Genomic DNA, 136,901 nt, shown 5'->3' on the forward strand with positions numbered 1-136,901 from the left:
TGGCCATGTCACATGGAGAGAGAAGGAATTGTTTCCATGCATGCCACTCCAGTCTTCTCTTCCAGGACCAACAACTCAAACTCTTACTTGCAGATCCCATTCAAAAATTCCAAAGTCACTAAGAAACAACCTCAGTCAATATTATTGTTCAGTTGCTAAGTTCTGTCTGGCTCTTCATGACACCATGGACCACAGCACCCATCCCTGTCCTCCATTGTCTCTAGAAGTTTGCCCAAATTCACGTTCATTGCGTCAATGGCACTATCTAACCCTCTCATGCTTTGTCGTCCCCTTCTCCTTTTGCCTTCCATCTTTCCCAACATCAGAGTCTTTTCCAAGGAGTCTTCTCTTCTCATTAGGTGGCCAAAATATTTGAGCGTCATCTTCAGTACGTGTCCTTCCAAAGGACAGTCAGGGTTGACTTCTTTTAAGATTGACTGTTTTGACCTCCTTGCAGTACAAGGGACTCTCAAGCGTCTTCTCCAACACCACAATTTGAAAACGACCTCAGCCAACAGGATTGCTGATTTATAATGACAGAAGTAGTCATTGAACGGCAGTTAGAAATCTTCACTGTTGGGATGAAGCTGCCCTTGATCAAAATAGAAAGTCCTTTGTAAAGTGAGTCTCTAGAATATGTTGTGCTATCACTCCCATCATCCTGACATCTGCATGATCAGCTTTTTGAGGATATGAGTAAGGTAGTCCAATTCACATGGATGGTGTCAGATTTGGAAGAGCAATGAATGTCTAAAAGTGTGGCATTTAGTTATTACAAAAGTTTTTTCAAAGACAACCTCCAGAGTACACAATATGGGGATACTAATGAGCTGTGAGACATCTTCCTTTGTGCTTCTAAATTCCTTGTTCCATCTGACTTTGAAGAATCCAGAAGGCAGAAAAAATATGCTTCTTACAAATACTTTCCCCCCAGTGGTGGCTCAATCATGACTGAGTCAACTATATGACATTTTTACACTAGCGAAACAGATCATTCACTCCAGAATCCTCCAATTATCATGAGAAGGATGAGACCGAAGCTAGTTTGATATATATTTGAATAAGAGAATTGGGAAAGAGTTTGCTTCAAAATGCATACGCATCTCCGTTCTGCTGAATTTAGCACAGCTCTCACTGTGTCCCACTGTCAAGATTTAAAGATGGCTTTATCTAGGCTGTGCATAATTAGAAAGATCTGATAAACATTCTTGAAGAGTGTCATTGTAATGAATAAAGGCTTTCAATGAATGTCTTCTCACAAATGGGCAGTATAAGCTCATTTATTATTATTATTATTATTAATTATTATTATTATTAATTGGAAGGGACCTTGAAGGTCCAACCCCCTGCTCAGGCAGGAAACCCTACACCATTTCAGACAAATGGCTGTCCAGTCTCTTCTTAAATACTTTCAGTGTCGGAGCATCCACCGCTTCTGAAGGCAGGTTGTCACACTGGTTAATTGTTCTAACTGCCAGGAAGTTTCTCCTTAGTTCTAGGTTGCTTCTCTCCTTGATTAGTTGCTTCTTGCCCTGCCTTCAGGCGCTTTGGAGAATAGCTTGACTCCCTCTTCTTTGTGGTAGCCCCTGAGATACTGGAACACTGCTATCATGTCCTCCCTCGTCCTTCTCTTCATTAAACTAGACATACCCAATTCCAGCAGCCTTTCCTTATATGTTTTCATTGGATATGGTTGAGCATCTTTCTCTAGAGTTTAATTTGGCTACCTGAATTCAGCTTAGGATGGAACCCCAATCTCTCTAAATCAGGACTCTCCAAACTTGGCAATTTTAAGACGTGTGGACTTCAACTGAGGAATTCTGGGAGTTGAAGTCCACACGGTCTTAAAGTTGCCTGGTTTGGAGAGCCTTGCTCTAAATCATTCTCAGAATCTCAAATGTTGACTTTGCAGTTCTCTCCAGTGAGTGGAAAAGAGGGGGAGAAGGAAGCCATCAGATTAACTTTCATTCATATTTTCCACTGTCTCTCCATCTTAGAGAGACTAAGTTTCTCACCCCTTTAAACTTCTGAATGAATGCCATTGTTCTCTGCAGTCTGTCCTGTTGGTATCTCATTATGGGCAGAGGAGATCATGTTTTCTCCTGGGAAAACTTGGTTCTTTTCGAATTTATTCCCCCTCCTGCCAACAGACACTTTTAAAAATCTTCCAGCCATTTCCAAAGGACGGTTGGTCATTGTCCCCCTAACAAGCTGAATTATTAAAGCTTCTGCTTGTCTCTGCTGAATGAATCAGCCAGACAGGCTGGACAGGAGAGATAATACAACAAAAAGCTAATGACAGCTGAGCAATGCCTTGAAAGGCAAAAGAAAGAATGAGATGGAAGGAGGGAGGGAGGGAAGGAAGGAAGGAGGGAGGGAGAGAAGGAGGAAGAAGCTGGCTTTTCATGAACTACAGTATGGAGTTACTTAAATCAGATTTGAAATACATGGAAGTTTTCAAAATAAAAATTAGTTACAGATAGTCCTTGATCTACAGCCATTCAGAGGGACTGTTCAAAGATACACTGGCACTAAAAAAAGTTGCTTACAATAGGTTCTCGTGCTTACGGCCATCATGGCATCCCTGCAGCCATATAATCAAAATTCAGGTGCTTAACCTCTGGCCTGTATTTACAACGATTGCAACATCATGAGATGCCCACTGGCAACCTTCCCAGTTGGTTTCTGACAAGCAGAGTCATTGGGGGAAGCTGGATTTGCTGAAGAACTGCAGTGATTCACTTAAGCAAAAAAAAAAGAAAAAAAAGGTCATAAAATCAGGCAAGACTCATTTATCCATCACCTTGCTTGGCAATGAAAATTCTGGTCCTAATGGTGGATGTAATTTGAGAACTATCTTTATTGGGAATCTTGTAGCTTGGAAATTCAGATAGATAGGTAGATGAGTGATAGATGAGAAAGAGAGAAATAAATAATAGATAGATGATAGATAGATAGATAGATAGATAGATAGATAGATAGATAGATAGATAGATAGATGATTGAGAAAGATGTAGAGATAGATGTGGAGACAGAATTAGAGATAAAGGTGGAGATAATGATAGATAGGTAGATTGAGAGAAAGATGTAGAGATAGATGTGGAGACAGAATTAAAGGTGGAGATAATGATAGATAGGTAGATTGAGAGAAAGATGTAGAGATAGATGTGGAGACAGAATTAGAGATAAACATGGAGATGATAGATAGATAGATAGATAGATAGATAGATAGATAGATAGATAGATAGAAGATTGAGAGAGAGATGTGGAGACAGAATTAGAGATAAAGATGGAGATGATAGATAGATAGATAGATAGATAGATAGATAGATAGATAGATAGATGATAGATAGATAGATAGATAGATAGATAGATAGATAGATAGATAGATAGATGCCTTTTAACCTGAGTACCAAAATCAGTTAAGGATGCTCTTTCTGTGGTCTTACCCCTTGATATGGCTCACAGTTCGGTGGTAAGAACTGAGCCTTCTCAATGAAAACTTGCCAAGTAAGGAACTTCAGAGGGGAAGAACAGAAGAAATGCAGCAGTCTCCTCTTAGATAAGAAATTCAGGAAATGCTTAGCATACATCTGTGGGATGCCTGAAGAGTCGAAATAAAAATTAGGCATAAACAGACATGTGTCGTTCCATAATTCAGCATTGTTCATGCAAGAGTTTGGCCTCCAGACCAGGATTTTTTAAACTATTTGACCCAATGAACTCTTTTTCCAGTCGTGAATAATATCTTTAAAAATTTGTTTTACATAAGCTTACAACAACTTTTGTTTTACACAAGCTTCGCACGGGCAGTCCCAAATTAAAATCTAGACACAGAGTCAATCAGTTACCATTTTTTTTCCTTTATCCACAATAGACTGCCACCTTAGGAACCCCAGTTCTAAGCCAAAATAGTTCATCTCCTCTATTTGCTTTTCAAAAAAAAACCACATCATTAAAAAAAAGAGCAAACAATGGGAAAGATTTACTTTCTGCAAGATGGCCAAGGAGCTGTGATAACACACACTCTTTCACTTTTGCATAACCCTTGACATTCTTAATTTATCCCCCATATTATGCCAACTGTGAGAGATAACACGGTTGTAAATTATTTGGGTGAAATGTAAGCAAGACCTAAAATCCCTGCATTACAACATCCAGGAACTAAAATCAGCAAACTCATTCATTAGTTGTGTACAATATGACACAGTGATCTCATTTTCCAACAAGGAAAAAAAAAACGAGTTTCTTCTTCGCATGAGTATAGCTTAAATTAACGGGAGATAAACTGCAAGAATATTAGAAGACATTTTAGGCACAAAAACAGTACAGTGGGGTGGGGGGTGGGAGAGAGAAACAGGAAGAAAAGGGGATCCTGGATTGGAAATATATTATTTTACTTTAATATTTTTTTTACAAACACATGTGTACGTGTGTTAATCCTCAGCATTTCAGGGAAGTCAGAAATCAGCACAGTGTTGACACAGAACCTGTTTCGCAGCTCAAGGTATTTTCTTACTTCGAGGGTGTCCTTTGTCATCTGCTTAAAACCAGCACTTGTAAAATTTTGCTGTAGCATTTAGACGCCATGCAATACACTTTGTCTGAATGACAGCCTTGAAGCAGCTTTCTTGAATTCTTGGCCTGTTCTGGAAAACAAGGTCTTATTTTGGGAACACACAAAAGCATCCAAGATCGGAGAGTGCATCTGAGCTTGTGCAGAGGAACTTTTCTTTCACGTATCCAGCACTGTCAAAGGTTCTTCATTATAAATTTGGGCTTCTCACCTGCAGCCCAAGTGAACCTTCCAGGAACTGATGAGACGACAGCTTTGTCGTTGCCCTGATGATTTAGTGATGAACCTCAGTCCTAAAACAGAAAACAAGAACAGATCTGTTCATTGCAGTTCACCAGATGAAAAGAGAATCTCTTGGCGTAGAAGGCAGTTGAATCCTAGTTGTTAAAAGCTACAACTGGGGCATGGGATCATGACAGCCTGCATTCCAGCAATCCAGTAGCAGAGTCAAATGCTGCTAGAAGCAAAAATGAAGCTGAGCTCTGCTGAACTTATGGTCCTATTTCAATAAGTTTTTTGTTCTGCTTTGCACACACAAAAAAGCAAAATATTCCACTCAACTCAAGCCAAAAACTGCCTTTTTGGAAGCACCCATCAGCCCCCTTTATCCAGACTGACTTCTTCTCAGATGTACATCCAATGCTCCGTGATGTTCTTGGCCGTCAAGGGTTTCTCTTTCTCCTTGAAAAAAACAGTTTCTCTCTCGCTTTTTTTGTTCAGCGCAACACACTTGGAGTTGCCATGCACGACAGGCATGTACAACAGGCACAAAGGCCTAGGAGTGCCGACAAGATGGCGGACAACCGGGAATGGCGCTCATATTTGATGGCTTTCTTGACTTCCTCATTGGACTGGGAAATATAATCAATGGTGTGCAGGATGTTGTACTCAATACTGTCGAGGACCTCCTGTTGTTCCAGAACCAGGATCTCCAAGTGCAAGAAGAGGGAGTGGAGCTCACTGATCTGGGTCTCCAAGTCAAGCAGCTGCTGGTGGCGCACCTGGGCCATGGCGAGGTGCTGCTTGGCTTTGAGCACTTCCAGGTCTCGGCCAACAATGCGTGGCATTGTCTGGCTCTCCACCAGTTGCTTGATGTCCTCCTCTTGGAGATGCAAGCCGGCCAATTCCGTCTGTCTCTGGATCTGCTCCTTCAGCTTCTCCACATAGTGGATTTCCTTGGTGTAATGGCGGGTGATGCTCTCACGGTAGCGGTTGACCAACACCGAGAACTGGCTATAGCGAATGCGGCTGATGGCCAGACTCTTAGTGCTGTCCTTGGCCAGGCTCTCCTGGAGGCTATTAAGCCTTGGCTGGAGAGCCTTAGCTTCCTTGGTGAAAATGTCCTTCATGGTGCTAAGCTGTTTTTTCTCCTCACTAATGCTTTCTTCCGTGGTGCAGCAAAGCACCTGTTGTTGCTTCTTATCGATGTTCTCAGAACATTGCTCCAGGTTATTCAGAGCCAAAGAGAGGCTGCTTATTTCTTGGAGAACCTTACTCATCGGACTGCTCTCGTCTTCTTGAAAAGCAGGGTTGTCAAAGGAGAAGGTCTCCTCCAGGTCCAGAGAGTCCCCATTCTCATACGTGCGTCTCCTCAGTTCCTCCAGCCTGTCCTTCATCTTCGGCTCTCTTTGATACTTGAAACATTTGCAGGAAAGGAGCTGAGCAAGACCCACCCATTGACTTTGAGAAACATTTTAAGCAACTCCAGAAACTTTTGCGTCAATCTGAGCTGCTGGGGCTGGGAAGCCGGGAGAAAAAGAAAATAGAATTTAAAAAAAAAAAGCTCTTCCCTCCCTCCAGCTACTGCAAATATTGACCGTGGCAATCCGCTTCTAAGCCAGCATTTACCCGGGATCACATGGCCAACTCCAACCGGCTGGACCACATTCCATGCCAAGGGTGGGTGGCACAAAGCCCAGCGGTATAATAGAAGCTGCCAAAATGAATCTTCAGAGAACAGTTGGGAGAAATGGCAACCAAAAGGAGATGTTTTGAAGCCGGTGACCAGAGGTGACCCTATTAACTCCCCTTGTCCACAGCAGATTTGGACCCTCCAGCTTGACTGGCATATGCAGTGCATGCAACCGATTGTGCCGAAGGGTGTTTCTTTTGGTTGAATATATCAGGTGTTTAAAACTGAATAGGCTTTGCTTGCTTTAAACCAAAGCCTCAAAATCAAAATAAAGCAAAAATCCAACCCCAAACAAGTGGTTAGCTCCTAAGACCCTTTGGGAGGAAGAAACTAGATACAGGGGGGACATGATAGCAGTCTTCCAGTATTTGAAGGGCTGCCACCAAGAAGAGGGGGGTCACGTTATTCTCCAAAGCACCCGAGGGCAGGACAAGAAACAATGGATGGAAACTGATCAAGGAGAGAAGCAACCTGGAATTAAGGAGAAACTTCCTAACAGTGAGGACAATCAACCAGTGGAACAGAAGTTACCTCCAGAAATCGTGGGCGCTCCATCACTGGAGATTTTTAAGAAGAGACTAGACAGTCACTTGTCTGAAATGGTATAAGTTCTCCTGCTTGAGCAGGGGGCTGGACTAGAAGACCTCCAAGGTCCCTTCCAGCTCTATTCTATTCTTTGCCCATGTCTAAAATTTGTGCATCCTGCCCTCTCCCAATCAACTGGCAAATAGCTGGGCCTCATTCAACCAAGGGGTACTTCCTGACAGTTAGAACAATTAGCCAGTGGAACAACCTGCCTCCAGAAGCGGTGAATGCTCCAACACTGGAGATTTTTAAGAAGAGACTGGACAGCCATTTGTCTGAAATGGTATAGGGTTTCCTGCCTGAGCAGGGGGTTGGACTAGATGACCTCCAAGGTCCCTTCCATCATCATCATCATCATCATCATCATTATATTATTATTATTAAGATACAGATACAAATGTACTAGTGGTCCTTGGCTTACAACCACAACTGAGCCCAAAATTTCAACTGCTAAGCAAGACCGTCATTAAGTGAGTTTTGCCCCATTTTACGGCCTTTCTTGCCACAGTTGTTAAGTGAATCACTGCAGTTGTTAATTTAGTCAAACGATGGCTAACTGAAGCCGGCTTCCCCCACGGACTTTGCTCGACTGAAGGTTGCAAAAGGTGATCACGTGACCCCCGGGGGGGGGGAACACTGCGACCCTCATAAATGTGAGCCGGTTGCCAAATGCTGATCTTGATTTTTGACGTTTGGATGTTTGGATTTTGAATGAAGCAAAAAGTTCTAACGATAAAGTTAGAGCTAGTTATTGCTGGTTGGGCTTTTAATGGGGACTCCTCGCCAGACCGACACATCAGCCTGCGCCGTGAACTATTGCAGCCTGACCAGCTGTTTAGAAATCAGAGATGTTTCCAGAAGGCCTTCTTTTGAGTCCAAAGGGAAGGGAGAATGGGGATGTCTGCTTCATTCCGTCAAGGAAAACCTTCCCCGTTCTGTTTTCCAACGCTAAGAAACATGGATTAGATTCCAAAAGGCCAGGTGTGAAAACCAGGCAGCCATCCAGATGGGATACGGTGGCAACTCAGGCAGGGCTCACCTCCAGCTGCGTTGGCTGGAGTGGCTGGATCCGTGGCTCCTCCCTGATTTGAACCTCGAAGGAATATAAACAACCGGTCACCACCAAGCAAACAGGTTGCCTTTCCCACCTGACGTCAGATCGCCTGAGAGGGGCCAGCTTCCTCTTCAGAATTGGTTTCCTTTGCTTATCTACAACGTGCGTAATGGCCACGAGGAACAATGTGCAGCCATTCATTTCCAAAGTGCCACTAAAATCCCGGAACAAAATGTTGGCAGATTTCCAGCTGTTCAAACTCTCTAAATCCCAAACTGTGATTTCCTTTACGGCAGAGAGGATTTTCTCCGTGTTAATGATGCAAATTTAGAGCACCATAGGATTGCGCTCTCTCTCTCTCTCTCTTCTCTCCCTCCTTCTCAAAATAAAATAAGAGTGGTACAGGTACTCCTCAAGACCACAACTGAGCCCAAAAGATAAGCGAGAAATGTGTTAAGGGAGTTTTGCCCCATTTTATGACTTTTCTTCCCACGTTTGTTAAGTGAATCACGGCAGCTGTTAAATTGGTCGTGCGGTTGTTAAGTGAAGCGGGTTCCCCCCTTGGCTTGGCTTGTCAGAAGGGGGCAAAAGGGAATCACGTGACCTTGGGACACTGCAACTGTCATAAGTGTGAGTCAGTTGTCAAGCATCCGAATGGAAATCATGTGATCATGGGGATGCCGCAACGGTCATAAGCGTGAAAATGGTCGTAAGTCACTTTTTTTCCAGTGCTGGCGTAACTTTGAGAGGTCACTAAGCAAACAGTTGTAAGTCAAGGACTACCCACACTGTCAAACTCGCGCTGATAGTTTATTGCTCTCTTTATTGCTTTCAATGCCTCTCATGCAATTATGTCATATTCATAACCCAAGCGTGGGTCCCTTTCAGGGTGGCGTTTATGCAGAGTGTTATCTAACACTCTGGAGCAGAATATGAGCTGACGGTTAGTCAATAAGCCCAATCATTTCTCCTTGAATAAATGTCAAGTTGAAAGAAATATATAATCATACGCATCCTTTCTCTTTGGTCAGATGGCTGAGGAGGAATGTCTTTCAATAGAGGGGAATATAGAGGTACCTCAGCACTCGTCATTCCTTCGCTAGTCGTTGCCGACAGTAGGGGGCGCTGCTCATCTCCATTTTAGGGCCAACTGAGCCAGACATTTCTGCGGGTCACGTGGCCAGCATGACATCATGGAGAGCTGTTACCCTCCCACCAAAGTGGTACCTATCAATCTACTTGCATTTGCATGCTTTCGAACTGCTAGGTGGGCAGGAGCTGGGGCAAGGAACGGGAGCTCACCCCATCATGCAGTGCTTGGGTCTCAAACCTGGGCTGCTGGCTTTCCAGCCGACAAGCCCAGCATCTTAACCGCTCGGCCACGACGCTGCCCCCCAATAGCTACGGCCTGCTTAAAATGCTCTTGTGATAAAACAGTCACAGCAAACTAAATCAGCCCTGAGTGTATTTAGGGCCAGTAAATTTTCTTTCTGATTTTTCCTTCGCCATTTTCCTAAACATGGACACCTCTTTCAAACTCGGTAAAGTTTCTCTTTTCATTCCCCCTGTTGATTTCAACAATCAGCGCTACAGCCCGTTTTCCTGTTTTGGAATGTGTAACTAATTCAAAGGGGGGAAAAAAATCCCAAAGCACTTGTCGTTTAATTAGGTCACCTGCTCTGGAAAAAAAGTGCAGGTAAATCATTGACAGAAACTCAGAATCACGCTCTGACATCACTCGGAACAAGTGGGCAAGTGGAGAACTTACTGATCCAGAACACAAAGCATTTTGTCCGTCAGGTCTGGAATACATAAAAGGAACAAGAATACTGAAACATTTGTTGATTAGCAAATCTTTAACGAGATGAAACATTGACATTTCTTCATGGTTGTATGCACTGTGCCTTCCACTGGTTTTTTTTTTTCCCCAAGGGGAAAAATAGCTTTTAGTTCTGCTGACAGTGGTCCAGTCTGGCTACTTTAGATTTCACTGCTGATTCTACATGGTGACCAGTCCTTCTTGTATCCCTAAAAATTTCTTATAGAAGAAAGAAGGAGAGAGAGAGAGAGAGGGAAGAAAGAAAGAAAGAAAGAAAGAAAGAAAGAAAGAAAGAAAGAAAGAAAGAAAGAAAGAAGAAAGAGAATGGGAAGGAAGGAAGGAAGGAAGGAAGGAAGGAAGGAAGGAAGGAAGGAAGGAAGGAAGGAAGGAAGGAAGGAAGGAAAGCTCACACGCCTCATAATGAAGCTGAGTGCAATGTTTCAGAATAAACATTCGGTACAGAAGTACATAAGTGAAAGATTGGAAGAACCGGATGCCATCAAAAGAATAACGGTGTCACGAATTGCATCTGAATTTGCCCACTGAGCCTATGGAAGGGCTGAGAGCAGAAAACATGCTTAGGGGACAGGAGGGCTCACAGTTCAGCTCTGAGCGAACCAGAGGTTGGAAAGACCAGCCTTAAATATGATTCTGTCTTTGTTAGAAAGCAATTAGGTGGAGTGTTTATGGAAACTAGCTTTTCAAGTCAAGGCCAGACGGAAGAGACAGGATGTCAGAGGTCCAGGAAATCAGCCCTGGTTTCTGCCTTGAGGCTGCAGGTCCTGCCTTGGGGCTTCATGGCAATGCAGCTATCTGCAGAATGAATCATATTCAATAACACGCAGCCTGGGAAAGCTGATACAAGCAAAGGGTTTAGGCAGGCTGCAGAGGAAGTAGGAAACCCCCGAGGGTAGCATGTGAAGGAGAGACTCAAACCAGCAATCTTCTCCGTTTAATCTCCAGGGCCTGTTGGGCAACTGAATCGTCTCTCTATGGTCCTCGGAAAAATGTGCCCTTCTGGCCTCTTCCTCTTTTTTCCCTTCTGTTTTTTCATTCCACTTGACGAAAGGCAATTTGCTTTTGAAAATGTCCTTTTGGAAGGAAATCCCAGTGAAATTCCTGTGGCCAGAGTTGCTTTGCATGTGTTGGGATACAAATGGAATAAATAAATAGGAAGAGAACTGCCTTCTGTTTGGCTTGACCATTTGGGGATCCAGCCTAGTCCTGCTGATTTGATGAAACTGTGGCTTGTCATCCAATAAACCAGTGTTTCTCAACCTTGACAATTTTAAGGTATGTGGACTTCAACTCCCACAATGCTGGCTGTGGAATTCTGGGAGTTGAAGTCCACATGCCTTAAAATTGTCAAGGTTGAGAAACACTGCAATAAACGATTATGATTGTTAAGCCCTCGGAGTTATCTTGGTGGTAAGCTACGGGATGGCCAATAAATTTTATAGAAAGGTAGATAGAGATTGCGACTGACAGACAGACAAAACAAACCACAAGTGGGTAGATTTGCACAACTTGCAACGTACGAGGGAATCCTAGTTGGGCTTCTGTGAAATCTACTCACTGGGGAGGACTCCAGGATTTCCACTGGAGATCTCAGCTATCCTGAAGATTCACATTGTTCAGGATACCTCCTCTCAACAAAGGAAATATTCCAATGGGCGTCCCTGCCATGTTTGTATAAGCTGGTCAGACATCCAGATGGCCTTTCTGACACACTCAAACACAAATGCTAAGAACTGCAGGGTGGAAAAAAACCGATTCCGATCGGTGCCAACCTTGTTCTTGGTTATTTTGGGATTTCTACTGCCTTGAAATCCAATTTATTTATTTTTTTTAAAAAGTAAGGTTATCAATAATCATCCCTCTCCCAGATTCTCAAGCAAAATGGGAAGCCCTTGAGCAAATATAAGCATTACACGGTGAGCCGGAAAACTCACTTAAGACAAGGACACCGAGCAAGGAGTACTCAATGGGAAGAGGGAAGGATAGAAGGGCTGTGATGCTTCACAACATTTTTTTGGGGGTGTGTGTGTTAAGTTCTTTGGATGTCTGTGGAGATTCTCAGTCATTCCAGCCATGGTTGTCTCAAAGGCGCTTTCTTTCAAAAGGCAACTGGATTTTCTTGTTTTGCTGGAAGATGTTTCGCTTCTCATACAAGAAGCTTCTTCGGTTCCGACTGAATGGTGGAGGATGGAAGGATTTATATTCCTTGCAGTCATCTGATCGTTAGCGCTCTTTTTGAGAGTCATCGAGGCTTCGTTCTTTCGATGTCACGCAAAAGCAGCACTTCCCTGCCATTCAGCTAGCTTCATTTTTGTGTCTACTTTCGACCTGAAGCAGACCTGAATCAACCGCCTCTAATAGCACTGAGACTTATATATCGCTTCATAGTGCTTCCCAGCCCTCTAAGCGGTTTACAGAGTCAGCCTCTTGCCCCCAACAATCTGGGTCCTCATTTTACTGACTTCGGAAGGATGGAAGGCTGAGTCAACCTTGATCCTGTCAGGATTGAACTGCTGGCAGTCAGCAGAATTAGCCTGCAATGCTCCATTCTAAACACTGTGCGGAAGGAAGGAAGGAAGGAAGGAAGGAAGGAAGGAAGGAAGGAAGGAAAGAAGGAAAGAAAGAAAGAAAGAAAGAAAGAAAGAAAGAAAGAAAGAAAGAAAGAAAGAAAGAAAGAAAGAAAAAGAAAGAGCAATAGCACTTAGACTTTGTGGTCCTCTCCAAGTGGTTTACAGAATCAGCCTCTTGCCCCCAACAATCTGGTTCCTCATTTTACCAACCTCGGAAGGATGGAAGGCGGAGTCAACCTTGATCCCGTCAGGATCGAACTGCTGGCAGTCGGCAGAATTAGCCTGCGGTAGTGGATTGTAACCACTGCACCTCTAATGGGTCTCCTCAGCTGATACGACAGCAGAGTTGCCAACAGGACGGCCACCTCTGGGAGCACCGTTTTAATCTCACACAATCCCCTTAGTTTAACAGCATTTTAGAGAAAGATGAGGAAATCAAGGAATCAACTGGGAATCATCTGCTCGAGGTCGATTGGAAGACCAGTTTAAGCCTTTTCTTTTTAAACTGAGCCCAGTGCAGGTTCTGAGATTTCAGGATGTATGACGGACACCAGCTCTGTCTTTGAGATCTGCAACTGCCTGGGAAGAAGAAAAAGACCCTTAGGTTGTGTGCATATGTGTGTGTGTTTTCCCCCAGAGGGTGTAGCCATCATCCTGATCTCAAGTGTGCCTGTGCGCAAAGGTAGCCCGGTTCTATTTTTAATCTTGAGTCTTGAGGTGTTGCTGATTTTATTCATTAGAAATTTTCCTGCCCGTTCGTCGCCTGTTGCGTGTCACTATGTCATCAACAGGAATATAAATGGCTCTGTCCTAATCTCCTTGGATGCAGCCTGCGCAAGGGGTGGATTAGGCTGGAGGAAGCTCATTGTGTACCTAAAGAGCAAGAAGAAAAACTTGCTGTTCCCCTCCGGCCTCACCCTCTTCCCCATTAAGCCTTCAGAGAATCGGTAACGGGTGTCAAGTTAACTGCGCTTCCGAAGTACATTTGCCATGGGAGTTACGTCCTTTTAGTTTGGATACAGGTGTTTGGTTGACTCTTTAAATGACCTTTCTCTGCTTCTCTTCTCTTGAGGTGGAGAAATATAGTCTCGCTCGATGTACCTACCAGGATGGCTAGGGAAGAGGTAGGCAACCTTGGCTCTTTTATGACTCGTGGACTTCAACTCCCAGAATTCCTGAGCCAGCCATGCTGAGGGGAAAGGGAGAGGTTTCCAAGCTGAGCCATGCTGGCTCAGGAATTCTGGGAGTTGAAGTCCACGAGTCATAAAAGAGCCAAGGTTGCCTACCCCTGGTCTAGGAGGCTCACCGTTTAGAACAGGAGGACTTAGGACAGGGGTAGGCAACCTTGGCTCTTTTATGACTCGTGGACTTCAACTCCCAGAATTCCTGAGCCAGCCATGCTGAGGGGAAAGGGAGAGGTTTCCAAGCTGAGCCTTGCTGGCTCAGGAATTCTGGGAGTTGAAGTTCACGAGTCATAAAGAGCCAAGGTTGCCTACCCCTGTCCTAAGTCCTCCTGTTCTAAGCAGTGAGCCTCCTAGACCAGGGTAGGCAACCTTGGCTCTTTTATGACTCATGGACTTCAACTTTGAGAATTCCTGAGCCAGCCATGCTGAGGGGAAAGGGAGAGGTTTCCAAGCTGAGCCATGCTGGCTCAGGAATTCTGGGAGTTGAAGTCCACAAGTCATAAAAGAGCCAAGGTTGCCTACCCCTGCCGCTATGGAAATAGGGAGCTCATTTTTACAATGTGCTCGAGTGCTCAAATGCTAGACGTGCTTCACCAGCGAAAGTCAGTGTAAAATAAGAGTGCAGGCAGTCCTCGACTTACAACAGTACAATAGTGGCAACTATCTGTAGCTCAGGTGTAGGATGAGGGTGAAGGTTCGTTCTCCGAGCTTGTGGGTTGGTTTCTGAATGTTTTGTTACCAGGCTAGGAAACATCTTCAGCAGAGTTTAGGGGAATTTCCAAACTGGAAATTGGAAGCAACTCTGTCTTAGAAGAAAGGTCCAGGTCCATGGCTCGGAATGTAGAAATGAAGATGGCGAAGCAGAAGCCAAAGAGAACAATTAAACTTGTAGCAAAATTAATGGCCAATAACAGATTTGCATACCCTGTGAATATCCCTTGAACAGCTCAGGTCTCTCTTAGGGACTAGCCTCTTTGCCAACTCTAGCAACTGCAAGTCAAATAGGTTGCTTGGTTGATGGCAAATCTTCAGGAGCTTGAATTGTCAAAGCTGAGTTCTCTTGAACTTTCAAACGGAAGGAAATTGAGTCAATTCTGCATGGCCTGTTAGTAGAGGAAAAGGAATTCAACAAAAAGCTGAGTGGCCATGTTGGGAACAGCCATGAGCACCTCCTGAAAGTCTTCAGATTTTTTTTTTTTTTAGGTAGGCACACATCACAGCTATGATCCAGCCACTCCTATGTGCAAAGACTGTCTTTGAAAAAAAACAGCTCTCTCAGCCTCAGATCCGACCACAAAGGAAACAGGTGCCCTGGGGTCATAATGGAGAGCTTGTGTAAAGTGACAGCTCAGGGGTGGGGTGCCCCAAAGGTGCTTTTTCAAGAGGCAAATGGACTTCCTTGTTTTTTTTCTTGGAAAACCTTTCGCTCCTCATCCAAGAATTATTTGGGACAACCTTGCCCTGGATGACTTGAGAATCTCCACAGACAATAAATGGGGTGGGAAGCGTAGAAACAAAGCTGAAACAATACAGCCGTCACCCCAAAACATTGCTTGTTTTGACATCCGAAAGACACGTCCAAATGGACCTCCGAATCTCAAATGGCAAGCATAAAAAGCAAGCAGATAGGAAGGAGGGAATTCTGCAATAACGAAATCAGTAAAACAACAGGAAGAAAGCAGCACAGCATGGACCCAAGCAGGTAAAAGCAGCAGTAGCAGAAACGGCAGCTTTGATAATAGCAGCATCAGTTTTACCGCAGATCTGTGAATCATGTGTACCCACTGAGGTTAACAGACTCAACTCTACTTACTGAGCCTCATCTTAAGAACAGATCATACGAATAGGTAAACGCTGGAGAGACTGAACTAAGAGGAACAATTTCCACATCGTAGCTGGCATATGCCAGTGTTTTAACTATTAGATTGTTAACAATTGAAATAATTGGTTCAGGTCCGTTGTAGAGTTGAATCTGGTAGTTGAGACCCAGCTTCAAATCCCTGACATCCATGACGTCTCCATGATAGCCACTTCTCCCACCAGGGAATTGGACTAAGGGACCCCCAAGGTCCCTTCCAACTCTTGTTATTCTGTAGACTTTCCTAACCCTAAGGTTAAGCAGAATCTGCCGCTCGCCTGATATCACGGAAGCAAAATCTTCAGTATGTCTTATCCTGCCTGTGCAACCAGTTGCAATTTAGCAGCCTCCTGATATTACGAAGCTCACCCTACCCTGACAGGATAACAGGTGCGTGATTTCTTGAGCATCTTGAAGAATGGGTGGGACAAAGGTGTCTTCAGAATGGATGAAGAGAGTCTACCTCTTGTGGAAGTCAAGACAGTTGAGGTAGTGCTTGATTGTTATGGCCCATCAAGTCAGCCCTGACTGCTAGTGAGACAGGACCAAGTTCCTACAGTTGTTCAGAAGCAGTTTATTCTTTGTTGTTGTTGTTAGTTGCGAAGTCATGTATGACCCATCGTGACCCCATGGACGTTCTTCCAGGCCTTCCTGTCCTCTACCATCTTCTGGAGTCCATTTAAGTTCACGCGTACTGCTTCAGTGACTCCATCCAGTCACCTCATTCTCTGTCGTCCCCTTCTTCTCTTGCCCTCAATCTTTCCCAGCATTAGGCTCTTCTCCAGTGAGTCCTTCCTTCTCATTAGGTGGCCAAAGTACTTGAGTTTCAATTTCAGGATCTGGCCTTCTAAAGAGCAGTCTGGGTTGATCTCCTCTAGGACTGACCGGTTTGATCGCCTTGCAGTCCAGGGGACTCGCAGGAGTCTTCTCCAGCACCATAGTTCGAAGTCCTCCATTCTTTGGCGCTCAGCCTTTCTTATGGTCCAACTTTCACAGCCATACATTGCAACTGCAGGTTTATTCTAACCTTCTTCTTTTTAGGGACAAAGAGAATGACTGCCCAATAATCCAGCTGGCTTGCTCCTTAAGGCAAGACTGGGTCTCCCAGTTTCTGTCCTGGTGCCTTAACCATTGCGCCAAACTACCCTGAAAAGAAACACATCTTTGAGTCAGTCTTAATTCTAGCAATTACGGCCGTTTTGTAAAGCAAGGTTTTTCGAAGTGGTTTGCCCTTGCCTCCTTCTTGCTAGAGGCTGAGAGGGGGAGAATGGTTTCTTGTCTAAGGCAGGATTAGAATTCATAAACTCTTGGTTTATAATCTTGGACTTTCAACCAGTACAAACCAGCCATCTGATGCAGTATTGGACTTTAGCTATCAGGAGATGACTCAGAATGAATCAGGAAGGGCATTCACAAAAACAAAAAACAAAACACCAAGCTAGTACATTGAGGAGAATGCCAGATTACAATGATTTCTTCTTTATATAATAAAAAAAACATGTAGAACACTTACCTGTTTTGTTGGAGAAACTGGAAATATTGTGTCTTATGATTTTTTCTGCAAGTACTTGATTCACTCAGTATGTAAACAGAAATGTAACAGTAAGAAAACAACATACAGAAGAGACAGAAACCTACATTAAAAACCAGAACAACAATCATAAAGTCTTAAGAAATCCAAAATGATCCCATTAAAAGGTGTCTGTCCATCCATCCATCATTTATTTTAACTTCTTTAACTACCCTTCTCCCTCAGAGTTCTTTGCTTCAAATATCCCCTTGCGTTTCCCATAAGAGCTCAAAACTCATTTTCTTTTGGAGAGAAAGTAGAATATTCAAGGGGATGCAATTTTAGCTAAGACCCCTGGCTCACTTTAGCCCTTATTTCTAGTGAAATCTGCTCTTGCAAATCATTTGTCTTAAATCAAAGAGTCTGCAGCCCTTTCTGTGGGTCAAAGGACACATTTGATGCTACAGAGATCATTCTTGCACTCCCAGCTTTTACACAAGCTTCCTGAATCACAAGCTGCTAAATCTAATTTCCTCTATTGTGCAGATTAATTAGAATATTGATTCCCCCCCCTAATTGAATAATTGTCTTCAGTAAGAGTAAGGATTTTTGGTGGTTTCCTTTACTTTTTGGCAAAGTGTTCCAAAGAACACCTGAGGATTAGAGCAATGTATAGGGTAGAAGTTCCAATCTCAACTGAGGTTATAAATTGAGGACTTTGTTTCTGTGTCTCCCAAAAACAGTTCCCAAACTTTTGGGCTTTTTTGTGAGATTCTCCCATACCCTGAACTGACCACAAATAAACATTTCCAGGAGTGGCATGCTTAATGTAAATTTTCATCATTACCTTTCTTTTGTATTCTAGCGCAACAAAATACAAGAAAGCAAAATCCAAAGAATGAGATGATTTTTTTTATTAAGATAATCCCAGAGCTGGAAAATGGAAACATCCTAAATTACATTGTGACATTCCTCGCCCGCCCAATTCATTCCCACCCCATCTTTTGCCCACCCCTAGGGAAAAAAAAAACCTCTAGGAAAAAAAAAATCTTTACAAATTTACATTTTTTTACAATACAAAAAAAAACACTAATAGTTCATTGCATATAAATATTACATTTGGTCTGCCATTCTCAAGTGGCATTAAAAATCCCTGAAGCGTTTATAATTTTAAAGGGACCTGAGATAGTGGATGTAAAGGTATGAACTTTTAGGAACCAACCCCTGAAATCAAGACGAAAAAAAAGCAAAATAGAATCAGTTTAAATCATGTGCACCTTCTATTTTTTTTTTTTAGGGGGATCGGCAAAAATATTCCACAAAGCCAAGAACACAATATCTACACAGGAGATCCGTCAGACGGCACTATTTTCCATACAACTCAAAAGTCAACTGCAGAAACTCGGCATTTTTAAACAAAGTTTCTGTGATGCTTTAATTACAAAATTAAAAAAAAAATGGGGAGGGCGATCGGCATGAAATTAAAACAAAATAGACCGAAGGATGGAAATAAGCTTAATACCACTTCATTAAAATTCACGTCTCAATACTGCCAACCATCATTGGAAAGCACCCCAAGCAGGGTCCATGACAACAGGACAGGAGTTACACTAATATCAAAAAAATGGTGGAAGAGAATCATTAAAGCAATGTTTCTCAACCTTGACAATTTTAAGGCATGTGGACTTCAACTCCCAGAATTCCATAGCCAGCATGGCTGGCTGTGGAATTCTGGGAGTTGCAGTCCACATGCCTTAAAATTGTCAAGGTTGAGAAACACTGCATTAAAGGATGCCAAAGGAGGGACAAAACGAAATGTCGAATGGCAAAAATTGTTCAATTGTCTCGCAGTGAGTTGTCCTTGGTAAGTTGTCCCATTCCATTCCAAGTGCTCTAATCCTACTCTGACATACAGGTAACTTCCTTCATAACTAGGGAGGGAAAAATCAAGATAGCAGGAGCCATGATTTCAACCAAGGTTTGAGATCTGCTAGCTATGCTATACTATTCGAGTTGGAATACTTGAATCATAGAAATGTTTCTTTTTTTAATCGACTTAGAGGCGATGTGCAGGATTATTAGAGTTTCCAGTTTGTTTTAAATTCTTGGCTCGAGTAACAAAGGACACACACATATTTTGCGCATACGCATATTTTTTTTTAAAGCACCATATTCTACACTGTGAAGAAGTTAAGGCGGATTTAGCAGTTCTACTGAAAAACGAAGCGGAGGAAGTCGGCCACTTGGGCATATTCAAGATCAAGAGAGTGAGTGCTTTTGGTTCATCTTAAGAAGGGCAGGCGAGGGAACTGACCAATATAATTTCTGACCAATAATATTTCTTGGCGATCCATACTACATGGATGACATTGCTGCTGGCCGACATTCAGAATTCAAAGCTATCTATCTATCTATCTATCTATCTATCTATCTATCTATCTATCTATCTATCTATCTATCTATCTATCTATCTATCTATCTATCTATGTCTCTGTGTTTGTTTGTTCTTTGCGTTTCAATGTTCTCAAGAAATATAATTGCCAAAAAAAAATCTGGATTGATATATTACAACTTTTAAAAAAATAATATAACATCTGATCTAGCCAGAGTTGGGAAAAAAATGATCTCTTGTAAATGCACAGTCATTTATAATACATATTTTAAAAATAACATAATGAGTCCTCTTTAGGAGTCTTCAACTATTTGATCACCTTTGGGTGTCAAACGGAGCCTTTTATCTATAAATATTAACACTATTTTTTTTAATTGAAAGAAAACATTCTCATGACATTTTATAGCATAACTTATGAAGCCAACACACAAATCTTTAAAAAGCATTTAGCATTATAATATACACTTAAGCAAAAGCAGTCCTCTATAAATTGCTGATGCACTTAACCTAAACTAATTTATTCTTTAATTCATTATTTTGTTCCAATGTTATCAGCTGCGCTAAGATAAATTATTCAAGTTAAGCTCTATTTTTCTGAATTCCCCACTGCCCTGTCCCCAAAAGGAACCAAAACATAGACATAAAAATTAAATCCCCATTAGTTTTGCATGATTTGGATTATTAAGAAATGTCTTGGAACTAGTTTCTAAGAACAGAGGCAGGATTTTATAGGCGATCATATTCCACCCTATATAAAATTATTAGAGCACATGAGTTGGCTGCTATTTACGGATTTAGGACTATACCATTTTATTCTGCTTGGGCAAAAAGGCTCAACTAGCATGTAAAAATTAATAACCACTTCAAAAGATTACATCTCCACCCTTAACTCTTAGGGTCTGCTTGCTAAACATTCATTTATATTTCTATAGGGATTCTGGCTTTTGTGAAGAAGATAATGCTTAGTTAGATGGTGGGGCTCGTGAATTTGTGATGTGGCCCACCCTTCTAGTTAATTAGCACACAAACACACACACACACACAACCCGCAAGCCCTTTGTTTCCTGACAAAAAAGAACTAGAGAGAAGAAACTAGTTAAAACCTTAATAGATTTGACCACCCATTTCTAAGATGCCAACTTCACAAGTTCAAGGAAGCATTATGCACATCAGAAGCATCTGTTATTGCTCTTGAGAGTAGCACAAGATTTCATGTCATCACGGAAAGCATGTATATAAAAAGTCAAAAGTATTCTTGTCTTAAAGCACGTAGGCAGTAATCAAATCTCTTTAATTATGGGATATATATATATATATATTCATGCTGGAGTTTTGTTTTTTTTTTGCTCAAGACACTAATCACCGTTCTCCCTAACGAAGATAATTTCTAAAATGTACATGCCAAGTTGCAGTTTAGGGTCTGAAAACACTGGAAAATGACCATGCATCAAGTAAAATACTCTTTCTATGACAGGCCAACCATATAAAAAAAATGGAATTATGATTCCCTTGTAATAAGTAGATGGAAGCCCCCAGTCTCCACTGACAGAACCGCTTAAATCTACTTTGCCCAAATATTTAACACAATCAGGCACAATTCCCAAAGCAAGCTTTCACTTTAGATCAGGGCAACTTTTAAGATTTGTGGACTTCAATTCACAGAATTGGCTGGAGAATTCTGGACATTGAAGTTCATGAGTCTTAAAAGATGCCAAGGTTGCATACCCCAGATTTAGATTGCTGTCGTTGAACGTAACATGGTATCACTGTTACTAAATTATTAGTACCTAATGGGCCTATTGGAGTCGCTGGGAGTATCACTTATTAATTCAAAGAGCAAGGATATATGGTTGGAGGAGAGGTCAAAAGACAGCAGAGAATGGAACAAAGCTAGAATGATCTCTTAGAGAATAATAAAAATTTGAGGAATATCAATTAAAGCTTACAAAACTGAAATTACCAGATCATCAAAAATCTTAGAAGACTTCAACAGAGATGAAATTGAGAGGTAAAATCCAAGCAAGAGCTATAGTTGCCAACTAATAGTTGTTTGGAATGCCTTGTTTGATCCAACTTTTCTGACTTTGAATCTCCCCTGAGCAACCAGAAGAAATAGCAAGAGAAAGAACTTGCTGAAAATTCCCTGTTCAAATAGTTACTACTATCCTTCTTCCCGACAGGGTTACGTGCAGACATGGAGTAAATTAAAATAATCTTCTTTACCAATTCCAGCTAGAATCCATCCAGTGGCCATATTGGACTAGTCAGAACTTGGCCAAATACAACATGCTATATTGTCCATTTACTTCTCCATCCCATTCCTATACCTCCAACAGAACCTCAGGTTTCTATTTGAAGAACAGAACTTTCTCCAGATGCACCTTCTTCTGCCCAAGAGCCTATAAATAGGATTATTCTTTCCTCACGTTTCATGCCAAACCCTTTCTCAGTCATGGATGCTCCACCTGGGCAATTCTCTGGATTCAATTCCAAAAAGAGAACAATAAATCTGTCAACAACTCTTTTAGAGCAGGAATGTCTGGATCGAGGGTAGCTGCAGAAGAGGTTCGTATCATTTCAAGAAAAAGATGTGGCTGCTTTAAAGAGTTGTCAACAAGTGTTATGTTCGTGTTTTGGGTTGCTTCAAAGTAGCCTTTCCAAATTATTTCCAGAGGACTGCATTGTCCTAATTAACACAGATCCAATTAATACTTCTCAATAAAGTATTCCTTTTTACTGCCAACTACATCTTTCAAGGAGCTACATCTAAACAAAGAGGCTGATTTGCCTAAACCCCGAATGCTCTTTAGAAGGCCAGATCCTGAAGTTGAAACTCAAATACTTTGGCCACCTAATGAGAAGGAAGGACTCACTGGAGAAGAGCCTGATGCTGGGAAAGATGGAGGGCAATAGAAGAAGGGGATGACAGAGAATGAGATGGCTGGATGGAGTCACTGAAGCAGTAGGTGTGAACTTAAATGGACTCCAGAAGATGGTAGAGGACAGGAAGACTTGGAGGAACGTTGTCCATGGGGTCGCGATGGGTCGGACATGACTTCGCAATTAACTACAACAACAACAACAAATTATCTATGTTTTAGAGAGGAATTAAACCAGTTTCTCGTATCACAGAAAAATTCTGCCTACTCAATATAGCTACGATTCAGTAAGAATTTGAACAATGAAAATGAAACAGCTACTGTTAGACACAACTTTAGTTATTTGAAATAACTTTTATTGTCCTGGGGTAATTGTAAGACTAGGATATTATATCAAGCAGACATAATATCCTAAATAAAAAAATTAGAGATTTCTTTGAAGCACACCTGCCAGCTATGTAAGAAACACATCCTGAGTTATTCCTCATGTAGAAGTATGTCCTTGGGATGAGGAACATTCCTCAATTTGAATAAACGGAGCAGATCCACATTAGCAGAAGATCAAATACTTCCAAACACCTACTGATGGAACTGCAGCAGTTGTTCAATTAAAATTGGCCCTAAGACGGTTCTCTACGCTTTATTCTTCACCTGTCACCTTTTACAAATTTTAACACACCACAACAATTTGGTTAAGTGCCTTCCCTCTTGTCTAAAATACGGCATGGATTTGGGTACGTGTGAGGCCTGTCCGTGCTTCGGTGTGATTTTAAATAAATGCTTCAGCCCTTGCATCTACTAATACCTAAAGCAGCCACGGGCATTTGTGAAGCTTCCAAGGTGCTTTAAGGAGTCAATTCATTAAAGCAGCTCTAAAAAGCCAAGCCTCTGTCTTCAGGGTCATTTAAGGAAGAGTAAGGGGTGCTACATTCACATGAGTTCCAAAGCATTTTCTCCAAATCAATTTTGAATTACCCAAACCCCCAAGTATTGAAGTATATATTGTGTTACGAAAGATCTAGGCTGCATCTGTGTGCAGACTTTTTATTACATTATTGTAGATCCTACTCTTATTTAGTGAAGATCAATCAATCACTGATGGGTGCCAGGCCAGGCCCTCCTGCCAAGAAAGCACAAAACTAGAAGAAGAAAAAAATAACTCTTCCTCCTCCTATAGAATGATTGCTACTGGGAATTCTATATATGCCCCTTGTCCATCTCAGAAAAGACAAATATATCTTAGGAACATTTAACATGCTACAGCTATTAAGGGAAATGAAACTTGTCTCTGACTGGGTGACATATATTGAATATACTTTTAAATGCAAACACAACAGCCCCCTGCAAAACTTTTTTCCCCCAGAATTAAGTAATACGTGATTATTTTCGCTCCAAAAATCCCCACCGGGCCAAAATTCATATTAGACCAGTGGTTCTCAACCTGTGGGTCGGGACCCATTTGGGGTTGAACGACCATTTCACGGGGGTCGCCAAACAACGCAGTCCGCCATTTCCCCCCCCCCTTTTCCTTAGCTGTGCTACTCCCTTTTATTCTATTGGCTTTTGAAAGCCAATAGAATAGATTCTCTTTAATAGAGTCTAATTCTATTGGCTTTCAAAAGCCAATAGGAATGGTCCAGGCTGTCTCTGCCCTGCTGAGCCCGCCAAAAGTCCCATTCTGCAAACGGTGCTGCACCAGTTGAGTAGTCCTCGACTTACGACCGGTTGAGTAGTCCTCGACTTACAACCGGTTGGGGGTCGCGGCATTAAAAAGGTTGAGAACCACTGTATTAGACGTTACATTATTTGTGAACTTCCCTCTGTATGTCAACGGGAGAAAAAAAATATACAGCATGCAGAACGGAAGGAAGAGCGATTCTGTCAGCTCCTTCATTGAAACAAATAGAGGAACGAGAGTAAGCTTCTATCTTATATATCTCTGTGTGAGGAGGCCTAAATTTTTTTCTGGAAGCATCATGGGTGACTTAAAACATTAAAGAAAAAACAAAAAAAAAGATACAACAGTTATGTACATATGAAGTGAGCCAGCAAGGATACCTCAATATCTGCAAATGGAGGTGTTAATGTTTTTTAAGAATCAAATAAAAATATTGTAATAATGCTATGGCTGCATCAGGGAAATGCACACACAGGGCGGTGAGAAGCATCTGATGACTTGATTGTCAGACTGGAGACCAATGACATTATTCTGTAGTTTATCAAGTGATTTTGCTCCTGCCACATCTGAGCTATGCTGGCTCAGGAATTCTGGGAGTTGAAGTCCACGAGTCATAAAAGAGCCAAGGTTGCCTACCCCTGCTCTATTACAATGTCATTATTCAAGAAGGAAACAGACTAAACTCAGAAGTCTGGAAGTAGCTAAAGCTACTGAAGAAGACATCTGGATGAGGAAACCATTCCATATTGATGCGAACATCTCAAGACCATCTCAGATGTTATCATCTTGAGAGCGTCTCAATGGATGTTATATAAAAATAAAAGGGCAGCAGGAAAAGAAAAAACACAGATGCAAGGGTATTATTTGCGTTTGGCACCCGGTGTATCTTAGATAATCCTAGTTCTCAAGTACGTTGTTCATAATAACATTAATGTAGGTGTTAAAGAGATTTCACATCTTTGATTTGCTACATTATTTACAAGGCACCAACCCACCCATCCTCTCCCTTTTAAAATATAAATTAAACAATAAAAACCAATGGGGGGGGGAAGGGAACAAAGCATATCAGGACATTCTTATGGGGGCATATTTCAGTGTCTATCACAAATTTGTGAACATTTGGCCTGGAAAGGGGGGGGGAGAGATCAAAAGTAATCTGGATCCTGCGCACAAGAGAGAAACTGTAAACATTTTATAGCTGCCTTTTAGGATCTGTGTATTGTGCAAAAGTTATTATGATAGGTAAGGAAGTTCATGGCAGACAATGTTTTAAAAATCTTGCTTAAGAAGGTGCTGCTTCTATAATGCACACACACAAAAACAGGAAAAAAGAAAAAAAAAGAGAGAGAGAAAGCAACAAGGAGAGACTTCGTAAGCACAAATCTAACTGCCACAAGTCCTGTGTGACCAATTCAAGGTTTAGTGTGATAAAAAGCATTTCTGCAGGTAATAGGATGTGCAAAGAAGACTTTGGTAGCCCGCATCGGCCAGCAAGCAGAAGCCTTCAAACACATGAAAACCTTATGAAAAAGCACCGTGGGGAGGTGAGGGGGCAGGAATCAGCAGATTCCCTCCCCCAGAATTTGCTTAGCAGATTTTCGGGCGTGAAATTCCCTGCAGTAAAAAAAAAAAAGCCTTGGAAATCCTAACGTCACTGTCCAGGTCTCTCCTCCCCTGCCCACGTCACCATCGCCCCGTGTCGGTTTAATAATTCCATCCCATCAGATGGCTAACCCTGGCCTTCTCGGTCATTTTCCGTACCCTGCCCGACCTGGAAGTACCAAGGTTCAGGGGATCCTCGGTGTGCACAAAAGTGTCGTTGTCCGAATCGTCGTTGTATAAAACAGTCCGCCGGCCTTCGTTCCTGGTCTTAATCCGAGGGGGGCGGCTGAAGCGCCCGCCAAAGGCGTTCTCGTTGAAGCGGCCGCCGAAAAGGTTCTCGAACTCGTCCTCGGCCATGCGGGGGCGCTTGGCCCGCGAGGCTCCTCTCCCGCGGCCTCTTCTTCCTCCGCGGCCTCCTCTTCGCCCCTGGCTGCATCCTCTTCCTCCCCGGCTGCCTCGGCCCCCTCGGCTCCACCTCCCCCACCGGCCCCAGCGCCCTCGCCTTCCGGTCCCCCGGCCCTGCCAATTCCTCCGCCCTCTGGGGAGGCTCCTCTGAAGCTTTCTTCTCGGCTTCACTTGCACGGATTTGCTGTAGTCGTGGTCTCCATCGATGTAGTCTTGATCTGTCCTCGAGCCGGATTCTGAATCTGAATCAGAGCCAGCTCTGCTTTCGGAACTGGAGCCCGAGCGCGAATCTCCGCTGTCGGAGGACAAGCCGGGTTTTCCTTTCGCTTCTCTCTGCTCTTGACTCCCCTCCTCCTCCTCCTCCTCCTCCTCTTCGGAGGCGCTGGAAATCTTCCTCTTGACCCCCGTCCGAGATTCTTTCCCGTCCCCGTTCGTCAGAGGCTTTTCGGAAGGCTGATCTAGAGAGAGATCCAAATCGACGCGCATATGAATACTGAGTTATCCTTAGTAGCCCAGTGGTGAGAAGACCCCCAAACTAGAGGAGCCATTCTAAGGAGTAACTTTGCTAACCAGGAAGTTCGTGTTGTCTGAATGGATCACCCCCCCCCACACACAATGTATAATGGGGAAGAGAAACACGAACTGATAATATCTCTGGAATGCTGCTTTTTTTCCACCATTGCAAACCATCTCAAGATGCTCAGCATCACTGTATGGAGAAGATTTATTTATTTATTTATGAGACTTATATACCGCTTTAAGTGCAAGCACTCTCTAAGCGGTGTACACCAGTAAGCAATGTATATATATATTTACATTGCCCCCAACAATCTGGGTCCTCATTTGACCTACCCCGGAAGGATGGAAGGCTGAGTCAACCTTGAGCCGGTGAGATTTGAACCGCTGACCTGCTGAATACAATCAGCTAAAGTGGCCTGCAGTACTGCACTCTAGCTGCTGCGCCACCTCAGCTCATTAGATGGATAGATGGATAGATTATATTCAGACAAAGTATGGGACTGTAAAGTTTCATCTACTTTATGAGTAAATTTTATAGCAACTGTTGTAGAGATTTGTTTATATGACTTAATTTAAGGGGAGTTAAAGGTTAAGTATGATGTGTTTTTTTTTCCTTTCCTTTTCTTTTTTCTTTTCCCTTTTTTTTCATTATTGTTAACTTTCTTATTAATAACCCTGTACTCTGCTCTGGGAAGTGAGGGGGGGAGGGTTGAGGGTGGGTGGGTGGGTAATGGTAATATAGTTATGGTAGTTTATAGAGAGGTGCCGCTTGGGCGTTTCCCCTATGCTGCCTTCATGTGTTTGAGAGGGATGAGAGGGGAGGAAGGTGTAAAGAGGAAGTAGGATGGTAAGAGGAGAAGGGGAGGGGAGAGTAGGAGAGAAAGAGGAGGGAAGTAGGGAAGGTATTAGAGAGGGTGGAAGCGGCCTGGGGGGATTGAGCAGGCGGTACCAATGGTTAGGAATTTATTTTATTTTCTGAATTGAATTGTATTTTGTATGAATAAATGGAAAATTAAAAAAAAATTTTTTTTAAAAAAAAGATGCTCAGCATCGATGTAGGATGCCATTTCTAGATCCGCCTTCTTGGAACTGCTTCGGTGCTGATCGAAGGGGGGGAAAAAGTCCCTGCTAATTTTGCTCTTCTTCACTCCCAGAGAGAACCGGGTCTCCCTCCTCTGCCCCCCAATAGGCTACCCCAGGGGCAGGCAACCTCGGCTCTTTTATGACTCATGGACTTCAACTCCCAGAATTCCTGAGCCAGCAGGGCTCAGCTTAGAAACCTCTCCCTTTCCCCTCAGCATGGCTGGCTCAGGAATTCTGGGAGTTGAAGTCCACGAGTCATAAAAGAGCCGAGGTTGCCTACCCCTGGGCTACCCCTTTATTAAAGCAGAAAGAAACAAAGGAGAGAGAAATGATTCACTTCTAATTTAGGGCAGTGTTCCTCAGCCTTAACTTACAAGATGTGTGAACTTCCAATTCCCCCGAACTCCCCAGCCAGCGGGACACAGAACTTAAAAAGCAGGTTGCCTGGGGTATTCTGTGAGTTATAAAGTCCACACATCTTAAAAGTGGCCAAACACTGATTCGTAAGAGTTTACGTGGCGCAGGATAATCAAGAAAAGGGAAATCTGTTGAAATGAGGGGGGGGGGAAGGAGAAGGAAGGGACAAGTTTTGATGTCTGCAGTTTCCTACCTTGTTTCACCGGTGTGGATTTATTTCTCACCGGCTTGTTTTTCCCTGCTTCCACGTCGTTTCCACTACGATCCTGGCTGCTGTTGGAGCCAGAGGAGGAGTGTCTTTCCATCTCTTCGGCAGTAGCTGAACCAGGGGCTTCCTCTGTATCTGAAACTTAAGCAGATGCTCGGCAATGGGGGAAAAGATCAAATAAAGAGGAAACCTCAGCCTAAAGCAGTGGTCCTCAACCTTTTTAATGCCGCAACCCCCAACCGGTCGTAAGTCGAGGACTACTCAACCGGTCGTAAGTCGAGGACTACTCAACCGGTCGTAAGTCAAGGACTACTCAACTGGTCGTAAGTCGAGGACTACTCAACCGGTCGTAAGTCAAGGACTACTCAACTGGTCGTAAGTCGAGGACTACTCAACTGGTGCAGCACCGTTTGCAGAATGGGACTTTTGGCGGGCTCAGCAGGGCAGAGACAGCCTGGACAATTCCTATTGGCTTTTGAAAGCCAATAGAATTAGACTCTATTCAAGAGAGTCTATTCTATTGGCTTTCAAAAGCCAATAGAATAAAAGGGAGTAGCACAGCTAAGGAAAAGGGGGAAAAAATGGCGGACTGCGTTGTTTGGCGACCCCCGTGAAATGGTCGTTCGACCCCAAATGGGGTCCCGAGCCACAGGTTGAGAACCACTGGCCTAAATCCTAGAGATAGAAGGGTTTTTTTTTCCCCCAAGCAAAAGCCATTTGCAGGAGCCACTCTCTGATACTTAAGAGCAGTCTACACCAGATTATTGATTTGCTAACTTTCTTCTAATTACAGGTAGTCCTTGCTTAATGAAGAGTTGATTTACAGCCGCTCCTTCTTAACAATGGCCACAGAAGGACAGTTTTAAGGCTGTAAATGCGTTGTTTCCCTTCAGTCATGTGACTACATGCCGGGTGGATCAATTTTATGACCTTTCAAGAGATTTCATGGTCACCATGATTCATGCTTTGTGCTGAGTTTTGTCCCCCCCCCCACAAAAAAAGCCTACTTAAAGGAATGGCCCCTAGGGGAGGGTATTATATGGCCTCCCTGAAGCCTATTAACCCCAAATACCCCTCCAATATCAGTTCTAGGGTAACGCAGAACATTCTTGAAAATGACATGATATCTACTGACCTGAACTGAATCCAGCTTGCTGGAGCAAACGCTTATGGCACAGCCACTTGAAACGTGTTTTTAAATTATTAAGGGGGGGTTGCCCTCCAGAGCCCCCTGGCCAAGATGGGAGGCTGTACAAATTGATTGACTGACTGAATGAATATATGAACCAACTAATCCTACTTACCATGAGATGAAACTGAAGAATTAGTCCTAGTTAAAGGCAGTGAGGTATTCAAGTTTGTTTTAGGCTGCATCTTCAGTTGTTTCTGTTTTCCTTTTGGGCTGAAGGCATGGAAGAAGAAAAACAAATAATGATGATGACGATGATAATAATAATAATAATAATAATAAAAAGTTGGGAGGGACCTTGGAGATCATCTAGTCCAAATTGAACAAGAGATTTTTTTTTAACCTGGTTAATCATAGGAAGCTTGTTGCGGTTCCCCCCCCCCCAGTTAGACACTGTTCTGGCCCTTCCTTTCTTTTTTCCACTTTACAATGTCTGGCCTAAATCTGCTCTGCAGATCTTATTCTCTGCTCTATCTTTCATTGTACCATGCATTGCAGGGTCTTTAAAAACTGCTTTCGCCTTCCCTTCTAAAAATCTTCCCATTGATTTTCTTGTGGGTGGGTGCAAAGGGTTGCAGAATGAGCAGTACAATGGATTGATGGCCACAGTTAAAAAAGGAGGACACCTAACATGGAATAGGATAGAATAGGATAGGATAGGATAGGATAAAATAAGAGAGAGAATAGAACAGAATAGAATAGAACAGAACAGAATAGAATCTTTATATAGAATAGAATGTAGAATAGAATGTAGAATAGAATAGAATCTTTACATAGAACAGAATAAAATGTAGAATAGAATAGAATCATTATATAGAATAGAATAGAATGTAGAATAGAATAGAATCTTTATATAGAATAGAATAGAATGTAGAATAGAATAGAATCTTTATATAGAATAGAATAGAATGTAGAATAGAATCGAATAGAATCGAATAGAAAGGATAGAACAGAGAAAATGAATCAAATAGAATAGAATACAGAAAATTAATAGAACAGAATAGAATGTAGAATAGAATAAAATCTTTATATAGAATAGAATAGAATGTAGAATAGAACAGAATCTTTACATAGAATAGAATAGAATAGAATCTTTATATAGAATAGAATAGAATAGAATAGAATAGAATAGAATAGAATAGAATAGAATACGGGTGTCAAACTCGCTGCATCACATGACATGTTGCAACGTATTGCGATTTTTTTTGCCTTGCCAGAGCTGGGATGGGCTCAGCCTCTGTATGATGCAACCAGCCCATGGGCCGGCAGTTTGACACCCATGGAATAGAATAATAGAACAGAACAGAACAGAACAGAATAAGTAGAATGGAATGGAATGGAGTGAAGTGGAACAAGAATAATAGAACAGAACAGAACAGAATAGAATACTTTATTGGCCAAGTGTAAATAGACACACAAGAAATTTGTCTTTGGTGCAGAAGCTCTCGGTATAAATGCCAAACAACAGAGTAATAACAGTCATAATGATGATACCGATAACAGGTTATGGTAGAGAGATGAGAAGGATAGTAATAATAGAAGCACCATTTCACAGGCAACTAGTCCATTTTGCTACTACCTTGGCTCTCTGCTGCTAGAGGAAGAACCGCTGCTACTGCTTCGGAGCCTCTTTCGGTACCGCAGCCGCGGCCTTCGCCTCTTCTGACACTGAACACTTGACTTGTACTCGGAAATGATGGTTTTGATGTGGTTTTCAAATAAGGCAGAGAGTCGGAGTGTCATGCTATAGATCTATGGAAGGAAGGAAGAAATATCTGCATTCAAGAGTGATGTGGACCAGAAACGTTGCCAACCTTACATTGGTTTGCTTGTTACCCATGTTCCAGCAGTCTATCCAAAGTGTTTCATAGATTCAGCCAAAAAACTAGCTGCACGGAGGTGTTTTAAGTGGGGAAAAAAAAAAAAAAGCTTTAAAACAGTGGTTCTCAACCTTTTTAATGCCGTGACCCCCAACAGGTCGTAAGTCGAGGACTACTCAACCGGTCATAAGTCGAGGACTACTCAACTGGTGCAGCACCGTTTGCAGACTGGGACTTTTGGTGGGCTCAGCAGGGCAGAGACAGCCTGGACAATTCCTATTGGCTTTTGAAAGCCAATAGAATTAGACTCTATTCAAGAGAGTCTATTCTATTGGCTTTCAAAAGCCAATAGAATAAAAGGGAGTAGCACAGCTAAGGAAAAGGGGAAAAAAATGGCAGACTGTGCTGTTTGGCGACCCCCGTGAAATGGTCGTTCGACCCCAAATGGGGTCCCGACCCACAGGTTGAGAACCACTGCTTTAAAATGTTCAACCAAACAAGAAAGGAGTCCTTTAGCTAGAACACCTGATATTAGCAATGCAGTTTTTCAGACTTATTACAGGCAATCCTCAACTTGCAACCACAATTAGGACCAAAATTTCTGTCATAAAGCAAGTCATCACATGTCTGGGCCAGAATTGATGACCATTTTTACTATGGTTGTTAAGCTTCCCCCCACTGATTGTTTTGTCAGAATCTGGCTGGGTTAAGTTGCAAATCACAATCACATGACTGCAGGCCACTGTAACAGGTGCATCAGTGCAAGATGGTTGACAAGCACTTGAATTGTGAACGCATGACAATGGGGGGGGGGCAGTGCGACAGTTGCAAATGCAAATGGTGGTTGTAAGTCATTTTTTCTGAAACCATCGTAACTTTGATCGGTCATTTAATGAACAGTTGTGTAAGTTGAGCATCTGTGTAATGGTTTATTGGCAAACATGTCTTTGCCAACAGGGCATCTCTATCGGAAGCTAAGGTGCTGATGTAAAGAAGAGAATTAAGAGGAGTGGTTAAAAACCACTCTGACTGGAATGAGAGAAAAACAGCAGCTATTTTCAGTTAATTTCTTAATTTTAAAACATGACACCATTTAAAAGCTGCAGGGGGGAACAGGCATCTTAGGCAGGAGATATATAGCAGTGGTGGCGAACCTATGGCACGCGTGCCAGAGGCGGCACGCGGAGCCCTCTCTGTGGGCATACACCATCACCCCAGCACAGTGGTCTCTTTAAAGTTTGCCATCACTGGCCTAAGGCCAGCCAGCCTGGAGCCGCCATTGGGGAGCCCACCGTCCCACCCGCCAGAGACCCCCCCTGGATCTCCCCCAACCCTGCCCAGCTCCCACAGGTGTCCCTCCCCATAAGCAACATCAAGGTGGCCACGCCCACTCCGGCCACGCCCACCCAATCTGCCATGACTACTGCAGCCCCACCCATTCAGTGGCCACGCCCACCCAGTCTGCCAAGCCCACTGTAGCTGCACCCGAGTGGGCCACACCCACCCGGCACCCGGCGATACGTGGGTTGCAGTTTGGGCACTCGGTCTCCAAAAGGCTTGCCACCACTGATGTATAGAACAGCTACTGATTCCACGTTCATATCTTACCCTTGATTTTTTATTGGGAGTGTACGCTTTGGAGTTGTAGAATATCAAGCGGATGTCTTTGTAGAATTCGAGAGGATTCATATAATTCCCCGCCTCCAAAGTTTCTTTCACAGTGCTGAAGTCCATGGGAGTGTCCACAATATCTCGATAATCCTGAGAAGAATATTTTTGCACCCATGAACACTGCAAAAATCTAACAAAAGCGGTTTGAAGGACAGGTTTATTAACCCAGTATCAATGTATTAACCCGGTCAGACTGAGGAGAATTAGAGTGCCCCCAATTCTTCCATCCCGGATGTTAAAGGAAGGATATTAAAACTTCCTTTCCCTAAATCTCATGGAATGTTCTTGACTGCAAAAGGTACTTCAAGCCCAAGAATCAAGTGGATGCTTTTTCCACCCTGTGCTAGTGGCTGGAAAAGGTAATAGTAATAGTAATAGTAGTAAAGTTGAAAGGGACCTTGGAGGTCATCTAGTCCAACCCCCTGCTCAGGCAGGAAACCCTACACCATTTCGGACAAATGGCTGTCCAGTCTCTTCTTTAAAAACCTCCGGTGTTGGAGCATTTACTGCTTCTGGAGGCAGGCTGTTCCACTGATTAATTGTTCTCTGTGGAACAGCCTGCCTCCAGAAGCAGTAAATGCTTCTGGAGGCAGGCTGCAGAGCTGTTCATGTGAAGACCCTTAGAGCAGTGGTTCTCAACCTTTTTAATGCCGCGACCCCCAACCGGTTGTAAGTCGAGGACTACTCAACCGGTCATAAGTCGAGGACTATTCAACTGGTGCAGCACCATTTGCAGACTGGGACTTTTGGCGGGCTCAGCAGGGTAGAGACAGCCTGGACAATTCCTATTGGCTTTTGAAAGCCAATAGAATTAGACTCTATTCAAGAGAGTCTAATTCTGTTGGCTTTCAAAAGCCAATAGAATAAAAGGGAGTAGCACAGCTAAGGAAAAGGGGGAAAAAAATGGCGGACTGCGTTGTTTGGCGACCCCCGTGAAATGGTCGTTTGACCCCAAATGGGGTCCCGACCCAAGGTTGAGAACCACTGCCTTAGAGACAAGACTGCATCTTCTCAGGCAAATGTTTTTCCTGTCCTCCCAAACTCAGGAAAAAAAAAAGCAAGCGAAACTCACAGGGTAAGAAAAGAGATCAACAGGTTGACGAAATGGCTCCGAGTCTTCACGCTCATAAATCAGGCTTAATAATTGCTTGCACTGGTCTTTCCAGGCATCCACATGTCCTTTAGAAGGTTGCCTTTTCATTGGCCGTTTGACCTGGGGATTTTTTTTTTTAAACAGAACATATAAGCTGAATAATCGTTTTAACACAGGTATCCAGAATCACAGTAGTACAAATGAGTTCTTTTTTTAAAAAAAAAAACAAGACCGGGTCTTATATCAATTTTTGTTTCAAAAGGTGCATTAGGGCTTATTTTCGAACGATTATATTCGGGAAAATACGGTACTAAATGCATCCCTCTGGCTGGCGATCTTAACTGGGGCTTATTTTGGGGGAAACACATTTATGTCCATAAAATAGCTAACTTTTAATGGAGTTTTTTTACAGGGAAAAAAAAAAAACCCTCTTGTTAGGACATCTCAAGTTGATTTCTATTGCTCATTAAGTTACCTGAACGCAATTCTATGTATGTTAGTCGAAATCACGAAACTTTTATTATGGCCAAAGATCGGGGTTTAACAATACAAAATGAGAGGATAGAGAAAGGTATAAAACTATAACATAAAATGCAAAGAGGGTACAGAAGTATAAAACTATAATATAAAATATGGGTATCACGGGCACACAAGACCCATCATAGGGAATCCATTTCTAAGTAAGAATAAGATTAAAATAGGGTTAAAATGTATATTTTACAAATACATTCATATACATGTATACATATAAATAAATACCCACCCACAAACACACACACACGCACAAACATGAACATTAACACAAGTAGGTCTTGTTTAGTGACTGCTCTGAGTTATGACTATGATGAAAAAGTAACTTTATAACCAGTCCTCTCATTTATGACCGCCACAGGTCTATAAAAGAAAAGAAAGATTAGAACAGTCACAGTTTCATGTAAGGACCACTTTGTGTAACAGTTGAGCTGCTGGTCCCAACTGTGGTTGCTAAACGAGGACTAAAGGTATAGAAAGCAAGTAAAGATAATTATTAGTCAAACATCCCTCACTGTGCTCAGGATGAGGTGTGTTGCATCCATAGGATTTAAGGCTCTTCAATCAACATCTGTTCACAAATTTAGCACACTGTCTCAAGCAAGCAGAGTTGTGACACTCATGCACAAAGCTCCCTCTTCTACATCCAATAATCCTAACCCAGTCCAAGATGCCCTTTGTTGCAGTATTGACAAGCAATAAAACTGATGTTCCAATCAATTAAATACTGGCTGGCAAGCCGTGTTCTGATCTTAATAGTATCCATGAGGAGAAGAAGGACAGGGAGATTTATTTTAGACAGGAAACAGGAGCATTATTATTATTATTATTTAGCCTGGCTTCTGCCTCCACCTTTTTTGACACTTAATTCTGAATGCTGCTTCTACTTCTATCAATATTTGGGAGAAATCCTGCAATGGCAGGGGGAACGGGAATGCCTTTGTTCATGAGAACCTGTGACTTTTTTTTTTTTTTTTAAAGGAAAAGAACGTAGCTTGGTTTTCTAACTGAAGAAGCATGATGTCATAAAGATAAATCAAGGGGCACCACGTGGCCACACAACAATCCAAGTATTTCTGGAGTAAATAGGCTTGAAAGAGAACTTACCTGACTTACCATTAGTTTTCTGGAGGAAGTTCCTGGACCCTCTGAATCAGGGGATGCTTCTGCCACCTACAGCAAAATGTGATTACTACATGCTAGAGAACAGCTAAAATAAATTAATTCAAAATACACACGCACACTGCGCAGAATTAGATAGGTTAACTAAGAGACTCAAAAATCAGGATGAAACGGATTTTTACCAAATTTGGGATAAATTTTATAGATGGTGGGGGAAAAAAATATGGTAGTCATTGTAATGAGATAAGTTAAGATTGAGATTAGAGTGAGATGTTATTGTAAAGCGTTTTTTTTTCTTATATTAGTAGTTAATTGTGAATATGAACTGTGATGTAGGTCAAATCTGATTTGCCATGTTCAATGTTTTTAATTTTTGTTATTCAATAAAAAATATTTAAAAAACAAAAACAAAATACATGCACACCTGTACGCACACTCCTGAAAATTATGGCCTTGGGCAACATCTTAATATTTGGTGAGATGACTCAATCAACCATGGGTTTTTTGAGGGGTAACAGAAAAGCTAGTTCTGCAATTGTGATGGCCAGGTTTTTCAGAAGTGGTTTGACACTGCCTCCTTCCTAGAACCCTAACTTTTGGGTTCCCCCCCCCACAAATTCCCTTCCGCTCCAAACCAATTCGCCAAAGAACCTTTCCTTTTTACCTGTTCTTCTTCATCTGTGCTACTCAAGTCTTCTGCTTTCACTTTGTTGTAGATCTCCAGAATATCTGTACAACTCTGATCCCTAAAGAGTAGTGAGAGGATCGGCATTAGGGCGAAACAAGAGATTTTAAAACAAAATAAAAACCCCTGCCCAAAAGACAGTATGGGGACTGATTCCTAGAGCAAAGATTCCATTAAAGGTTCATGGATCGCACAGCAGAATTTCTTAGGTGGGAGGAAATTTTCCGCCTGCCTTTTAAAAAATTTGATCCAACAGACATGCACACAGAAGGAGACAGAGGAGGAGAACATCTGATCCAGGCAAGCGTTCAGAAGAGCATTTCCTTCAACCACAGGGAAACTGACTGCTTACCCAATGTAGTGCAGTAAAACATCGGTGACGATTTTGGCTGCTTTGACAATAGGGCTTTCGGGCTCATTAAAAGTCCTTGCATTATGTTCAATGTATCGTACCTCCCACATTAATGCTGATATTCGCCTGAAAAAGGAAAGAAGACAAGACACTTTTTCTCATTATCTAGTCCAGGGGTCCCCAACCACTCTGCCCATGGACCGGTACCGGGCTGCGGCATGCCAGCAACCGGGCCACACAAATAAGCGAAGCCCCATCTGCGGGATGCAGGCAGCACACAAACACACACACCCTTCGGTCCACGGGAAAACCTCTCTCCATGTAACCAGTCCCTGGTGCCCCAAAGGTTGGGGACCTCTGATCTAGGCAACTGAAAAGGGTTTGGACAAGACACACTCTACATGGGCTCTGCGTAAGGTGTTTTAAGAGCAATTACATTTTTTTGAAAGTTAATAAGAAAAACGAGGTGTTACGGAGATAAGAAAGCATTCTGGTCCAAAACGCCGTCACACGGAGCCCTGGACACCATTCCTTTACAGAAAGCCCTGGACTTCAGAATGACATGCAAAAGTTTGACTGTTAACCATTTACTGAAGACACTCACTGTTGTGAGTTAATTAAAATAGTTTTGTTTTAAATCAACTCTGGTGGACTGCAAAACCTATTTATAAATACAGAAGATACCTAGCTTCTCAAGATCACACATCCCAAGTCCAGACTTGAAAAATAAAAAATAAAAAAGACCTTTGCATTTGCTAGCAAATTAGTTGGTCCAATCAGAAGAACTTACAGTTCTCTTAATTAAGAAGTTGCAACAGATTTAATTTAGCATAAAGTTGAACAATGGTAAGAAACTCTTTTATACATTACTGAGAGCAAGCATTAATCCAACCTGTAAAATCTGTTTTCAAGTCTTCTCCTTATTGTGGTGAGGTCAGTTGGATAAGCAACAACAGTGCAATACAGAGGATAGGCACTAAGGTCAACTGGAACTGCAAAGGGATTAGAAATCTCTGCAGAAACACAAAATACAGCAAAGGTGAACTAAATAAAACCTTTAAGAAAGATAGTAGAAACATTACGTGTTTTTAGGGGGGGGGAACTTCTCTGAAAATGAATGTGAAGTTTGACTTTATATAAATATTACTCTAAGTCCTAATACCAGGTGATGCTCCCAAGATATTCTCCTAATTCAAATTCTGACAAGAAACAATTAGATTTCTTCTGCTCATGTTATGAAAAGTTCATCATTTAGATTATTTAGATCAGTGTTTCTCAACCTGGCTGTGGAATTCTGGGAGTTGAAGTCCACATGCCTTAAAATTGTCAAGGTTGAGAAACACTGATTTAGATAGATTATTACAAGGAATTACAAACAAGGAAAACAGATGCCTCTTTAACGTATTGCAATTGATAGTCATTTTCTTTATCTTCCTTCCTTTCTTTTTTCTTTCTTTCTCTCCTTCCTTCCTTCTCTCCTTCCTCTTTTTCTTTCTTTCTTCCTTCCTTTCTTTCTTTTTCTTTCTTTGTCTCTTTCCTACCTCCCTCTTTCTTTCCTTCTCTGCTTCCTTCCTTCCTTTCTTTTTCTCTCCTTTCTTTCTCTCCTCTTTCTTTCTTTCTTTCTTTCTTTCTTTCTTTCTTTCTTTCTTTCTTTCTTTCTTTCTTTCTTTCTCTCTCTCTCTCTCTCTCTCTCTCTCTCTCTCTCTCTCTCTCTCTCTCTTTTCTTTTCTTTTCTCTTTCTCCCAGCAACTTTGGGTAGCTGAACCATTAAGAATTAACAATTCTGCTGATTCTACCCCAACAGGGGCAACAGGAGAAATCCAGACCTTATGGATGAATGTTGCTGTACCTAGGGAAAGAAGCTGATCAATGCCTCGGAGAACCCGCACGCATTCTTCATCTCGGGAATGGGAGCCCCATTCTCCTTCCTGGGGCTTGTATAGCAGAGATGCCAGCTCCTCCGTAGTGACGGGGACTCCAGCCCCCACCTCATCTGGATAAGCTGCTGCGGGGGGGGGGGTGAGGGAGGGGAAAGAGTGAGCTGCTTGGATGCATCAGGTTGCTGCATTACAGTAATGATATAATAATAATAATAATAATAATAATAATAATAATAATAATAATAATAATAATAATAATAATGTTGAAAGGGACCTTGGAGGTCATCTAATCCAACCCCCTGCTCAGGCAGGAAACCCTATACCCGTGGTGGCGAACCTATGGCACGGGTGCCAGAGGTGGCACTCAGAGCCCTCTCTGTGGGCACGCACGCCGTTGCCCCAGTCCTAGGCCTTCAGCTGAGTTTTATAAAACCTCTTCGCTTTAGGCCTCCGCCGCCATGTGCAAAAAAAAAAAAAGAATCAATCAATTTCAACTTCTTGCGGGAAAAAAAAGATCTCGCAAAGGTTGGAACTGATTGAACTTTTTAGTCCCACCCAGTTTGCCGTTACCACCGCAGCCACACTCACCCAATGGGCCACGCCCACCCAATGGGCCACACCCACCCATTTGGCCACGGCCACCCAGCACCCGACAATACATAAGTGGGTTTTGAGTTGCAGTTTGGGCACTTGGTCTCTAAAAGGTTTGCCCTCACTGCCCTATACCATTTCGGACAAATGGCTGTCCAGTCTCTTCTTAAAAACTTCCACTGTTTTCTCTCCCTCTTCCTTTCCCCAAAGGAAAATACCCCATTATTTCTGTATAAGGAAACCCTCTGTTATGCAATTAAAAAGTTGATCCTTTGACTTTCTCCTGTATTCTTCAAATATATCCTGTAGAGCAGCGGTTCCCAACCTTTTCTATACCCTGCACCCCTAGAACGCTTGATATATTCTCGCACCCCTTACAAAAGTTCGAAATAACGGCAACAAATTATGCATATACACAATAATTTTGAAAACCCAAGTTTTGCCCCCCCCTAGAATATCATCGTACAGCCCCCCCCAGGGGGTGTGAGTACCCCTGGTTGGGCACCCCTGCTGCAGAGTAATTGTTCAGGCATGTCTGAAAGGGCTTTCATTTTAATTTTACCATGCTGCTTTAAAAACAGTGTGTAAACTGAAAGTAGCCCATGAGGTCAAATTAAATATTATTGTTATTTTAATTTGTATCCTATTTCTGTATTACTTTAGATTACTTAAAACTAGTCACTGAATGAAAAAAGAATAGAATTCTTTCTTATGTAAAGGCTTGGCAAAACTGAATCTAATTTGATCTGTAATGCTGCTGTAATATTTTGCCGTTATAAAAAAAATGTAATCTCTATGAAAATGAAGGCGGTAGAAAACAAGCATTATTTACTTCCTTCTGGAATTGGTTCCATGTCCCAGGGGCTCATATTTTCTCTTTCATTGTTGTCCCAGCTATAAAATAATAACAATACAACAACAATAAAACATCTCAGAAATAGCTTAATCAAGTTAAGAAATGCATAGAAAAATTTTCTTGCAATTCTTCGGCAAGATCTGGTCCATTTTTCAACACAATCTTTTTTTGTTTTTTATCAGTTTGTCCTCCCTGCCCCCCACCCCACCAAATTTGTTCCCATTTTGTCTATTCTGCCAATAAAATCCAAACCCAATGTACGTAATTTATTTCCGGCATTCCACTGGGTGGCAGAAATTAAAACGAAACATAAAAATCAAGTTTTCATGGCAATTAACGGAAATCTTGTATTCTCAGGAACTGGATGTCAACGCTGTGACAAGGGAGGCTCCCGCTCTGACAACTGAGGGAAATTGCAGCCATTTTTACTTTGCTTTCTACGTGCTTTCTCTGCTACTTGGGAATCAAATGTAGAAGGGGGGATGGGGTGAATGCTTGAGCTGAGTGAGCCATAATAATAATGCCGCTCCTTGAGAACTCAAGGACACAAGCCGAGGGAGCGCTTCAGGTTAATTGGAGAATGTGATTTATGACTGCTTCACAGGGGTGGGAATTGCAACTTGTTACTTTGTATCTGGGGGATGGAATTTAGTTTTGGGTTCAACGAAGTGGTGCCGATATTGTGTATCCTAATAAAATGTTCTTTGAGGAAAAATTCTTGCCTTGAAGTTCTTTTGATGGGTTCATTTATCGGAACCGTGACATTAGATACAAATATTTCAAAACCAGTGGATTATCAATATTTAAATTTATGTTTTTCTGGGAACTTGATGGGCTTTTTTACACTAAAATTCCAACACTTAGATTCATCCTTACTGAACACTGTAGCACTGGAAGGAACTGTCTGGATATTCCGTTTGGAATGGCTGTTGACTCTCTACGGTTCCAAACCACCAGGCATCATCAATTATGCTACGAAATCTATCCCCTGCAATAAGAAAGTCAGAGAAAACAAAGTAATATCTGCAGAGGCTTGTAAAATAACAGAATACCAAAGATGAAAGGCACCTAAAGATCTTTTAGTCCAGTGGTTCTCAACCTTTTTAATGCCGCGACCCCCAACCGGTCGTAAATCAAGGACTACTCAACCGGTCGTTAAGTAGAGGACTACTCAACTGGTGCAGCACCATTTGCAGAATGGGACTTTTGGCGGGCTCAGCAGGGCAGAGACAGCCTGGACAATTCCTATTGGCTTTTGAAAGCCAATAGAATTAGACTCTATTCAAGAGAGTCTATTCTATTGGCTTTCAAAAGCCAATAGAATAAAAGGGAGGAGCACAGCTAAGGAAAAGGGGGGGAAAATGGCGGACTGTGTTGTTTAGCGACCCCCGTGAAATGGTCGTTCGACCCCAAATGGGGTCCCGACCCACAGTTGAGAACCACTGTTATAGTCCAACCCCTCGTTTAAGCCTTCCATGTCCTCTATCATTCTGGACAAATGGCTGTCCAGTCTCTTCTTAAAAGGCTCCAATGATGGAGCACCCACAACGTCTGAAGGCAAACTCTATATCAGGATCCATGTTTTTGGAATGGCAGCAGAGATTTTAGAATGATTGGATCTGAAACCGTTGTTCTGCTTACCCACGTGAATGCAGAATACACATCATGCTGCAGAATAAATATTAAACCAAGCAATTCTTTTACAGACCAGGAAAAGCTCGACGGCTCCATAGCAAACAAATAAACATACCGATCTGCCAGTTTCTTTCTTTGGCTTCATTGTAAAATTGATGCAACACAAGGAAGTCAATAACATCAGGCATGTCATGATACCTGTGAGACAAAAGTGAAATGACTCAGCCAAGAAGACGGAGAGGGTGGTGATAATAATAATAGAGCCAATTGGGTGGAATGGTTAAGATAGGGGTCTTCAAACTTGGCCCTTTTATGACTTGTGGACTTCAACTCCCAGAATTCCTCAGCCAGGCAGTGCCTGGCTGAGGAATTCTGGGAGCTGAAGTCCACAAGTCATAAAAGGGCCAAGTTTGAAGACTCCTGGGTTAAGACATCAGGCGAGAAACTTACATATGGTCTAAGGTTGCTATGTATGGTTGGTGAGCAGTAAAAAAAAAGAGAGAGAGAGAGAGAAAGTTCTCCATCACACATTTTTGGGAAGAATGAAAGGCACATGTAGCATCTCCCCAAATGCATAATTTAATTAAAATACTGTGGCTGAGACAGCCAGTTTGGTGTGGTGGTTCAGACCCCAGGCGAAAAACTGGGAAATCTAGTCTTGCCACAGGTACAAAACCAGTTGGGCGACATTTGGCCAGAATGGAAGAAAACCACAGGGACTAGTCCAGGCAATTGCAGGAGCCAAAAACTGATGTGAAGGCACCGTCATAAAAAGAATAACAAAAGCAGCCGTCACTTCAGGACTGTCTCATTCAGCAACCATTCACAGTTACAATGGTGGTAAAAAAGTAACTTGGACTAATCCTCACAATTATGACCTTCACAGGAAGCCAAGGAAGTAAGAGCAAGGAAGTAAGCGCTTATGGAGAAAGATCACTTAGCAACTGCGTTGCTTGGGGACTTAGTTGCCAGTCCCAATTGTGGTTGTTAAATGATAAAAAAAAAAAAATGAAATATGTGTGGTGCCCAATGACTCTGGGTGGTTCATAACAATCCGGACACATTACAACAGAATTGATAAAAGATGGCAAGTGCAATGAACTGAGGGGATCTCACCGTCTCATCCCAAAATCCTGGGTGGAGAGCCAGGTCTTTGTAGCCTTTCTAAACATAACAATTTTGAATTTATTTAAGGATCACTTAGGCCTTCAATTATTGTTCCATATGTGGAACAGGAATAACATTTGCATACTGCAGGAAAAAAATTAAGCTATAAAGAAATTTTAGAGGTGGGAGAGAATTGTGCATGGATGTCAACTGGCAACTTTTTGCCAGGAATCCCTGGCAAAAAAAAAAAAAATATGACTGGAAAAAGAATGGGACAGGAGGAAAGTCAACAGCTCAAAAGGATCACCAGTAAAAGGAGGGATGAGAGAAATTAAGAACTAGAATATATACCTGAATTGATAACTTGTTGAGTTAAAGTGAAATTTGATTTTGGTAATTGTAAACTGATAAAGTTTTAAAACAGGTTTAGTAGTAATAGAAATTTAATTTAGAAATGGAATATTTTAAACGTATTATGTTATTTGAGGGAAATAGAGAGGAGACAGTGAATGTATTGAGTTGAGTTGTTTATTTATGTTTTTACTTTGGATTGTCTGATTACCCAAACACCACAGTGTGTCCTGAGTTTCTTAAAAATTAAAAAACCAATAAAATATTTTCCCAAAAAATAAAAAAAAGGATCACCAGGAAGATTAACCACACCTTTAGTGAGCTACTCACTTTATGGAAAACGATTCCCCCGTCATTTTGCCCGAGACGGGATCAAGAAAGGCAAGCTTCAAGCAGCACAGCGTGGGTGGCCCAACTTCATACTTAATTCCTACAATCTTCACAAATTCTTGTTCCTGTTTGTCAAAGAGAAGAGTTCAACACCTAAGGGTTGTTTCCTGTTTTGAATTTCAAAGCACACCTACGCAAAGGGCATTTAAAGGGACCGCACCTTTGAATGTCTTCTTACTTCAATTCTAGCAATAACGAGAATAAAACATGGATGCCATCAGTGCATTCTTAAAATCAGAGTCAAATCAGGATACAGTTATATAGAGCCACTGTACTATTACTTTACTGGTGGTTTAATGAACAAGGGACACACACCACCACCCCCAACCCCAGTCACAGCTTACTGTTATAAGCTGAGTTCTTTATTGTTTCACACCTATAGACAGAATCTTCCCAGTTCTTCATTGTGTGAAATAATAAAGAACTCAGCTTGGAAGAATTGCCATATGTCATTCTTGGGTTTTGGACAGTGGGCTATTTTTCTTATGGCATGATATACATACTTGGCTTAAATTTATGTATGTTATATTTTATATTCATCCATCCATTCATTCATTGGCTCAGAAGCCAATCAGGCAGAAATGTTCATATCCTATCAAACTCCTCCATCAAAGACAGGGCTGTTTTCGAGAGCTCTTTGTGCCAGATTCAAATCATGGCATCTGCAGACAGGACTGGGGAAAACCTTTACCTGGAAACTATTATCTAAAAGCTACTTCTGAATAGAACACAGCTGGGTGGGGAATTCTGGGAACTGAAATCCACCCACCTTAAAGTTTCTCAATGCTGGGCTAAACTAATGGTTGGACATGCATTCTGGCCACAATCAATAACCCACCCAAAAAATTATGCTGCTTACCCTGAGTTCCATTTTATTCCATGGCTGCTTTTGCAAGTTAACGCTGTAAATTTTTGCTTTCCGAACTGCACGCACGTAAGCTTCGTGCCCTTGCCTGAAATAGATTATCTGGAAGAAAGGAAGGTGGGAAAACAGGGCTGTTTATACATGGGCTTCAGAAAGCAACTTCCATTCAAATGTTTCAAATACGGCATCCTAAAAATTGTTGTTGTTGTTAATTGCGAAGTCGTGTCCGACCCATCGCGACCCCATGAACAATGTTCCTCCAGGTCTTCCTGTCCTCTACCATCTTCTGGAGTCCATTTAAGCTCACGCCTCCTGCTTCAGAGACTCCATCCAGCCATCTCATTCTCTGTCGTCCCCTTCTTCTATTGCCCTCAATCTTTCCCAGCATTAGGCCCTTCTCCAGGGAGTCCTTCCTTCTCATTAGGTGGCCAAAGTATTTGAGTTTCAACTTCAATCCTAAAAATAAACCCTATTTATTTGTTAATTACTGCTCATCTTTGGAATTCCGGAAAGTGTATCAATTGCATATTACAAGAAAGAAGGGTTCCCGGACTATATCTGCTAATGAAATCGTAACTTAGCATGTTTCAGAGTCCATTTTCTTGTTTCATCAAATCATAGGAAAAAGAAGAAAGAAAGAAATGGTTTTTTCACGGTGTCCAAACCTAGAGACATAGTCTGTTGCATAAATTAGATGATAAGTCGTCTTTTGATCAAAAGAACCGACAGCTGCCTGAGCAGATGGGCTGCTTGTGTATCCTGAACATGTAAAGGGGCACTGGACTGAGACAGCAGCATAACTGACACTGAACTCCAGTCCTTGGGGACAATTATGGTTCCACTTGAGACAACCTCTGCAAATGTGTTTGTAAGCCAAATCAGAATATCAACACGCCTGAAGTGTTTTCCAGTTTTACTTGCAATTCATAACAAGGACAACAAACTCAAAAGGTCGATGTGGTAGAGAATAGAATAGAATAGAATAGAATAGAATAGAATAGAATAGAATAGAATAGAATAGAATAGAACAGAACAGAACTAGAATAGAATAGAATAGAACAGAACTAGAATAGAATAGAGCAGAACAGAACTAGAATAGAATAGAACAGAACAGAATTAGAATACTTCTACTTCTTCTTTTCTTTAGACTAGCCAAACCCAAATTTTAGCAAATTCGTAATACCAAACGCTATAAATTTATTAAACAAATTTATATAGCCGCCCAACTCACACACAGGTGACTCTGAGCAGCTTACAAAATGTAAAAAAAAAAAAAATCAAAAGCTCAGCATATAAATAAATAACTTCTTCAAAGTTCCACCCTTGCAGTAAACTCCCACACCCCCCAACAGTACTTAAATACCTTTAGTATAAATACTTTATTCCAAATAGCATAATTCTTAAGATACTTCGAATCTATTGTAGTCATTCCCCAAGGTAAATTCTGACATGAACTGGGATTGTGTCGGCATGTCTGAAAAAAGTTTATCCCTCCAGTTTTATTAGGTGTGGCTAAAATTATTTGTGCAAATTTCATTGGGGTCTAATCAATCAATCCATCCATCCATTTTTATTACGGTTTCAGACCAGCACTAGACGTAAAAGCATTGAAAACAACAACAACAACAACAACAACAATAATAAGACAAAATAATATATTACGATTAGTGGTGGATTATCAGTGGGCAGTTAGAGTCTGCCTAATTTTCCTCATAGTATAATGAAATTTGGCCACATTCAAAGAAACTACTTCGTGCTGATCTGATAAAAGAAACTGTGCATAAAAGAGATCAGGTTATTTTATTAGGTGAGATATTAGGGAATGAGTCAGTAAGCCCTCACAGAAGATGCGGTGTAGTCATTGGAAATTAAGCTGAGCCAAACACTGTAATCTGCAAGTACCTCATCTCCCATCTGAGGGACAAAAGGAGAACGCCGCGGGATGGTGTCTAAGATCCAGTGGGGAGCAAACCATTCTTCTGTAGGTTCAGCATCCGTTGACAGCAATCCACTGGGTTTCTTAAAAGAACAGAAACGTTTCTAAGTTCAAAGACAAGCCGAAGGACCAAATAACTGAGGCACAGATCTTAAGGCGATGGGCGATGACCTTGCCTTAATCCAGTGATGGCGAACCTTTGAGACCGAGTGCCCAAAAACTGGCCCCGCCCCCGCTCCAACACCCTGCCCTGTCCCCACCCCGCCTGCCCACAGGGCCACTCACCGCCTCCAGGGCCCGCTGGAGATCACCCAGCAGCGCCATGGCAGCCACGCCCTCTGCCCACGCCCCGCAGCATCAACTGTGCACGATGGGGCGTGAGGGCAGAGTCTTGTCTACTCTGTCTGGCTGCCATGTCCTTGACTGCACTGCTCTGCGTGGGCCACACTTGGGGGCGACTCTCCTCCAGAGGGGCTGCTGGTGAGGGGGTCACGGGGGAGGCGAGGCTGGGGCAACGGCACGTGCGCCCACAGAGAGGGCTCCGAGTGCCGCCTCTGGCACCCGTGCCATAGGTTCGCCACCACTGCCTTAATCAAAAGCTTTTGTTTTGTCTGTGGGGTTTTTTGTTTGTTTGTTTGTTTGTTTTGGAGACCCGCTTACCTTTTTCCGAGGCTGCTTGGGTTTCTTACGCTTCTCCTCCTGCCCTTTTGACTCTTTGACGTGCTCATCCTCGGAGCTGCTGCAGATCTGGCGAGCCGCTTGTCTCGTCTGTCTTTTCGGGGGCTGGAGGTTGATCCCAGCATCGGCGGTCCAGTCGGAATACTCGCTGGACGAATCGCTGGAATGGTCGCGTTAGGAAAGAATGAGACACAAATGAATGGGATGAAATGCAACTGGAAGGGCTTCAAAGGGAAGTTAGGGCTTGCCGCCCATCGAAAAGAAGTCACAGAAAGGGAATTGTTAACCTTCTCAAGTTTATTCCTTTCTAGTTTAATGCTAGTTAATGTTTTCTAGTTTAATTCTAGTTAAATTTTCATTGGCTGCCAAATCCTATTTTTCTCTCTCTCTCTCTTTCCATTCAACCCTGCCAATTCTCAGAGACTGCCTGGATGAGACCCTGCAATTTTCTTGGCAAGGTTTTTCAAACGTGGTTTGTCATTATTTGATCCCTAGGTCTGAGAGTAAGTGGCTGGCCCAAGGACATCAAGGTGCGTTTGGCCCAAGGACACCTGGCTGCCTTTTCACTCAAGGCAGGATTAGTCTCCTGATGTCTAGCCTGGTGCCTTAACCACTACATCAGTGGTTCTCAACCTTTTTAATGCCACGACCCCAACCGGTCGTAAGTCGAGGACTACTCAACCGGTCGTAAGTCGAGGACTACTCAACTGGTGCAGCACCGTTTGCAGAATGGGACTTTTGGCGGGCTCAGCAGGGCAGAGACAGCCTGGACAATTCCTATTGGCTTTTGAAAGCCAATAGAATTAGACTCTATTCAAGAGAGTCTATTCTATTGGCTTTCAAAAGCCAATAGAATAAAAGGGAGTAGCACAGCTAAGGAAAAGGGGGAAAAAATGGCGGACTGCGTTGTTTGACGACCCCCGTGAAATGGTCGTTCGACCCCAAATGGGGTCCTGACCCACAGGTTGAGAACCACTGCACTACATTAAATTGTCTAAATTCTAATAATCCTTCTACAAAATATTCTTGATGCAATTTTTTTCTTTCTTTCTTTCTTTCATTCATTCATTCATTCATTCATTCATTCATTCATTCATTCATTCATTCCAGGGCCTCAGAATAGTTATCGAGAAGCAGTGCGCTTTCTGTATAATTAAAATATTCTCTTTTTTTGTGAAGGGCAATCAAAACACCTGGAGCTGCTTTCACTCTGCCACGCAGCTACGTTGTCCTCTCCAGAGCCGTCACTGGTGCCCACGGAATCATCGTCCTGAATTGGAGACAAAAACACAAACGTCCTTCATTCCTTTTTCTTTTGGGTGAGGTCTTCCTACGTTAAGCTTAGCAATGGAAATCCTGGTTCCCAACTGTGGTCGTTTTAAGTCAAGGACTCCCTGTATAATTTTTTTTTTTATTTTTATTTTTAAGCAAAAGGGAAACAGCAAGACAAAAAGGCAATCACACACTAAAACAAACCTGCCTCCAGAAGCGGTGAATGCTCCAACACTGGAAGTTTTTAAGAAGCGACTGGACAGACCTTTGTCCGAAATGGTCTAGGGTTTCCTGCCTGAGCAGGGGGTTGGACTAGATGACCTCCAAGGTTCCTTCCAACTGTATTATTATTATTATTATTATTAAACCAATGAAACAAGCCTGGGGTTGTCTTCCCACCCCAGAAAGGCTGTCATAAGTCACATTCACCAATAATTCTAAAACACGGGCTCTCCTCCCAACTTTTTAGCCCACCAAAACTTTTTCTAGCATTGACTTTGATTCTCACACAGCTGCAATTGTTACGGCTAACTGAAACAACTCAAGCTTTCCCCCCTCCCCTCTTCTCCATCTGAAAATATCAAATAATAATAATAATAAAAAAAAAAACAACGAAGGCAAAAGGTAAAATGGCTACAGCCTCTCAGTTGTCGCAGCGCTGACACTTACATCTGAGGAGCTCTCCGAGTCTTCTTGGGTGTGGGAACTTCTCCTTGCACTTTGTGAGTGATGTTCAATGGTGGAACGCGTCTGGTAAGCGTGTTGCCGCTTGCGCTGGTTTCTGCGCAACGACCGCCCACTACCGGGTTGATATTCGCTCTTTTAGGATGACCAAGAAAAACAGGAGATAGAAATTTAAATTTGAAGGGGGAAGCAATTGCTGCAAGGAATGTTTTAAAGTGAACCAAGTTTTTATGTTCTTGAATGTAGCTATGAATGGCATCTCAAATTCTAGGCACACCTGCCTGCCTGCCTGGCCTTTTTGTTTCTTGTACAAACATAAACCACAGTTACAAATTTGGAAACAGTCTTGTTCAATTTTTTTTTTTAATTCAGGTAATTCTGTTATTTTAAAGGTTTGGAATTAGAAAACAGAATCGTGTTCAAATACAATGCTTTTCTCCATAGGCTTCGCGTCTACCAAGAATTCCCCTAGATTTAAGCCTTGCTTTTAATGCATCCTATCATCCGTCCGTATACAGAACGGCTAAATTTCCAACTAGTTAGTGGAGAGGGTCCGTGCCTGGAAAAAAAAATCCCATTTTTGAAAACATTTCTCACCCTCTGCAAAGTGTAAGATGGCTTTCTCTTCTTTTCAAGAGTATACAGGTGGATTTCCAATTCACCTTTGGCTGCTCTGCATTCTTCCTGAACTCTTGAGGAAAAAAGAACCAATTTGGGTTATTGTCCAAATATTTTCAAAGATCTCCCGTTACTTGCTTTTAAACTTTTTTTTTTTTTAAATTCTTCTGAGGAGGAAGAGGGACTAGCAATTTTATCTACTCTCTGCACCTGAGGCGTTCTGCTAGGTCAGTGGTGGCGAACCTATGGCACGGGTGCCAGAGGCGGCACTCAGAGCCCTCTCTGTGGGCACGCGCGCCATCGCCCCAGTCCTAGGCCTTCAGGTGGGTTTTATGAAACCTTTTTGCTTTAGGCCTCTGCCACTGTGTGCAAAAAAAAAAAAAAGGTTCAATCAGTCAATTTCAACTTCTTGCGGGGAAAAAAAAGATCTTGCAAAATTGGAATTGATTGATTGAACTTTTTAGTCCCACCCAGTCTGCCGTTACCACGCAGCCACGCCCACTCAATGGGTCATGCCCACCCCATGGGCCACACCCACCCCATGGGCCACACCCACCCGGCACTCGACGATGCATAAGTGGGTTTTGGGTTGCAGTTTGGGCCCTCAGTCTCTAAAAGGTTCGCCATCACTGTGCTAGGTCCTTAAATTGCTTAGACTGGTGGCCCAACCTTGGCAATTTTCAGATAGGCGGACTTCGATTCCCAGAATTCCCCAGCCAGCATGATGGGCTAATTTCCCAAGATGCTAAAGAGACTATAAAGGTAGTCCCTGACTTGGGACCACAAGTGGGATTCAGAACTTCATTAAGTGAGGTGGGGGTCATTAAGTAAGTCATCACATCACTAGGTTTTACAACCTTTTGAGGCGCAGTTGTTAAGCACATCTGGCTTTCCCTCCCCAGAGGTCCCCTGGGAAGATCGCAGATGGCGATCATGGGATTCTGGAATGCTGCAATGGAACTCTTGTAAATACATGTTCCGGTTGCCAAGCACCCCAACTGTGATCATGTGACCAAGGGGACACATGGGATGTTTGCCTTTGCAAGAACTGGTGGCCATGTTTTCCAGCACCACTGTAACTTTGAACAGTCGCTAGAAAGATGGTTGTAAGCTGAGGACGGTGTCTCTATGGGGCACTCCTAAGGATCATTTTAAGCGAGCCCCGGCCCGCATGTCTCTTGACAAAGCCATTTTTTTTACCTGCTTAGTCCAACAGGCAGCTCGTTTACTACTACCCTCCTACTCCACGCCATGAGATCTCTCTCTGTGGCCATCTGGCTTCTCGGAGCATTGTGGTGCATCTGACGGACCCCTTCGATCTGGCCACTCCGTCTGAGCCCGACATTTGTGGGGGAAGCCATATCCAAGCTTGGGCTCCTCAAAACTACCAAAATGAGCAAAACAAAATCAGAACAATAACGGAGAATGTGTGTAGCTCAGGGCTGAAATGAGGGGTCGTTGGGGCTTTCTAAGCTTGGTGGTTTTCTTGCAGACATTTCATTACCCAACTAGGTAATATCATCAGTGCTGGTAGGGAGTGGGGTTTGTGGAAAGGAGGAGGAAGAAGAGGAGAAGGAGGAAGGACAACAAGGACTGTGGGGTCCTTGTGGTCTGAGCTTGGTTGTTTTCTTGCAGATATTTCATTACCCAACTAGGTAACATCATCAGTGCTAGTAGGGAGTGGGGTTTGTGGAAAGGAGGAGGAGGAGGAGGAGGAGGAGGAGGAGGAGGAGGAGGAGGAGGAGGAGGAGGAGGAGGAGGAGGAGGGACAACGAGGCCTGTGGGGTCCATGTTGTGCTCTGAGCTTGGTTGCTTTCTTGCAGACATTTCATTACCCAACTAGGTAACATCATCAGTGCCAGTAGTTACTTAGTTGAGGCAATGAAACATCTGCAAGAAAACAGCCAGGCTAAGAAAGCACCAAGGACCTCTCAAAATCAGAACGCACTTGAGCTAAGCAAAAAAAACCTGCCACCATTTTTGCTTCATTAAAAAGACAGTGGAGAAAGTTGCGACTTTCTACCTTCTTGCGGAAGAATGAGAGGAGGAGAGACTCTTACTGCTCACAGACTGCGATCTGCTCTGCGGAGGGTTTGGAGGCGCCTCCCCGTCGCCCATCCTTCTCAGATCTTGCTCCCGCTGCAGCTCCCTAATCATCCCATCGAGGATGCTCTCGTCTTGATCGTTGGTCTGTTGCCCGATCACCTGCTCCACCACTTCACCATCACCTTGGGGAGATCAAAGAGAGGATAAGGAAGACTGCATTTTCGGACGGGCAGCGGAGGGGAGAGCTCTGGAGATTTCAGGGGCAAAGAAAGAGCTTCCTTAACAAGTCCAGGCTTAAAGCATCCATTTTGCCCCGAAGAGCTCCCCTCACCATCCTAGAGAACATCCTTGCGACACTAAAAATGTTTGTCCCACTGTATTTCCCCAGAAGTAAGGCCTACACTGAAAATAAACCCGAGCTTGATTTTGGGGGGTGGGCCTAATGTAAGCCCTACCCCCAAAATAAGCCCTAGTTTTGGGCCAAGGTGCACACCGAAAAATCAAGGTAGGGCAGGGGTGGGGAGGTGGGTCTTATTTTCAGGGAAATATGGCACCAGCGTATTACTTGCTCTGTTCTTTTGTTTGTGATGCCTAAATTCTGATGCTTCCCCCCACCCCAACATCCATCTTCTTTTTTATAAACAGAGATTCCTGTTAGATCAGCGGTTCTCAACCTTTTTAATGCCGCGACCCCCCCCAACCGGTCGTAAGTCAAGGACTACTCAACCAGTCGTAAGTTGAGGACTACTCAACTGGTGCAGCACCGTTTGCAGAATGGGACTTTTGGCGGGCTCAGCAGGGCAGAGACAGCCTGAACAATTCCTATTGGCTTTTGAAAGCCAATAGAATTAGACTCTATTCAAGAGAGTCTTTTCTATTGGCTTTCAAAAGCCAATAGAATAAAAGGGAGTAGCACAGCTAAGGAAAAGGGGGGAAAAAATGGCAGACTGCATTGTTTGGCGACCACCGTGAAATGGTTGTTCGACCCCAAATGGGGTCCCGACCCACAGGTTGAGAACCACTGCGTTAGATCTAACCCACGAAAGACATATCAGGTGCAAACAGACCCTCTCTGTTTGCATCTACGCCGTTCTGGAAGAGATTAATGCTATTTCTCTTCTGTAAAATTGTTGCAAAAGTGATGTTTCCTGGCAAAAAAATGTGGCAGACTGCAAACAACTGTAAATAGGGGCAAGTTGCCAGTTGTCCAAAACGTGGTCAAGTGACCACGGGGGGGGGGGAGGTTGGGGGAGCAGCCATTGCAACTAGGTCATAAGTACCTTTTTTGGGGGGGGTTCTATCATTACTGTCAACGCTGCTAACATCGGATGTTCTCGCTTTGACAATATATAAAGATGCAGCCATTTTCTCTTTAACCTGTATGTTACTTTTAGAGTTAGAATTTGATGATGCTGGGGTGGGAGGGGGAAGAATGTGTATGGGGATTAGTTAGACATAACAACATCACAGTAGAATATTCTTCAAGGTTGTTTGAAATAAGAGACGATAAGGAATGGCAGGTTATGGAACTGGAGGGAAGGTCTGCATTTCAAACTAACTGGAGAATGTGATTTATGACTGTTAATTGGCGGAGGGAATTGTGCTTTGATACTATGTCTTTAGGGGAGGGGAATTCAGATTTTGGCTTCAAATATGTATGTACCGAAGCTATGCTGCTCGATTGAAGATTCTTTGAGGTAAGCAATGCCTCAAAGTTCTTTGAAGAGTTTCATCTTTCGGAACCAGGACATCTACATGGCCAAGAAGCCATCAATCCTAAGTCAACGTATCACCATTCGTTTATGGTGACAAGTTACAACGACACCGAAAAAAGCGACCGATGACCATTTTTCACACTTGCTTACTTAACCCATGCCTCGCTTAGGGAGATACATTTTGGGCTCAGTTTTGGGTTGTAAGTTGAAGATTACCTCCATTACATTCCAAAGCCGCAAAGTGTACAGGCATTTTTCAAGGAATTAACGTATCGTAACTAGACCCTGATTAGCAATATCCGTGTTACCATCTCTGGGCCCTTTTCACAGGCCGTACCGCAAACGAGGCCTAGGTGATGCTCTAAGGATCCCCACCGCCTCCAGATTCACTTCAGCTCTGTTAGAAATTCTGTACCGTTTGCTACGTAGCCCAGTTGAGGGATAAGTTGTTCGTCTTTGCAGTTTTCCCGCCCTGGCACCAGTCGCTGGTATCTTGTGGGGTGGGGGTTCCCATCCACATCTACCAAGAAGGGGGGAGGCATGAGATGTGGGGCTTGTTGGGTTTGTTCATCGAGCACATAATTGTTAGCGTCACGGATCAACGGCCGATAATCGGTATGGAAGAACATCTGATCTGGAATCTACATGAATCACAAAGAACACACACAAACACACACACATATGAATGATTATTATTATAAATAGAGAAAGCAAGCTAGTTAGAGCAATAGTCTTCCCTATAATGGTATATGGGTGTGAAAACTGTAAACACCAAGAATGGCTGATCAAAGAGGAACCGTCCTCTTTGAACTGTAGTGCTGGTATAAATTACTGCATGTACCATGGAAAGCTATGGTAAATCTAGACAGCATACTAAAAAGCAGAGACTTCACCCTGCCAACAAAAGTACGTATAGTCAAGGCCATGGTTTTCCCAGTTGCAATGTATGGCTGTGAAAGTTGGACCTGCGAGTCCCCTGGACTGCAAGGCGATCAAACCGGTCAGTCCTAGAGGAGATCAACCCCGACTACTCTTTAGAAGGCCAGATCCTGAAGTTGAAACTCAAGTACTTTGGCCACCTAATGAGAAGGAAGGACTCCCTGGAGAAGAGCCTGATGCTGGGAAAGATGGAGGGCAATAGAAGAAGGGGACGACAGAGAATGAGGTGGCTGGATGGAGTCACTGAAGCAGGAGGCGTGAGCTTAAATGGACTCCAGGAGATGGTAGAGGACAGGAAGGCCTGGAGGAACGTTGTCCATGGGGTCGCGATGGGTCGGATACAACTTCGCAACTAACAACAGCAACAACCGTGGACAGCCAGAGTAACTAATAGAGAGGTACTGAATGGTATAATGCCAGATACATTGCTAGAAGCCAAAACCACCGGACTACGTCTGATTTACTTCGTCTATGTCGTGCGTGCAAATTCATGATGCCAGGAATGGTTAGTGGAACAAGAAGAAGGGAGCAAGCAAAGAGCACGCTGGCTTGATAACATCAAAGTTGATACAAAAATGAACATCCAACAACTGAAAAAAGCTGTGCATAACAACAACAACAACAGAGTTGGAAGGGACCTTGGAGGTCTTCTAGTCCAACCCCCTGCTCAAGCAGGAAACCCTAGACCATTTCAGACAAATGCTATCCTTGGCAGGTTAGCGTGGAGAACACTTGCCTATAAAGTCACCAAGGATGGACACGAGCGAACAATGCTCTAATCTTAATATCTTTTTTTATGGACAGAAATTGTCTGGAAGTTGGAAAGTTTCAGCATGGCCTCATCCAAGCATTCAAATGTATTTACTTATAACTTAAGTGCCGCTTTAAGAATAAAGCAGCTCTAATCAAAATCACAAATCTGATGTATATGCATAACAGAACAGATTTTGATGATTTGTTCTTTTTATTAAACAAGCCTAATGTTTGCTCTTGTCAATACAAACAAAAGTTCTGAAACGTGGGACTAGTGGTGTATTCAATTTCAAAAACCACAGTGATTGGGATAACTCCCAGTTTCTCAGGAGAGTGAATTATATGGCAGTTATTTTTCCTAATCCATTTATTTCCAAGACCAATTCAAGGTATGATTGGCAGAAATTAAAGGACCTGTCATCCAGCATATCCCAAATACACCATTGGAAGGAATCTGCATTAACTGTTACAAGTATCACAGAGCAGAAACGACAAAGGTAATTTATCGGACGCCTGCATTGACATGAATGGAGCCCAAACCACATCTTTAAGCTTACCCATACATTGACAATATTGATAACAGTTTAATCTGAGTTATGTAATGCACATGCTAAGCTCATTTCCAAGGCAAATTCAGCTCTAGAAATGTTACCTTTTCAAAGTACTTATTGCACCCAAAACCAAACAGCAAGAGGTGGCCGTGTGAATCTGTGCAAGCAAAATGCTGAGCATCTGGGGAGAATTTGCAGTCAAATACTGCACCGTGGCCCTGGCCTTCGATCTGTTAAAAAAAAGAGAGGGGAAGAGAAAGACTCCATGTATATAACTGTTTCACTCAGCACTCCTGTGCCTTTAAGAGACTGAGTATAAAAGGAAAGTTTTTTTCTGGAGTTTTTCTCTCTCATCCATTGGACTGCTATAACTGCTATGTGTTGGAGTTTGCTGTTTCACCATGTGTATGTATTTTATTTCTAGTATATATTTGTAGATAGCGTGTTATAAACTACCATTTAATACAAACCTGTGTACTACATTTACTTCTGGGTTACCTCAGTGCAGTAAGACTATGCATGCTCTGACATACTGTCAATAGTTATGTCAGTACATCTGTGTACATCTGAGAAATAAAGACATGCTCAAGGAAGTCATGTTAATTTCTCTCGGGTGAAAAAGCCAATCTGCTTGACAGATATATAGAATGTATTTTCATGTTATATATGATCATGATTATTACTTGTATGTACACTGAGAGCTTATGCACCAGAAGCAAATTCCTTGTGTGTCCAATCACACTTGGCCAATAAAGAATTCTATTCTATTCTATTCTATTCTATTCTATTCTATTCTATTCTATTCTATTCTATTCTATTCTATTCTGATTATTCTTTTTCAGGCCAGCTCTTACCATGTTGAAGTAATTGCGAATTTTTGTTCCTTTCTCAAGGTCCCAAATGAAAATGTTCCCATCGTGGCCCGCAGAAAGCATGATCCTTTGGTCAAATGGGTGAGCTTCTAAAACAAACACTTCGTCATCATGGCCCTGTAACAAATATAAAAATAAAGATAAAGATACAAAGACCGTTTGCAGGTGGATGGTAGTGTTCATAGTCATTATTATTATTATTAAGTTGGAAGGGACATTGGAGGTCATCTAGTCCAACCCCCTGCTCAGGCAGGAGACCCTATATCATTTCAGACAAATGGCTGTCCAGTCTCTTCTTAAAAACTTCCAGTGTTGGAGCATTCACTGCTCCTGGAGGCAGGTTGTTCCATTGGTTAATTTTTCTAACTGTCAGGAAGTTTCTCCTTAGTTCTAAGTTGCTTCTCTCCTTGGTTAGTTTCCATCTGTTGCTTCTTGTCCTGCCTTCAGGCGCTTTGGAGAATAGCTTGACTCCCTCTTCTTTGGGGCAGCCCCTGAGATATTGGAAGACTGTTATCCTGTCCCCCCTAGTCCTTCTTTTCATTAAACTAGACATACCCAATTCCAGCAACTGTTCCTTATGTTTTAGCCTCCAATCCCTTAATCATCTTTGTTGCTCTTCTCTGTACTCTTTCTAGAGTCTCAACATCTTTTTTACATCATGGTGACCAAAACTGGATGCCGTATGCCAAGTGTGGCCTTGCCAAGGCATTATAAAGTGGCATGAACACTTCACGTGATCTTGATTCTACATTACCCAAACCTGCTTTTGAGGTAAATCAAAAAAAAAAAAAGTAATGTGGAATTCTCAGTCCATCTTTCCTCAAGGAAGGCTGCGTAGCTTTATTTGCCAAATTGCCAGCTCAGTGATTGGAAAATAAAACATCAAATATTAAAGTCATTATTTCAAGCACGTTATTTGCACGATATTGATGCTTTGGGTATCTTTGACAAACTTAAAGGTAGTCCTCAAATTACGATCACAATTGGGAACGGAAATTTCATTTCTAAGCAAGATCCAAATTTGGATTTGAAGAAGTGCAAGAAAATCTGAAAAGCCTACAGAGCTTTAAAATGCTGATCTCTGTAACAACCCCAACTTAGGTAGTTTTTTTTTCTTAAACTTACAGATAAAGTATGGAGAAGCTGTCCAGTGGAAGAATTCCACACTTTCAAAAGGAAGTTGTTCACTGCTGTAATAACAGTGGCATCGTAACGATCCCAGGCTACCATTGTCACCTTCAGCTTGGACACTTTGTCTTCTCCAGACAGGACGTTGTTCCTGGGAAAATTAAAGCAACAACAGCATCATAGCAAAAGGGCAAAGGATCAATAATGATAAATTGATCAATACTGAACTACAATACCAACTGAAGGAAATATTTGTAGCTCAGGGTTGACCTGTGGGCTCCTTGGTGCTCTCTGAGCTTGGTGGTTTTCTTGCAGGCGTGTCATTATCCAAACTAGGTGATATCACCAGTGCTAGAAAGAAGTGGGGTTGGTCCTTATCTGCGTTAGTGGAAGTGTTCTTGGCGGTTTCTTGATTAAACTGTTGTTTAGTGTTAACCTGTTTGCCTGCATTGGTGTTTCTTGATTAGGGTATTGCTTACTTGATTGTTAGTCTAGTGTTAATCTCTGCTCAGCAAAAACAAAAAGCTTTTGATTTTATTTTTTTTTACCCAGTCATTTTAGTGGCCATATCCAGGACTATATTCTTCCATTCTTGTTGCTGGTATTCCCAAACTCTGGCTGTGCCATCTCTGCTTCCACTGACAAATCTTAACCTGCATTTCAGAGTTGAAAGAACAATTACTCCATGCTGTTTGGATCAGGCCCTGCTTTATCTGTGTCCATTTCAGCCTCTGGTCTTCTTCATGCTCAAAGCCTGCCCAATAATCAGAAGCATATATAACTAACACCACCACACACACACACACACACACACACATACACACACTTAAACCTACACTGAGAGAGACAGACAGACAGACACAGACAGACAAACTTCATCCAATGAAATGCTGTTTGATGCAGCCGGTTCACATTCAACTTTCACTGCATATTTAATAACTACATACTATAAAATTAAGGAAGTACTTGAGAAGCTACCCATATTTATGACTAGCTTACATTTTAATTTAGAGATTATTCAACAGCTCATGCATTTAATGAATGTACTTTCATGAAGGTTAGTATTTATAGAACATGTAAGGTGTTACAATAGGTAGGGACGGTATGTATACCATCCAAAGTTTAGAACTGGACCTTCCAGTTGTTTCTCTTTCTTAATCACCCCTTTAAGTTTGTTTGTTTTTTTAATAAAGCATTGGAGAAAAACAGCCTTCTAGTAGAAGAACATCTTAAGAAATCCTTACCTGTCTCCATTGTTGCAGAACTGAACGGCAACAACCTTGTCCTATGGAATAATAGAACAATGATTGGAATCAACATCTTTACAAAACGTATTTCATTCAGGCAACTGTTCGATATTTCTTCCCTTCTGCTCCATTCCTCCCACAAGTATTTGTCACAGTTGATGCAACCCAATTAAGGGTAAGTATCCTGAACTGCATTAGGCCTGTTAGCCCCCCCCCCAAACCAGAGAAGACCTGTGACCAATAATTTAGGGAGAATTCACCAATGGGTTGCTTTGTCTAACCTGAGAAAGCTGAGAGCCACGTCAAAACGAGTCTTCAAGAGCTGAGACCAAGCTAAGAATGGATCCTCTAGCAAGAGGGAGCGTGTCAAGTTTTGTCTACTTGGTCTCAAGAGCAGGCAGACAGAGAAAACCCATTGGTGGATTCTCAATCTCCTGTACTGAAGAAATAAGCTGTTTTCTCCCTCTTCTTTCATACAAACTGTCTAAACTGAGTTGCCTCTTACTTTAGAACATGCCCGCCCCAACCTCATGAAAATCCAGCCCACTACATGAGTACAGGTACTCATTGATCATGATTACTCAGCGTTGATTTTTGGTTTGCAGGTGGAACATTCTCTCAGTAAAACTGGTGATTGTGCAGTCCCAGAGAGCTTTTACACATATGTATGTATGCATGTATGTATGTAAATTATTACTCCCAGACATTACTGGCACATGGACCATCTTTCAGATAACAATTATGAACCTTCCCAAAACTTCCAAATGTGTGGATTTCAGCTCCCAGAATCCCCAACGTTTATACTGCTGGAAACTCCAGGATCTGAATTCCAGGTATTGGAAGGTTGTCAGATCACAAAAAGTTGCTATGCGCTGTCAAATTACAAGACATTGCATCTCTGTGCAATTATACTTGTATTTTCTTATTTGCTGAATCATCAGTGTGCTGGTGTACATTACAACTATTGCAATGGCTGACAATGCCATATCTTTCTTTAATTACCAATGAACATTCCAGTTCTTTGAAGAAATATTACACAGGCATTGGTAAGCAAATACTATCTATTTATTGGAAATAGTTTCCTATGAGATTTCCAAAAGAACCAGTGAAATTGCCTCTTCCATTGGGAAAAAAAAAAGTAGGCTACCCAAGAGTTCTTCTCTAGATTTGTGTGAACACCAAAATTTTCTCTTCAGATTTAATGACTAAATCCCAAGTTTCTCCTGTTTAACCCTTACCATGTGAGATTCTAGCTCTGCTATTTTTTCTGGAGATTCAGAGCCCGAATAATATATTCGGATCACGTGGTCTGTGCTTCCTGTTGCAATAAACATGCCGCCTTAAAAAAAAAAAAACATCGGGAGAAAAAGAAATTGAAAATTATCTTTAATATTTCAATCCCCGGGACCAGTTCACGCAGTCATACCAGATTCCACAATAGGTTTTTCAAAGGAGCAACACATTTGATGAATTTTAAGCATTCTGTACATGCCTCTAAAACCTTTCCCTAAAATTACTGCATCTTTATTACAATTTGAGAAAACTGGGTCTGAAATGCTAGCAATCAGCCTCGTGTTTAGAATGATGCTACCACGGAGCTAAAGAAAGCCACCTGCATACTTCATTATTTTGTTTTTAAAAAGGGAAATAACAAGAGAACTTATTATAGCAATTGTCTCCCTTAGGTTTCAAGAGAAGCATTCAAGGATGAAGATCCTTCTAAGATAGTTTTGCATATAAAGTAAACTGTTAGCAAAACCGGTTTGTTCTAAAGCTGAACATAAATCCGATGCTTGTTTACTTTACCTCAAGCTACAATTTCCATTTATAAATGTACAAAACTTACATGGTCAAAATTTTTAACCATAGAGCAGTTAGTACAGGACTAAGAATCAGAATATTTATTTATTTTATTTATTTATAAAATGTATTTTGCCCCCCACATCTTAACACAGGATAACTCTGGGCGACTTACAGTTACATATACTTGTTAAAACATAAAGAGTTAAAATCAGACATTGAAACCAAAGTCATGTGAGGAGGACAGGGGTGGAATGGAGGAGAGGTGGGATATGTCAATCAACCACCTCCATTGTGCTATTTTCCCACTGGGGTCCCACATCTTTAGGCCTTTATGAAAAGATGGGAGGGTTGAGGCCAACCTCACATCAGAAGGCAAGAAGTATAGTATAGGGGGTACCTTGCTCAATAGTAGTAACTGTGAGAGGGACCTCGGAGTCCTAGTGGACAATCACCTAAATATGAGCCAGCAGTGTGCTGCAGCTGCCAAAAAGGCCAACACAGTAATAGGCTGCATTAATAGAGGCATAGAATCAAGATCACGTGAAGTGTTAATACCACTTTACAATGCCTTGATAAGGCCACACCTGGAATACTGCATCCAGTTTTGGTCACTGCGATGTAAAAAAGATGTTGAGACACTAGAAAGAGCACAGAGAAGAGCAACAAAGATAATTAGGGGACTGGAGGCTAAAGCATATAAGGAACGGCTGCTGGAATTGGATATGTTTAGTTTAATGAAAAGAAGGACGAGGGGGGACATGATAGCAGTGTTCCAATATCTCAGGGACTGCCACAAAGAAGAGGGAGTCAAGTTATTCTCCAAAGCACCTGAAGGCAGAACAAGAAGCAACGGATGGAAACTAACCAAAGAGAGAAGCAACCTAGAACTAAGGAGAAACTTCCTGACAGTGAGGACAATTAACCAGTGGAACAACCTGCCTCCAGAAGCTGCGACTGCTCCAACACTGGAAATTCTTAAGAAGAGACTGGACAGCCATTTGTCCGAAATGGTATAGGGCAGGGGTAGGCAACCTTGGCTCTTTTATGACTCGTGGACTTCAACTCCCAGAATTCCTGAGCTGGCTCAGGAATTCTGGGAGTTGAAGTCCACGAGTCATAAAAGAGCCAAGGTTGCCTACCCCTGGTATAGGGTTTCCTGCATGAGCAGGGGGTTGGACTAGATGACCTCCAAGGTCCCTTCCAACTTTACTATTATTATTATAAGTTCCAGAAAGCAGGAGCAACAGCAGAGAAGGCCCTCCCCTCCTGGACCCCGCCACTGGAATAATCGGACCCATGCCATGAAGGGCTATTTCAATAACTGTTTTACACACACGTATAAATTATTGTCACACACGTATAAATTATTGTCTCTGAACAAAAGTAAACTCATTTCCTAGTAGCAAAATGCTTGCTGGATATTTCGGTCAGTGAAGAATGGAAACAGTTAGAAAGCTTTCCTGTGTATTCCAGTGGAAAAAAAACCTGTACAATGCTTTATTTTCTTTCTTTTTTTAAAAAAAAAATAATTATTTCTGACATAAAGTTGCAAATTCCTATGTGATTTCTATTTATACGTACCAGAACTAAAAGATGAACAAGATATTTGAACACCAGGTCTGGATCTCTCTGTAAATTTCACCGGCCGATCCCTGAAGTTATGAGACAACATTTCAATTAATCTATATCAGATAATGCAGAGAGACTAAGCCTGCAATTCTACATTCAACTTGCTAGGAATCTGTATCAACAAACGCAAACAGCATTACTTTTCAGCATTCCTAGATAGTACTGTACTAGATTCCGTAAGACATCAAGATTTCATTAATTTTTGGAGTCTCAAAAGGATAAAACTTCAGTATGATTGTACATCAGTCAATCAGATTTACTTTCCAAGAATTTAGCTGGTCTTTTTGTAACTTTCTTAATTTCTCCTCAAAAACGCCTCATTCGGCCTAACATTTGGATGTGACACGCCTGGGAGAAAAAAAGATTTGAAATTTTTATTTGAACAGGGATCACTGTGGAAACTATGCTTTGCAGGGAAAAAGCCCAAAGGCAAAACTTTATCACCCTCAGTAAGATTCTGCTATGAAGAAATATACAAATGGGATCAAGGCAGTCAAGTTAAAAGGATTTTAGGGAACAGGAGTGTGAAATCTGTCAGAGTTTTGAGAGCAGGTTGGTTCACATGTTGCACTAAGCCAGGGGTAGGCAACCTTGGCTCTTTTATGACTCATGGACTTCAACTCTCACAATTCCTGAGCTGGCATGGCTTAGCATGGAAACCTCTCCCTTTCCCCTCTGCACAGCTGGTTCGGGAATTCTGGGAGTTGAAGTCCACAAGTCATAAAAGAGCCAAGGTTGCCTAACCCTGCACTAAGCCAAGGTTTCTCAACTATGGCAATTTTAAAGATAACATGGACTTCAATTTCCAGAATTGCCAGATAGCATGCTGGCTGGGGAAAATCTGGGCGTTTTAGTCCACCCAACTGAAAACTGGATTGAGAAACACTGCGCAAAACCAAAAACTCAGACAAACAGATGGTTTTTAAAGCCAGCCAACTGAACTGGCTCCTTGTAAAGGCAGACATCAATTCCAATCCAAAAGTACATAAAGAGATAAACTGGGATCTTTTCATTTCCTCAATGTTCTCCATTTCCATATTCTTCCAATTTATCCCAGAAAAAATCCTGCATCCTTCAGACATCTGGGATTTTAACACCTATATGCCTTAGCCAGCAAAGTCAGCCGAAAGGTTTATACGAGTTATTACCAGAAAGATCCAAAAGAATTCAGACTGTTTGTCCGTCTTCATCCTCAACTGATGCTACACTGAATTATAACGTACAGTTGTTTCATCTTTGTATCTCTGTTCTGCATCATTGTAGGGATTCTAATAAATGCTACGATCCCACCTGAAATTTATACAGCATTGCTGCTCAATCGTAAAGGCTAACAGAATGAATTGAATAAAACGACGTACTTGAATTTCATTGTGTTTACATGCCATTGCCAGAAACAAATTGTTCCATCAGCACCAGTTGAAGTGAGGTATCGAATTGTTCCTTTTCTTGCAGGGGAAAACTAAAAATCGAAAGAGCGAAAGTTCCAATAAACAGATAAAATACTTTTTTCATATACTTCTATAACAGTGGTTCTCAACCTGTGGGTCGGGACCCCATTTGGGGTCGAACAACCATTTCATGGGGGTCGCCAAACACAGTCCACCATTTTTCCCCCCCTTTTCCTTAGCTCCCTTTTATTCTATTGGCTTTTGAAAGCCAATAGAATAGACTCTCTTGAATAGAGTCTAATTCTATTGGTTTTCAAAAGCCAATAGGAATTGTCCAGGCTGTCTCTGCCCTGCTGAGCCCACCAAAAGTCCCAGTCTGCAAATGGTGCTGCACCAGTTGAGTAGTCCTCGACTTACGACCGGTTGGGGGTCGCGGCATTAAAAAGGTTGAGAACCACTGTTCTATAAAAATGTTAACAGCCACCCTCTGCTACACAAAAAGTTACTGTGCACACGATTTCGATACGGGCCGTATTCCCTTTATATTAAGAAAACTGACAGATCAGACAAGAATTTATTTATTTATTTATTTATGAGACTTATATACCGCTTTAAGTGCAAGCACTCTCTAAGCGGTGTACACCAGTAAGCAATGTATATATATATATATTTACATTGCCCCCAACAATCTGGGTCCTCATTTTACCTACCCCGGAAGGATGGAAGGCTGAGTCAACCTTGAGCCGGTAAGATTTGAACCGCTGACCTGACTTGCTTTTTGAATATTCAAAGAGCAAGTGATCTGACGAAGTCAAACATTGTTTGGAAATTACTAGCCCAGATAGAGCAAGGAAATACAGTTTTAATTCTCGCTCTTTGGCAAAAAGTTTTACTTCTCGCTCTTTAGCAAAAAGTAAAGGCATGGGAAAAGCAGAATAAACCTTTTCTTCCCTTACTTACCTGTATGGAAGTAATGGAAGCCGAGTGGCCCAACAGCACCGCCACTGGGGCACAGGTTCGAAGACACCAGACTCTGACTACCTTGTCACAACTGCCTGCAGCAAGGAGGGTGTTCTCATAACTGACAGCCATGTCAGAAATTTCAGCTGAATGTCCGCGGAGGGTTGAAAGCAAGCGTCCGTTATCCGTAGCCCAAATTTTCACCAAGCAATCATCTGAACCCTAATGTTTCATACAAAACACAACAACAACAACCGAAAAAAAGAGTTGGAAGGGATCTTGGAGGTCTTCCAGTCCAGGGCCCCCCCAACCTTTCATGCACCAGGGACCGGTTCCATGGAGAGAGGTTTTTCCACGCACCGGAGGGGGTGTGGTTTTGTGTGCTGTCTGCATCCCACGGATGGGGCTTCGCTTGTTTGTGCGGCCCGGTACCGGTGCATGGACCGGGGGTTTCTAGTCCAACCCCCTGCTCAAGCAGGAAACCCTATACCAGTGGTTCTCAACCTGTGGGTCGGGACCCCATTTGGGGTCGAATGACCATTTCACGGGGGTCGCCAAACAACGCAGTCCGCCATTTTTTCCCCCTTTTCCTTAGCTGTGCTACTCCCTTTTATTCTATTGGCTTTTGAAAGCCAATAGAATAGACTCTCTTGAATAGAGTCTAATTCTATTGGCTTTCAAAAGCCAATAGGAATTGTCCAGGCTGTCTCTGCCCTGCTGAGCCCGCCAAAAGTCCCATTCTGCAAACGGTGCTGCACCAGTTGAGTAGTCCTCGACTTACGACCGGTTGAGTAGTCCTCGACTTGCGACCGGTTGGGGGGGGGTCGCAGCATTAAAAAGGTTGAGAACCACTGCCCTATACCATTTCAGACCATTTCAAACCCCAAAGTCTAACATGCAGAAAAATATGGTATTCTATATGGCAGAGTTTCTCAATTTTGGCAACAGTAACTTAACAAATAAATAACGTTTATTTGTAGGATTCAGTAGTTGAAACATTTTAATGGAAGTTGCTTTCTGAAGCCAATAATGATACAGTAATACCACCTGGTTTCAGAAAACGTATTGTACAAATTCAATATAAAACCCACAGTACAAGAAGTTATTAAAAAAAAAAAGAGCATAGCAAAATTATTCAACGTTATGGAATATTTCAGTTCCATTCCACTCACAGTGAAAATTCGTCTTCCGGAACGATCGAATGCTATACAATACACAGATGATAAATGACCCAGAATTCTCTTGTGCATCTTGATGTGTTGATAAAAAGACGTTGGGAACAAATGGCTGAAACGTACATATCCAGTCAACTGTCTGGCTCCTATTAGGTTCACTGCCAAAAGGGGGAAAAAAAAATGCTGTTATCCTTCTGATTATACTTTTCTTTAATCGGCCTCATTTTAATGATCTATTCCTGTCCATCAGTAAAAGACAGTATTATCCTGGGTAAGAATTAGCACTGAGTTAAATATCTGCTCTATGAATATTTTGGTAAAGAGGTGACATAGGAAAAATATATATATAATTATCTTCGGCGATTTCCAAAATGGAACTATCTTAAACTTTTGCCACTGCTTTAACAAATGATGAAAGGCCAATTTAGAACGGGACAACCCAATGACACACCACTAATTTAGGGAGTTATCCAGAGAGGAAAACATGCCTAAGGTGGATTTTCTCTGTGTTTGTTTCTCCAACAGTCACAGTAATGTTTATTCACTCAACGATCGGCAAATTATTTCAGCTTGAGTTTGGGTATCTAGCTGAAATTACAATGAAGCACCATCCTAATTTAATCATTCTGTTCCTGGTTGCATTCCTAAAATTATGATGGATCCTTTTAGCTTAAAATAGCAGCCATGCTTTTGTTATTATGGGAGTAGAGAAAAAGAAATCTCTTCTATTTTAGCTTTGCAACAGTAGGCCACCATTTCCAAACTGACTCACTGAACGGTGGCTTACTGTGGTTAAAGTACCAAGCTAGAAAGCCAGAGGTTTTGAGTACAAGTCCCGCCTTAGCCACCAAAACCAGCTGGGTGACTTTGAGCCAGGCGCTCTCTCTCAATCCAACCCATCTCACAGGGATGCTGTTGTGTGGAAAATAGGAGGAGGAGGCTACACTGGATAGGTTCGCTGCCTTGAGTTATTTGTAAAAATGATCAAGGCCGGACTAGTACTTAGACTTCTTTGCTGCTTCACGGGGCTTCACAGCCCTCTCTAAGCAGTTTACAGAGTCAGCCTCTTGCCCCCAACAATCTGGGTCCTCATTTTACCCACTCGGAAGGATGGAAGGCTGAGTCAACCTTGAGCCTGATCAGGATCGAACCCCTGGCAGTGGGCAGAGTCAGCCTGCAATATTGCATTCTAACCACTGAGCCACCAAGGCTTTCTTCCTTCTTCTCATTTTCCTTCCTTCCTTCCTTCCTTCCTTCCTTCCTTCCTTCCTTCCTTCCTTCCTTCCCTCCCTCCCTCCCTCCCTCCCTCCCTCCTTCCCAAGCAATAGCACTTAGACTTCTTTACGGCTTCACAGGGCTTACCAGCCCTCTCTAAGCAGTTTGCAGAGTCAGCCTCTTGCTCCCAACAATCTGGGTCCTCATTTTACCGACCTCAGAAGAATGGAAGTCTGAGTTAACCTTAAACTGGTGAGAATCGAACCACCAAACTGCAGGCAGCCAGCAGGCAGCCAACGTAGCCCGCAGTGCTGCATTCTAACCACTGAGCCACCCCAGCTCATTCATTGGGATATATAACATTAGTGCATAACAAAATGATTCCTTACCCACGTTTGGTGGCTTCCAGGAGTTTATGGGGACTTCGGGAGGCCTGCCCCGATGCAGCGCTGCAAACGCGGACCCCTTCCAGGCTGTGTGCCTGCATTCTGTGCAAACGGGAGTCAGAGCGGATCAAAAGCCTGACCTGAGGCCTCTGCGGTTCCAGTTATTATTATTTTTTTCCTCCTCAAAACTACCAACATCAGTATCTCCTTTGTGCTCCTTCCCATCCCTTCCTTCTCTGCCAAGCAGTTTGCAGGAAAGGGTTTTTTTTAGTTACTGTTTCAACAACAAGACATGGCACCAAATCCTTCCAGGAAAATCCAGCCCCTTTCAACGCTTTTAAGGTTTTTAATTGACTCGTTTTAGTTACGCTGCTATTAACTAAGAGGGATGTAGTTAAAAAAACAACAACAAAAAACGCTTCAACTGTTGGTCTGGGGTTGGTTCTATTGTATGTGGCTGTGGGCCCTAGGTCGCCTTCCTTGCCTCTGCAAGGGGGAATAGAAATAAAAGAACAGTGTCTCACCTTTGGCTGCCCTTAGTAAAGACTGCCGTCCCACTCCTAGTAAAGTCTGCACTCCAAGTACGCTTTGAGGGATCTCCTTATCCAACAGGGGTCCAATTCGCTCACAAATTTTGAGGAGGTAATCCGGGGGGATGTGAGCATTGGCTGCTACCTGAACATTTAAAAACAAAAACAAAAGCTAAAAAAACATGAGCAGGCGTTGTTTACATCCAACCTTGAGAGAGGCAAGCAGAAATCAAGGTTAAAAAGCATTTCAGGTAGTCCTTGACTTATGTCCACAGCCCGGACCACAATTGCCATGGCTAAGCAAGGTAGTTAAAAAGACAGCCGTGTCGGATTTTATGAACGTTTCGGGGCACGGCTGTTCAGCGAATCGCTGCAGTGAAGGGAATCATATAGTTGCTAAAAGAAATACAGGTTTCCCCCGTTGATTTTTCTTGATGGAAGCCCCCCCCCCGGAAGGTTAGAAATAGGGATCACATGACCCCCGGAATGCTGCAACTGTTTGCAAAAACCGTATATTCCGGTGTATAGGGTGACCCGGCGTATAAGACGACCCCCGAGTTCGATGCCGAGTCGCAAGACAATCGACACCGAGTCGCAAGACGATCGAAGCTGAGTCGCATGCCTAGAAAGTCGTCTTGTACGCCGGAAACTACGTTATTTTCAGCGTATAAGACAATCGATTCCAAGTCTAATGCCTAGAAAGTGATCTTATACGTCGGAAACTACCTTATTTCCGGCGTATAAGACGACTCGGCGTATAAGACGACCCCCCAGTTCAGCCCGTTTCGACGCTCTCAAAAGTCATTTTATACGCCGGAATATACGGTATGTCCCAGTTGCCAGGTACGTAAGTTTTGATCATGTGGCTGCAGGGGGGAGGGGAATGATGAAGTGCAAAGAGGAGTCATATTTCATGAATGGCGCAAACGTTGGAGCAGGTTTCAGGAGACCAATGTTCAAATCTGCCTTCAGTCATCATGCAGACTTGAGCCGGTCCCTTTCTCTCAACTGGACCTTTCACACAAAGGTGGGTCTTCTGGAAAATTTATAGGAGGAGGTGCTACAGACACTACTGTGAGAAAAGGCAGATGTAAATAAAAGGAAACAAACTGCTCCACCAGTTAAGCAGTGTAATGGTACACAAAGGTAAAGGGCTTCCTTTTGTCTGGTCGAGTTTGTCTTTAAGGGACATGTGTGTTTCTTTTCCTGGCTTGTATTAACATTCCCAAAGTCCACATCACTGGCATGCTAGCTGTTGCAAATGAGAGCTAAAATGTCACCCCCACTTCCATTTTATAATCTAAAAAACCTTGACAAACAGAGTAACTTTTGAGCCCGAACAAGTTCAACACCCAAAAGCAAATCCAATTCACTGTACATGCCTGCCTGCTTCCCAGCTCAGTTACATTAGGAATAAAACTGCCATAAAGCAATGATGGGGCATTGCTTATGAAAATGTAGACGGCCTGAGAAGGCACTGTGCTATATACTCTGGTCACCAGCTGAATAATAAAGGACACTGTTCCTAAGAGGTGTGAAAATGTCCGTCTCCTTCTTTGTGGTTGCTGCTGTTTTTACAACACAAAGGGGCTTTCTTGTTTTGTTAACCCCCTGCCTTTAGCAAAAGATACTTTGCCACCTCCAACTCTTCAACTATCTTAATGTCCCTCCATTAACACCTGTCTGCCAGCATCAAATAGTTCTTAATTTTCATAAGCAATGCCCCATCATTGCTTTATGGCAGTTTTATTCCTAATTTAACTAAGCTGGGAAGCAGGCAGGCATGTACAGCGAATTGGATCTGCTTTTTGGTGTTCAACTTGTTCAGACTCAAAAGTTACTCTGTTTGTCAAGGTTTTTTAGATTATAAAATGGAAGTGTGGATGGAATTGGGGGTGACATTTTAACTCCCATTTCCAACAGCTAGCATGCCAGTGATGTGGACTTTGGGAATGTTAATACAAGCCAGGAAAAGAAACAGACACAAAGGAATCATGAGAAGTTACACTGAAGAATAACACTATGTACTTTTCCAAGTAGTTTCCTGTGCTTAGTGGGACTCCCTCATAGCAACATGTATCAAGGGCTACAGTCCTAAAAGCTATAATTCATCTAAGATGTATTCAAAATCATTTCAGTCTTAGCTGATTAAAACAAGAATAAAGAGGATAAGCAGTTCTCAGTATGAGGAAAAGACCTGCAATTCTTTATGCATTTTCACAAATCTTACCTTTATCTTGTTAGCTTATTTCAATTATTTAATACTGGTTTGACATATTAAAACAGACAGGGTAAAGAGGAAAGGAGTGTCCATTACAATTAAACAAATCAAGTTTTAAATAAGGTTCCATCTTCCTATTCACACAGATTATTTCTTAGGAACTGTATCCATTATTATTCCAACTTTTCCCCTATTTAAATAGCTGTAATGTCAAAAGAAAACTGCCATAAACATGCTGGAAACGTCCCAAAACTCAAAAAAAAAAGCAAATTGATATTGGTTTTCTAAGAAATTATGAGTTACAGGGTAAAACTGGGATTATTCTGAATGACTAAGTAATTTCACTCTGCTCTCCACTGTATTTACTCTTTGAGATAAAGGAAATTATTTCATAGAAGGCATATCTTCTAGCCTATGACAATAAAACTGAAAGTTAAAGAGTATAAATGTAAATATTTTTCTAAGGAAAATCAACACTTAAAATTGCAAAATCTCTAATCCAGCTCACAAACATTCCTCAGGAGGATCTTTAGTATGTTAGTTTACTGTTGATCTGAACATATAAATGTCTGCACTCAAAATACAAAAATTCTGTTTTTTGAACTAGTTCCTTACAAGTGTTCTAAACAATCAACGTAGACAGACAATGTGCCAATAGTATTTAGAAAAGTTTGCTACTACTTTCTCCTACTCTCAGGTGTTCCCAATTTATATAAAAGTACCTGATATACTGAAATAACCATTCAGACTACAAAAAAAAAAAAGGAAGGTCAGTATTGTGTAGCATTTAAGGTGCCAGGCTAGAAATTGGGAGACCGTGAGTTCTAGTCCTGCTTTAAAGCCCAAAGCCAGCTGGATCACCTTGGGCTAGTCCCTGTCTCTCAGCCTTGGGAAACCATTTCTGAAAAACCTTACCAAGAAAAATTCAGGGACTTGTCTAGGAAATTTCTAAGTATCAACACTGACTTGGAAGACACACACACTATCAAAAAGCTACAATAGAAGGTATATTTGAACTGAAGTAACCATAACATGCAAGCATAAACAACTTCGGTATGCTGATTATGTTGTATCAAATATGGTACTGTGCAACTGATTTTCACCTTGAAAAGGTAATCCCATATACTTTGCATCTAGCAAAATTAATTTGCACCAATGCATTAGTGATCTACGTTCAGAGAATAGCTGCCTCTGAACTCCCATTTCTGCATTATTCTTTTATCAGAATAAAGAGCTATAACGAACAAGTTCTGCGAAAACTTCCTATCAAGGCATTTATTGTTTTGCTATTACTGTTTTGTACAAATTGGGGTAACAGCTCTTTTATTTCACAAAGAAATATAGGAATTTTCTTCATTTAAAATTATATACATGTTCTTCACCTCCGCAAGCAAAATATAATTGTTATGTTTAAAAATTCATTTACATTTTGTCATCTGGGCCCTAAACATACTAAATGGAGTAAATGTCATCGACTCTCAATAGTTTTTTCTTTCTAACAGGACAGGAGAAAAGGGATAACGTATTTTCTTACTAATGTAGAAAGATGAAGGAGGAAAAAAACACCTCCTTCCCTTGCTTCCTGTATTGAAAGGTACAACCAATCAGCTGGCACCTCTCATCACCCACAAGGAAGTCCTATCTAATAGACGCAGCACTATTGGTCTGGGATGAAACTTCTTTTACGTGCCCTTAAATAACCCTCCCTGCTTTCTCGATGGTAGATTTTCTTCGGAGAAAAAAAAAATCACACAGAAAAAAATCCACAAACCAGCCAACAAGTGACTCCTAACATCCACACTTTTCCTTTTTTCCAGGTTTTCTACTGCAGCTGTGGGGGAAAAAACAAAACAAAACCCAAAGAGGCTTCTCCCCACCCCAAGCCAGCCCCCATGATTAAAACAAAAGCTGAAATTTAAAAGGCAATATTCACTCACCAGATCCTCAAAACTTCTTCGGTGTTCCTTTCCTTGCCAATCCAAGCGCCTCGGGATCAACTAGCAAAGAAGAGGGGAAACAGTTGGCTCACCTTGAAATACTGGGTGAAGTGGAAGGTCAAACAACTCGCTGCCCCCTCCCCATTAAGCTTTTTGCTAATCCATGATATGCAAGGAAGTTGCACTTACCCATTGAATGCAGCTGCGCTTTCTTAAACTATGATTTAGTCCATAAGCTGCAACATGCCAAGCTAGGAACTGCAGCTCACAAAGGAAGGGTCCTACGCCACACCATCAAAACCAAACCACATTTTGGCTTAGTTCAGAAATGGGAATGTCTCCCCAGGAGCACCTGCGCCTGACTTCTGAATGGGGTACTCCCTATTCAAAGCAGACATCTAGGAACCATTTCTGGACACACACACACACACACACACACACACACACACACCCTCCCCAAAGGCTGAATTTGCACTTCCTGTGTCAAGCAAATGTGGTCTTCTATTCACATGGAGCTAGTCCCTTGTCAACCCCTGCGAGGACCAACACAAAGGCTGTTCCAACCAACCAACTCTGGATTAAAAGAAAAGAAAAAAGGGGTGTTTTCTTCCCTCTATCCCCTTGCTGCCCCCCCCCACAATCCCACAGTAGAAATGAGCAGGGTCTCGGTCCAGAAAATCTAGAAAAAAAAAATCCAGAAAACGGAATAGGTCCAATGCTTTGGATGAAGCCCATCCGGCAAAAACCTTGGAAAACCCGCTTTGAGTTGTCTAGCTATCAAACTCACGCATGTGTGCCTGTTTGTATGCGTGCATCTTGTATATATGGAGAGAAAGAGAGAGGCACAAACATTTTATAAAGGGAGAAAGTGAAAAGAAAAAAAAAAAAGAGAGAAAGGAGAGACCCTTCCGTGGATGGGGACCCTTCCCACTAGGAATAAAACCTTGAGTTCAGGGGTCCCGCAGCAGGGTGGCTCCCAAGGGGCTCTCCTATTAGCTTTAGGCCAGGGGGAGTCCCACATCGGGATGACCCCCCCCAGCCCCCTCTCCTTTAAAAAGGGGCAGGGGGCACAGTGGGGGACCCTCCCTCCCTTCATTTTTAACCCCCCCCTCCCCTTACCTGGTGCTCCTCCAGCTCGGCCACCAGCACCTGCGGAGGGGGGGGAGAGAGACAAAAGGGTGAGGAGGGGGCGTCCCCGACCCCCTCCCCAACTGGCAGCCCCCCCTTTCCTCCCCCCTCCGGACCCCTCCTCACCTGGGCCGATTTCTTGCAGGGTCCGGACTGGAGGAAGCGGGCGATCAGGTAATAGAGCTCTGCGGACGAGGCAGGGAGAAAGGCTGCGGTCAGAGCAGGCCGGGAAGACCCCCCCCAGGACCCCCCTCCCGGGCCGGCCCCAGCCAGCCCCCTTCCTCACCGGCTTCCAGCTGGGTCGGGGTCGCCGCCATCCTCCGTCCGGCCCGGAGCCGCAGGCCCGTCGGCGGGTCCGAAGCGGGCGGCGCTCGTTCGCTCTCTCTCACGGCCGCCGCCGGCGAGCGGGGCGAGGAGTCTGGGCGGCCGCCTTCGCCCTCCGCCGCCGCCGCGCCGCCGGCCCCATGGAGCTGCGCCGGCCGCGGGACGGCCCTCCGCCCGGCGCCGCGCTCCCACCGGCCAAGGGAGGAAGCGGCGGCAGCGGCGTCGCGAGGCAGGGAGGGAGAAGCCGGGCGAGGGGAGCGGCGGGGCGGACGAGAGCTGGCAGCCCCGGGGAGCCTCCGGCCGCGCGGGGGCGACGAGCCGGCCTGGCGGGCGAGCGACGGGCGGGCGGGCAGGCCGCTCTCGGAAGAGGCGGGGAAAGAGGCCGCGGCCTGCGCCCGAGCGACGCCCGGCCCTGCCCTGCCCAGCCCTGCCGCGGCCTGAGGGGGAGGGACGCCCGAGGGGGGCGGCCTCCCTCCCACAACAGCCCGGTGAGGTAGGCCGGGGCAGGAGGAAGGCTGGGGCGGCCTGGGACTCGCCCCCATTATGCCTCCCCCTTACGAGGGTATATTGGGGGGGGGTGAGTTCAATTTTATTTTTATTTTTTTTTATTATAATCCCCTTCGGATTTAGCCCTCCGCAGGAGGCCTTAAGCTGTCCCATCTGCAGGTGCTGTGGGCCAAGAGAGTGTGAAGTATTCGATATACTGTACATGTAAAAACATTATATATGTATAAACACACACACAGAGAGAGACATACACACAAGAATACACACACACACACATATCTTGCATATATCCACACAAACATATGTGTATATACACACACACATATGTTGTATATACACACATACATATAGATAGGGATATAGTTATGGATATCTCCCACTGGACTGCAGCAGCATAGAAGTGCTAGTAAGTAAATGAATGAACAAACAAACAAATAGATAAATAAATACACACATACATAGAGATAGGGATTTAGTTATGGATATCTCCCACTGGACTGCAGCAGCATAGAAGTGCTAGTAAGTAAATGAATGAACAAACAAATAGATAAATAAATACACACATACATTTAGTTATGGATATCTCCCACTGGATTGCAGCAGCATAGAAGTGCTAGTAAGTAAGTAAATGAATGAACAAACAAACAAATAAATACATAAATATGTTGTACATACACACATACATAGAGATATAGTTATGGATTCTCCCACTGGACTGCAGCAGCATAGAAGTGCTAGTAAGTAAGTAAATGAATGAACGAGCAAACAGATAGATAAATATGTGGCAGCATAGTGCTAGTAAATCAATCAATCAGACAAATAATAAATAACAGCATGGAGTTACTGGGAGTTGGAGGCATATAAATGTACCAATAAAGCAGAATATTTGTAGTTCAAGGTTGAAATGAGGGGTCTGTGATGCTTTCTGAGCTTGGTTGTTTTCTTGTAGACGTTTCATTAACCAACATCATCAATACTAGAAAGGAGTGAGGTTTACTCTGCTTATATACAATATAAACAATCTACTACTGATGATGTTACCTAGTTTGAGTAATGAAACATCAGTAAGAAAATAACCAAGCTCAGAGAACACGAAGGACCCTGCATATAAATGTAATAAATAAATAAAAATACACATACTGTATTTCTCTGGGTGCATATGCACATCTTAAATTTATTTACTAGGGGTTCTATGCTACTCCAATCCAGAAAAGTGGGGAGAGGGAGATGATTATTATCCTGCCTTTTTATATATAAATCAAGGTGGTGAACATGCCAAATACACCTGTCTTGTTTTCCTCACAATAACAGCCAGAGCTCTGTGAGATGGGTTGGATTGAGAAAAAGTATACATGAAGATGCATCTCTGTGTATTCTGCATATATTCTGTATACATCTCAAAGTTTATGTACTACCATACAGACACCCAAAATATTATATGAACCTGCCTAGTATTTGGATACACGCTCTTTAGAAAATCTCCAAGCAGTTGCCCCGGTGTAGGCAGCTGTAAAATGTCCCATAAAAAAAAAAAAAAAAGCAGAAGCAAATCATTCCATTTTGCTGCCTAAATACTTTGGAGAATTATCACCCCTAAGTAGAGATCAACAAAGTTTGTGTTTACTTTTCCTGGGGCTACACCAAATGGATGTTGCTATGTGTGAAATTATAGATAATTAGGGCATTGTTTTTGTTTTTGCTTTTGATAGGTACCCAAGAAGAATCTCCTGTGTTCCTTCCTGTAAAAAAAAGGTGGAAGACTCACCAATCTCTGTGTTAAGGTTAGTAACTTTCTAGCCATAACTCTAATTGCGTGTATCAGCCTTTCTAAACCTGATAGGAATCACAACCCCATGGGCCAATTCTACTTTATTGTAAATCTGAAATACAATTCTCTCCTCTCCCCCCCCCCACATCTCCTTTACAGCCCAAGAAACTAGGCCTCTTCCCCTGCCAGTTATCCATCTCTAGGCTACTGTAAGAGATGACAGCTATGCTATCTCTTATCTGATTATTCCATTGGCTGTATCTCTTCGCTTTGTCTTCCAAGACCATTCCTACACACCATTACAAAGGGGAATTGAGATTTAGAAACTAGGTAAGGCCCCTTCTGAGCCTCTTGCCCCTCCCATAGCTGTAGGCTACGCTGTCTCTTATCTGACCATTCCCCTCCCTGTGCCTCTTGTCCTAGTGTCCCAAGGTCTTTCTCATAGCTCTAGGTTGAGAACCAGATAGGAATCACAACCAGATCAGCTAATTCTGCTTCATTGTTAAAGCTACGCTGACAGAATCTTGCTGGTTGGTTCCCTTAGATCAGTGGTTCTCAACCTGTGGGTCGGGACTCCATTTGGGGTCAAACGACCATTTCACAGGGGTCGCCAAACAACGCAGTCCGCCATTTTTTCCCCTTTTCCTTAGCTGTGCTACTCCCTTTTATTATATTGGCTTTTGAAAGCCAATAGAATAGACTCTCTTGAATAGAGTCTAATTCTATTGGCTTTCAAAAGCCAATAGGAATTGTCCAGGCTGTCTCTGCCCTGCTGAGCCCGCCAAAAGTCCCATTCTGCAAACGGTGCTGCACCAGTTGAGTAGTCCTCGACTTACGATCGGTTGAGTAGTTCTCGACTTACGACCGGTTGGGGGTCGCGGCATTAAAAAGGTTGAGAACCACTACCTTAGATCTAGGTTGGTTCTCTCCTTGAGAGCCAACCTAGATCTAATGGAACCGACCACAATGATTCTATCAACATAGCTTTACAATAAAGTAGAACTAAGGAGAAATTTCCTGACAGTTAGAACAATTAATTGCCTCCAGAAGTTGTGGGTGCTCCATCGCTGGAGGTTTTGAAGAAGAGATTGGACAGTGCTTGCATCTACCCATCTCATCCATTCGGGCAGGATGAGTGTGCTCTGTGTTCTGTCAGCTAAGGAGTGTGACTGTCAAGACCCAGAAGGACAGTCTTTTCTGCCATGGCATCTACCCTCTGGAATGTTCTCTCTAGAGATCACATTGGCTCCATCCTTGTTGGGCTTCCATAAGGCCCTGAACTCGTGGCTCTTTAAGCAAGCCTGGGTTCCCACATATGGGATGAAACCCATTGCTCAGCTATGTTGAATGTCAGAATGTAGCTTTAAGATCTTTTTTCCAGCTGTTCTCTTTATTTTATTTTTTTTTCTATATAAATCAGAATAGAACTAGAAGGGACCTTGGAGGTCATTATTATTATGTTTTTATTGTTTTTAATAGTGTAAGATGTCCAGAGTCAGATGTGTAAGATGGACAGTTGTAGAAGTCCTTTAAAATAAATAAATAAAGTATATTTTTGGGGAGAAATAGTAAGGGAACATTGGTTATCTGCCATGACATAATAAGGTGCAATTTCTTTTCAAAATATTTTGAGTCTTTGGCTGTTGGGACTAAACTATTAGAAACATTTTGTCAATGTGTATAAGCAAATAAACAGCAGTTACTTTCTTTCAACTCCTGAAGTAGTTGCTGTGGATAAATTATCTTTTTGTTTTAGAAAGAGAGGGGTGCGGAGGAAATATTCATTGTTTGAATTTTGTGACATTTTGCATGGGGGGGGGGGAATAATCCTAAGAAGCTTATAATTTATAGTAGCACAAAGAGGCTAAAAGTTACATGTTTAATTGAAATATACATTATCAATGACCTATAATGCACTTCTGCACAAGACAAGCCTCTGATGCTGCCAATTTTTTTGCATATTTATTTATTAAATTTATAGGTTGTCCATCTCACTATCAACTCTGGGCGGCATTGGTCTAAGAAGCCAATTTATAGCCATTTTTTTATCAAGAGGGAAAGAAATTTATATGGATGAATAATGTATAAATGATTACTCTTTTGGGGTGTCAAATGAATAGTGGGTTACTAACTGAAAACAAAAGGCATGGAGACTTGTAGAGCATCCATGTTGTTCTGTGAAAGTTCTTTCGATCAAGGTTTTCTTTTCCAAAATGTTGGTTGGGAAAGTTGAAACTATCATTCATGCTGTTCCTTTCAGAATTTTTTTTTAAAAAATACAATTAATAAAATTAAAATAGATGATACGCTTGGAAAATAGCAATTTTAAGGCAGTGTTTTTCAACCTTGGCAATGTTGAGCAGGCTGGGGAATTCTGGGAATTAAAAGTCCACACAAATTAAAGTTGCTGAGGTTGAGAAACATTGCCTTTAGGTAAACCCTGTTCTATTAAATATCAAAAAGTCCCTCTTTTAGGGAGCTGGGTAGTTCAGAAACATGAAAAATAAAATAAATAAAAATATATAGCAAGGTCATTATTCTCTCAGAAGATAGCAGCACTAAGCCAGCCTTGGCTGATCTTGAAAGTTAAACAAGGTCAGCCCCCATTAATAGTTGGATGGTACATTTTGACTTAACTGGGAAATCCTAGAACTGTAGAGTAGGCAGAAATATATATTTTTGAAGGGGAGAAACAGTGACAAATTGCTTTTGTAACACTGCCCAGAAAACTGCATAAATGCAGTCATTTAGGAACTGAGTCTGACTAGTCTAGAGTATCTTCAAGGTCATTATTTAAATTACAGACTTTAACGTTTATATGTTTTGGGGCAGTTTAAGTGTCAGTATACATGTAAGCCATACTGAAGTCGCAAGGATACCTTAATTGACACGTGTAGAATATGGCTTTGCTTTTGAAGTGACCATCATTTCCGGAAATTATGCCTTCAGTTGTGTTAAGAAACAAGCAGTGCAACTTCTCCACCCTCATAAGGAAGTATTTAAGGAGTGGCCAGGAGAAGAACTGACTCAGCCTCTGACAACACTAATTATTTTATTTTGCTGCCTTCCTAATCTTTTCTCATCTACAACTGATTAGGTAGCTTCACCTTGCCTTCCTCCAAGCCTTGTTAACCTAATAAAGAGTTAAATTCCCAAAGCAGCATACCATGGGCTCTTTTCCAAAATGCATTAAATAAATCCTGGTTTGGCATCCCATATTAACTATATCCCCTCCCCCAGCTAATTCTGTCTCTCTGCTGCACGTCTCTCTGATGGTACATAGTTTTCCCAAACAGCTGTTTACGTGCTGACATATATCCTTAAAATGCAGTACAGTACTGTACATTAAAAGAAGCCTAATTTCCTGAACTTGTAAGTTCTTTTATTTTTTTTTTCATTACCTAACTTAAATATTTTAAATATAACATTAGGGGTAGGAATAATTTTATAGAATACAGGTAGTCCTTGACTTACAACAGTTCAGTTAGTGGCTGTTTGAAGTTGCAATAGCCCTGAAAAATATGATTTATGACTGTATTTCACCCTTATGACTGTTGTAGCATCTCCATGGTCACGTGACCAAAATTTGGACGCTCGGCAACTGACTCATATTTATGACGATTATAGTATCCCCTGGTCATGTGATCACCCTTTGTGACCTTCTGACAAACAAAGTCAACGGGAAAGCCTGATTCATTTAACAACTGTGGCAAGAAAGGTCATAACATGGGACAAAACTCACTTAACAACCGTCTTACTGAGCCACAGAAATTTTGGGCTCAATTGTGGTCATAAATCGAGGACTATGTACTTATAAATCCCTGTTGGATACAAAATGTAGGTTTTTACAGGGGCTACATGTAGTGAGCTACTGGGCCTTTTATGTGGCTGGGCCTCCTAGCAGATGTGTTAAGAACTGCCCCGTTAGGGTGGGTTTATGTAGTTATAACAAATCTCACAGTTATGCTAAGTGCAAAGGGCCTTGAGTTCAAATCCTTGTGGGGCTTGCACCTCTGTGCCCGATGAATGCCAATAAATTGGTAGCCAGATGTGTAGTGCCTCCTATTGGTCAGTAGCAATTATTAACGTTCCCAAAGTGTACTGCATACAGTATTTAGAGTCAGCTATAAAACTTTGATAGCTTTTGCTTTTATTTTCCTACTGTCTCTAATCTGATGCCTGTAGACAAAATAAGAGATTGGTGATTCGACTCTTGGAGAGGTCTTTGGTGCTCTCTGAACTTGGTTGTTTTCTTGAAGACATTTCGCTAACCAAACTAGGTAATGTCATCCGTGGCATTATGGCAGGGAGTGGGGTTTGCTCTCAGTTTACATTCTATAGCTTGTTTTGTCAGTACTGGTGAGAATGATTTTGGTGGTTCTTTAGTTGGGCTGTTCGCTCTGAGCTTGTTTGGCAATTCCTTGATTGAAGTATTGTGTACTTCTTGATGATTGGACTGATGTTAATAATAGTAGTAGTAGTAGTAGTAGTAGTAGTAGTAGTAGTAGTAGTAGTAATAATAATTCAAACAGACAAGCACCTGCAACATAACACCCCGGACTTAACAATTGTTGATAAGAAAGACAAAAAAGTCTGGATAGTGGATGTGCCTGGAGACAGCAGAATAGATGAGAAAGAACTGGAAAAGATAACAAAATACAAAGACCTACAAATAGAAATAGAAAGATTGTGGCAAAGGCAAGCAAGGGTAGTACCAATAGTAATAGGCACCTTGGGTGCAATCCCAAAACAACTGGAGCACCACTTGAACACCATCATCGGCATTGACAAATTCGCCATTAGTCAATTGCAAAAGGCGGCCTTACTAGGAACTGCTTCCATCTTGCAATAATATCTGTAATACCATCAAACATCCACATCTGCCTGTCCCAGTCCTTGGTAAGGACTCGATAGGTAGACAAAAATGCCAAATCCAGTCTGAACATCTGGCTGACTGTGCAATGATCCATAATAATAATAATAATAATAACAACAACAACATCCACATCTGCCTATCCCAGGTCCTTGGTAAGGACTCGATAGGTAGACAAAACGCCAAATCCAGTCTGAACATCTGGCTGACTGTGCGATGATCAATAATAATAATAATGATAATAAAGTTGGAAGGGACTTGGAGGTCATCATTTTTTCCTGCATTATTGGGTGGGGGGGGAAAGTGATTTATTTCACACACTCCTCTATTTTGTGTATAAAACTACAATCCAGCAAATCTCTTTATAAAGTAATTGCATGTGTGTCTTGAGTTGTACCATTGAAGAATTTTTGTTGTTGTAAGAGCTTTGCCACCTGTTAATTTGTTCTTTGCTGATCCCTAACCCTCTCCCAGAATTTCAAAAGCACCATCCTGCCTTGTAAATACATTTATCCTTGCTTGTTTTATAAAATGAGGAACTCTGGAAAAATGTTGTGTGCTTCAGATTCAATATCATTGATCTCTCTGTCAATCTGCATCCCTCGAATATTTCCTCTAGGTGGCGCACCATAATTAAAATTGCAATAAAGTTGATCTTTGTCTTTCTCTGCATGGTTTCAAATATCTATTGCCAATGGAGCCTATGAAATATTAATAAATTACTCTAAGTAAAATGGTTAATTGATGGTAAAAGAATGCATATACACTGTCCAAACCAAACCAAACCAAACCAAACCAAAAGATTGGGAGACTGACACAAGTCTGGTGTCAACTCAGTATTTTTCCCTTTATGTATAATTTATTCCACATTTATTCATTATTTCACATTTAATTCATCATATCAGTAGAGATTGCTAGTAGAATATTAGTTTTTATTCTTAAAAAATTCTATGATAAAGCAGTAAATTAGTAATATAACAAATAGCATGAGAAACAGTAAGATACAAATATAAGCGTTGTATTCTAATCTGATGCTTACATACTGTTCATCAAAAACATATAAAATATACTTTTTAAATAAATTATATTAAGTCCTCTCTCTTTTGAAGCTTCTTTTTGGTTTTATCTCAAGCTCTTTTTCTTGAATTGTCACTTATTGGGAATAATGATTTACTTTTTTAGGTGATTTTTATATATCTTCTTGATGATAATAGATAAAGCTGATCGAGCAATGAGCTTTTGAGAGATTTGGTATACAGAAAAGTTCTCATGCTTCTTTTTCTGTATTCACGGTCTTCAAATCATCAAGAAATCCACCAATCTTCCATGGCCATTCATTATAAAACAAAGTCATACAGCACCTGGAATTCAGTTTTCTGCAAGACGTTCAGTAGAGAATTTTGGAATTGGATTGAGATCAGGAATCTGGCAGCACATTTTCCAACTAATATATTTCATTGAAAAACATAAATTTTGAGCTGAAGCTCAGTTCATCAGATTTATGATATTTGGGAGAAGAGAGAAAGCTATGGTAGGTGTGTTATGTAGATGCAGCTTGCATAAGAGAGAGAGAGAGAGAGAGAGAGAGAGAGAGAGAGACTACAAGTATCTTATCAGTTGTGATGTGTTAAAATGTGTTCATGTGTTTATTGAGACTTTCTGACATGGCCTAAGCTTTTGATGTATGGGAGCTCAGTAATTTCTCACTCAAACGATGCAGTTGAAGTCCTACTTTTCCCAAGCAATCTCCTTATTGCTTTGTCCTAGAGGAGTTGAAACACTCTGATATTATCTGGTCTTTGAGTCCTGATGTCAAGGGTTAGTTCTTTGGTGTAGAATTTGTCCTGTGCAAATTCCAGGCGGGGAGGGGGTGTTAGTCATATTGGAGGAAGAAGTGAATGCTTCATTTCAATGGGGTAAATGTGTCTTGCAGAAGTATATGGAGTTCTGGAGCTATATGTACAATATACATATCTGTCCAAGGATTACATTCTAAGCCTTTTCCTTCAGCCCTTCAAAGTCTCTGGAAATTTGGCTATATCCGCACCTGAAACTGGGAAGCATCTGGTCAAACCTTATAAAATGATTCTCTCTGACTCGGGCTGGGGAATTCTGGGAGTTGAAGTCCATGCATCTTAAGTTGACAAGGTTTGGAAACCCAGGTCTAATCTGATAACTTCTGATTCCTGGTTCAGGAATGGCATCTGCCGATTGCTGTTGCTTCTTGCCCTTGTAAGATGGCTAAGAGAGATATCTTCATCAAATGTAATTTAGTGAGATTCTTACTCTAAACCAGTGGTTCTCAACCTGTGGGTCGGGACCCCATTTGGGGTTGAACGACCATTTCACGGGGGTCGCCAAACAACGCAGTCCGCAATTCCCCCCCCCCCCTTTTCCTTAGCTTTGCTATTCCCTTTTATTCTATTGGCTTTTGAAAGCCAATAGAATAGACTCTCTTGAATAGAGTCTAATTCTATTGGCTTTCAAAAGCCAATAGGAATTGTCCAGGCTGTCTCTGCCCTGCTGAGCCCGCCAAAAGTCCCATTCTGCAAACGGTGCTGCACCAGTTGAGTAGTCCTCGATTTACGACCAGTTGAGTAGTCCTCGACTTACGACCAGTTGGGGGTCGCGGCATTAAAAAGGTTGAGAACCACTGCTCTAAACCGAAACAAATCAATGTTCAGTATTAACATCATCAGTAGCAAATGTACGGTAAGTTGAGTTGCAGAAATAAGGAGACTTGCCCACACACTACCGTTCCATCTGCTGTATTCATTTTATTATTACTCCTATAGCTTTCTCTTTTGATTCAGCTCTCTGTTTTGTCTTTACTCCATGTTCAAAACAATTTTTAGACAGTGGAACTACAAGGAATTGAAGCCCTGATAGAAACACTATTCTGATAGAAATGTGCTAATTGCACAAGTTAAAAAGAAAATGATTCTATCACACCGGAAATCCAAAATGAAAAGTAAATAAGACAGTTGGTAAAAAAAGGATTATTTTTATCCATTGAGTCAGTTTTGTTTTCATATCCTTCTTTCTTTAGGCATTTGGCCAGGCACTTATAGGCATTTCAGGGCTGGATAAATATTTTATCCTTATAGTAATCTATAGCCACATTTAATGCTATACACATTTAATCCATCAAGGCAAACTCACTCATGACTTTGACTTAAGGCTAAGTTAAATTTGGCATAAAAGGATCTTTCAGCTCAGTCCTAAGTCATGGCTAATTTAACAGTGATTTCTTGAATATGCCAAAACCGGCTGGTTTTACTGAAAACTAAGCCATAAACCTTGATTTCAAACAATGGTAGCTGGGAGTACGCTTCAAACAAATGGTATGGCTTCCTAATTCCCAGGATGGTATGATGTTGCAAAAATGTTTTAGTTTGAAGGTTGCTTTCTGACTTTCAGAATAAAAAAAAGTAGCTTCCTTTTGTTTATTTTTAACCTTAACTATGACGGATCTTCTTTCCGTACACAAGTCTGCTGCCATCAAATCTACATGGGTGGTTGAGTGTCTATGAAGATTCTCAGTCATCCAGGTCATAGTTGTATCAAAAGTGGTTTTTATTTTTGAAAAAGGAACTGATTTTTTGAGGAAGAAGATGTTTTGCTTCTTATCCTGGAAGCTCCATCAGTTGTACACTGATGAATAGGATGTTAGGAAGCGAAAAGTTTTCTTCCTCAAAAAAAATCACTCCAGTTGCCTTTTCAAAAATAACAACCACTTTCGATAGATGATTTATTAGGGCTTATTGTTGTGGCTTTTTGTGGCATAATGCTGAAATATAACTGGTGTAACCAGGGCTTTTTTTCTCATAGAACACCCAGAACAGCGTTCCGGCACCTTTTTTGGATGGAACCTTGTAGTGTAGGCAAGGTGGGTTGTATGACATGTGTGAGTTCTGGCACCTTTTTTTTTTTAGAAAAAAAGCACTGGGTGTAACTACTTAAATTCTTGTTTCTAGAGATGTCAGATGTTAAAATCCATTTCTGCAAGTGAAACTGTACTTAAATGATTCTACCTTTGAAAAGTTAGAAAGTTCCATTAGAAAGTTCCATTGTTCTAACTGGGGCCAATTACAGGAAGATTCTGTCACTGGTCTTATCACAATTTCATTGAACACCTTGCTGTTCCTGGGCATAATTTAAAGGGCTAGTTGTGACCTAAATAATTTCTTGGAGGATTGTATTCTCCTTCCCCAAGTCTGTTCTGGACTTAGTGTATGGAGAAAGCCCCCACTCCCCTTTTTTGACCCATAAGAGATACTTTGCGTGGAAATTTTGGTGACTGCTTCCCTGAAGTATGCAAACTGCAGCTTACGTTAAAACACTTTTGGGGGTCTTGGGATCTTCTTAGATGGTGCTAAATTTTTGATTGAATTGTACATGGACTATTTCGTTTTTCTTTCAGTATTTCATATTGATATACAAAACCGTGCACGGACATTGCTTTTATTTCAAACCTTTGATCTAGGAGTAATATCAACACGTGGTTTTGTATATCTCCATTCTACACCACACTTTTTTTCTCTCTCTCTCTTTACAATAGCATGCTTCACTTATGTGAATCTTACAACATTCCATTCCATATGAAGGTCTTGATTGTACCTTACAGCATGTGTGTCCCATTGTTCCTTGTGCGATGCAGTTTCTTCAAAATTGCAGCTCCCCCTTTTTTTCCTCTTTTTAATTTTTACAAACTCTACAGTCTTCTTCTTCAGGTTTATGACTGCACTTCCGATTCATTTTAAAATCGTTTCCTGTTCATGTATAATGAACACAGCCCTCTGGATTGAATGGTGACAATGGTGGATCAAGCAAACCTTTAATTTCCCAACTCTGGAATTCAGATCCCCCTCAGAAATCCGTTTTGTTTCTGTGTGCACATGGCATTTTTCTGATTAAACTACGCCTCTTATTTTTCTGTTCTGATCAGGTAACATTTTTAGATGCCAAAATGTAGTGCTGCTTGCTGTTCCCCTACGAATGCCGAAGCTCTTGATTGTATGACTTAAAATGACAGCGTACTTCAACCTGCTGTAGCTATCTGAAATACTGGCAATAAACACTTCTCCAGACACGCAAAAATCATGTACGTAAAAAGTGAAAGCCTCAAATAAGAGAGTCAGTATATGCCAGGCCAGTTATCCTCAAATAGATAAATAAATCGTGGCTCCCTCTGCATTAGCTGTTGGGAGAAATGCATTCATGTTCCTTACCGTCAGTTTAATTGTGTACTGTTTTTGGACTAATTAGGACCATGGCATGATCTGAGGTCAGAAATGGAACAAATGTTTTTTTTTTTTTTTTTTTTTTTTTTTTTGAGTCTGATCCATCCACTTCCCCCCCCCCTTTTTAAATGCCATCTGCCATTACTGTGACAGCGCATTTTGCTCCCCCCCCCCCCGCTTTACTCTAATAACTAGCATATATGCAAGGTAATAGAGCTATTTCCTTCCCCCAGGAAAAAAAAAATACAAACCTAAAACTGCTTCCATTCTGTTTCTTCTCTTTACCCTTTTCCAGAAGCTCGCAATTTAAAAAGAAAATTGCGCGGAAGGAACAAAACAATGTTTTATTTTAAAATCATAATGGTACTAACTCCGCTCCCCATTTTACCATGCAAGCAGCTGCAGAAGCTTTCTCTTCCAAATGGGTGATGTAAGAGCTTCTTTGTCAGCCAAAGCTGTAATGAATAAAAACCTGAGATCCCAAATCCCAGCAATATTTGAAGAAGCCTGTAAGGATTCTGGTAGAAGAGGACAGAGCCATTGAATTCAAGCTTGTAGACTTGAAATGAAAACAAAGATATTCAAATTCTGTTTCTGCAACTTGCTAGACCTTTTTTAGTTTTTCCTCCAGATGGGAGGAATGGATGTGTCGAGGCATCAAACCCCCAATACTGGGCCTTCAACCTTTCCATTGCATATATAAGAATATTTCCTATTCTGCACTTTTGCACCTAAAATATTTCATTTCATGTGGGCAGTTAGAGATAGATCCATTTTGAATTCAGGATGTGTGTAAGTCTAAGTTCCAGTATTTTTAAATTTAATCATGACTAATGAGATCCAGTTTGATGTAGACTCAGGAAACTGTGAATTCTAGTCCCACTTTGGGCCTGAAGCCAGTTCTCGTTTCTCAGCCCTAAGAATCAGGCAAGGACAAACCACTAACAAAATCTTTCCATAAAACTGCAAGAGCTAGTCCAGGCAGCCACTAGGAGTCAACACAGACTGGAAAGTCTGCATACACACATATGCCTAGTTAGATGAAGTTCAGCAGAAGGGGAGCTGAAAACAGAAGGACCAATAGAAATGGCTCTTTGCTTTCTTAAGTGGTTTCCATCTCAGTTTGTTATACACTATGCACCCTCGGCTGTTTTTCTCTTCCTTCTCCAATATTCTTCCTTTTATGCTATCTCTTTTAAGTAGGTAAGTTTGCTGGCAGTTTGCTTCTTACTGCTCTGGAGCTTTTTCCCTATTAAATAGTACTGTAGGTTAAATCACACAAGAAATAAGTGACCAAAACTACTTTTCGTGATCAGCAAATTCCAAATATTTTTTTTTTACCCTTGTTATACCCCTGTATAACAAAAGGTGCTATTAACGTGTGCATATAATGTTTGAACATTTTCTCCTCTCTGCACAGAAAACAGAACATTAGGAAAAAGGATTCCTGATATCCTCAACATCCTATTTTTCTTTATTCAGGAGAAGATTACAGCGGGATTACTCTTGATTTCTTTGGGGTATTTTGTACTTCAGAACAAGTGCTGAGCCAGTATTTTAAACCCACTGGAAAAAATATTCATAAGAAATGGATGTTTTTCATGATTACTGTATAATCTGTTGCTTGAAATTGTACATACTGTATTGCTTATGGGGTCCTAGTCTTGCTACTTCACATTTGTGAAATCTTCAGTGAATCCCATGCTCTCGGTGTATTTGGTACATGACTCAGTTTAATATATTCTAAGTATGTTTCTTATTCAGTCAGTCAAATGTTGGACTGATATAAATATGCCTGATTGTTTGTTTTGAAGATTAATGATGGGAAATTAGAAGCTTATGCAAGGACTTTTTAACAGATTTATATATTAAGATTTCCCTATTTCATATAAATCATAGAAACAGTCTTCTATCTGCAGTACTTTTAAAACATTGCTCTGTCATTCAAGAAAGATGGGGATATTTGAACACAGGCCAGATTCATTTTTTACTCCTCTTCAACTTCCACGTGAAGTATTTTTTTCTTCCTCGAGAAGAAATTGCATATTTATAAATCAAACCAAAACTAAATAATCAATCCACCCGCTGCCTTATTATATTTTAGCCTTTCTCTGAGTTATGGCAGCTGATAAATAAAGAAAATTGAACTCTCGTTGTTTTATTAGAGTTTAATCTGCCTTTTCAAATGCAAAGATGCTTCTTAAATATATTGCCTATTGTTTAACCTTTAAAAACCAAAGCCTTTTTCCCAACTTTATAGGCAACGGTTAATCAAAAGCTAAATAAAGAAGTTACTATGGTTGTATAATTAGCAATGCTTACAATCTTCCCTATTCAATAATATATTGATTAAGGAGTAGTCCGTTACTGAATAGCATGAGACAAGTATGAAGTACCATTATATCTACAAAGGGCTTGGGCTTTATTTTTGTGCTTTGACTCCTGAAACAAGGCAGTTGCCTAAAGAGTAGCAGGATAAAAGAATAATGAACAAATTAGTTCCTCGGGCTTATAAATTACATCTTCAACCCAAGGCATACTGTGCTATTTTCAAGCAGTGGACCATGAAAGAGCTTCGGTTCTGTAGGACTTCTACAGAACAGGTAGTCCTTGACTTACAACAGTTCCTTTAGTGATCATTCAAAGTTACAACGGCACTGGGAAAAAAAGGGAACGACGACTGTTTTTGACACGATCGTTGCAGCAGCCCCGTTGGTCACGTGATCAAAATTCAGACGCTTGGCAACTGACTCATACTTAAGATGATTGCAGTGTCCCTTGGTCACGTGATCCGCTTTTGTGACCTTCTGACAAGCAAAATCAATGGGGGAGCCAGATTCACTTAACAACCAAGTTACTAACGTATCAGCTGCAGTGATTCACTTAACAACTGTGATAGTCGTAAAAAGGGGCAAAACCCGCTTAACAAATGTCTCACTTGGCAACAGAAATTTTGGGGAAAGCCAGATTTACTTAACAACCGTGTTGCTAACTTAACAACTGTTGTAAAACGAGACAAAACTCACTTTTCACAGTTACAACCTTCACAGCAACCCCATGATCATGTGATCAAAATTCAGACGCTGGTTAGTAACTGGTTCATTACTTATGACCATTGCAAGGTCCCCGGGTCACGTGATTCCCTTTTGCGACTTTCTGACAAGCAATGTCAATGGGGGAGCCAGATGCACTTAACAACCAAGTTACTAACTTATCAGCTGCAGTGATTCACTTAACAACTGTGATAGTCGTAAAAAGGGGCAAAACCTGCTTAACAAATGTCTCACTTAACAACAGAAATTTGGGGCTCAGTTGTGGTTGTAAGTTAAGAACTACCTGTAGATGTCTTCAGGTAGACGTTCAAACAAAATGGATGAGAACATCAAGCCCTGAGACAAATTATGAGCTTCTGTTTCAATTTCTCCCAGCCTGCCCATACCACATATCTAAGAGAAGGAAAGAGAACCAGTGAAACCCAGTACCTGCCCTGCCCCATTGCCCCCTTAATGGCACTGAATAACATTTCCTGGGTATTTGATCTTGAAGCAAGTGTCTTACCACACAGAGCCTTCAAAATCTTCATCAACAGATAACAGCTTTGGAAAAACAATTCTTCAAACCTAATCTGAGAACGATATTTATTTTTTATTTATTAAATTGTTATGCCCTATAAGTGACTCTGGGGGGCTGAGCAGAGAAGCCACTGTATAAAATAACATTTTTTATTCACACTGCCCGATGCTCCATTATAGTAGATTGTTGAATAACATAGAGTGATGGCTGCTACACTACACCCCATTCATTAGAAGCCTAAGCGGGTCCTTCTTTTGAATACGCATTCGTTATGATTACATAATGAAGCAGCCAAAGGAAAAAGTGAAAAATTAACAGCGATTTGCAGGCAGAGCATTGGCAGTACATAAGCACAATAACACCAAGGAGTGCCATGCAAATTGGAAAAAAAAAAAAAGTGGTTTTGTTATGAAGTAGACAGGCCCCAAATACGCAAACATCTGCTCTTACGCAGAGTCTAAATTGTTCCAAACATTATAATTTTCCGAATTTAAAAAATTGGCCATCGCAAACAAGAGCGTGTATCAATATACTTTTTTTAAAAAAATCTGCCCCGCTTGTCATTTATTCAGCAGTATTCAAAATTGTAAGTCTTCTGGCCATCGAAAACGCTGGTGTTGGGGGGAAGGGGGAGGGGTAGTTTATCTATTGCTTTTTTAGAGGCAGCTGCTGCCCACTCAGAAACAGATGGCAGGAATGTTCTGAATAAATCTGATCATTTAGCGTTAAAAAGAAGAGGGGTAAGCGCATGCTTAAGCATAGCATGCTATTTTATGCATGCCACTGATCTAATGGGTTGCTCATCCTATATATTCATTTGCAGGGCTGTTGATGCGAGGGAGGGCACATCTTGGAAAGCAGCTTTCAACAACTGTCTTTTAGATGTGTTGAATTCCAGTTGTGTTATATCCAAAATTTGTTGCCCGTGTTATCATTGTTTCTTTAACTTGTTCCTCTTCCATCTTTAAAAACTTAACATATATTTATAAAGTTTCTTAATCAATTTTTCATCTGATGTCAGTAGTATCTGGCCAAATTCTGTGTTCTTTATAAAATCCAGATGTTTTAACATCTTTTTTGTATCTCGTTTGGATTTGCAGATATGGCTACCATGGTAGGTCTATATCGTTCTTCTCATTCTTGTCTGTGTTTTAATTTTCCTTCATTATTCAAAGTGTTTTTATAGGTCACAATTAACTATGAATTCCAGTTCTTATCACCTCCAGCTTTGTAGCCACTGAGATTTTTGCTAGCTTTGAGTTTTTCACTGTCCCATTCCCTCCGCTTTGTAAAATGATTTGCTACACATCTTTTTAAAAAGTGTTTAAAGCATTTATGAATATTCTTAAAGGCCATTAGTTTGATCAGCTTTAGGTAGCATCAGTGAGACATATAATACAAAAAAACCAGCCATAGCTAAAATTAACCTGTGCTATTTGCCATATAAACATCCTTTGTTTTCCTTTTTCCTGTATTCATTACAACTGGTGTCGGGCAGCCGTGAGTAAAGTTTTTACATCATTTTAGTGTGTGTCAGAATGACCTGGAAATACCAAGATTTCAAATAATGTGCTAGAAAACGCAACATAGGGCTATGTGGAATTATGAGCTAGATTTTAAATATTTGCAATAATAATGATACAATGTTTGCATTTAGACCAAAATCAGTAGATCTAAATGTAGTATGTTTAGTGGGTCACCTTAAGAATGGCACAGCCTTACTGTATCATGTTAAGATGAATTTGATTTTGGCTTTGTGTGACATGCTGATCCAGCCAACGGTTATTTATTATAGACACTGTCAAGCAAGCATATGGGTTTCTGGTTTAAATCTATAATCAACCAAATATTTGAAACGGTTAAGAAAACAAAGCAACTTTCTTATGAACTTTGAAATTATGTTTGAATAGCAAGACAGGAAACAAGACTGGAAGAGTAGAGATCTTGAGTGGCTGAAACACAGTTTTATAGATCTTTTTATTCTTTTTCAGAATTCAATGTTCAGAATGATCTGTAGGCCTGCCCATAAAACTCCTGCCTACATTGATTTAAGATAGTGTTTCTCAATCTTGGTTAACTTGAAGAATCTGGACTTCAAGTTCCAGAATTCCTAGCTGAGGGAATTGCCTGAGAAATTCTGAGAACACATCTTGAAGTTACCAAGATTGAGAAGCACTAATTTAAAATCTTGGCTTTCACTGTACTTTTACAAATACTGTATATTCCGGCGTATAGGGCGACCTGGTGTATAAGGCGACCCCTGAGTTCGACACCGAGTCGCAAGACGATTGACGCCAAGTCGCATGCCTAGAAAGTCATCTTATACGCCGGAAACTACCGGTATTTCCGGCGTATAAGACGATAGACGCCAAGTCGCATGCCTAGATAGTCATCTTATACGCTGGAAACTACGTTATTTCTGGCGTATAAGACGATCAACGCCGAGTTGCATGCCTAGAAAGTCGTCTTATACACCAGAAACTACCTTATTTCCGGCGTATAAGACGACCCCCAAGTTCAGAGGCTGTTTCAATGGTCTCAAAAGTCGTCTTATACGCTGGAATATACGGTATACTGTTGTAGATTCCTTAGGCTTCCTCATTTAACTTGCAGATAATACTTTCCAAATAAAAATGAATGATTTCTGTCTGGAGGATACAAAACTGCCTGATGGTGGTTTCCTTAGAGACCACCAGATTTCACAGCTCACCCGTTAAAGCTCTTTTTAACCTTCAAAACAAGGCCTGACACTTGACTTTCCCTACAAGACTGCCTCCTCACAGCAATAGTGCTTAGACTTACCCCCCCCCCAAACCCCAGTGCTTTACAGCCCTCTCTGAGCGGTTTAGAGTCAGCCTATTGACCCCAACAATCTGGGCCCTCATCTTACCAACCTGTAAAGGGTGGAAAGCTGAGTCAACTTCAAGCCCTGTCAAGATTGAACTGCAATACTGCATTCTAACAACTGCATCACCAGGAGTCTCAAAGCATATAAGATTGCCTTTTAGTATTGCCATGTTTTGTGAATGCCGAAATCATCACAGCAATTATTTTTGTGAATGAGCTATCAACTCCCTCCGCCCCATACAAGAGCAATTACTAGAACACCCACAACCATCTCAAATGTGCCTATTGAACCAAGAATTGTGAGGGCTTCTCCACATATATATATACTGCATCTCTTCTTTCTCGCCTGCTCCTCAGTTTACAGGAAAATGCTATTAGTTGACAATAGTTTGTACCGAAATTCAGATCTGTGATAGCGATGGAGCAAATGAATAGCCAGGCTCAGAGCAGAGTAGCTGGGAAACCATGTTTTGCCAAGATATTAAACACAATTTGGGCCTCTTATAATAATAATAAAGTTGGGACTTTGGAGGTCATCTAGTCCAACCCTCTGCTCAAGCAGGAAACCCTATACCATTTCGGACAAACAGCTGTCTAGTCTCTTCTTAAAAACTTCCAGTGTTGGAGCATTCACCGCTTCTGCAGGCAGGTTGTTCCACTGGTTAATTGTTCTCACTGTCAGGAAGTTTCTCCTTAGTTCTAGGTTGCTTCTCTCTTTGGTCAGTTTCCATCCGTTGCTTCTTGTCCTGCCTTCAGGCGCTTTGGAGAATAGCTTGACTCCCTCTTCTTTGTGGCAGCCCCTGAGATACTGGAAGACTGCTATCATGTCCCCCCTCGTCCTTCTCTTCGTTAAACTAGACATACCCAATTCCAGCAACTTGTATGTTTTAGCCTCCAGTCCCCTAATCATCTTTGTTGGACTTCTCTTCACTCTTTCTAGAGTCTCAACATCTTTTTTACATCGTGGTGACCAAAACTGGATGCAGTATTCCACGTGTGGCCTTACCAAGGCATTGTAAAGTGGTATGAATACTTCATGTGATCATCTTCTTTTTAAAGAAAATGCAGAACCAAAAATCAAATAACATTAAACGTAATCCCATAAGTATATTGCCTTTCCTGCACAAGGGACTGGAAGAGAACCTCAAAGGCAGAAAATATATCTATAACATAACGCAGCCCAAAATCATGCATCTTTTGAGGAGACATTTTATTAAGATAAATCCAGCAAAATTCCTAACAGTGGGTATATTCAGTCAAACCTGTCCTTCTCTTTTTTAAAAGTTTTTTTTTGTATTTCATTTAAAAACATGATTACATATTTTAATATTATTCTCCAAAATGTGACAAAATAAAACTACATTTGGGATACAACAAGTTTCCAGCTTCTTAAGATTTTTCATGAAAATATCTCACCTTCTTTATAAAAGCAAGTCACAGAACCACCGGAATGTCTGACACAATTGTGGTTTTTGTGTGTATTTTTTTTTTTAGACCTCCCCACGTTAAGAAACCATACAACATGTAACAAGGGTAAAATTAAAATCTGAATTCCGTATGACTGACACACAAAGGGATTATATACTGATAGAAGTCAATAGCTACCACCACTGATTCTTTCTGGGTACCATACAAACTATGACAATCACAAAATTTTAAAAACAATAATTTTTTGTTGTTGTTGTCGTTGGTTGGTTGGTTTTGAAGTCCAAGTAACCGAGATGAAGATGTTCCATGATTAAATTCATGCTAAAAAAACCTGCATTTATAAAATAGTTGATAAAAATATTCCTCTCTTAACAATACAGTATGGAGGTACGAATACCAAATGATGGAAATGAAGAGGGCTAAATCTGTTACTCGGACTTGGCTTCCTTGTCATCAGATACTTCAGCAGCTGGTGCCTGTTAGTATTGGAGAGAAACAGAAATTGAATTAGACTTGGAAGAGAATCCATTGCAGAGGATGCTGGGTGTAACCGTAGCTCAGTCCCATAAACCATGAATTCTGCACAGTTTACCAACTTCCATTCTTGCACACAACAGCAGAAGCAGACTCCCAGCTTTGGCTTACTAGCTAACTCTAGCGCCCAACCATATTTTTTTTCCCTAACTCTGAACTCCTATGGCACAATGCCCATCGGTCTGTAAGGAAGCCATCTGAAAGCACGGGACGGTACAGCTTCCATGTATGGCTACCCTCTCCCGTATCACAGAAGGCCGCTGCTGAATTTAAAGAAAAAAGACATCCCTTTTAAAAACACATTGTGCCTAATAGGAATCTGCATCTCTACATAATATTGCTGGCAGTTTGGGTAAAATAAAAAACAAATAATGTGCTACACAGAAGAACAGAGAGAGAAAAAGAGAGAAATGTCTGCATGTTGGCTGAGGAAAAAAAGAAAACAGGCAAATAAATGAACTAAAATGGCCCGGTTTCTGGCCCTGGAGACTCACTTTTCCCTGTGGTGCAGGCCTTTCCTTTCTCCAGAACTGCTTCTCCTAAATAACTATTATCTGTGGTGTGTGTGTGTGTGTGTGTGTGTGTGTGTGTGTGCCAGCCCCCTCCATGCTTGTTTTAGGGAGAAGCTAAGCTAAAAACGAAAAGTAAAAGTTAAACGCCAGGTTTCCTTAACCACTGCGTGGTTCACTGCAGGGATCTGCTTAACAACCATATCGAAAAGGTCGTAAAATTTGAGCATGACCCACTTAGCAACTGTCTTGTTTTAGCAATGGAAATTCTAGTCTCAACTGTGTTGTTAAGTCAAGGACTATGTGTATAAGGATTGGATACAAAGCGGAAACTGTTGAGTGGAGTTCCCCGATTCTCTATGTCAGGGGTCCTCAAACTTGGCCCCTTTTAAGACGTGGACTTCAACTCCCAGAATTCCCCTGCCAGCCATGGCTGGCTGGGGAATTCTGGGAGTTGAAGTCCACAAGTCTTAAAGTGGCCAAATTTGAGGACCCCTGCCCTATGTATTTGGAAAAGATTCTCAGGACGGCGGGATATATCGTACCTCGTTAGTTTTGGTATCTCCGTTCTCAGAGTGGTTTTCTTCTTTAGCATCTTCTTGCTTAGTTTCATCTTTTCCTTTGGCTCCCTTCTTCCCTTTTGTTGTTACCTTTTTGTCTTCTTTCTTATCATTCCCTCCTTTTTCTTTCTGTTAGAGGGAATCACATGCACACACAGAGAATAAAGTCTCACTTGGTCACCCATCCTTTTTCAGTGGCCAGCCTCAAAAACACCACTGCCTAAATCTGGCACTCAAATATAAAATTAGTATCTTTATTTGTTGAGGGTAAAGCAATACAGTTAGTCCTTGCTTAGCGAGTGCCTCATTTAGCAACCGTTCAGTTACTACTGATGAAAAAGTAACTTTTTTTTTGACGAATCCTTGTATTTATAACCTTTTCAGGATGCATATTATCTTTAATATTTTTTTTCTTTAAAAAAAAGAGTATTGGCAATCTCATCCTGAAGTATGGATACTACTGAAAAATCACCGTCTCAAATAATGAAGTGTATACTACTCATTAAAAAAATCTTTTATCTGTGCTTTCAGCATAAGATTATCATATTTGGATGCCATGCAGGAGGAATTGTTAATGCAATTAAAAAGGCTGATAAAAACAAAATGCATCCAAATTGTATAGAGGTTTTCTGTGCCAGGATTCCCTGCTACTTTATCTGAATGTATCTTTTTGATTGGATAAAGAAAGGTTTATTTTTCTTAGCTAGCCCAATACAAAACAAAATAAGATAAATGTGGAGGTAATGACTTTAACTCATTTCCATTGTACATTGTAACCTGTGAAGAATGGCTATTTGGAAACATTGTCAAATCTGAGTTTCCAGGATACATTGCATGCTGCAAGTAATAATGTACACATATAAACCTAAGGAAGGAACATGCCAACTGCAAGACTAAATTTATTTTCTATGAATTAGCTAGGATCTCTTTTTTTGTATATATTTTATTAATTTTTGTAGGGTTAGGGTTAAGGTTAGGGTTGGTGGTTTTTAAAACAACATTCTTAATATTTAGCAAACAGCATATTGTCTGGGTTCATGTATTTAAAAAACAATAAGAGTTAATTTCTATATTATCTTAATCAGTATGTTAGTTAATCGCTCAATAGTCTTCTTCTTAGTATATATTCAATGTTACATAGTACACATCATGTTCCTTTCTCTCTAACTGGCTTTTCTAGCCATTGGTAAAAATTGTCCCATGTTCTAAAGTACACAGAGTCTTCTTTCTCTTTTATCTTTAATGTCAATCTGTCCATTTCTGCACAATCTAAAATTTTCTTAATTAGTTCTTCTTCCATTGGTAAGTTTTCATTTTTCCAATATTGGGCAAATACAATTCTTGCTGCAGTTAATACATGTAAAATTAAATATACACAATCTTTCTCGTAGTTTCCTCCTATTATGCCTAAGCTGGAATCTTGATGTAACTTTCTCTCAGTTTCATCACCACCACCACCACCACCACCAGATTCATTAAAGTAAAATTTTCAAACTTTTATTTACAATCCAGCCCTTTCATTGAAGCTCTGGCCAAGCTCAAAGTCATACAAAATCCAGTCAATATAGCACAGGGCTAAAATCAAGCACCCTTCTTAGTTACATTTCCATACGGTTTTCTCCTCCCTTTAACAAATTCACAGGAAAATCATGAATATAACTGAATAACATAGTTGGAAGGGACCTTGGAGGTGTTCTGGTAAAACCCTGCTCAATCAGGAGATCCTGTGCCATTTCAGACAAATGATTGTCCAATCTCTTCCTGAAAACATCCAGTGTTGGGGCACCTACAACTTATGGAGGCAAATCGTTCCACTGAACAATTGGGAATTTCTTAGTTCTAGGCTGGATCGCTCCTTAGTCAGTCTCCATCCATTTCTTCTTGTCCTGCCTTCAGGTGCTTTGGAAAATAGATTGACCCCCTCTTCTTTTGTGACAGCCCCTTAGATATTGGAACACTGCTATCATGTCACTCCTAGTCTTTTTTTTTTTCTCAATATAGGTTCCTTGTTCTCCTCTCGCAGTAACTCTAAGCCAGGGGTCTTCAAAACATGGTCCTTTTATGACTTGTGGACTTCAACTCCCAGAATTCCTTAGCCACCGTGCCTGGCTGAGGAATTTTGGGAGTTGAAGTCCACAAGTCATAAAAGGGCCAAGTTTGAAGACCCCTGCTCTAAGCTAGATTGAAAGTAACCCAGTCAAGCTAGCAGCAACCTTTAAAGATAGTGAATTAAAACTGTCCTTCCCCTCCTCTACCAATGAAGTTCTGCAGTTTAACCACTAAGTGTCATTCAATTCCCTCCATTTTACTTGATATGTCTTCTTTTCCATGGCTTATGTGAATGACAATCTGTCATCTTCAGATACAATCTGATCAGGGCAGAGATTTTACTTGGCTCCCACAGATAAACAGTCTGGAAAACGACTGCCTTGCTGATTGTTTTAAGATGCCAAGCCTATCCCAGACTCAAACAGCCTTGGCCCCATATTTTGGATTGCTAGGGATGTGTTCCCCTTCTAAAACCATCTGTCATGGTGGACAGCAAAGATTCTCAGGGGAAGGAATTTTCATTAAAAACTCCAGGGTTTGCTTACCCTCTTTCAAATCTGCACACTTAAGAGAACAACACAGTTGCTCATCTCCCCTTTCCCCCCCTTTTAGATACATCTTAGCTACTCAGTTCCTTGGCCATACAATTAAAACCATGCTCTCAAAGTAAGCAATGGACTAAATAAGACTGGGATCTCACATCCATATAATCAAAAGCCACTAATCCAAACTCTCCAAATATATTTCCCACTTAGTAAAAGTAAAAGTTATACTTTGTCGTTATCATCATCATCATCTATATCAGTGGTTCTCAACCTGTGGGTCGGGACCCCATTTGGGGTCGAAAGACCATTTCATGGGGGTCACCAAACAAGGCTGTCCGCCATTTTCCCCCCCTTTTCTTTGGCCACGCCCCTGGCACCCGGTGATGTATAAGTGGTTGGGGGTCACCACAACATGGGGAACTGTATTATGGGGTCGCGGCATTAGAAAGGTTGAGAACCACTGATCTATATCAAGAGTCCCCAACCCCTGGTCCATGGACCAGTAACATGGCGGGCATGTCAGAAACTGTCTGCGCAAACAAGCAAAGCCTCATCCGCGGGATGCAGGCAGTACATGAAACCATGCCCCCTCCGGTCCGCGGAAAAACCTCACTCCACGGAACCGGTCCCTGGTGCCCAACAGGTTGGGGACCTCTGATCTATATCATGTCATCCGTACACACGCAAACAAAAGAAAAAGCAACTTTCTTTATATCTATTCTAGCATTGAGGCATTCCGGACGCATAAGCATGTCATTTATTTACCTTCGGTGCTGCCTTTTTCGGCTTTGGCTCTGGTTTGGCTGGAGCAGGCTTCTGTAAGAAAAGCACATAGATATGCTGTAAAATAAACCCAGCATTCCTGTTTGTTCAATTTGCTGCAACAATCTCAAACCTCTCCGGTCCCTTTTAAAATGTCTGAAGTTTCTGGCCCTTAGGATCACAAAGGTAGCCTTAAAATCAAGCGACAGATGTATTTGATAAACCGCCACTGACTCTGGGAACGTTTCTTCCAGTGCATAAGTTATTTTTGGGCATGATTTCTATTCTGGATCTGTTTTTTGTTTTTTTTAAATATTGCTTTTAGGTGTTGTAAGCTATCCAAGACCATGTATTTGAGATGGGTAGCTATAATCACTGAAACAATAATTTTCCCATTATAATTGGTGAAGTAAAATACATACGTATGATTACAAAAAAAACAAGGATATAGATCAGTATTTCTTAACCATGGCAACTTCAAGTTCTATGGACTTCAATTCCCAGAATTCTTAGCTGGCTGAGGAATTTTGGGAGTTGAAGTCCACAAATCCACAAGTCATAAAAGGGCCAAGTTTGAAGACCCCAATTTAGAAGCTGGCAAGTTTGGAAAATACTGAAGCCTTTAGCTCATGGTGAAGCAATAGTGTCATCTGTTTAGAGTAAATATTATATTTAGACTTGGAGATAATTCACAGGAGGCTACTTGAATGATACTTTGAAAGATCTATTGATTGCAACAGCTTTAATGTAATATGGATTTTCTTTTTAAAGAGGCATGTACTCACAGCAGATAGTCTAGCCGATCGTCTCTTTGGCTGCCGAAGACAAAAACAAATTACTAAAACCAAACATCAGTTTTCTTAAAAATAGAATTCACAGAAATTCAAAACATACCTTAGGCAATCACACTGACTCAATTTAAAGCAAAAATCTCATTACATTCATTAAGGTTTTCTTCCAAATAAATATGCACCGGGTAAGTTTTGCAAAAGTGAAATGTAATATTGAAGGAATGTCAGTGTCAAGACTGTGGGCTGGTTTGTAACTCTTACAGCACAATAAACCATAGCTGACTGGAACAAAAATAAGCATCATGTCTACATACTCTCTTCTCTTGACCCTTTTATTAATACAATAAATTCTAGGGTCAATTAAACTAGGGTCTTAAAACCGAACTGAGATATTGCTTATCTGCTGACTACTTATCAAGATGTAGAACTTAGTATGGTTAGCAATTTCCCAAAATGTTTGCTTTATTGTACATAAAAAAAAAACCAAAAACGATACTGACAGTATTTGTTATCTGCCCAATTTAACACATTTTGTTGGACAGAAATGTGAAAATGAGCCACTTTGGTACAATAATGAAAGCACCAAGGCACCATGAGTTTTAGTCCTGCTTTAGGCCAAAGCCAACATTTGTTAGAAGCTTAACAGTGAGAAGGCAAGGGCCAACCACTTCCCCAACTGTTGCCAAGAAAACTGCAGGGAGTGTTCTGTGTAATTGCCAGGAATCCAAAGTGATCTGAAGACAAACAAGAACAGAACTAACCATTTCCTGGGTTCAGTTGTATCTCCATTCTCCAATACTGACGTGGAGTTTATTTTAGCTTTTGACCAACTGTAGCTCTCTGTGACACTGAAATCTGGTTTGAAAAAAGATTTGATCCCAAAGTCTAATGTCATCCTGGCCCTTTCTCACAACTTAAACAACCTACATAGTTTTGACATCGGGGAAATGACCATTTAAATCAGTGGTTCTCAACCTGTGGGTCGGGACCCCATTTGGGGTCGAACGACCATTTCACGGAGGTCGCCAAACAACGCAGTCCGCCATTTTTCCCCCTTTTCCTTGGCTGTGCTACTCCCTTTTATTCTATGGGCTTTTGAAAGCCAATAGAAGAGACTCTCTTGAATAGAGTCTAATTCTATTGGCTTTCAAAAGCCAATAGGAATTGTCCAGGCTGTCTCTGCCCTGCTGAGCCCGCCAAAAGTCCCATTCTGCAAACGGTGCTGCACCAGTTGCGTAGTCCTTGACTTACGACCGGTTGAGTAGTCCTCGACTTACGACCGGTTGGGGGTCGCGGCATTAAAAAGGTTGAGAACCACTGATTTAAATTGAAAAGTAGAAGTCTCTCGCTTCCAGACCCACAGATGAAAAAAAAAGAGGAATGGAACCCATATTGGCTTGAGGTTGGCTGCAGCACATTCTGCAAGCAGAAAGACTGGTTTCTTGGTAACAATTAAACTGAGGCAGAATCCTAAGCTACATTGTGGTTTACAATCTGTGACTCAAAAGATTAATGTACTGAATGCAGCCCAATTGTGGCTGATAGCATGACAATACTATGAAGAAAAGGGGGGGGCAACATTCTTACTAAGTGTTTTTTTTAAGCAAGTCCAACTGCACAGATTTTTTTTTTAATTGCATGAAGAATTCTGCATGCCACTCCGCATATAAATTGTGTGTGCACTGATCAGTTTGCAAATTCTTGGCAAAGTCAATCTTCCAACATATCCTTTCCATGTAGATTTAAAATCCTGCCACATGCTTGCATTGCATGTCAGCCCTTGAGTTGCACAGCAATATGTTCAGCTCAGCTTTTCCCAACTCCTCTGAAGACTTGCTTCATCTTGACAACTGAATATACATATACGTGTGTGTGTGTGTGTGTGTGTGTGAAAAACTTACCTCCTCCTTTATTTCACCTTCAGCTGCAGCCTAGTTTAAAAAAGAAATAAGCACAATATAAACTACTTTTGTTCCAATGTGACTAACATAAATGGTTTAGTAAATAGGAGGTAGTAGACATTTTTAATATAAATTAAAAATATTGGGATCAATCAAAACTGTCTACAGATTATTTAGCTTATGAGTAAATTTTAGATTACTATTAATAGTTTAATATATTATTTCTAGTATTATGGTTTAATTGTATTATTATTTTTGTTTTTAATTTGTTTATATTTGTCTTGAAAAGGAGTTAAAGTATGTTATGGATTTGATTGTTAATATAGTTGGGTAATGTTAGATTATGATTGTTTATTTTTAACCCTGTAATCAGCTTTGGGAAGTAGGAAGGGGGGGGGAGGGATTTGGGGTATATATTGTGTAAAATATTTAAAACTTTTAATAAAAAAAACTGTACAGATTTGGGGAGGCAAATGATAAAGAATTAACAGATACAGGAGTGCAAGAAAAATTCAGTAGGAACTGATTAATTTAATTTATTACTTTATTAATTAATTTATCTCTGGACTTTGTCAATTCTACATCAAGCCTTCTAACTTTCCCTGTACGTTTCTGCAAAAAAAAAAAAATCCCAATAAAATATAGCGCAGGACACCTTTTTTTAAAAAAAAAATGAGAAACATTCTTCAGCCAACAGCTGCAATTTTTAATAGTCCGGAAGCTTTTCACACGCTTTGAACTCTTGCAAACTCCCGGACTACACATCCCACAATGCCTCGGGCAGGTCCGTTTTTTTTTTGCTTGACGTCACCGCGCCCCAAATTTAAAAAAACGGAGAGAAAAAAAACTCCCGCCAAATTACCTGCAAAGAGCAAGGTCGTTCGCAAACGACCTGCAAAGGGCGTGGAGCATTTAAAAGCGGCTCGCTTAGCTTCCACCCTCCCCACCCCCGGGGGGGAAGTGGGCACATCGAGAAGCGAGTCCGCTCGGCAGGCTCGTTTGCTGCCCTACAACTGCACAAACCGAGACCCCCCCATTTTTATTGCATGCTTTCTCCCCCCCCCTTATGTAGCTGCACTTCCAAAAACGGGAACCCCCGATGGGTAAATCTCAAGTAGCGGATTTGCAGAAGAAGAAACAATAAAATAAAAAGAGGAGCAAAAGAAAGAGCGGAGGGGGGGGGAGAGAGAGAAAAAGAGACGCCTCCTTGCTAAAGTTGCATCGATTTGGGGCTTCGGAAATCTCTTGCCACATCTCTCCCCCCCCCCCGTTCCAATGGCAAAGCTCTGCGCCCCCTACCGGCTCCTCGTCGCCACTGCACCACCATCTGGTATGACAAGTAGGAGGAAGGGCCACAAAGGGGGGGGGAGAGAAAAAAAAATAAAAAGAACAAAGGCAATCGCAGGAGAGCCAGAGACCCCAAATCGGGGGAAGCCTCGGCCCAAACCGCGTCCAAACGCCCCTCCGACGGCCAAAGACAGCTGGGGGGGGGGGGCTCAGCGAGGCTTTTGCATTTGGTGGCGGCGGAGGAGGAGGTGGGGCGCCAGGCAAGCCTGCCTGCGGTCAGCAGCGGCACTATGGCTGTTTGCAATCCGGCATGGAGACGCACCGAGCAGGCTTCGTCTGGCAAACAAGCCCCCACCCCCCCCACCCTACCAAACTCCACTCTGCCCAGCTATCGGCTGGTCGCGATCGCGGCGGCCAAGCGCTCTCCCTCGCTCCCAGCGCCGCTTGCCCAGGACACAGCCAGCCGCCTGGAAAAACGCTTCCACTAAACCGCACGCACGCACACACACACATACACAAGCAGCAGCGCGCGCGCGCGCGCAAGTCAAGCCATCTTTCCCCCCCCCTTCCTCCCCGCGCAAAAAGGGGCTTCTCACGCGTCTCCCTTCCTCGGTCCGTTGCCCCCACCACCATGTTTGTTTGCTTACCTTTCTTTTGGGCATAGTTGAGCCTTTAACAGTTGGTTGCAAGCCCGAAAGAGATGCGGATTTTTGCAAAGGGGGAGGAGGAGGGAAAGGCGGTCGCCCTCCCCTCGAAACAAATGCAAAAGATGAAGGAGGAGAAGAAAAAAAAAATCAAAGCACCGCGCGCGAAACAAACCCGCTTTTTTTTTTTTTTAAGAAAAGGCCCGATTTTGGTTGGTCGGTTGGATTTTTTTTAAAAAAAACAAAAACAAAAAAAGTCTTTTTCTTTCTTTGCAAAACTGTACAAAAACAGCAGGAGTCAATTGCAGCAGCAGCACAAAAAAAAAAAACCCAACAACCCTGAATCTTTTTTCTTTAAAAAAAAAAAAATCCCCCTTCTTTATTGCAAACAGTAAAATACACCAACACTCAACCAAACTGCATGAATGGGAAGCGCGAGGAAAGTCCGGGCCGAGAATGACGCGCGCCTGAGCCAATAGAAAGCTCGGGCCAGACCTGGGCAAAGACGCCGATTGTAGAATTCGGGCGAGAGGCGGAGCCAGACTCTTAGCGCGAGAGAGGCGCTCGCGCGCGTCGGCCCGGGCTCTTTGCCGTCTGCGCAAGCGAGCGAGCGGCCCTTAAAAGCGCTTCCTGACCCCCCCCTCCTTTTCCACCCTCCAAATGGGCAAGATGGCCCGGGGCTCCCAGGCCAGCCCCCCCCCCTTGTATGCCCCCTCCTTTTCCCTGCACCCCCCCCCCCTTCTCTAGCTTGCAACACCCACGTCGCCTCTCCTGGCGCCCAGCCCCTTGGGGCAACGAAAGGGGAAAGGACCCCCGTGCAAGCTCGGGCGCTCGCCACGGCCTCTTTGCAGCACCCCCTCTCCGTCTGCAAGAGGCGGAAAGTTCCCCGAAAGTTCCCCCGAGGAGGGGGCTTGGGCAAAGGCGGGCGGGCGAGCGCGCGCGGGCGAGCTGGCTTTCCTTGCACGGCTGCAACATGGCTGCCCTAGCGCCTTCCCTTGGCGAAGGCAGTGGCTGCGGAGGAGGAAGAGGAAGAAGAAGGGTGCAGATGGGGGAGGGGGTGCTGAGAGCCCCGGGGTGGTGGCGGGAAGCTGGCCCGAGGGGCCTTGCATGGAAGGATCGCCCCAGAGCAGATTGCCAGGGGCGGCAGCGTGCAAGGGGACGCTTTCTCGCCGCGGAGGTTGGCCTGAAAGGGGACGAGCATTGCATTGCTAGGCCGAAGACCCGGGGCTGCGTCGCCTCTTTCTCCTCCAAACGAATTAGGTGAAGAACTTGGAACCCTGCATTCCTTAGTTTAATTTGAGGGCTCTACCGTTCTTCTTTCTGAAAGGTCCCAGAGCGCTTTTAAAGGAAACCCTGGAAAGTTTTAAATAAAATCCACATCGCTCAAGCACCGTACCTTCCTACTTAAAAGCACTCGGAGGGGCTGTATATTGTAGCCTGTCTGTCTGAAGCGATACTCTATGCACGCATCTTTAATCCGATAGCAACATTTGTAAGCTCCTTAACCGACTTGTGGATTGGGACTGATTCCCACCTTGGATGTTGCAGGCTTCCCTTTCAAGGAGAGCTACTCCCCCTTAGAGAACTTTCAGCAATAGGTGTGGATTAACCTATTATTGTTTCGAAGTTGTCACCTTTTAAGCACCTTTCATGCCTCTTCTAGGTAGATAGATCTGATTAGGACCTCAATGCCAGACTGTTAAAAGAGTTACAAATACCCACTTAATGACTTTGTAGACTTTTCATTGGAAAGATTGTATCTGACTTTATTTAGAATTGGCTTTCCTCCTGGAGATGTTTATTTTTTTCCCCTAATTGAAACAAAAAATTTCTTTGGGAAAGAAAATATTTTTTTTTTCTTGTTTGGGAAATATTTTCTTGCTTGGGAGAGAATTTTCTTGGGAAAGAAAATGATTTGTAGTTTAGTTCTGATTTGCTTTGAGTTTTGATAATAGAGTTGAAAATGTGACGGCACCTCTAGTAAAAGGTGGTCCTCACGTTTATGGAACCAGCTTTAAAAGGTAACAAGGATAGTGTTTCTATGGGGTGTTCTTAGGGTGAAAACTACGAGCAGCGAACCTGTGCAATGGATGCTCTCTATAGTAGAAATTTTAGAGCAGTGGCTGCCCTTTACTTCATTTTAAGAAGCAAGTCTGGTGGGCTTTCCCTAGATTTTGTGCACTGGTGGTGCAAGGAATAAAGTTTTATGGCTGTGGATTCCATGCTTTGCCAGTCTTTGCTTCTTCATTTCAGGTCAGGCAAAAGTGTAAAGACCACCTTGCATAGAGACAGGAGCCGGGGGCACACTCCACCAATTCTATTTTACTTGGTTGGGGTTCCTTTATAGTTCATTGAATGGTGCCAATCCAAAAACAGCTAACTGATAGGAAAATCGCTTTCTCTACCCCAGACCTTTATGCTTACCTCTATAGAAGGTAAGAGATTTCTGGTGTCCTGATAGACATCCAATTGACTTCAGCTAGATTTAAGTTGCAGGAATGGCTATTCTTAGTGCCTTTCCTTTCTGAGGGAAGGTCAGCAGAAATAATAGGAACCAATTGTTGGAAGAGGAGAAAAAAAAAAAACCTCTGATGACAATCACTGGTCTTTCATTCAAAGGGATGAGTTGCAAGTGAACTGTCAAACCTGTCTGGTCTACTTCTCCAGATCTAACCATTTCTTCACTTCAAGCAGGTCAAAGTGAACAGAACACACCTTAGGGGCAGATACCTTCCATTCCCATTTTCGCACAATCTTGAATTAAGGCAAGAATGGACAAACCGGCAATGAAACTATAGTGGATTTGGCCAGTTGAAATCCAGCTTCTTGCCTGCTGCACCCCAAGGTAGATGGGCTGGGCCATCGTAGAAGAAGAGAGCTGGAGATTTTTGTAGATTGAACGAAACAGGTGGAACACCATGTACCTTCCTTGGTTTTGGCAGTCTGTTACAGAAAGTTAACTGGTCTATTTTGAAAACCAGGAATTATGGCTTAGCAGCTGTGTAAATCCAGCTTTTCTGGTTTATAAACTTTAGTTTGAGGGGTCCTTGTTGCTCTCTAGGCTTGGCTGTTTTCTTGAAGATGTTTCATTACCCAAACTAGGTAACATCATTGCTACTAAAGAATGGGGCTTACTACTGATGATGTTACCTAATTTGGGTAATGTAATGTCTGCAAGAAAACAAGCTCAGAGAGCAACAAGGACCCTTCATTTCAACTCTAAGCAACAAATATTCTCCTTTATTAAAACTTTAGTTTATTGCTTAGTCCAGGGCTTTTCAACCTTTTCACCCATTGTACCACTTTTAGGATATGGCAACATCCGAGTACCACCAGTTGCCTAGCAAGGTATCAAAAACTTGATAACCAAAAAAAAAAAAAGGAAAAAAGTGATAAAGTACAGGTAGTCCTCGACTTATAACAGTTCGCTTAGTGACGGTTCGAAGTTACAATGGCACTGAAAAAAGTGCCCCCCAAGCCACAGCCGAGCAAGACACCTGCCTGCCCGTCGGGTGATGCTCTTCCTCCTGTCCGAGGTTTTCATTGTTGTGAGCATTTCTGTTGAGGATTGGCAGCGGGGGTGGGGTGGGGGGTATTTGGTTTTTATTCCCACCGTCTACTGGGTGGTTGCAGCAGGTTTTGGTCACTTCACATGTCCCTGGGACGCTGACCGTCATAAATATGAATCAGTTGCCAAGCACCTGAATGTAAATCACAAGATCCTGGAGATGCTGCAACATACCAGCTAATCGGCACTTCTTCGGGGCTCAGCAGAAGCACCAGGATCAGCGCCAAGCTCCAGCTGGAGCCTGGCACTGATCCTGGCACTTATGCTGAGCCCTGACAGCCCCAAAGAAGCACCCATCAGCTGGAAAGCGGCACTGATCCTGGAGCTTCTGCTGAGCCCTGACAGCCCTGCAGTTCCAGCCATCTCTCGCTCAGGCTTGTGGAGTGCTGCCACCGGTTCAGCTCATTCCCCTCCCCCGCTACCACTTTTCTAGGATGGTCGCGTACCACTGCCAGGTGCCAATGTACCACAGGTGGTACCCGTACCACTGGTTGAAATGCCCTGTTCTTGTCAATCAGTTGTTGCTCCTGGAACAAAATTGCTTGAAGTCGAATTGTACAATACAAGGAACTTCGCTTATAAGTCACCGGCCTTTAAAAAAAAAACAAAAAAACAAAACCAAGTTCCCTTTGAGTGCTTTGCCAAAACTAGTGTTGGTTTTACTATAGTTTATCTTTAAAGTACTCCCTCAGAACTATTAGTGGCTAAAATGCCCAGAGCTCATTTTAATCCAATTCATGGTTCTCACTGAAGTTTCACATCATCAGTATACAATTAAAATTGCAACATTGGCTAACTTTGAGGGATGATGCACCAAATTAATTGACAAGAAACTGGATGTACACATTAAAGAGCCTGTAAGCCGAGCTGCGCCCCTGTCTTCTCTTTGAGTTGGCCTTTCTCTAACATACTGGCTTTGCCTATTGCTGTACACCTTTATTTTCAAGTTCTCCTGGAATTTGTACATTAGCAGAAGTTGCCACCTGTCTACGGTAATATTTTTGAGTTTCTCTTAATCTTTGTTCTGGAGATATAAACGCCAGCAGATCTGAAAGCAATACACGCGGTGGGTAAAGCAGAATTGGGCTTGGACAAATATTTTTTTCAATCAAAACAGATTGAAAAAGTCGCCAGTCTTTTGCCACGATAGAATTGTTTGTTATATGGATGCTTGGCATGAGGCTTGCTTATTATGCTTGAAAGGTTAATGGGGTGATTATGAGCGTGATAGAAGTGATACAGTATGATCCTCTCTTTAAAGGGGTGTCAGAATCCAATTATATTTCATCTTTAATTATCAAACATAGAAACTCCCAATTCTGCCTTCTCTGGATTCTGCCATAAGAGGGAGAAAAGGGGGAGAGCAAAGGGGCTTTATGGCCCTCACTTCCTTCAGCACAATTCAAAGGACTGAATGTGTGTTTATTGTGGCCTCTAAGCTTTAACATATCAAAGAAGAGTAATTGCCTTTCATGTAAGTTATCGAAGTCCTCCATCCAACGGAAGAAAAAAGGTGATGGAATTGTGATACTTGAAACTATCACTGGAAGGGGGGTTGATTGGGTGGGACTACTGGTAAATCCATTCCCCCTTAAACCTTGAATGGGAGAGCTTGACCCCCAGTCCTGTCTAGCGTCCTCCCATTTTCTCTTAATGTAGGATTCCTGTCTGGAAAGATTATTCCAAGATTTCTGTCTTCTTAATATGCAAGTGGGGTGGGTCCTCGACACTAGACAGGCTTGCAAAATAACTAATCCACCTGGAAGGGAGATCCTTGCCGGGGGATTTTGCAAAAAATTTACCATGTCAGACAATGGAGCAAGAGAGGGGGAAAACTCCCTGGAAAGAGAGCCCCTGACCCAGTTGGAACCTTGCCAGATGTTGGGATCCGAGAGGTCAGATTCCTCAGGAGAAGAAGTGGTGGAGACACGGGACCACAAGCCTCGCTGGTCAATGGGCGTTGGAAAGAAAAGTGAGTGGGGAAAGGAATCAAGAAAGGTGACCCTGAGACGGGGGACCAAGCAACCAGAATGGAAGCAGAGATGGAGAAATCCCTGTACGCAAATGAAGAGGGAGAAAGCTGGGCACCGTAAACTCACAAGACTGGCTCCTAGAAAAGCTATTGACCTGAGAAGAGAACTCTCACTCCCGCCTAGGAGAGGAGATAATACTGAACCCTATCGCTGGCCCAGTTTCCTGGAGCCCCGCAAAGGGAGAGACACCGAGGGGAACGTGGAACCTGCAACCCCAGGGACATCTACTGATCCAGGAGCTCCCACCCCCTACCGGACCACAGATGTCAATCTGGACGGAAGGCACTACCACCCACAACAGAGGCACCGATCCATTCCAAGACGTCCACCGTTGGAAGTGAAATTCAAAGGGGAGCCAACACGCTTGGGATTTTTCCTAACCCAAATCCTCAGCTACATGGAGGACTATGGGCAGGATATTCCCAGCGACAAAGCCCGCATCCGGATCGTGCAATCTGCCCTGGATGGACCAGCTGCGGATTGGGTAGTGAACTTGCATGACTCCAATGCCCCGGAACTCAGTAACTTCAACCGTTTCATGTCCTCTTTGAGAAGACGATTTGAAGACCCCCTGGCTGATCGCACAAAGCCCGTGAAAGAATAACAACGATGAGGCAGGGCAAACGCCCAGTGGCCGAGTATACACAAGAATTCCGGGCATTGCCAGCAAACTGAATGGGCCAGAAGACATCCTCCTTGGCCATTTCAAAGACGTACTAAACTATGATCTATATGATGCTTGCCTGCCCCGAGGGGACCCACATCGACTTGAGGAATGGTACGTCTTGGCAGAGGAAGCAGAGATCGACATATTGAAGAGGCATCGCCGAGGAAAACAATGGAGCCGGCCCCCGCCTGAGCTGACACACCAACCGGTGAAATCATCGGATACAGTCAAGAAGCAAATGAGATGTTTCAAGTGCGGAAGAGAAGGGCATCGAGCTGTAGAATGCCGCTCAAAGGGCCCCCAGCACAACCCAGACAGATCCCCAATCAACAAACCCGGAAAGTATTCAGCTAAGCCAAAAGAAACGGCCATGAGAATGATGGAAATTGCAGAAACCCCCACCTCTGCTCACCAAGGGGAAAGAACTCCAGCCTACACCACAGGGCCGGTGGATGCCTCAGATGACAGCTCGGATGGCGAACCCCTGGTAAGTGGATGCATCACACCCATCTTCAAAACAGTGACTATATTAATCCCCCCCATGCCCGAAGCTGTGAAGGTGAAAGCCTTAATAGACTCTGGCTGTACCCGCTGCCTCATTAGCCCAACACTAGGGGGGAATCTGGGCATCCCATCCAGGAGACTGGAACAACCAATCTCATTTGGCCAGCTAGATGGATCCATAGCAGGGGGGGGTGCCAGCTACCCTAGCCACTTTGCCAATACATCTCTCCCTGGGCAACCATGAAGAGGACATAACGTTTGTGGTGACCCCAGGTATGGAATGCCCAATGATTCTAGGGATGGAATGGTTGAAAAAATGGGACCCCTGGGTAAATTGGAGGACGACAGAAATCAAATTCCCGAAGGGGGACCCTATGGACTTAAAACCCCAAGGGAGGCTACCACAATCAAAAATAGAAAAAGCATCCATAGGAGAGGAAAAAAGATTAACAGAAATACCAGAGGAATATAGGGACCTTGCTGAAGTCTTCAGTGAGGAGAGGGCGAATGAGCTTCCCCCCCACCGACCCACAGACTGTACCATTGAATTCAAGCCTGGGGCAAAAATCCCGAAACCCAGATTATACTCCATGAGCCCAAAGGAGAAGGAGGACATGGAAAGATTTATAAAAAAACCTTAGAAGGTTCATGAGCCAGCCAAGCCTAAAGTTGCTGCCCCTGTACAAACGGACCAAGATTTGTGGTGGATGAGCTTTTTTAAGAGAGAATAAGGATGCTCCTTACGTTTATGCTGGATTAATAGGGCCCTGAATACAATCAGTGAAAGCATACCTATAACCCGCTGCCCCTCATGCAAGGAACATGCTGTCACCTAATCGAAGGCGAAATTTTTTCTAAGCGTAGCTTCAGGGAAGGGGCCCCCCTTCCTACGAGTAAGAATCAAGAAGGGGACGAATGGAAGACTGCATTTAAATGCCATGGGGTGCTATCAATTTCAAAAGTCTTGCCATGTTGGATTACAAGGGGGCCTGCAGTCTTTAATGCAATTAAGTCAATGACGTTCTAAGGGAGCACCTGTTTAAGGGGTCCTTGTTTACTTGGACGACATTCTTATCTTGACCGAAACAAAAGAAGAACACGTCAAACTTGTCAGAGCGGTTTTAAAAAAGCTGCGAGCCGCTCACCTATATGCCAAACTATCAAAATGCGAATTCCACCAGAAAAGGATAGACTACCTAGGCTATCGCATATCCCCACAGGGCATTGAAATGGACCCGGAGAAGGTCAAAGCAGTACTAGATTGGGCACCACCCCGCACAAGAAAGCAACTACAAAGTTTCCTGGGCTTTGCAAATTTTTACCGCCAATTCATCCCCTCATTTGCACAGATAGTCTTGCCCCTCACTAACTTACTAAAACGAAGGGAACATCCTCAGTAAAACCTAGCCAGCCACGAAAAGGACATGGAGTGCCCAGAGCAGCGTTTGAGAGACTAAAGAACTTTTTTTTCTGCCGCACACATACTAGGCACCCAGACATGGACAAACACTTCATAATACAGGCAGATGGCAAGTGATGTGGCAGTGGGGCTGTGCTCATTACAAAAAAATGATGATGCAGTATTGCAACCCTTGCATATACATCTAAAGAACTCACGGAACAGACAGCCTGGCCCGTATGGAGAATGGAGGCTTATGATAACGTTGGGCATTCCTCCACGTTGCGACCAGTTCCATAAGGCACAAAATACCCTTCCAGGTCTGACTGATCACAAAAATTTTAGGAAGCCCTGCAACTCCCAGAACTCAATCCCAAACAAGCCCTCTGGTCCCAGCATTTTCACCAATTCCAATTTAAGCTCAAACATTTACCAGGAAGAAAGAACTTCCTGGCAGATGCACTATCTCGCATGCCCCAATATAACAGCGCACGAACCACAGACTCTAGACCAATAATGGCAGAATCACAACTGGCAGCGCCAGTAACAACAAGAACCCAAGCCAAAATAAAACCACAACTGGACAGCCAAACTGGGATTGAATTCAGAAAAAGTTTGGAAACAGATGATTGGTTCCAGAAAAACAAACATGTGTGCACAATGAGAGACGGATTGCCTTGGGTAGGGGAAAAGTTATATATACCAACAACTCAAAGACTAACGTTCATGCAACTTTGCCATGACACAAAATCAGCAGGGCATTTTGGATTTGTAAAAACTTTACACTTAATTAAACGGCAATTTTGGTGGCCATCAATAAAAAAGGACATAGAAAGTTATGTTGCCAGCTGCCCAACCTGTGCATCAGCAAAGAGGTTGCAAAGGAAATCGCCAGGGCTGTTACAACCAGTGGCAAGTCCCTCAGCCCCCTGGAGGGAAATAGCCATGGATTTTATAGTGGAATTGCCTGAAAGCAATGGGAATACTGTTATCTGGACAGTCACGGACCTATTTTCCAAACATGTGCACTTTATCCCTTGCCAAAAAATTCCCACTGCAAAGGCCTTAGCAAAACTTTTTATCCAGCACATTTACAGATTGCACGGGGCACCCCAACGCATCATCTCTGATAGTGGAGTGCAATTTACGTCTACATTTTGGAAGGAATTTTTATCCCTCTTAGGGACCACTCAGGGACTGACATCTAGCCATCACCCTCAGACAGATGGACAAGCGGAACGCTGCCAGTCGGTACTTGAGCAATATTTGAGATGTTTTTTAAATTTCAAACAGAGTGATTGGACGGACTTACTTCCTTTTGCAGAAATTGCCTACAATAATGCAGTCCCTCCACACAGGCTGCACTCCTTTTCAAATAGCCATACGGCCAAAGTTTTCAACCCTATGCCAGAGTTAACCCCAAAAGAACCAACGATCCCTTCACTGAAAGAATGGATGAAAGCTACAAAACACCTGCCAATAGTCAAAAATCACTAGATGAGCTATGCGGCATACAAAGCACAATCCTATAAAAAAAGGGTTGAGCCTACACCATTCATTATAGAGAAATGTGTACTTATCTACAAAATACCTAAATCCCTACGCCCTGTAAAAACTTGAACCAAAAATTAAGTAGGACCTTTTCCAATTAAAAGGATCATAAATCCAGTAACAGTAGAATTAGAATTACCCAAAAACCTCAGGCAAATACACCCAGTTTTTCATTGCAGCTTGCTGAAAAGAGAGCATCAGTCACCTCTACGGCCAAAATCCCCCCCCCCACCACCTCCAATCATGGTGGAGGGGGAACAACACTTCGAAATAAAAGAGATCCTTGACTCTAGGAGATATCATGGAACAACTCAGTACCTAGTTGCCTGGAAACACCTCCCTGCCTCACAAAATGAGTGGGTCCATAAACGTCACGTCAGAGCCCCGAAGCTATTGAAGAAGTTTCACACAGAGTATCCTAACAAGCCTAACTAAATTTTTTACTTGTGTTTTCTTTCAGGTGGATCTCTCTTATTGTTAAGAGGGGCCGGATGTCAGAATCCAATTATATTTCATCTTTAATTATCAAACATAGAAACTCCCAATTCTGCCTTCTCTGGATTCTGCCATAAGAGGGAGAAAAGGGGGAGAGCAAAGGGGCTTTATGGCCCTCACTTCCTTCAGCACACTTCAAAGGACTGAATGTGTGTTTATTGTGGCCTCTAAGCGTTAACATATCAAAGAAGAGTAATTGCCTTTCATGTAGTTATCTGAAGTCTCCATCCAGACGGAAGAAGAAAGGGGATGGAATTGTGATACTTGAAACTATCACTGGAAGGGGGGTTGATTGGGTGGGACTACTGGGGAACCCCTTAAAACCTTGAATGGGAGAGCTTGGACCCCAAGTCCTGTCTAGCATGCCTGCAACCATTTTCTCTTAATAAAGGATTCCTGTTGGAAGAATTATTCCAAGAGTTCTGTCTTCTTAAGATGCAAAGTGGGGTGGGTCCTCACACATCCATAATCATGGTTGTCTCAAAGGTGCTTTTTCAAGAGGCAACTGGACTTCCTTTATTTCAGTCCTGGTTTATTTGGCTTGTTTTACATTTTGCCCCCAAAAAAGTCTTGATCATTCATTGAATATTTGACTTTTCACCTTTGGAGATTTTGCATAGGTTTTTCAGCCTCATTTTTTGATATCATGATATCATTCTCCCCACCATCGGGCTTTTGGTTTGAGTGGCACAGGTAAATTTAATCAAGAGGATCTTTACTTAAGACTGTTTTATTGGCCTCTTGAGGTTTTTGCTTATTGATTAGTTGTTACAACCATTTTATTTCATGTTTGTTTATTTATTTGAAAACATGTATACCCTGTATCTCCAAGGAGTTATAGGCAGCTTGCAAGATGGTCAATAATTTAGCAGTTGAAAACATCTGTCCTATTGACAATATAATGTAATGCAAAAAAAGTCAATTTTAAAAAAAGGGACTGATTAAAGCAGGAGGATAGGATTAAGGTATGCCTACCTGAAAAAGAAAAGTTTTTGACAACTTCTGGAATGTTATTAAAAGGAAAGTAAGATGGGTCTCCTTTGAAGAGAGCTGCAGCTTAAGTACAATCACTAAAATGACCCTCTTAAGAGTCTATATCTCAGTCATTGTTAAATTTAGGACCTGCAAGAGGACCTCGGCAAGTGAAGAGATTCATAATGAAAAAGGTGATCTTTCTGTGTTAGTTTTCATCCTTCATTTTGTGATTCATGAATTATATGGGACTGGCCCTTCCCTTTATGCATTTATAGGCTTTGTACCATTATCTGCAACAGCTTGGTTTCTTTCAATTATTTTTTAAGCCACAGTTAAATCTATATATTTTTATAAATGTGTTCATCTCTCATCCCATTGTTATCTTGGGATATGAAATTCTTCAGTATTTTTTTTTTTTTGTTCATATATTGGATTAATCTTTAGACCTTTCCAAGTGACATTTTTACCCCAGTGGTCTTCAGACTTGCATTGGGCTCCTTCGGTTCAGAGCTATATTGCTTGTGCATGATGATGGACAGGAAGAAAAGAAAAATTACTCATGGACTGAGCCTCAAGAGACTAATTTTCTATGTGGCTGCAATGTTACTTTTATTGGGTAGGAAGACTGCCTTCTCATCCTACTGTCTCATCTTTTTGATTTGAAATGACTGTTTTTTAACAAGACTTTCCAAGATAGGGTTTAGCATTTAGATGCCTGGTGCCCACCTCACAGAATGGGAATCAATTCTGTGTATATTACTAGATAGTCAAGCTTGCCTTCAAGAAAATGTGATTGGAAAATAATAACTGTTCATCCTGTGAGTTTTGCCTGTTGTCTTGTGCTGAGTTTTGGAGGCATGTGACAAACAGTGCTACCCCTCAAAATTTCTGAACATCACCAAGAACAACATGACCACAGGAACATCTTTCCTTGAGACCTGCTTTCTACATCAGAAGACATTGTGAAAGGGTTAAGGTTAGGGAACATTTTCAAACATGGAACTTATTTTATCAATGGCTGGAAAAACAAGATAGAGAGTAAGAACTTAACTTCTATTACTCATCAAAAAATTAATCCGGACAACACGTTGTTCATTAAGCACTATTGAATTGTAATAATAGAAAATTAATAAAATACTTAAAAACAAAGAAGACATTGTAAAAGGCTTTTTACAATGAGACAAGGGCAGGCAGATTTCTGGCCTATGTGCTTTCTAGATAATCTTCCTGGCCGAAAGGTCCATAACATGGTGCCTCTAATAATGATTCTCATAGATTACGCCCATAAACTTCATCTCCGTCTCTCTCTCTCTCTCTCTCTCTCTCTCTCTCTCTCTCTCTCTCTCTCTCTCTCTCTCTCTCTCTCTCTCTCCCTCTCTCTCTCTCTCTTCTCTCTCCTTCACTCCTTCTCTCTGTCTCTTGTGAAATGGCCAGATTTTTCAAGATCTCATGAGATTGGGACTATTCCATTTTTAAATTTTTATTTTTTCTGCCCCTATTTACAGCATCCCCCAAATCTGCAGATTTATCCTGGCTGCATGAGAAGGTTGCTGACACTGGTCCTAACCACTTACAGTAATTGTAAAACTGCTTGGTGCTGGTATTTTTCCCTGTTAAAACGTATGCTCTGTTCTTATTTATGTTGGAGTGCCAGAAGTTTTGAACCTTTTTGTCTGCTTACTCTATAACCCATTGGACTAAATTATTGAGTTTGCTTTAGCTATGCTGGAAGCAGCACTCGGAGTTTTTCTAGGAAGATTGTATATGTTTTGTATAATTGGATCCTGCAACATTATTCTGGGACATATATATTTGCCTTCCTCTCTGGCAGTGTCCAGTAATGCTTGATTATGCTCGTCCTGCTATTGCAGATGCAGTTTGGAAAGTGAAATGTTAATTCATTTGGGCACACCATATTAATTGTTATTTTTTGATTAAAATGAATCATTGTCAACATGTATATATTTTATTTAGAGATATTCAATGCTGGGAATTTATCGAAGCATTTACCAAATAGGGTGACTATGCCTAATTGATCTTTCTGATAAAATATAATTCTTCTGACTATAGAAGAAAGATAGTCAGAAGAATTATATCGTATCAGAAAGATAAAATTAAAGGTGAATTTTAACAGTGGATTACTACTATGAATAACTTCCAATATTTGAATTAGTCTTTTTTTTTTACACCTTTTACAAAAGTGTAAAAAAAAAACCTCATGGAGCAATTACTGTAGTTACTTTATTTCTAATATAAAGAAAACAAAAAAGACATATTGAGGGGAGAGGGAAGAGAGAAACATTAAGGGGCAAAAGGTTCAAAAGCTTCACTAGGAGTAGCAAATAGCATTTTGAAGAAAGAAAAAGAAGAAGCTTCTGTCAGTTATTACAAATATCCTTTACCCCCAAATTGGAAATATTGTATCAATTCCCCAAAGACTGTGTTTTCATCTTTCCTTTTGTTCCTTTCAGGTACACACAAACGTGCCTTAAATAGTTCATTTGGACCTTTCCATACCACATTCACACACTCTGGATTTCATGGTGTCATTGTGGTCTTCCCAGCATTGTTGCCTACTGGGGAGTTTCTGTGGAGAGGATTATCATGGACATCGTCTAAAGTAACTTTTGGATGTGTAGGCAGTGAAGGTATTGTCAGAGAAGCTTGTCATATTGGTCTGCTTCCTCATGTCCTTTTCCTGTTGTATTGCCAAAGTCATCACAGAGTAAAGAAGAGTGATTAGTTGTGTTAGAATAATTTCTGAATACAATGCTGGGCACTTTAGCTTAACCATAAAATGGTTCTTAACAAATTCAGATACTTTTCTAATAAAAATATTTGGATTAACTGGTTTTAAAATGGGAAATATGCACCAGTATTTTACTGAAGCTTTACCCTATCCATAACTTTTTGACTAGTAAACCCAGAGATCTTGTAAACAAGAGTTTTCCATTTTGGCACTCAAAATATTTTCCCACCTTTTGTTGGTTTGTTTGTTTTCAGTGCCCGCCTTTTCCTTCCTTTTGGTAAACTGGTAAATGTAAGAAATGTGGTTTTGTTTGGATTTTCCTTGGAAAACAATTCTTCAAACAATTCCCCCATTTGGGGGGATTTATCTTGGAAACCAGCTGCCCAGAAACATCTTCAGGATCCACTGTTTTTCTCACAGCCAAGCTGTACCCATTTTGTAAGTTTTTAAAAAGAACTAGAAGTTTTTAAGAAGAGATTGGTCAACCATTTGTCTGAAATGGTATAGGACAGTAATGGCGAACCTTTTAGAGACCGAGTGCCCAAACTGCAACCCAAAACCCACTTGTGTATTGTCGGATGCTGGGTGGGTGTGGGCCATTGGGTGGGTGTGGCCAATTGGATGGCTGTGGCCAATTGGGTGGGCATGGCCCATTGGGTGGGTATGACTGTGGTGATAACGGCAGACTGGGTGGGACTAAAAAGTTCAATCAGTCAATTCCAACTTTGCGAGATCTTTTTTTTTTTTACATGGCGGCGGAGGCCTAAAGCAAAAAGGGTTTATAAAACACAGATGAAGGCCTAGAACTGGGGCAACGGCATGTGTGCCCACAGAGAGGGCTCTGCGTGCCACCTGTGGCATGCATGCCTTAGGTTCGCCACCACGGGTATAGGATTTCCTTTCTGAGCAGGGGGTTGGACTAGTGTGATATGTGTCCAAATGGTGGAGCCACACTATTTTCATGGTGTAATAGTTGTGGTTGCCTTCCTCCATGATGTTTTTACATCTAGTCCATATCCTGATATTTCCTGCAAGTCTCCGATCCAAGTACTAAGCCTAATGCTGCTTAATATTCAAGCTATGGTCATTGCTGCCCCCTTACTCAGATGCTGGCATGTAACCCTAACCCACAATGTGGATTATTTTCTTTGGGCAATGCATGCATAACCAGGTTTCTATGGCTTGGTGTTGCATTTGTACAATAGTTTGTACTGTATGTGATCTTCTCCATTTGAACTTGAATTGACCTTCTCCCTCCCCCTATGAAAAAATACCGAGGTTGGATTTGGTTAAGTCTATTTCTGCTTTCCTTCTTTGGAATCCATTAAAATCTATTCTCTCAGTGCTAAGTTCACTTTAATAAAGTGCTGGGAGGGGAGGGTGGAGTAAAAAAAAATAATTCAACCTAATTCAAAAGTAATAACACAGACTATGCAACCTTCTCTTCCCTTGAGATCATTTTGTTCTTTCAAATCTGGCTTCCAGATACTTATAATCCATGAACTTTTCTCAAAATCTCTCAAAATAACTGTAGCTGATCTTTTTTTGTCTGTAGGTTAATATATTGCCTGATTAGTTCATGATGCCATTTGACATTTTGTGCATAATTCCCTTTTTTGTTCGGTAAAGAGCAAGGTCATTTCTTCCAGGTTCATTAGTTCTTCGCAAATGTTTGTGTTAAAAAAGGAAAACATGGAAGCTAATCTGGCTGTCCCAGAAATTCTCTCTTGCTCTCTCCTGGTCCAGACCAAGCGATAATGTCTTCTGGTGTGTTGTGGCTCTCAACAGGAATTCTCTCTCTCTCTTATTTTTTTTTTTTTTGTGTGTGTGTGTGTGCAGGATGTATAAGCAGGTTCAGAACCACTCCTTTGTAGCACTATTTTTCTCATTTGTGTAAGTAAAATTCAGTTAATATTAAATCTATTTTTTTAAATCAATGTTGGGTTATTCTTTTTCCTGACAATTCTCAGAGGATCTACTATTGAAACTGAATGTTTCAGAAGGTTTCAGGGGGTGGAAAATTCTAGAGCAGGGATGTCAAACTTGCCACGTCACGTGACATGTCGCGACATATTGCGACTTTTTCCCCCTTGCCAGAGCTGGGGTGGGCGCAGCTTCTGCATCATGCACCCAGCCCACAGGCCGGCAGTTTGACACCCCTGTTCTAGAGCTTAGATTCCTAAACTGGTGACCATCAGGTGTGTTGGGACTACAGTTCCCAGAATCCTAAACAAATATGAATGCTGGAAGATGTAACTGAAGGACAGCAAGTTGGAGGGGCTGCTGTATCTTAATTGATTGCTATTGGAGCAATTGAGGACCAGACATTGGATTTGGCCAGAATCTTTCAGTGTTCTCATCTGTTTTAACTTGTTCTGACGACAAAGAGTGCATCTCATTTGTGGTTGTAACTGATACTGAGTCAATTCATAAATACTAAATAGGTTTGTTTTTGAAAAATGAAATTCAGACAGGAAATAACCACCTCTAGACTGTTGGGATCTTCAGGTCCATACATTTTATTTCTTTATAAGCTAAAGACTCTTGATTGATGTCCTCCTTCTAATTGCCACATTTTGCCTTCATAAAATGTGTGCCCACAGAACTTTAAACCATCTAATCTCTGCCTATCGCCTGACTTTTTCCATATTAACGGAGACGCTTAGTGCTTTAAAAGCTTTCTTGAGTCTTTCTAAACAACTTAATTTGAGCTTGACAGGTTTTAATTACAATCTCTTGAGATGCTTCTTGCTAGTTCAGAATACAAAGCAAACCTGTGTCAAGTTGCAGAGCATTAGCCATCTTAATTGCTTTTGGACTGAACTTTGACCCACTTCACTCACATATATGCCTTGCAAATTTCCTTTCCTTGTTTAAAAAAAGTCTCTGTGCATATAATAATATATGAAAATATACACAATGTACATCTGTCTGTTCGTATACATTCATGTAAAGTTATCCAAGTATTTTACGATTTTCTTTGGAGGGAGGTCTTATTAGAAGAAAAGCTTTGTTTCAGTTTCAGAGTTATACAAATAAAATTTGGGTTTTGTTCTGTACAAAAAGTTCTGTTTAGCTTTACTTTTTTTTTACTTTTTTTAACCCAAGCCCTAATTTTTTTTAACATATTCCAATTTTGCAAGTTTTGTTATATGAATCAAAACTATTTTGCTTCGATATTATGTGTGGATCAAAGATTAGCAGAGGAGCTGGGCAACAGAGGCCCACCCTGGCTAAGCTCTAACATAGAGCTAACAGCTAGACACAGATACCTGTGTCACACACCCTCCAGAGGCTACCATACTAGGACAAATTATGCACTGTAAAGATTGCTTGGAGATGGGAGATAACTTCCAATGTTCCAATGTAATCTACCAGATCCTCTGCATAGATTGTCCCTGTGACTATGTAGGACAGATGGAGAAAAAGCTAACCACCAGATTGCCAGAATACAAGTGAGTGATTAGACGAGGAGACCCAAACTCAATAGTAGCCACACACTGCAATGAACAAGGACATACATTCAGTTTTGCAGCTACTAAGATTGTTGAATGAGCAGGCATAAAAACAGCCAGGGAATTGATTGAAGCCTAGGAAATGGGCCCCTGGTCAATCAACAGGAGTGCTGATTTACCCCTAGCTTATCAAGTACTTAGGAGGCGTTCTAGAGAGAAATGTTTCGTTGTGTACTTATACAAGGGCTAGCAATTTATACCTCTACATTCCAAGGCCCTCCTCAAAGGGATAAGGAATATAGTGTGTTTCCTGGCCTTTCCTTGATTTTCACACATTCAGCTGGGATTCTGAATAAAAGCTGCCTTTGCTCTTACTTGAGCTGTTCTCCTGGACTGGGAGAAGCTGTAGTTTCATTAAACTTGGAATGAATACATAGAGAAGAGCAGGCAGAGCCTGGGAGTGGAGTCAAGGGGCGACTCAGCCTAGAATCGTTACATGCCCACAAACTCGCCAAGTCGAATCCCTTTTGAATTCCATTAACTCTTATCTAGTACCAACCATTAGTTGATGAGATTCTTGTGTGTAGACTTCAGCAATAAATCTTCTGACTTGAACTTAGGTGTGATCCTGATTCATTGCATCTGACATTAAATCTCTTTTAGACCATCTGGTTGAATGCATGTACAGCAGGAATTATTTCCATAGCTGACCTCAGCTTTGGCACCTTGTGAAACCTTCCATGGATGCATTTAGATGCATACCTGAATGGAACTACAGAGGATTTATTTATTTATTTATGAGACTTATATACCGCTTTAAGTGCAAGCACCCTCTAAGCGGTGTACACCAGTAAGTAATGTATATATATATATATATTTACATTGCCCCCAACAATCTGGGTCCTCATTTTACCTACCTTGGAAGGATAGAAGGCTGAGTCAACCTTGAGCCGGTGAGATTTGAACCGCTGACCTGCTGAACACAGTCAGCTAAAGTGGCCTGCAATACTGCACTCTAACTGCTGCGCCACCTCGGCTCTTTATAAATTGTGAAGAATTCACTGATAAAAAATAGTTTAAAGTCCAGGCAGACTTGACTTATAAACTGACTCACCCGGAAAAGATTAAGGCAAATCTGGTTGTGGTTGGCCTAGGCATGAGTTTTAGCAGGAGCTATGATATCAATCACTTGCACCCACCCTACAGCTCTCCCACAATATCTTTTGAATCACCCAACTAATATCACCTTGGCAGTAAGCTCAAGTGTATAAACATGCCCTCTCCCTTTCTCAAAGCATAGTTAATTCTGACCTGAAACTCAGGGCAGGCTGCTCCAATGTTGGGGTTTTGTTCATTAAATAACAGTTGCCAGGAGGTGCATCTAGGGTAAGAATACAGAGAGGGCGAAGTACTGTGAACCTGATACAGGGCACCTGCTCCCTGAAACTAATCAGGGTTTTGCATTATTTGTTCTTTAGTTACAGCCCAGAAGTGATAATAACCTGTTTTGTACTGATGTGTGTAACTACTGCCTCATTTAAAAACTACCACTATGCATGTATTTCTTATTGCTCCATGCAGTTACTTTAAGTCTTGGGACCATCCTTCAAGTTGAGCCATCATAATCCTTAATCTCTTTCTAGTAGCAAGATTGGGATTGATTACTGAATAAAGGGTGAAATGACATGGTGGCTCCAAAGGTACCCTAGAATGAAAATTCAAACAATGTTTTTCCCAACGTACCTGAACTCCAATCCTAACATTGTATGAGGAAGCCAGAAATTGACTGCAGAAATTGCAGTTTAATTTCTCTTTCTTGGACAAGGCCTTCGAGCACCAGGAAATCCAAGACGCCTCTTTTCTTTTGAAAAGTTTTGAACCTTACCAAAAAAAAAAAAACCTGCAGCAAATTAGTCTTGAAAATATCCACTTACTTCAAGTTCGTTTTCAGTGTTCTGGAGAGTGACTGCATTTAAAAGTTTGAATCTGAAATTGATTTTGAAGTATCCTAATTTAAAATAACCCTGATGTTAGCAAAGTGTCTCTAAGTCCTGCTTAACTCCAGCTTTCTGGTTCAGTGCCTTGGCACACAGTTACCCGAGGCAATAAAATTGAGGCTTGCCAAGAGAATCGGACTGTTTTAAAAAGATTGCAAGGTGCTGCGAATGCCTTATTTTATTAGTTCAGTAAATCCAGGTTCCTTTAGCAGTCAAGAATCCAAGAAATGCTAAGGAAAGTTACCAGCCACGGAATAAGGGGATAGGCCTTTTAAAGAATTAGTAATTACTTAAAAGGCATGAGGCAAGACTAAAGGGGAAATGGATATATAGAGTTATTTGCCTGGCAAGACTAGGCTCCTTCCAACAGAGTATTCTACCTCCAACTACAGTATATACAGCCACATACCATGGAAAGCTTGCTAGCAGGGTGTGTCGTTCTCTTTGGATTAACCCTCTGTTTAGCAATAGATTTTCTCTAATCAAGAAGGATTAATGAGGTCTGGTTTAGCTAATAGCCACTGACAGTTTTACCCTTCCTTCAGACACTCATTGGCAGTAGAGTAAGCTTCATTGAACTCAGTGGGATTTATTACTGAATAGTCATACATAGTGAGAGTTTGGCGTAGTGCTTTAGGGTTTCTAATGCTGCCTTAAGCATGAAGCCAGCTGGGTGACCTTGGGCCAGTCCCTCCCTTTCAGCCCTAGGGAAAAGGCAGTGGCAAACCACTTCTGAAAAAAACTTGCCAAGAAAACCACAGGGCTTTTCTAGGTAGTTGGCAGGAGACAAGAAAGACTTGAAGGCACTTGCAAAAATAATCATGCATAACAACAAGCTATTGACTCATCTACTTTAACATTACATGCTGAATGGTATGCTTAATTCTTCACATATCAATTCTTATGGAGCTCAGCTGGCACCAAGGTAGTATAAGTAGTGATAGTATAAGTAGTGATCTGTAAATCTAAAGTCATAGGATGTAGGATTATAATATTTCAGCTGCAAAAATCCAGGTGGGTTCATCTGAATTTTTGTAATCCAGGTATAGTAGCCGTAAAACATGATCTCTTGCCTCATCTTAGAGAGCAAGCACATAACTGGCTATTTTGCCTTTGGGTGAAATGGGAGATTTGTGAATGACCCACCCTGCCAGCCATTTTGAAAACAGGCAGTAATTAATGTATGTAGGATCATAGTGAAGTCTGAGTATATACAAAAATAGAATCAGCTGGTACATGAGTCAAAGCTGAAGAACATATTCTATAACTTTTACATAAGTATTTTATTTATTTATTTGTTTATTTTTTAAAAAGGGCATTAGATATGAGCATCTAATAAAAAAAAAAACTTCAAAGGTATATGTTGTGTCCTGAGCCTGCAAGAGCTGAAAGCAAGCTCAGAATTGTTGCAATTGGTCCTGGGCAATCCAAAAGCTGCCCGGGACCAGACAGAGTGGCGCCAGCCTTGTGCGCATGCGCAAGGCACGAAAATGGTCAATTCCTATTGGTTCACACTGTCCGGGTTTCAGGCACTATAAAAGGCCTGCGTGCCTTTTGCTATTTGCTTGGTTGTAGGAGAAGAGTAATAAAGAGGAAAAAAGAGCCTTCGATCCATTCCCAGCCAGAAGAGCAGCAGAAAACTCACCAACTGGCATAGTAGTGGGAAGCAAATATCTTTGGAGAAATGAGGAAATGGGTGGAAGAATTGCATCCCCCAGAATCCCCACCCAGACTGACCACAGACTGCAGAGAGATGAGTTACTTCAATGGAAGCATTAAGGAAATTCTTTAGAGGTGAAATGTTGTAGTGATGCTTGGACAGCTAACTCAGGGAAGGCTCTCATTATTAAGTTATAATGAACCGTCCCCCAAGCTATGGGTTCCTTCCTGTGCTTAAGGCTGCTCTTGCAAACACAGACTTTTCTCATTCCTTTGAGGCACACATTAAGTAACTAGAAGTTTCAAAGGTCTCTAAGTTAATGGGCTTTTCAGAACCAAATGTGCCAAAACCTGATTTAATGATGATGTGTTGCTCTGTTTTCATCTTTGACTTCAGGATAGGCTGAATAAGTTGCTTAAAGCATTTTGTCTGAGGACTGTGTTTAATGGGGGGAGAGCCCTCAGGGCTAGCACTTAAGCGTACACTTTGATAGCCATTTCTTTTCCTTTTCTTGGCAGCAGAGGGGAACAGCCGAGTTGCTTTCTGATGGAAGATTTGGGGACAAGCTGCATTTGAAGCATTTACTATGGAACTGCTTCAAAGATTCGGACGAAGCGGGCATGCAATTGTAGATCAATAATTCATTGCCTAATTCTGTTTCTTTTTCCATCTCCCTCTACCGGGTGCCATATTGATGTGTCAGATTTTATTGGGGGTGGGGGAATTCTGGGAATTGTAGTCCAAGACATCTGGGAGATATTGATTTGAGGAGAGTTGAGAGAGGATAGTTGGTATCCTTACATCTTTTTGGTTTTCGGTGTTGTGTCAGATAGAAAGCCCACTCCTTTATAGAGCAAGTCATACTTAATATTTTGTTTTTTTATTGATCTCTCCTTTATTATCTTTATAAATAAATCAAGGCGACAAACATACTCCTAATGTTTAGACTAATACTCCTTCCTTCTCCTATTTCCTCAAAACAGTGTCAGGTGAGTGTGGCTGAGAGAGAGTCACTGGCCCAAGGTTACCCAGGCAGTTTTCATGCTTAAGGCAGGACTAGAACTCATAGTTTCCTGATTTCTTTGTATGCTATGTATGCTATGTATGCTATGACAAGCATACAGCAAAGTATGTGATAGTTATGGTTGCGGGATCTGGGTCAAGAGCTTAAATTCCAATAAAGTGAACATCTTTGGGTAAAGCTACCAGTACTGAGTTGCAGACAGCCACTAAGTGGCAGCAAAGAGAATTTTCCACCTCTCTTTGCTGCCATCTAGCCATTATCTGGATTTTTGCTATTCAGATTTCATTCTATGGTCCTGATTTTGACGGAGTACATTCCTCCTATCTACAAACTACATCATTATTATGGTTCGTTACACAATCAGCCACATGTTTAGACTGGATTTGGCAGTTTATCTATTGAGTCTTTCCCAAGGATCTGGGATATGCAGGTATTGATGGTATTAAAGGTAACATTATAGTATTCCAAGTAAAGCTGCCTTTTGCAATTGATCGATGGTGATTTTGTCAATTCCAATAGTACTCAAGTGGTGCTCCAGTTATTCTGGGATTGAACCCATGGCACCTAATGCTATTGATATCATCTTTGCTTTCTTTTGCCACAGTTGTTCAATTTCTATTTGCAGGTCTTTGTATTTTGTGATTTTCTTCAGTCCTTTCTCTTCTATTCTAACATCCACTGCCCAGAGTTTTTTTGTCTTTCTCAAAAAGACTATTTGAATTCTAAAGTCTATTTGAATTCTTGTCTATTTGAATTCTAAAGTCAGTGCACTTTAGCTTGATCAGCATTAAACATCTAGTTTATAGAAACTCTTCTTCTGATACTAGTTAAATTTGTGCTCTCAGTCCAGCACCCTGGTATTAAAATAAGGGAGAAATGGACATTCGCCATTGGTTTTCAGACCTTGGAACAGCATCCATAGAGTCAGTAGCAATAATATAGTACAGTAAATCTTCGTTTACTGAAGGAAGAATAATACAGAATTTATGAATAGCTTCTTGTAAATCAGTAGCCATATAACTTATTTAGAAAGCAAAAATTGGTCTATTGGGAAAAAGAATTCAAACCCGTGAATGACTAATCTGTTTTCATTTTCTTCCCTTCAATCATGTCTGATTCCTGGAGACTATCTGGACAAGTCCGTGCAGTTTTCCTGGCAAGTTTTTTCAGAAGCGGTTTGCCTCTTTCCTAAGGCTGAGAGAAAGTGAATGGCTCACGATGCTACCTGTCTTTGTGCCTAAGGCGAGATGGGTATGCCAGTTCATAGCCTGATGCCTTAATCACCACACAGAGTGCCTTTAATATATTTGTGAGGATTAGCCAAACTAGCATGAAAATGTAGATGAGTTTTGTAGTGTGGATCTCTTGCCCAAAGCATTTGGCCTAAATTTTGGACTTTCTCATTCCTTGTTTTTTCTTACCTTGCCTGATGACTGGTTCTGTGAACTTGAAAACTTATACCTTGTTAATGATATCTACCTGAACTTTAATAAGATAGAATTTCTATTAGGTCTGCTGAGCTATGAAATTATAGAGGTACTAGTACTGAAGAAGAGAGATTTTCTCAACTGTTTCCCCCCCCCCCACTTTGTCAGTCACTCTTGCATTTATAGCATGGCTGTGATATATTTCAGAATTGTCTTTGGGAATAATTCACTTCATGTCTCTAAAGTGAAGAATTTATCACTGTTTTTCTTAGTATATTTTGATTGTAGAAACAAAAGGACTACCATTGTATTTGTTCCATCAAATTTCCCTCGCTTCTGTACAAGAAGACACTGTTTACTTATATAGTGCCAAAACATACCACTTTTGCTATTTAAGAAAAAATAATAACAGTTTAAAATTACTAGATAGAAAATGATTTCACTCCCATAACCTTTGGGATTTTTTTCTCTCTGCTGCTTTGTCAAAATTCTAGCCCATTTTATTTTATTATTTTATTTTATTTTAGTCTGCAAACTGATTATATATTGTAAAAGATCAGTGTTTTCATGGGTGAATAGTAATTACCAAGTAATGGCTTAAAACATTTCCTGAAGGAACATAAAGCTGTTTTTTAAAAGTCAAGAGTACATTAAAAGGATTACTGTGTAGATTTGATTTTTAGATAACACTAAAATGGATCGCAAATGGACTTATGAAAAGGGATGTTATCTCTTGAATGGAAAGTGCATGGTCTGACAGCTCAGCATGTAAATGGTCTGCAGTTATTCCTGCAAAGAACTTGGAGGGAGGCATTATTATTGTTGAGGAAAAGACTTCTGTAAAAAAAAAATATCTTCCAACTCTTAATAGACTATCCTTTAGTTTTATTATTATTTGGAAAGAGACAAAAAGGCCAAGTTTGGAGGGTAACTATATATTTTGAATCACTGGAAGTCTACATTTCGTGACCTCTAGAAAGTCAATAGCAATTGTTAGTTTCGGGATTAGAATTATTAGCACAGTCTTAAAAATGCCATTTGCCTTCTCTGATGCAGAGAAAGTGTAAAAGTGTAAATGAAATTCCCAGGGAAAAAATTTAACATGTTCCCAGACAAAGGTTTGAAGAGCTGGCTAATAAGATTTTCTGATCTTTATAAGTCTCCCTCCCATCCTGAAAACGCAAAGCAACGAAAGGATGATAATGTGCAAAATCATCTAAGTGCAAATCTGTTCAAAATATCATGAGATTTTTACAGTTCTTCCATCATCAGTGCTTGTACCCACACCTATCTTGTCACTGACAACATTGGAAGCTACGTACTGATTTTTAAAATATTGGTTCGAAGAAAGCATTTATTTATTAAATTTATATGCTGCCCATCTCACAGTTCGAGGCAACTCTGGACAGCTTACAATGCAATAAAAACAGATAATATAAAATCAATTATAAATATAAAAACAGATTAAAATTACAGAGGATTAAGAGCAATCTGGAAAATCATGGGTTTGAAGCAGAGTGGTGGTGATGCCTTCGGTGTTATTGTGCCATCCACCTCCAGCCTAGAGTCAAGTTTTAAGGCTTTTCTTGAAGGTCAGAAGAGACGGGACAGATCTCATCTCCAGTGACAAAATTTCCAAAGGTCAGGGGCCAAGGCAGAAATCCCTTGGGTGATGGGATCCGCAGTAGGCTTCTCCTGCCATAACGAGTGACCCAATCCCACTGAGTGAAGACAGTTCCTCGGATGTGCCAATATTTGGTAGTGACATAAGGAGAAGTTGAAGGAATGTAGATTCCATTGTCGTACATAGAACTAAGGGGAGAATGCTTGCCTCACTTGTGTACCTTAATTATTCTGGGCTCAAAATGTCTTACAAAATGGCTCTAGGCCTGTAAAAGCTTTACATTGGAAAGTTGTCATATGCTACAATAGCACTCCTGTGAATGGCTGTGTCAATCTAGGTATACAAAAGAGAACATCAAATGGCCATTTGGTAGGGGATATTGAAATTCTTTTAAGGGACAAACGGATACTCTATGTTTGTGTCTGTATATGGCAGGGGTCTTCAAACTTGGCCCTTTTGTGACTTGTGGACTTCAACTCCCAGAATTTCTCAGCCAGGCACGCTGGCTGAGGAATTCTGGGAGTTGAAGTCCACGAGTCATAAAAGGGCCAAGTTTGAAGACCCCTGATATATGGCATTGGATGGAAAGGGGAAAAAAAAATATGACCATCTTGCAATGACAGATCTCTTTTCACTTCAGAACACTGTTACATGTATTAAAGATGAAATGGAAACCAATACCTGGAAAGTAAGACAGAAAGAAGAGGGGGGGAAGCCCCCATAGGGTCAGCTGAAGATTATCCAAAACGATTTGAAAGATCTAGCACCAAAAGTACAAACATTATAAAGGAAAAAGACAATAAAAATATATGTAAATAATCACTGTAAGTTTGGAATTTTATAACTCCCAGCCAGGAATCTCCACTGATGCTCAAACGCCTATAAAGAATATTGTCATTAGTTGTCTAAAGCCCAAATAATTATCAGATGTGAAAAGTTTCTTGTTTTTTTAAGAGATGCCTATTTTACTAGCTAGCTTACTAAAACAACTTCTAAAGAACTATGTATAAACTTTCTGGATGGCAGAGGAAAGGATCTAATTGAGAAGGGTGCCATAACTGACAGAAATTTAGTTCTGTACATTATGTAATAGATTTACTTATTCAAATAGTGAGATAGTATTAAGATAAAATCACATATTATAAATGTACACAATATCAGATTTAGCAAAATAATTGGGTTCTCACTTCATGCTAGACACAGTCTATTTGATCATGGTTTATTGAGTAAACCACAGTTGGGTTTGCACAATAAGCTAGTCTCAACCAAATAAATCATATTGCAACAGTATATAAGCCTAGCTATAATGTGGCCTTACCTGTCTTTATGCATTACAAGTGTAGATTTTATTTAGGTTGATTAGATTTTATTTAGATTTTAGATAATTAGATTTTATTTATTTGGCCTAATCCAAATAACAGTTTGCATGACCTTGTTTGGTGAAGGGGAAAATGATCCCATCATACCAATTGATAGGACACTGAAGTTAGTAATAATTCTTTCATATGATGGGTTTCCTATGGAATGTGAGCCAATCCATCTGTCCCCTTACACCAGGGAGGTCAAACTCATAACGTCACGTGATGTGTCATGACATATCGCGACTTTTTTGCCATTGCCGGCAATGGGGTGGGCACGCTTTCACTATGATGTATCCAGCCACAGGCCGGCAGTTTGACATCCCTGCCTTACACCATCACACACTGCTAGTCACAAACTGGAGTTTTCCCTTGCTTAGTGACCAGAGGCTTTTGTAATAGGCAGCAATAGGGACAGTTCTTGAGCTAAGCCTTTAGCATGCTTACAGCGAGCTGAACTTTGAAGGTAAAACTGATCTCCTGAGTGGATGTTCACAATAACATTGATGCCATACACAATTATGCATCTTCCTTGACATTAGTGTCAAGCCATATGCCTACTCAAGTCCAGTGTGATTCTAAAGCTAGATTGACAGATAGCCTAAAAATCACAAACTTTGATTATTTACTGTTTGGTGAGTTCTGTACAAGAAAAAGTGCTCATTAAAACATTCCCCAAACACAGGAAGATTGAAAGAATGTTGCTTAAGGATGGACAAAAATAGCGTTTTCTGTAATTGCCTGCCTTCTGTTTGGGCAGCGAGGGTAGCCTGACATTTTGCAACCATTGGAGACAACTTTGAAATGTGATTTGTTTACTGTGTTGACCAAAGTTAATGAAATTACTTGGCCACTCATTTAATTTTGCCAGTGTCTTGAATGCCAGTCTTTTACTGGAATGAGTTAGTACAGCTATAAATGCTGGAATTAAAACTTTCTAAAGCTTGGGCTTTTCCGTGTCATGCTGTCTCTATCCTGTCTCCAGCCTCAAACCCACAATCACTTATTATAAGCTTTTGCAGCTGTCTTTTTTGGGTTCAAACAATGCATTTTGCAGATAGGTATAACCAGAGAAGGAGGTGACTTAAGATGTTAGATACACCTTAAGCTATAAGGCATTTTGCTTGCTTTTCCTCCTAAATTATTATTGTATACACCCAGACTGCTTTGTAAACCATGATAACCAATTTTAGTTTTATCTAGCATTGTTTGTAATTATTCAACCGATGGCAAAAAACAGGTCACAATTTAGCAAAGTTATGTGCATGTAGGCTCAAAAGAAACATGTTGAAAACTGTATTTCTATGGCTGTCTGTAGTAAGCATATAAAAAGCAAGTGTTCTTTTGAATTGTATTAAGTGTTTAGTATATTGGAGATTAGGTATGAAGGGAACTGGATGTTGCCCCTGAAAGTCAATTATTTATTTCTATTCTCTCTGATATTATGCAGCTTTAAGCTCTAATTGAGAGCCTTAAAAAGTATGGATCCTATCCTATCCTATGCTCCATTCCATTCTTCTATTCTATTCTCCCTTTTAAGTATTTGCCTTTCTCCATGATTCCCACATATTGGACTTAAAATTCATGCATGAGTTGATTGTCCTTCATAGTGCTTAAAGTTGAGACTCCAGATTTCATACAAAAACTCAAACACCAAAACTGGATTTATACTTGACCAGGAAGAATTCCACTGCACTAAAATTTCAAGTGCCTAATTATTGTGAATTTTGAAATCCATGTAACCCAACTGTTCCCGTTTCAGCAGTACCACTAGTTGCATACTATGAGATCTTTAGCATAATTTTGCTATTAAAGAGGCTAGTTCTAGGTGATGTTCTATAGAGTTACTTAGAAGACACAAGCTTTGGGACAACACCCAACAGCAGTGCTCTAGAAAGTATAAGAAGGAGGAAGAAATATCCTGAAAATGATCTGAATAATTAAAAAAAAATGCTGTTCAGACTCTAATGACCATTTTGTGTGGAAGTGTTTCAAAGGAAGTTTCAGCCGAAAGAGTTAAAACCATCTGCCCAAAAGCATTGTGTAAAACACACACAGAGTGTTGGGGAAATAAGCCAATTATGTGTGCTTCATAAGAGGAGGAGGGCTGACCTTTGTGTATAATTAGTTCTTTTATTTAAAGCAACAATTTTGAATAGACTGACTAATTAGCTGTCATAACGGCAAACTGAAGCTTTGGATAGATTCCTTGTGAGATGTGTGGGGAATCTTCCTCTTTCCCACATGGATGTACTTTCTTCATTAGGTTTGCTTTCCATCCCATGCACAACAATGAGGAATGCTATTTACTGAACTTTATAGACTCCCTTCTTACATGTCATAAAAAGCAGATGGAATAAACTGTTGCTTTAATGGGAAGAAATCTTCTCCCCCCTTCCTTGTTCTAAACTACATAAATGGGTGATGTCCCGGGAAACAAAGGGAGTGCAGCTATTTTAGCTGTGTGCTCATCTCTGTTGTTGCTTCTGTAAAAGCAGAGAAAAAGGCAGAGAAACCTGGCTGTGCATTTTATTAGTTACCATTCCTGTGTTACTCTTTGGACCAATTAACCTTTGGACGTTCATTAAATAAATTAGGTAGCAAGTTTCCATGTTTTCAAATACAGCCTGTAACCAACACAGTTTAATGGTTCGCTGATGCACTACAAAGATTGTCCTGCCTGCATTTGCCCCATTTTTGAAAGCCTTGGACCTCTTTAAAGGAAAGGGAAAAGATTTACAAATTTACCCATCATTTTAAAGTTACATCATTGATAACCATCAAAATGTTTGCAAGGCTTCAAACATTCAGTTGTATTAGATTAGCACTAGCAGTTCTTCACCAATAACTGAAAGAAGGACCAGAATTTAAAAGCTTCCAGTTGGTCTTCTTTGGATGCTAGCCTTATCCAATACAATAGCAGCCTGTTTAGAAACTCAGCAGGAACCAAAAATAGAGAAATCTCCTCTACTTTTTTTCTGTGAAAGTTTCACTAGATTGCCAGCAATGGTGGGAGACAAAGGACAGAAGCATGGAAGGGCCATTATTGCCCAGTTAGTACCATATGTTCCTTTTTTCTCAGTGGATATTCTCCAATTGTCAGTGTCTGCAGTTGGTTGAGAATCAGGTTTTAGTAGGAAGCAAGGCAGATCCCACCAACATGTCCATCCGTATGTATCTACTTTATACAGGTAACAATGAAGCCCCGTATTACTGAAAATGAAAGAAGATTAGGACCTTTGTATTTCCATGCAGAATACTTTCTCCTGCTTCTTGCTCAGGGCACTTTAAATGTTAAAAGCATCTTAATGTAAAAGCCATTTCATGTCGGAATGAGTCTGGTACATCCCACGTATACTTAGATGTAGTAATGACTGCCTTTTGTTGCGTATGGCTGGCAGTTTGTACTTGCATTTCCAACACCAAAGTGCTTTCCCTGTTAAAATTTTATGGCACTAAAAACAGCCCTGGAAAAGAGCTAAGTACTGATTTTACCAACTCTGTATTTTTGGGGTTTTGTTTTTGGGTTGTTTTTAGTCATCTCACCAAAATGCTAAGTGTTGTATACTTCGTTCGCAGGCGAATGATGAAGACACATGGCGATGCTGAACAAACACTTTATTTTCCTCTTCTCTACAACCAAGCAAAAAACAAAGGCATACAGGCTTTTTTATATGGCCAGAAACCTGGACAATGTCAGCCAATGCGAACAGAGTGTTTTCGCGCCTTGCGCATGTTCACAAGGCTGGCACCACTCTGTCTGGTCCCGGGCAGCTTTTGGAATGCCCGGGCCAATGCAACGTCCTGAGCCTGCTTTTGCAGGCTCAGGACACAACACTAGGACTGTGGAGTTACAATGCCACCACAGCTATCTTCTCTCATTATTTCCAGCACAAATCCATGGTGATCAATTTAATTCTGGCAGGGCTGAAATTTGCTCCACACCTCCCTTCCCATATCAACTCTGTCGGCTAATTACAGCCTCAACTTTTCTGTGCTTCTATTTGTTCCATATCCAGATTGGTTAGGGTGGCAGGCAGGAAAGCCTTCCAGACCAAAATGTAATTTCAAAAAACTGAACCTGACTGCCACAGGTTGACCCTGCTCGTTATTATCTGAGTGGGAATAGCAGCTTTGAACATCGTATGATGTCTGAAACAGGAGCGTTTTTTTTTTCATTAGGAAACCCCCTGCTGAAAACTGACCAAAAGTGAGAGTGTGTGTGTGTGTTTAATCTTGCAAAGATAACTGCAAAAAGATCCTTTTCTACAAATAACTAGAAGAAACAGAAAACGTCCCTCTTTTACCTGTCTCATACGTCCCTCTCTGAAGTCTATTGTGCCTCTAAAATAAATGATAAAGAATCCAAATTGTTTTTGTCTGCCCAGTATAGCTGAGACAGGAAACTTGGCTACAGCCGGTTCTCAAATTCTTAAAGCTATTCTTTAAATTGTTCAAATTCATAATTGCTTTGTATCCAAGAAAACGGTCTTCTTTATAGATTAATGCCTTTATTACTTTTGAGTGGGAAAAGAAGAATACAAAAAGTAATGCCTTAACTTTGAAGCAGTTGCACTTCGTCTAAAAGTCACAATTAAATTAGGATGGCACCCAAAGGGAAAAATCTATTGCTACCTTTACTCAAATCTGTGCTGTTGTAAATTGTCTGTTGTCCACTATAGGCCTTTATAATCTTTGCTCCCAAAATCTCCATCATCTTTCGCCAGTATGGCTGCAGTTGGGAACGGTCCATTTAATGCAGGGGTGGGGAACCTCCTCCTCTTCCCCATCCTCCCCTCCAACATATATTTGCCTTCACATTAGATCAGGGATGGGGAGCAATGGCCCTTTTATGACTTGTGGACTTCAGCTCCCAGAATTCCTGAGCCAATGACTTTTAGATGAAGCATGGCTGGCTCAGGAATTCTGGGAGTTGAAGTCCACAAGTCATAAAAGGGCCATCATTCTCCTCTCCTGATCTAGTGTGAAGGCAGATGTATGTTGGAGGGGAGGACAGGGAGGAGGAGGGGAGGCGAAAAGGATCAAAACCACTTTTCTCTCAATTTTTATATGTGAATCAGACTACTTCAACCTGAGTTGCATGGGCAAACACAGAGAGAAGTAAATAAAGAAGCAGGTGCCTTACATACTTCTATCTAATGCCCGATCTCATATACAGAAGTCCAAGGTTGAAATTTGCAACATTTGTTACAAATTTTTCAACATCGCCATTTGTACTAGACTCCTATGCCTATGTGGTTTCCATATAGCTGGCTTCAGTTCCAGAATCCCCCAGGTAGCATTGCTTTTGGCAAGGAGTCTGATAGTTCAACCCATAGTTTGGGGGAAATTGCTCCGGTTCTCATATATGTTTCTGATACAACCTGCCATTGTCCCTAAGATCTGGAGATGATGACACTTCCGCATTCCATTATTTGCAGGAGGCAGATTGCTGGCATCGATAGCCAGGCTTCCTGAAGAGAAAGCTGGCACAAAATTGGAATTCTCTTCTTCAAGTAACTTGCCAAGAATTTTCCATGGCAACTTCTAATTTTTGCAGATGATCCTCTTCAGATTTAATTATGATGCTGTGTTGATTTTGATTGCTTGTGTTCTTCTAGTCTCAATTAAGTAGGTTTTAATACGAAAGCATATAAAATGTGAACCTACAGTGCCCAAAAACAAAAATTTTCTTCTATTCTCAGAAAAAAGTGGAAATGGAGTTGGAGGATACCTTTCTTACTTCTGAGACATGGTGAGGCCCTTCTGATTCCTCTTCCTATCAGTTACTATCTCTCAGTATCTTTCTCTTTAATATAACCATGCCAGAAAAAAAAAAACATTTTATTTTTGGAAGAGAGAATCTTTTTTCTCTTTTCAAGGATCATTGGGGATCATTCTGCCTTAAGAACTCCATCAGCCTCTCAAGACAGAATTTGTAACTTCTATTAGGATATATGTAAGTGGATGCTGAACTGTCATTATGGTAACTATTTTCTCTTTTCCTTTCCAGACCTTGCTAATTATAGGAAGCATTTCTACTACAGGAACTACTTTTGAAAAAAAAGTGTGTCTATGGGGGGGGGGTCCTTTTACATTAAATTTGTGGTTATTTTAAAATTAGATTTCATTTGAGATTGGAATGAACTACAAAAATGCTGATTTCACAGGAATGGGGGAAAAAATCCTATAAAGGTATTTTCAGATAGGATGGGGGAATCATTTCTACAGGAAAGTAATTCCATGGTAGAAAAATTAAATACTTTGTCATGCAAGTTTTAACTTTATTTTTCCTTGCCCAGGTAGAAAATTGATCAAAATATGCATTCCTCTAAAGAGGCTATATTTTGAGAAAAGCAATGGGTGGCAAATCAACTCAGAAAATCCAATCTAAACTGCAAAATATATGAATCTTTGATCTTAGCTAAAAGCTCAAGAAGTAATGAGGTTTTCTTAGAAAGGTGCCATATTTGCCAGGGCAATGCTATTGTTGAAAGAAAAGTCTTCATCAGGGTCCAGTTCCAGTTGGGAATAAACAAAATAGAGACTGCTTTAGAAAGAAGATTGTAGTTTATTGAAGAGCCGAACAATAAGACATAAGGCTCTGTAGCAGCTGACCACATGTAGCAGGGAGTGGTGGGTTTTTATACCTTCATGGGCATTTGTGTTTGGAGTTCCTGTTCATGTGGCATGAACTTTGACCTGAGGTTCAGTGTGCCTTTTTGGTATGGGTGAGTTAATCCTATTATGTTCCAAAGGTCATATCCTGCTCAGTGGTGGGATTCAAATATGTGAACAACCGGTTCTCTGTGTGGATGCTGCTTCTGGAAGTCCGTTCTGGGGCCTGGGCAACAAAAAATTAGCTACTTGTTCTGCCAAACTGGTATGAACCAGCTGAATCCCACCACTGATCCTGCTTCTCTGGGGCTGTGACTGATGGCTTACTTCCTGTGTTGGATTTCTTGGGTGAGGGACTGCTGGTTCTATCATTCTGCTATTGTTAGCTGTTAGTTTTGCTGCAGGGGATTTCAAAATATCTTGAAATGGGCTTG

The 136,901-nt window shown here is 41.5% G+C and overlaps 3 protein-coding genes and 1 long non-coding RNA gene across 9 annotated transcripts; 1 reads left to right on the forward strand and 3 right to left on the reverse strand.

Moving 5' to 3' along the window:
• Window positions 1-3,843: 3,843 nt before the first annotated feature.
• LOC120308472 (syntaxin-3-like) lies at window positions 3,844-6,835 on the reverse strand. The gene has a single exon (XM_039344558.1). The coding sequence runs from the start codon at window positions 6,190-6,192 to the stop codon at window positions 5,293-5,295; it is 900 nt and encodes a 299-aa protein (XP_039200492.1). The 5' UTR covers window positions 6,193-6,835; the 3' UTR covers window positions 3,844-5,292.
• Window positions 6,836-25,274: 18,439 nt separating this feature from the next.
• On the reverse strand, window positions 25,275-73,641 carry BRWD3 (bromodomain and WD repeat domain containing 3). Of its 5 annotated transcripts, none has more exons than XM_039344562.1 (40): window positions 73,505-73,641; window positions 73,345-73,403; window positions 73,210-73,239; window positions 72,091-72,150; window positions 67,927-68,077; window positions 67,406-67,504; window positions 65,799-65,959; window positions 64,627-64,848; window positions 63,637-63,737; window positions 62,231-62,301; window positions 60,085-60,185; window positions 58,844-58,884; window positions 58,148-58,252; window positions 57,597-57,750; window positions 56,454-56,588; window positions 55,701-55,829; window positions 53,772-53,997; window positions 51,656-51,823; window positions 50,796-50,979; window positions 49,575-49,668; window positions 48,963-49,112; window positions 48,215-48,291; window positions 47,004-47,181; window positions 46,310-46,426; window positions 44,402-44,509; window positions 43,483-43,607; window positions 41,810-41,892; window positions 40,936-41,047; window positions 40,036-40,097; window positions 38,582-38,737; window positions 37,625-37,745; window positions 36,733-36,858; window positions 36,360-36,441; window positions 35,690-35,746; window positions 34,022-34,162; window positions 32,887-33,039; window positions 31,035-31,210; window positions 29,574-29,671; window positions 28,255-28,410; window positions 25,275-26,500 (listed from the first exon to the last, which is right to left on the reverse strand). In XM_039344562.1, the coding sequence occupies exons 1-40, from the start codon at window positions 73,533-73,535 to the stop codon at window positions 25,740-25,742; spliced, it is 5,361 nt and encodes a 1,786-aa protein (XP_039200496.1). In that variant the 5' UTR covers window positions 73,536-73,641; the 3' UTR covers window positions 25,275-25,739. The 5 variants fall into 5 exon arrangements, with proteins under 5 accessions (XP_039200496.1, XP_039200497.1, XP_039200494.1 ...); XM_039344563.1 differs by having other exon boundaries at window positions 28,255-28,404; window positions 31,038-31,210; window positions 35,681-35,746; XM_039344560.1 differs by having other exon boundaries at window positions 31,038-31,210; window positions 35,681-35,746.
• A 263-nt stretch (window positions 73,642-73,904) lies between these two features.
• On the forward strand, window positions 73,905-93,871 carry LOC120308476. Its single transcript, XR_005556852.1, has 3 exons — window positions 73,905-74,035; window positions 75,759-75,830; window positions 93,294-93,871. It is a non-coding gene; the product is annotated as an uncharacterized LOC120308476 (long non-coding RNA).
• LOC120308475 (non-histone chromosomal protein HMG-14A) lies at window positions 93,549-103,802 on the reverse strand. Of its 2 annotated transcripts, none has more exons than XM_039344565.1 (6): window positions 103,367-103,802; window positions 101,433-101,462; window positions 99,526-99,555; window positions 98,744-98,794; window positions 95,370-95,513; window positions 93,549-94,257 (listed from the first exon to the last, which is right to left on the reverse strand). In XM_039344565.1, exons 1-6 carry the CDS (start codon window positions 103,379-103,381, stop codon window positions 94,210-94,212), a joined length of 318 nt encoding a protein of 105 aa, XP_039200499.1. In that variant the 5' UTR covers window positions 103,382-103,802; the 3' UTR covers window positions 93,549-94,209. The 2 variants fall into 2 exon arrangements, with proteins under 2 accessions (XP_039200499.1, XP_039200498.1); XM_039344564.1 differs by lacking the exon at window positions 103,367-103,802 and adding an exon at window positions 103,089-103,247.
• Window positions 103,803-136,901: the final 33,099 nt, after the last annotated feature.

The sequence above is a fragment of the Crotalus tigris genome, unplaced genomic scaffold (genome assembly GCF_016545835.1).
Source record: "Crotalus tigris isolate CLP2741 ecotype Arizona unplaced genomic scaffold, ASM1654583v1 scf7180000017933.3771270, whole genome shotgun sequence".
Classification (NCBI taxonomy): Eukaryota; Metazoa; Chordata; class Lepidosauria; order Squamata; family Viperidae; genus Crotalus; species Crotalus tigris.

What these genes read in the sequence shown, in the direction of transcription:
- LOC120308472 (XM_039344558.1), bottom strand. Translation starts at nt 6,192, where the DNA reads ATGAAGGACAGGCTGGAGGAACTGAGGAGACGCACGTATGAGAATGGG.
- BRWD3 (XM_039344559.1), bottom strand. Translation starts at nt 73,535, where the DNA reads ATGGCGGCGACCCCGACCCAGCTGGAAGCCG. An exon ending in ACTGGGCTACGTAGCAAACG is followed by an intron (nt 51,824 to 53,771) that starts GTACAGAATTTC and finishes GATCTCCCCAAG; the next exon opens with GTGATGGTGAAGTGGTGGAG. An exon ending in CCAAGCAGCCTCGGAAAAAG is followed by an intron (nt 46,427 to 47,003) that starts GTAAGCGGGTCT and finishes TGTTCTTTTAAG; the next exon opens with AAACCCAGTGGATTGCTGTC.
- LOC120308475 (XM_039344564.1), bottom strand. Translation starts at nt 103,232, where the DNA reads ATGTGTGTGTGTGCGTGCGTGCGGTTTAGTGGAAGCGTTTTTCCAGGC. An exon ending in AAGGTGAAATAAAGGAGGAG is followed by an intron (nt 99,556 to 101,432) that starts GTAAGTTTTTCA and finishes TGTCTTCGGCAG; the next exon opens with CCAAAGAGACGATCGGCTAG. An exon ending in CGAAAAAGGCAGCACCGAAG is followed by an intron (nt 95,514 to 98,743) that starts GTAAATAAATGA and finishes TCCCTCTAACAG; the next exon opens with AAAGAAAAAGGAGGGAATGA.